This window comes from Vulpes vulpes, chromosome 2 (assembly GCF_048418805.1).
Source record: "Vulpes vulpes isolate BD-2025 chromosome 2, VulVul3, whole genome shotgun sequence".
In the NCBI taxonomy this organism is placed as follows: domain Eukaryota; kingdom Metazoa; phylum Chordata; class Mammalia; order Carnivora; family Canidae; genus Vulpes; species Vulpes vulpes.
This window is the reverse complement of record NC_132781.1, coordinates 154,838,883-154,944,679: the sequence shown is the minus strand read 5'-3', so window position 1 is coordinate 154,944,679 and position 105,797 is coordinate 154,838,883. Positions and strand designations below refer to the sequence as shown.

General features: G+C 45.6%; 2 protein-coding genes across 15 annotated transcripts; one reads left to right on the top strand and one right to left on the bottom strand.

Annotated features, from left to right (window-relative positions):
- Positions 1 to 2,128: 2,128 nt before the first annotated feature.
- STPG1 (sperm tail PG-rich repeat containing 1) lies at positions 2,129 to 52,850 on the bottom strand. Of its 13 annotated transcripts, XM_072750800.1 has the most exons (12): positions 52,710 to 52,841; positions 52,177 to 52,330; positions 48,860 to 48,978; positions 46,474 to 46,614; positions 42,634 to 43,450; positions 38,112 to 38,230; positions 28,263 to 28,364; positions 23,799 to 23,969; positions 19,354 to 19,462; positions 14,894 to 15,059; positions 6,603 to 6,793; positions 3,489 to 4,629 (listed from the first exon to the last, which is right to left on the bottom strand). In XM_072750800.1, the coding sequence occupies exons 5-12, from the start codon at positions 42,656 to 42,658 to the stop codon at positions 4,553 to 4,555; spliced, it is 960 nt and encodes a 319-aa protein (XP_072606901.1). In that variant the 5' UTR covers positions 42,659 to 43,450; positions 46,474 to 46,614; positions 48,860 to 48,978; positions 52,177 to 52,330; positions 52,710 to 52,841; the 3' UTR covers positions 3,489 to 4,552. The 13 variants fall into 13 exon arrangements, with proteins under 13 accessions (XP_072606895.1, XP_072606898.1, XP_072606901.1 ...); XM_072750794.1 differs by lacking the exon at positions 42,634 to 43,450 and having other exon boundaries at positions 2,129 to 4,629; XM_072750796.1 differs by lacking the exon at positions 42,634 to 43,450 and having other exon boundaries at positions 48,860 to 48,971; positions 52,710 to 52,845.
- A 79-nt stretch (positions 52,851 to 52,929) lies between these two features.
- NIPAL3 (NIPA like domain containing 3) lies at positions 52,930 to 105,066 on the top strand. Of its 2 annotated transcripts, XM_026012456.2 has the most exons (13): positions 52,959 to 53,110; positions 56,533 to 56,860; positions 76,411 to 76,479; positions 78,179 to 78,350; positions 81,253 to 81,312; positions 83,601 to 83,746; positions 87,365 to 87,461; positions 89,913 to 90,048; positions 91,905 to 91,993; positions 94,207 to 94,270; positions 96,228 to 96,322; positions 97,483 to 97,514; positions 100,889 to 105,066. In XM_026012456.2, the coding sequence occupies exons 2-12, from the start codon at positions 56,768 to 56,770 to the stop codon at positions 97,497 to 97,499; spliced, it is 1,038 nt and encodes a 345-aa protein (XP_025868241.1). In that variant the 5' UTR covers positions 52,959 to 53,110; positions 56,533 to 56,767; the 3' UTR covers positions 97,500 to 97,514; positions 100,889 to 105,066. The 2 variants fall into 2 exon arrangements, with proteins under 2 accessions (XP_025868240.1, XP_025868241.1); XM_026012455.2 differs by lacking the exon at positions 97,483 to 97,514 and having other exon boundaries at positions 52,930 to 53,110.
- The last annotated feature ends 731 nt before the right edge of the window (positions 105,067 to 105,797 follow it).

Here is a 105,797-nt window from a genome sequence, read left to right as displayed (position 1 = left end):
GGCCAAGTCAGTTGCCCTGCCGCTGACTCAGCAGCTCCCAGAAGTGGGTGCTCCCATCTCTTTCCAGCTCGGCATTCAGTGACATCAAGGGGGAGTAGTTACACCCCAGAAACTGACGGCTGCTACAGACCCGGGCCTCTATTTCTTCTAGGGAGCAAATGACAGATTAGAGCATCTGCCCACCTTTCCTTCCTTCCAGCCATCTGTCTGTCCTTTTCCTTCCTTCCTTCCTTCCTTCCTTCCTTCCTTCCTTCCTTCCTGCCTTCCTTCCTTCCTGCCTTCCTTCTGTCCATCTGTCTGTCCTTCCTTCCTTCCATCCTTCCATCCTTCCCCTCCTTCCCTTCCTTCCTTTGCCCCCCTCCTAGCACACCACCACCTCTAGGCCTGTTTCTTCAGCTGTGAATGAGGGGCATGGATCCTCACAGGTCTCTACCGACCATCCTTAGAGCGCCAGAGCTGATGGGTGGGTGTCAAAGGCCACCTGGACCTGGGGGAGGGGACAGCTGCAGCCCCTGGGAGACCCTCCCACCTTCAGTCATTAGGCAGATCTGCTTTTCCCCTTTTACCCATTAGGGTTTCCCATAAACTTTTGTCTGAACAAAATTTTTAAAACGTCTGGAAACCACAGATGCCTCTAAAGGCCTCTCAGCTCTCACAGTCAAGAGCCAGTTGTCCCAATTCCCGCCAATGGCCTGGAGTCAGGGCCAGGGCTAGGGTTAGGCCACTGAAGCACTAGCCTCAGGCACAAACATTAGGAGGCATCAAAGAGCTTAGTAATCAAGAGAAATTGATGCAGTGTGTGTGTGTGTGTGTGTGTGTGTGTGTGTGTGTGTGTGTGTTTAAATAAAGGCCAAAAAAAAAAAAAAGTCCACGATGAACAAAATACTAAAATTTGAAGCCAGGATCAGTAGTGCTGACGTCTCCTTTGGCCTCAGACGCCAAGAGGGCTTGCATGGCAGGGCCCCAGATACCCTACAGGCATCCAGGGCGGCTGCGTCCGTTCCAACCTCACTACGGCTGTGACATCGCCCAGGATGCCAGAGCAGGGTGATGTGTGAGGGTGGAATGGCAGTGTGGGCAGAGTGTCAGCACACGCCAGCACACCAGAGGCGCTCAGCTTCTCTGTTCATTTCCTTTCTTCTTGAGCTTCCCGCCAGCTCCCCTCCCAGAAGCAGCTGGGAAGCAGGCAGGTGGTGCTTCATCACCCTGGTTTGCGCCTTGGAATCACCTGAGCAGCTTTTACCCCTTTCCCTACTGCCCAGACCCCACCCCTGGAGCATTTATTTATTTTTTAAATTTTTATTTATTTTTAAGCTCTACACCCAATGTGGGGCTCAAACTCATGACCCTGAGACCAAGCATCACATGCTCTGCCCCCTGAGCCAGCCAGACGCCCCCACCCTAGAGCATTTAAGTCAGAATTTCTGGAGGTGGACCCAGACAGACCTCAGAACTTTTTAAAGCACCACCCCCACCTCCCGTGATTACAGTGTGCGGTCAAGGTCGAGAACCACTGCTCTAGAGAGGCCATAATTACACAGGCCTTGAAGCCCGTGTCACCTGTTCGCGTCTGGCTGGGTTGCTGCACACAAGGAATCAGTATCCACGCAAATCCTGCTGCGGAGTTCGGGAAGGGAGCCGGGCAGCTCCACACCCGCCGCACATTCAGCAGCTGCAGTAAGGGCACCAGGGCTCAGCTCTGCTCAGCAAAGCACCATGTGAGGGGACCAGGGCTGTCAATGCCTACAAAGGCCATTTGGGCCTCAAGGAGAGCTCTGCCCTCAGAGAAGTCAAGGAGCAAGGGTACCCCCTCAGCCTGCCAGCTGCCATGCTAGGACCATCTTTCGCTCCCAAGAGTCAAAGGGGAGAGGAGTGAAGGTAAGTCCTTTCCAAACAGGAGTCACTTTGGAAAGGTGGCTGTCAGCGGGTGGCGACAGCCCCTGCCTGGTGGCTCTCCCCTAGAAGACAAATAGCCAGTGGGAGAGGGAGGGATGAAGGAGGAAAGCAGGTGTGAGGGATGAGTGAGGGAATCAGGAGGAGGGAGGAAGGGAGGGAAAGATGGAGGGAGAGGTGAGGGAGGAGGGCATATAGGCAAACAGCAGATGAGCGAACAAACGGACGGCCAGAGTTGAGCAGTTAACTGTATTTATTAGACCCTCGCTACCCTAAGTGTGGTCCGTGGACCAGCAGCATCGGGATCGCCTGGGAGCTTGTTAGAAATGCTTACACCTAAAACTAATACACTGTTATATGTCAATTATATCTCAATTTTTTAAGAAAAGAAAATTAAATGCAGATCCTCAGGCCTCGCCCCAGACCTATAGGATCTACCTTCTATAACCAGATATCTAAGTGATTTGCATGCACATTAGAATTTGACAAATACTTTATTAAACTATCAGGGTACCCTAACCCTAACTAGACACCTTATAGCTGAGAACTTTAATACGGACACTAATGCCCCAGACCCTACCTCATGTCAATTAAATCAGGACTCTGAGGTTTGGGGCCTGGACAGGCTATCTCTATAACAGCCCCCAAGGTGATCCCTATATACGGCCGGGGTTGGACAGAGCTGTAAGCAGCTCATGACACCTCAAGAGAGGCTAGACGTGGTCAAGACAGACCCTCTGAGCTCAGGGCCTCAGCTCTAGTCATGTCTTTGACAGAACGTGAATTCAGACTGTCCATGGGCAACCCTGCCATTCTTATCCCAGAGCCCCCCCTCTTTCTTGACCGCAGCTGGGGGGGCTCCTCTAGAGAGAGATGATCTTTACCTGCTGGTGCTCAGCCCAGCTACCCGAGGGGAGGAGAGGCCTGTCTTGTTTTCCGATACATTTCTCAGCCTCTGCCCACAGACACTCCAGGGATGGCAGCTTCTAGCCCAATGGTCCCCTAAAGGTCCCCCAGGGCCAGAGGGACAGAGAAACCAAGGCGTTGGGGTCTGGCCCCATTGTCAAGAGTCTGGGGTCAAAGAAAGGTACAGCTTCAAGCGCCAACCTCGAAAGGGTCTTCCAGAATGTCTACAACCCAACTGGACAATGGATGGCCAGCACAAGTTTCCATTAGCCCCAACGAAAGATTTCAAGTTGCAAGATGGTTGTCAACATCTCAAACCAATAGATTGCACATTTTAAAGACTTCCAGGATTCTGTTGAAACTCTGCAGACCTGGCGACAGCTGGCTGCAGCTTGTTGGATGCCCGTTAGCCGAGCAGCTGCAGCTCCCACACCCCACCCCTGCCTGACCTCCCTACCCAGCTCCTGGAAGAGTTGCCCTTGGGGCCTGGAATTTGAATCTGACTCTTTTCCTTCGAAGAGAAGCTACTGACCTAACAGGATGGGAGCACGCAGTGTTCTGCCTCAAGGTTCAGCCTTGCATCGCTCTCACCAGGTGCTCCGGGCCGCCTCCCACTCACCCCCAGCAGCAGGTACTCCCAGGGATCTGAGGGTCACTAAAAGGCCAGCTTTTTCACAATGCAAGAATTGTTTTTGGTTTTTTTTTTTTTTTTTGCAAGAATTGTTTAATTGGATATGATATTCTATTCTTCTCTCTCCCTCTTCCTCACCCACCCATCCCCAAAGGGAGGGCCAGCCAGCGGCCCTTCTGATGGGGCCCTTCTCCCCCCTGGTTCTTTGTGAATCTCTTCCTCTTACCAGGAGGAAACTGATTTGGCAGGCCAGAAAAGATCCACTAAAGACTGTGTCACACTGGAGCAGGAGGTCTGGGAGGAGACAGAGGCCAGGCCTGGGGACAGGGGCGTCCCCGTGAAAGAAAGAACCTGCAAGTGCCAAGCAGTGCATGGCCTCCCTGCCCCTCAGAATCACTGATCCAGGGCCCGGGCTCCAGCAGGCTCCTGCCCACCTGTGCTGTGGAATACCGAGCCACAGAACGGACGTGGTGGCCTCTCTCGAAGGTGAGAAATGAACACACGTGACCACAGTGACTGCCTGCCATGCTCTTCCCGAATGTGAGATATGAAGGCTTAGCTGGAAGCAAGGGCCCAGGCGGCCCCTTCGTGTCTCTCACAGGCACTTCTGGGCCTTCCCAGCTCCTGAACTCCAGGGGAAGTCTGGAAGTCAAGGCCGAAGGACCAGAACATGCTTGGGCTGCAGGCCCATGTGGTCCATCCTGCAGGTGCTTTCTGGACCCCATGGCTCAGTACCAGGCTTCTAGATGGGGGGATCTGCCATTGGCCAACTTCTCCGTGGAGTCTGAGCTTCAGAAGCCCCTCACATCTGTGGGGAGGCCTGTGGAAGCCAGCAGGGACAGGTGCGTGGTGAGGTAACCAAGGGAGGCTCTGTCCACTTCTCAATTCTGCTCAGGAACTGCTGGAAGCAGTAGAAATGGAGGTCCAGTCTCTAGGAGGCAGCTCAAGACAAGGACAAATGCAGGAGCCCAGCTCTACACCAGCTGGGGGCAGGGGCAGGGGGCAGAGCGGCCCCGGGGAGCCATCTGTCACGTACGAAATGGGCATCTCTGAATGAACGTCCTGGGAAGCCTGGGTAGGGCGGCTGGTGGCCAGGGCTCTCCCTGAGCTTGCGTGAGGTCCCTACAACACTGGGATCCATTTCTTGTCCTCATTGTAGAGAAAGGACTGCTTTCCGGGGAATTCTGGCCTGTAGGTGGCTGTGGAGAGAGAGACAGAGACAGTATTAAGAGTGAAAAGGCCAGTTGCTCAAGCCCCTGGCATTCTAGATCAGAGCTGGGAATGCCAGGGGCACCCCTGTCCTAGCCCCTATATCTTACAAGTAGGGAGGCAGAGAGGGACTGGCCTGGCCAAGGCAGGTCTCTGGTTTCCAAGCTTCTTTAACTCCCTGTAACTTCTTTAACAGAAGAAAATTTACAAAAGAGCTTCCTATCAGATTTGAAAAAAATATTGAGTAAAGCAATACTTTTAATGAAGCAAGGTGTCAGCTTGGTGGGGTTGTGTTTTCATTGAGTTCAGAAATTTCCAGAAGGGGTTCCTGGCTGGCTCAGCTGATGGAGCCTTGAGGTCTTGATCTCCGGGTGATGAGTTCAAGCCCCACATTGGGCATGGAGCCTACTTGAAAAAAGCCGGAGGGGGGTGGTGGTGGTGGCGGCAAATTTCCAGAAAAGTGAAAGCCATGACGACTGCAGGCATATTCTCTAGGACACCAGCTGCCAGGACCATATAGGGGTGAGTGGAAACACTCAGGCTGATACTGACTTAGTTAATGAAGGTCCAGGCTGATGGGAGCTCTTGGCACTCCAGGCGGATGTGTACTCACTGGAAGCCAAGAAGGCAGATGTTTGCATGTGGCTTATCCCCAGGCCACCCCTTAGGGAAGCCCACCTTGGTGCAGGTGACCGTGGCAGCAAGAAGTGGCCTGCCCCTGTGTGCAGCATGGAGAGGACACTCAGGAAAAGCTCCTTGGGGCCTGGGCCCAACAGGGTCAGACAAGGATGCTCACTGGTCACCCGGCCTCCTGGAGCCCACCACTTAAATGGAACCTTAGCACATTTGCCCAACCAAGCCTGACCAGGCGACCCCAGGCCTCTGCAGCCCTCTTGACCTAATGACCATTTATACATTTCCAAGGCCGAAGCTGTCACAATGACTTTCTCTGGCCTGTCCACCTTACATTTTATTCACCTGTATGTTTGGAGCGGAAGGTATCTCCCCTGCCAGACGGACACCTCGGGGGGTAGGCACCAAGCTAAGTCACCTTTGTCTTTCCAGGGTGGGAGCATCATAGTGCTCCCTGAAAGATGGAATTAAACAGACCGGGCAGCCAGCTCGGCTCAGCCTTCCTCCTCCTCCTCCGGCCTGCCTGCAAGCACACCTGTCAGTCCCCAGCGCCACCAGCTCGGGCCAATGTCACAGGGGGTGGCAAATAGCTAAGGGGCTCTGAGAGAGCTACAGAGAGGTCGGGGAACACAGAGAGGACCCACTGCAGTAGGTCCTCGTGCTATCAGCTTTCAGGGAGGTCCTAGAGGTGACAGGGTCCCACCTTAGGGGATGGCCTTTACAGATGGCCTTAGCCATCTGTAAAAAGGCTGTGGAACTAGAAGGCTCACAGGGGCTGCTCTAGTGAACTGGCCCTGGCATGTTTCATGACAACAGGGCACGGAGGGGAAACAGCCTGGTGCTTTGCTCTGCTGCTGCTCCCACCGCCGCTCAGTGCGCATCTTGTTCTCCAGGCCCTCCCCAGCTGTGAAGTGATTTGGCCAGATCAGGCCAGTGATTTAAACATTTCTAAGAACGTGGAATTGTTGGACAATCTGACAAAAGCTATGGCCTCTTTCTCCCAAAATTAATATCTTCGTGCTCCAAGTCTGCAGGCAATTTCAGGGCCACAGCCTCCCTCTGGAGCTTGGACAGCCACGATTATTAGCCACGAATCCCTGGCCTGGATTAACTCTAAGAGCCCTTCCACCTTAAAAAAAAAAACAAAAAACAAAAAACAAAAAAAAACCCTTTCATACCCTGAAAGTGCAAGCTTAAATGTCTTCCAGATGGACTCTAACCTCTGTACCCTGTTTGGCAAACAGCCCATAAATCAGTGACATTTGATGGCCCAGGAATGACAAACAATTCCAAATTTGGTTTTTATGATCATTTAAAACAATCCTCTGACCTGGGCCCGGCAGGCCTGCCTGGGACGGGGCTGCCGTCCACCGGCCGGTGTTGGACACGAAGGACGCACTGGAGATGAAGTGCCTGGGCGGCCCCTCGTAGTCCACGATCTCGTACTGACCAGGGCCTGGGAGTGGCGGCTTCGGGGGCAGGGGCAGAGGCTGCGCAGAGAAGGTCAGGATGGGGTTTTTCCTTCAGAGAAAGACAAAATGTGAAGTTAGCACTACAGCAGTCCATGGGGGAGATGGTTGTTTTTAGACCAAGCCAAGACCTGCCCTGCCCCGAGCTGTCTGCCCAGGGATGGGACAGGGCACCGGGAGATGTGGGCAGAGCCCTGGCTCCACTGCTAGTGAACCGGGGGGCCCTGGACCTCACTTTTCTCTTCTGCACAAAGTTGCTTTTAAAAGTACTTACCTCATAGGCTCGCTGTCAGGGTTCAGTGAGATGATGCCCCTAAAGCAGTGGTCAGGGCAGGGCCCCGCACAGTGAGGGAACGGTACACGCTGCTGTGGAGGATGGTGCTGAGCTGATCAGAAACGGCAGACGTGTGCCAGCTCTGATCATGGGGTAGGGCCTGGCTGGAGCTCCATGTAAAGGACTTCGGCCTCACGTGGGCTCTATGGGAAGAGCCATATAGGTGATCCACTTGTGACGTCTGCCATAGCCAGGAAATGGGACGAGGCACCCCAAATTCCAGAGATTTGTCATCCCAAGACCAGTGGATCTCCAAAGATCTCCAAAGACCATGCCAGCATTGACATTTCAGAATCCCACTACATATCTTCCTGGCAAGGCAGGATATGGGAGGGGAAAGATTTTGGTTGGAAATCAAGAGCCCTCTCCCCTATCACTTCTGTTGCAATTGTTCCTTTTTAGGCTTATCTCTGCCCATCAGGAAAGGGAGTCTTTTACATCCCGGGTTGAGAGGATAAGTGAAAGATAAATGGAACCCGTAGTGGAGCTATAGCTCCATTGCTAATTCACTCTGGGCCTCAGTCTCCCCATCTGCAAAATGAGGAGATTGGACACGATATTGTCTAGGGTCCCTTCCAGCTGTGACCATCCACCAGGCCATGGATAAAGAGGTCCACTGGTGGGGGCTCCTGGGTGGCTCAGTCACTTAAGCATCTGCCTTTGGCTCAGGTCATGATCCTGGGGTCCTGGGATCAAGTCCCACATCAGGCTCCCTGCTCAGTGGAGAGTCTGCTTCTCCCTCTGCCCCTCCCTCTCCTTCTCTCTCTTTCTCAAATAAATAAAGAAAATCATGAAAAAAAAAAAATAAGAGGTCCCCTGGTTGCCCAGGGAATTCTGGGATTGTTATGGGAATCACACTCCTCTCCGGCCGTGCAGTAAAAGGGCTGCTCACTCCCACCTCACACCTGAAGCTCCTTGGTTTTTCACCAAAGGAAAGGGAAAGTTCTCGGAGCACTGAATAGCCACAAATGGCTCACCCCAGTTTGAAGCCAACACAGAAGAGGAGATTGGGATTCCTGGCTGCTGGTACTCTGCGGCCCTTTGGCCGATACCTTTGGAAGCAAAGGCATTTTTAAACTCAGAGAGCTAAAGGGGACCTAGAGATGTCTTATCCAACCTCCTTATTGTGCTAAAGCACTTAGTGCCCAGAGAGAGAAAGCGAGTCACCCAACGTCACCGAGCAAAGGAGTGGTAATGCCAGCACCAGAACTCGAGTCTCAAGGGCCTGGCAATTTGGGGAAGGCACCATGGAAGAGGGGAGTTTTTGAGATTTCGAGTCATACAGACCTACACCTGAATTCCAGTCATCCCACTTACCGGCTGCGAGACCTCAGGCAGTTCCCCCTCTTTGTAAGGGAGTCGCTGAATGGAGCAAAGAAGGCACCTAGTGCGGCGCCAGCCCACATTAAATGCTCAATAAAAGTAGCTGTTGTTAACATGATGGTCGTGCCAGGCACTGCCTGCTGCGTGGCCCCAGAGGCTAGGGGGCCCCCTCACACAGTCACCCCGAGGCTGGCTGGCCACTCCCACTGCCAGAGGAGGCCGTTGAAAGTCCTCGTAAATCTGCTTGAGCCTCACATCTTCTGATGGGAGGAACAGCTGGCCTGGTTGCTTATAGCTTATATTTAGAACAAAAGTGCCCACAGGAGACAGAGAACCAACCTTACCTCTTTCCTCCCCTCCAGCTGACATGGAAGAACTGGTTAGAGTGTGTGACCAACCACCTCTCCCCTTAGAAATAAAAGCTGGCTTCTCCTTGTTCTGGCTTGTGTCACCCCTTCAAAGCACCCCCAGAAATTTGATGAGTGTGGAACTGGCATCATTGAGAGACAGGCTTGAGTCCTTGAAGCTGGAGCTGGAATGAGCCAACCACCGCATGACCTCACCCCATCAGTCTGGGTTACCCCCTAGCTCCGTTCTCTGAGGCGGCCATGACGTGTCCCTGTTCCTCACCAGGGACAGCCTGCAGGAGGCCGGGCCACTGTCTCATCAGGATCCTCGGCGAGAGGGCCTAGAGACATCCCTTGCTCAGGAGAGCCTCAGCACCAGCAGCTCAGCCCTCTGGATCTTTACAGAGCAACCATGTGCCAGGCACCCTGGGGGGCCCACACTGTTCTGTGATAAGACACAGACCCTGAATGCTTCCAAGGGCATGACAATCTCCTGCTAGTGACAGTGATGGCTGGTGACAGCTTAAGGAAGTACAGGCTTGTACCCGGACAAACTCGGGTTGGACTCAGCACTGCCCCCCTTGCTGTGTGACCTCAGCGAAGTCTCAGCCTCCGTACAGCTCAGATCCTTCATCTGTGAAATGGGGGCATAGTACCTTCCACCCAGGATTGCTATGGAGGTTAACTGGTGCTTGTATTATTTTTTTTAAGCATGAAATATTAGAATAGAGGCAAAAACACTGCTCTGAGAGGTGGGGGTGGGAGTGGGGTGAGGAATTCCAAATTAAGTGAATCCAGAAATCTACCCTAGAAGAGATAACATTTGCCCTGAAAAGTAAGCAGGAATTCTTCAGGTGGATAAGGGGGCATTTCTCGCAGAGGAATCAGCAGGTGCCAAAGCACAGCTGAGGCACGAGCTATAGCTGCGTGTGGCAGGAAGGGGGACAAGGAGGCAGCGGCTGAGCCAACTAGACCGCCTTCAGCCCTTCAGTGTGCCCATGACTTCTAGGTGGTTCACCTGTTTCTGACCATTGGCCCTCGCAGACCCCAATGAGAAGCTAAATGAGTAGCTCGCATTTATGGTCTCTCAATCCAACCTAACCCCCTACACCCCTTGCTCCCATGTGACCTTCCAGAAGCCCCCAGCACAACACTGTTCCACCACTCCATGCCTTTGCCTGCGCTGTTCCTTCTGCCAGGACCACCTACATTTCCTGCAAACTCTGGTCATTCTTCACTTCTCACATTCTACAGGGCAACTTCTTTGGCCTCCACCACCACCACCACCACCACCCCCTGCCCTTCCTGTGGCTTCCACAAAGCAGCATGGGTTCCAGAGTCAGCTGGACCTGCATGCCACTCCTTGTTCTACACCTTCATCTGTGCTCCATGAACAGTGCCGCCCTGCAGGGCCGCTGGGAGCAGGACGCCAGGTGACATCCATGAAAGCTCTCAGCTCAGCATGGCTGGGCCCTCGAAACTTCAAGCCATTCTTCTTTTCTCTGCATAGAACATGCTAGGTTTTCAAACACTCTATATGTGCCTAGTTCTTTAAACCAAGGGACTGCATCTGATTCATTTTTGAGGTCCCATCCCCATTCCCCAGGACATTTGCTGAACTGCAGAGAAAAACAGAGGGGCTGCGGCAAGTAGGGGAGCCCAGACCTCTGAACCCCACCTGATAGTTTTATCACATCCAGGGCTGCTCCCTCCATGGCGAGGTGGGGCTGGGCAGATCACAAAGGTCTGGCTGGATCAAACCCGGGGCAGTCCTCAGTGCATTGTGACCGGGGCTTTTATGAGCCTCATTGCTCAGTTATAAAAGCCAACCTGGTCCTGCCCCATAGAAAGAAAACATCTATCAAAGGCTCTGAGTTGGCCACAACTGGATTAAGTATGTTTGCAGCTCCCAATGTGAGCTGTTTGCAAATCGCCCAAGAATAATGAATGTCTCAGAGGACTCAGCAGGTCACTTGGGGAAGGCATCCGAGACCCTCGGGACACTCCCAGGCACCGATTCACTCTGCCTCAGGGATTCCCAGGGTCGGGAGGGATAAAGGGGCAATTTTTTCTCATCATTAAAGGGCAGCCAGTTGCCTCTGGGGTGGAATGCAGCATCTGTTTAACAGAGTAGAGGGTGACAGATTACAGCCGCTTGGGAAGAAGCATCCCATATCTAATTGAAAATCCCAGGGGAACTTTAGGTGGGTCATGATAATTACCCAAATTGGAGCGGGGCCAACAAGGTTTGATTCTTCAGCTCTGGCTGTGGCAGGACAGCGTGTCTGTGCAAAACCAGTGGCTTAGAAACTCCAGGAAGTAGATCAAGGGTTAGAAAGATGTCAGTGGGCGGTTCCCCTCGCTGCTGGTGAGTGTGCGTGGAAGGCAGCACCCGGGAGGGACCAGTTTGATCTCCAAAAGTCCTTATCCTGACTCACCCTGATTCACTGAGTCATCACTGTGACAATATGAAGCTGACACTTCACTTCTCTCCTAAAGCCCCCCTGATAAATGCTCTTAGCTTTGAGTAGGCAAGCTGGCCACAGCCAAGGGACACCTATGCCCTGTTCTTAGGCTAGGGAGCCCAGAAGTGGTCATCCCAACACCCTGCCAGCCCTTAGCACAGCATCTGCCCTCCAGAGGCCACTCAAGAAGCAGCAGGTGAGTACAGAGGACCCAATCACATACCTCAATAAAAAGACAAGTTACATGTATCGAAAGCTTACCGGGTACCAGACCTGGTGAGTTTTGTGGGTTTTCTTATTTTATCCTTGCAAGCACATTACCAAGCGCTCATTTCACAATTTAGGGTTGAATTTGAATTCCTGGGTTCCCAGGCTCCCAGAGCTGGTGAGTGAGGAAGGTGGGAGGTTTAACCCTGGCCCGACTTGGAACCTGTGCTTATACACATCCACTAGGCCCCATGGCCTCCACAGCCTGTTCTCAGCTCTGGGGCCAGCGACAAGAGTAGAGACAAGACAAGCCCATGCCTGGCCCCTGCTAGCCTCCCGAGCAGTCCCAGACATCACCCAACCCTCAGCTCCCTGGGCTTCACTTTTGTTGGTGGGTAACATGAGACTAACAATTCTAGGGGACAATTCATATCTCCTGATTCTTCCTGCATCCTTAAGAAAACAGAGCTGAAAGATTACCTTTGCAAGCTGGGACCCTCCCCAAAAGTAAGGAGCCAAGCATTTGCCATTCAAGACAAATAAGGACAGGCCTCACATCATGTCACATGGGCACGACACCTGGGTTGCTTGCGCTTGCCAAAAGGAAACCCCGTGAGGACTCTCAGATTCTCCACCACTGCCCTGTGCAGCCCTGGAGAGTTAAATGTGCTCAGGTTTGGTATGGATAGAGTCTTGACAAGTTACATGGAGATAGGGGGTAAACAATGCGGACCTTCTCGGGGGCCTGATGATCCCAGCAGGTGGGCCCCCAGCTGCTCCTCTCCTCTCTTCCCTCAGGGCCATAGGAGAGGACACAGAACTCCAATTTAAGAGACTGGAATCTGGACATGCCCTCAATACTACAATATTCAGCTGTATCTTTATATTAACTCATTTCTTCATCATTGCACATAAACAGATGGATGCTTGTTTGGACTAACTCAGACACACTGGAGTTTTATCTTTTTGCTTTTTAAGTACAGTTACAGATTTCTTAGCTATAGTCTTTCCATGTCAATTAAAAATATAGGTATTTTGGGCCTCCTTTGTGAGTCCAGGCTGGCTCCATGTTCACTGCCCTCAGTAAGTATTCCTAAATGACATGGTGAGCAATCCTGGGGGTGATGGAGTGTCACAAATGGAAAGACCTCCCCTCCTTTCACACATAAAGTAATAAGGTCCATGCAGGTGCTGAGAGCAGCCCCAGATTGTGGGGGAAGTTAACGCAAATGTCCTACCAGGGCACCATGCACTTACCGGGAAGAACCCAAGTGGGGGTCTATGTACTCACCAGGAGAACCCAAGTGGAGGCCTATCTACTCACCAGCATGAACCCAAGTTTAAGAGACACTGGGTTTAATAGGTTTCTGTACTTTGGGACATTTCAGAGCCATGTACACCGTGATATTCCCAGGGGCAGAGGGTTCATATACAGTGCTTCCTAGACTTATTAACCAAAGATCTGTCATTCACAAAGCTTCACAGAGAGCCAGTGATCCCCAGACACCCCCAGACACACCAGCACCACTGCCCTGCACCCAGCTGGAAATACTGCCCTCAGGGATGTATGTGGCCACACAGCCTTGGGGCCACATGATTCAGCATTTTGTTGCATGTGCCTCTGCTCTGCTCTGGAGTTGTTCCCAGGCGAGCCTAGCTGAAGGTATGTATGGCGCCCTGTTCACCTGAGTACCCCCACAGCCTCCAACACAGACCCAGAAACCTACAGAACCTATTGACTTGACAGATGCAAATGCCACAAAATGGGAATTATTTCAAACTGTTCTTCAAACTTCAGCAAAGGCCAAATGCTGAAAATTCTGAATGAATTCAAATTCCCCACTTCTCTGGGGAAAGCAGCTCAACACTGAGTGTTCTCCACTCTCCTTTTCACTGCTTGCTCGAAGAAGCTTCCAGATTTAAGCGAGGGGCCTGAGTGGCTATGCCAAAGAGCAGTTGTACCCTGTATGCTCACATGCCTATTGGATATAGAATAGCAGCAGCTATCATGACTAAATTCTCATCTAACCCTCACAGAACCCATAGGAGATAAGACTCTTATCTCCACTTAATAACATGGAAACTGAGGCTCAGAGAGGAGGAGCCTCTGCAGAGAACAGAGCTGTGACTCACACCCAGTTCTGCTAACTCCAAAGCCTGTCCTATTACCCACTCTGGTCACTGGCACAGCAGGGGAAAGGTGGTGTGCGTGTGCCCTAAGCCAGCCCAGAGGTGGGAAGTCCCTGCCGTTCAGAGAGACCCTATTCTTGGAGACCATCCTGCCCCAGTTTTGAGCCCTGGAGCCTGTGAGGGGTCAACCTGCAGACCCCAAGAACCGAAGGGCAGAAGGGACTTACCCAGTGGATTCCATCTGAGGTTCGAGTCCTTGGTCCAGCATGAACTCGGCAGGTTCATGTCTCGCTCCTCTCCCCACCCCATCTCCTTGTCCTGATGGTCAGAGCATGCCCAATGTTGCCAGCCTCTCCTGGATGCCTGGACTTCTGATTCACTGTAGGTATGAGCCTGGCCACCTGCCTGACCTCTCTGGAGGGGCTGCCCTGCTGGTCAGCCCCCCACAGTGGCCAATTGTGCCTGGAGAGGACTCTAACAGGGTGAGGTCTTGGATGGCAACAGATGGACTGATCTACAGTTAGTTCTAGAAGTTCTAGATCCATCTGAGGAATAAATAAGACCTGCAAGTTCTTGAACCTGTTTGGTGAAAGTAATATTCAATGCATAGGATATTAAACATGTTAACACAAATCCCCATCTTCACTTTTTAAATTTGTGTTAATATTGTTACCATTTGTACCTACTACATGCCAAACATATATAATAAAATCTGAAAGCAGCACTATGAGGCATGAATTACCCCCCTTTACTTCACAGAGGAGAGCATGGAGACTCAGAGACTTAGAACAGTGCCCAAGGTCACACAGCATGAAAACAGCATAGCTCAAATTCACATCCAGTGGGTCCAACCAACTCCAATGTCTAGACTTTCAACCTATCAGTACAAAACTTTGACACCCCCATGCTGCTGTATACCCTACCACCCCAGTAAAGATTTTGTTATAAAAATAGAATAATGTCAGTGCCAGGATAGCACAACATCATGGGGGATGTGGAAAGATCCAGACAGTCCTGAGCCTGATTCCCAGTGGCATTTCAAGTTAGCTGTGTGCACACAGGCAAATCCTCAGCCTCACTTCTAGTCTATGAAGTAAGAATAATAATACTTACAATAGAGTCATTATGATGGTTGAGTAAGATCTTAAGTTCCTGGCACATAGTAGTTGCTCAATAAACATTATGCATTCAGTAAGTATTTATTGAGCACCTACTATGTCGATGAGGGTGGAGAGTAACCTGGAACTCTGTCCTGCCAACCAGTGACACCCCTTCCTCTTCTGCTTATGTTGGGTCCTTCCCCAGAGCCACCTTTCAAAAGAATGGTCAGAATAATCAGGACTCACAGGATAAGAGTCTTTTTCAGAATTTTGGTGTGATCACTGGGGTTGTAATAACCAGGTCCTGGGCCTGTTGATGTCAGTTGTGATCCACGTTCAGTTTTTGATTTAAAACAAGACATTAATACCTTTGGCGACTGCTTCACAAGGGATTCATTGATATTGTAATGCCCTAAGAAGAAAGACATTTTAAAACAGAATAAGGAACTCTTCTCAAGTAAATGAAAAGCAGTATCTCATGCCTAAGAATACATTTAGCATCTACAAAGTGATATCACTCCACAATAGTCTGATAGAAAGGGCTAAAAACCACATTCTCCCTTTAGGGAACATAAGCCATGTGAATCATATACTTAGCTCACGTAATGCTCACAGCAGCCCAGCTAGATGGGTAGTTGGCACCTCCATTCTAAAGAGGAGGAAATGGGGCAGCCCGGGTGGCTCAGCAGTTTAGCGCTGCCTTTAGCCCAGAGCGTGATCCTGGAGACCTGGGATCGAGCCCCACATCAGGCTCCTGGCATGGAGCCTGCTTTTCCCTCTGCCTGTATCTCTCTCTCTCTCTCTCTCTCTCTCTGTGTTTCTCATGAATAAGTAAATAACATCTTAAAAAAAAAAAAAGAGGAGGGAATGGAGACTCGGAGATACTGGATGATTTGCCAAGAAGATTTCATCTAACTAGGAACTAAATTCAGCTTCCTCCTCTATAAGGTAAGAATAATTTTACCAACAACAGGGTGGTTAGGATAGTTGACTAATATTTAAGTTCCTGGCACATAGTAGTTGTTTAGTAACTACTCTGCAATCAACGAATATTTGTGGAGCACCTACTATGTGGACCTAGGGCTTCCCGACTTCAAAGCCCATGCTTTCCCACCATACCCTGTTTCATGAAACTGTGAGAGAATATCATTAATTTAGCTGTGCATAAAGCTTCAAGGAGGAAGAGAATGGCCCTGGCTGGGGGAAGAGGAGGCGGTCTCACCTCTAAATTGCCGGGAGCCCTGTCAGTGGGTGTAGGCGTTTTGGAGCACAAAGAGCAGTACTGAGCAAAAGCCTTGAGGATGTCTAGACCCTTTGACCCAGCCAGCCTTCCCATTACTCAGAAATTAAGGAAATTATTCAACATTCAGGAAAAGCTCTAAGCATAGAGATGCACACAACAGCAGCAGCTGCAGTGTGAGAAGGGGTAAGTGGCCTGAAGGTCCAAGATCAGGGGCACTGCAATGGGAACAGTAGCCCAGGCTACGGGAACATAGCCCTGGCCATGATAAATATGAAGACCATAAAAGCCACATGGCAATGTTTTTGAAAATAAAGGTGAGTGAAAATAATGCCTAAAAGTTCCTATCTACTATGATGACCTCTACATACAAACGGGTACTTCTAAATAAAAATGGGTGGGACCCCAGAAAACTGGTAGCATTATGTATGAGGAAAATATTTCAAGTTTTCTAAACATTGTAAGATTGGTTTTGTTCTAAATAAAACTTACTTTTCTATTGCAAAAGCACTGAAAACAACAATACGGGGTGCTAGCAAGAAACATATTTGTAAGATTCTATTTAAATGTTACACCCAGTGGTGGCAAAGGTGAAGAGAAACAGGTGCCTCATAGAAGCAGGAGGATAAATTACCTCTCTGCTGAAGAGCAATTTGGTCACCAATATGGAAAAAAATTTTTAAATATTTTACATACTTTTGACTTACCAATTTCACTTTAAGCAATTAATATAAGGACATAATCTTGATTGTACACAAGCTGTGAGCTACAAGGATGTTTGCTGCCTCTCTATCTATATTAGTGACCAGTTTAAAACAACTTACATTTCCAATAAGAGGCCATTTGTTGGGATGCCTGGGTGGCTCAGGGGTCGAACGCCTGCCTTTGGCTCAGGGCGTGATCCTGGAGTCCCGGAATCAAGTCCCACATCAGGCTTCCTACAGGAACCCTGCTTCTCCTTCTGCCTGTGTCTCTGCCTCTTTCTCTGCCTCTGTGTGTGTATGTGTGTGTGTGTGTGTGTGTGTGTGTTTGTCTCATGAATAAAAAAATAAAATCTTAAAAAAAAAATAAGCCATCTGTTCCTTAACTTCTGGTACCATCATGCAATGGAATACCATACATCTGTTTCAAGAATTATATTCTTAGGAAGTTTTTAATAACATGAAAAGAGGTTCCCAATGTATGTTTAAGTTTAAAAAAAGGTAATGTCCAGTTAGCAGCTTTTGTAATATTGCTATACATCTCTTTTATTATGTTTCTTTTTCTCTCATGAATGAATGTGTGTGTACATATATATATACACATATATACACACATATATACACATACACACACACATATATACACATATATATATCTCATTCACAATGTGTGTGTGTGTGTCTGTGTGTATATATATATATATATATATATTCATATATACACACACATTCATTCATGAGAGAAACCTTCCACAGGAAGGTTAAAGCAATGCTTGATTATCAAATGCTGAAAAGCAGAAGCAAGGTAAAAAAAAAAGGCACTCATGCTCCTATGGCCCAAGAACCAAAGGTAAGCTCTGGTGTATTTCCTTCTCGTCTTTTCCTGGAAGACCACATGGTGTTGAGCTCATACTGCAATTCCCCTTCTATAACCCATATTTAACAGAGGCTCTTCCCCTTATTCTAATAGCCTTTTTTTATTTTAAGGAAAAATAGAGAGGAGGACATTCGTGATGTGCTTGGCAAATGTAAACTTTAGAAAATACCACCAGCAAATGTGTGAAGCTGAGCCTTGTGCTCAGAGTTGAACGTAGGCCAGTCTCGGCCCTCAGCCCCTGAGGCAGGGGCCCTCAGAGCAGCTGGGACAGGCACCCAGCAGGGATGCCCATCACAGTTCCACATCTGTTTTCCGCCAGCAGGAGAAGAAACAACCAGTGTTATTTCAGAGAGGTCAAAGCTGATTGTTTATCGCAGAGAGGCAGGTTCCCCAGGCAAGTTTTGGGTGGGCGTTTGGGAGGGTCCTGGATGCAAATCCACCCATGGGACCCTGGGCCAGTTACCTGCATTGTAAGTGTCACTTTAGCCTGTAAAATGGGACCAATAATAGTAGTAGCTCACCCTGAGCACATGATGGCAGGCTGGCCAATCACTCCACAGGGTTTGGAGATCATTTGATGAGAACTGTAAAGCCCCTGGCACACAGTAGGAGTTTAACTGAATTGGGTACCGGCCACCTCTCCCCTCCTGCTCTGTTACAAGGGACTAACGGCTCCTGAGGAGCCTCTGGGAAGGAGTGGGCACCTGTGGCTGGCTGGGAAGGTGCCCACGTCCTGTCCCGGGGCTCCCTGACAGGGCCTCAGGCCAAACTCCAGGGATGCGGGCTTTGTTCTGTATAAACAAACAAGGTGGGGCTTTGCCTATGATGATGCAAGGCAGGGAAGCTTTAGCCAGGGCTTAGCCTCCTAATTAGAGCTGGTTTTGTTATTCAGCTTCAGACTGATCTTCTCAACTTTAATCTGGATTTGGTGAAATCCAACATGCACTGCAATTTTATCCACACCCGCCTCCAAGAGGTGTGATTGTACCTGCAAACCCTCCCTGCTCCTCCCCTCAGCTCTGGCTCAAGACTCCCTGAGGGGAGAGAGAGGGGACCCATTGGGAAGGTCTGCTCTGATGAGGGCTCCCAGAGTGCCAGGCTGCAGCATCGCCTGGCCCTCTGGAAACCTTTCAGTGAGGCTGGAAGTGGGGAGCAGGTCTGAGAGAAGAGGACAGAGCAATACTTCTCCCAGCCCGGGGAGGAAAACACTTGCTGGCCAGCTCTTGGGGCAGTTTCAGAAGTTGCTGTGGACTGACAGGGGCAACAGTGGCCTCAGTCAGACACCTCTAGGCCTAGGCCTGCCATCCGTTCGCTGTGTGATAATGAGCAGGCCACTTCCACTCCCTGAGCCCCTCTCCTCACCTGAAACACAGGACTAAGCATACAGACCAAGGAAGACAGATGTGTGGGGACTACAGGGAAAATGCTTAGCTCGGAGTAGGCACTCAGTAAATGGAGCTATCTTCCCCTGTTGGGTGACTAGTTGGTGAAGTCACCTCCAGGCTAAGGAGAAAAGGAAGGATCTGGACACTCAGTAGTGCATTGAGCGCCCCCGGTGGCCTGTGACGACACCTGGGGCGTGCAAATGTGCACACTTGGGGTGAGAAGCCACTTCCCCATCTGGTGGCCCAGAGTGGGTATGTCTGGTCATGAAAGAGGAGGCCAACAGGCTGCTTTGGGGGCCATCTCCAGAGCAGCCCTTCTTCTTCTTAAGGGGGAGACCAGGTCTTCTCAGCTTTCTCCTTTTTGTTCAACACCTGGCCAATGCCCCCTTTCCCCACAAAGCATAACTCCTTCCAAAGAGACTCCCAATGAAGCAATGGTGCCCCGCAGAGCAGCTCTGGTCATTAACCTTAGGTCAAGGCCAGTGTGCAGGGTGGCTGCTTACCTGGGGCAGGTCCTGTTTCAGGGATAGTGAAAAATCCTCTCTGGGTTTTGGACACAAACCCGGCTCGGGCAGAGACGTTGTTTCTCTGCTTGCAGCAAGAGACAGAGGCCTGGGAAGAGGAAGAGGGAGAGCTCAAGCATGGTGTGCCTGACACCTTCCCTTTCTTTGTCATCAGGTCTGGACAGGTGGCACATTGGGGTAAAATATCGCATTTAAACCTGTCCTCAGAACATGAACAGACACGAGTGGAAAAGCCACCCACCCTCCCCGCATCCTGACCGTGCCTTCACCATCACCCCAGCCAGAGTAGCCGAGGAGTTTGTGATCGCCAGCAGAGGTCTGGTCGCCCCACATGGCACAGAGAACGGTGCTGGGAAGAGAGCCCAAAAGAGCTGGTTGCCAGGCTTGTGTCTGCCGCACACAGGGCGTGATCCTGTACAAGTTGTCCAATTCCTCTGAACTTGGGGTTTCTCACCCGTGAAACACATCAGGTAACCCCAGCAGTCAACAGACATCACCTATAGGACAGTGTCTTTTTTCAAGTCCATAACACTGACTATGCACATTGTTTTCCTTATTTTTTCTATGACTTTTATTCCTTTCAGGACACTTAGTCCTACATATCCCCACCCTGATTCCTTACTGTTCAAACAGCCCTCCGACAAACGCAAGATTTGGGGCTCACAAGGACATCATGTAATTTAAGATTATGATCAGATCTGTCTGTAACACTCCCTCATCTCGACTTTTCTGGACTGACCAGAAATTAAGAATTTTGACTGATCCACGCAATATACAGCATGTTTGGCACTCTAAAAACAATAGGAGAGAGAGAGGAAGGAAAAAAAAGAAAAAAAGAGCCCTGAGATCATTCTTCTGCTATATGTGAATCATAAATGTTTTAAATACCAATTTGCAGTCAGTCCCTTGTATTCATTAGATAAAGATGCAATAAAAATCATGAATGCAGTGACCAAGAATATTTACTGAATGAGTGAAACTATTTGCTGGGGCCAGGATGGTTTGATTTTTCTGAGATACTCCTTTGTCAAAAAAAATGTTTCTCAAGAAATGCAGATGGCATTTTGATTTTGTGTTTACAAAGGTGGAGGAATTTAGCGTTTTCCCAGGGTCCTAATAGCTAGAATGCGTGCAGGGAGGGCAAACAAAAACATCAGATGGAGGAGGCTAATTACTGGACAGAGGGACAGGAGCCAGGTTGCCGGAGAGGAAGTAATAACACAGTATGGGGAAAAAGGATTCAAATAGAGAGGTGGGGGATCGAGGTAAGCAAAGGCAAAAGAAAGGCCCTGATTGACCTCGCCTGCAGTGTGGCTAACAGGATTATCACATTTCTGCTTCTTGCCAGTTGACTCAACCATTGTTCTCTTGGTCTGAAAAAAGCCTCCTGTAGACAAAACACGATTTCAGCCTTATTCCTCATCCAGACAGAAAAACAACTGAAGGAGGGAGCATTTGTGTATACTCTGAGTGCATGTCACTGGAAGATTTCACCATTAGACGAGGAAAACAGTCAGCTAGCTCCACTGGCAGGTTGAAAAAAAAAAAAATGAAGCAGGTTTACTGTATCATGATGGGAAAAAAAAAATCCAAGATATAGTTGAGTAGAAAATGCACATATACTGCAGATAGTGTAATCCTAATGCTGGAGGTAGGGATGGGGGGAAGAAGAGACTGAAAGAAACTGCACCTGGTTTTGATGGTGGGTTGCTTTAAAGGGCAGGATTATAAGATAATTCTATTTTTCTGGTTCATCAGTCTCTAAAATGCGTGGATATATTTTATGAAGAGCATGAATCATTTTCACAGTCACATGAAAACAATAACCCACAAAAACCATGCACTTAAAATGGATGCATTGGCAGAAGGTCTGAGCTCTGACTTGGGAAATGGTCTTTTCTAGTTTAACAACTACATACCTCGGGGGGTAGTTCCTTCAATATCATAAGCATTAACTGCCAGGATCTGTGTGGGACACTGGAGATACATACGATGCCAGGTGGAGACACCCAGAGGAGGCTGGGGAAGCAGATGCATGAAACACTAACTACCTCTCTCAGGAATAGCAAGGGTGCAGCGGCCAAGGACCATCATTATCAGTTTCTTGGACCAGGCCTTGACCTTTCTCCTGTTAGCATAACAGCTTCCTAACTAGTTTTTCAAAATCTACTCTACCCACACTGTGGTCCATTCTCCTTATGACTGCTGGAGAGGGCTTGTTGAAAAAGTACATCAGATGATGTCATCCTTCTCAAAGGCTTCCCACAGAGAACCAAATTAAAGATCCCTCCCAGGGCTTTTAGGGTCCTGAATGAACTGCCCCCTGCCTACCCATCTGGCTTCCCCTTATCCCCTTTCCTCCTAGCTAATGCTACTCCAGCTACCTTCTTGTAGTTCCCCAGGGCTCAAGCTGCTTGCTGTCCCAGGACCTTTGCACCTGCTATTCCCTCAACTCTGGCTCTTCCTTCAATTCTTGGGTCTCAGCCTCAGAGCCTTCTCTGACCACCCAGTCTAAAGTACACAATGCTGTCAACCCTCACATATTCTATCTCTCAGGCTCCAACTATTTGTCTGCCTCAAAGCTGGCCATAGTTTGTAATGATTTTGCTTGCCTGTTTACCAGTTTTGTCTTGAGTTCCCCACCGGAATCTAAGCTATATCACTGGTCTAGGACAGAGTAACCACAGGATCCACGAAGGGAGACCCAGCAGGGCTGGAACATGATGAGTGATCACTTTCCAGCTGTCTATCTCAGCCATCCACCTGTGCTCACTGATATGCAAATAGTCCCTTTGAGTGGGGTAAATTAGGGCAAATCCCTTCCCTTCCCTGAGCTCAGTTTCCTCTTCTGTGAATTGAAAAAAAAGATAACCCACTTCCGTGGACTCTTGTGAGTATTAAATACAGTATTGAATACATAATGCTTAGAACAGCACAGAGTCCTTGAAAACTACTTATAATCATCATCATCATCATCATCATTATCATCATCATCATCATCATCATCATTATTTTCAGACGCTGGTTATCCCAGGCATAGACTATCTAGAGCTGTGCTCTCTAATATAGCAGCCATTGACTATCAAGCACTGGAAACATGGCTGGTCCAAATCAGGATGTGCTGAAAGTATAAAATACACACTGAATTGTAAAGATAGATGGAAAGAATGTAAAACATTAATTTATTTGTGTACTGATTAGATATTGAAATAATATTTTGAATATATTGGGTTAAGTAGGATATATTCTTAAAATTGATTTTATCTGTTCCTTTTTACTTTCAAATGTGGCTACTGGGAAAATTTATTCATTTATTTATTTTATTTATTTATTAAAAATATTCCTACTGGGAAAATTTTAATGATGTATGCGCTCCCATATATTTCTGTTGGACTGTGCTGGCCTAGCAGGTAGGTATATCACTTTGAGCACATTATAATTGATTGGATCAATCTCAGGCAGGGTCTTTACAGTCAGAAAAACAACTATTACTTATAAGTATTATAAAATAAAAAGGAAATTAAAAATGATGTACTCTAAGACCAAAATATTTTGTCGTATGTCATAATAATATAAATACCTTCCATACAATTCATTTCTTATGTATTTCAGAGTGTTTCCACATTTGTTGTCTCATTTGCTTTTTATAATAACCCTAGAGGGCGAGTATAATTGGTTCCATTTTACAATTGAGGCTCAAGAGGTAACATGATTTCCCCAAAGACATTTGGTGTCTCCACTGATGGCGGAATCCTTGTGCGCCAGGGGCTGGGCTAAGAACTCAGCTTGGATGACTTAATTTAACATCTGCATTAATACTATGAAGTGGACACATTTCCCCATTTTGCAGATCAATAACCTGAGTCCTGAAAGCTAAAGGGACTTGCCCAGAGCCACGCAGTTACAAAGAGGCAGAGTCAACATTTCAATCCAACTCCATCTCTCAACCATTAATCATACTGTTCTCCCTCCGTGACTACAGAGTGATTGTAATTGGCAGAGCATTATGTTAAAAAAACAATTTCCAATATGGAAATATGGAAATTTACTTTCCCTATAAGACCTAAAAGTAAATGGATGGTGACTGTAAATAAAGTGGGAAATAATATACTTATTATGGATAAGAAAACTGTCCCAGAAAAGTCTTGTGATAGGAGTGATTATAGTGAGGATTTTCCAGGGTGTGGTCTTCCCACTGCTTCCCACTGACCTCCGTGTTGCTCACATTTTTCTCTGGGTTCTGCAAATTCTCCATAAAGCCATGCACAGCCTCATGTACCCACTAGGCAGTCAACCAGTGTTAACTGGTTTATCAGTTGAATTAAAATGCTATTTCCCAAAGCATTCCCCCCAACCCCACCTTCATTTATTTTAGTAAAGCATTTATTCAATATGTATTTGAGAAGCATATGCAACATTCTTACATTGTAATGGTTTGGTGCAGGAGTTTCAAATTTGAGGACTTTTGCAAAGCTTGGCAACTGGAACATGCTGGAACAGGAATTACTGAAGTCTTTCTTCGAGACAAAACGTGATGGGATAGTGTATGTGTTCGCTGCAGGGGATTTAGAAATGATGGTGTCCAGTCGGGCACACTGCAAGGACAAAGCCAAAGGAATCAATGCTCTCCCATAGTCCCTTGGCTCTACAGGACAGATGTCAAAGGGATGGTGTCCAGCCCCAGGTCTAAAAGCATTTTGCAAAAGCTGAAACTCTAGCAGGTAACAATGATAAACTGACCTCAGGCTTTGAGGATTTGCTCTTCGAGAATGCAAGTTCTGACCCGTTTTAACTTCTGTAAACTAATTCAAATTATTCATCTTACATTTGGGACTTGGCAAAAATAATTTTGCCATAAATGCATTGCCACCCAATCCCGTTTCAGGCCACTTACACTTGACTCATCAGCTGTTGGGTAATTTATACGATGGGAAGCTTTAGACTTTCTTCCTGCAGCCAAGGCTTTCCTTCTGAGTAAAACCTCATGTCTTGTTTCTAAGATTAAGTAATCTGAATTGCTTAAATAATAGGTTTGCTTCTAATGTCTTAAAGGCACAAGGGTCGATGGGACTTGCCGTCCACACATGCCTCCTACCTTCCACCTAATTGCTCATTTCTTTTTTTTTTTTTTTAAGATTTATTTGAGAGAGAAAGCATAAGCAAGGGGAGGGGCAGAGGAAGAGGGAGAAGCAGACCCCCCCACTGAGCAGGGAGTCTGCCAGAGGGGCTCGATTGCAGGACCCTAAGATCATAACCTAAACTGAAGGCAGATGCTTAACTGACTGAGTCACCAAGTGCCCCCTAATTGCTGATTTCACAGAACCCTACAGTATTTTTGTTTCAGTAAAACCAATCTTACTCCTTCCAGGAAGCCATAATAAATTATTTTCAGGTTAAAAAAAAAAAAACACAACACCAGAATCAATGTTTGCCAAATGAAAATGGGCAAAAGCCATAGAAACTAAGTGATAACATCACTTTAGACTAAGGACGGTATGGCAAGTATTGGAGTCTGATAAAGCAAACAAACAAAAAATTCTTATTATTTTATGGTTAAAAGCTTGAGAACATCGTCCCAGGTGTCCTCAGCTGGATAGGGGTCAATTGCTAAACAAGCACAGAAAGTGGGTGAGGCTATGGGAAGGCATTAGCCCTCACCCCCACCAGCTCCTCACCCTGCACTCGGTGGCAGTGGTTCTCACTATTTGGACCACGGATGGCATATGGGTGGATGTGCTCCCAGGGGCCAAAATGTTCTCATCCAGAGTCTCAGCTGTTCAGAGTCTAACCCAGGGTCAAGTTCCAAGTCGGCCTTCTCCCAATTGTCAGGATTCACTGATGTTCCCAGAAGTAAGGTCACCCCTGCCCTGTATGTTCTTTGCCTTTGCATTTGGGGCAATAGTTAACTGAGTCCTTTCCATGGATTGTGGCACTTAATCCTCATAAAAAACCTGGGGAGTGGATATGATGATTATCCCCAGTTTCTGGATGAGGACACTGGACCTTGTCTGCTAGTTGAGGGTGGAACCAACATTATTATCCAGGCAGTCTGCCCCCACTATATGATATAAATTAGATATCCATTCTAAAGAGGAAAAGTCAAAAGGAATAAACATGTTTTCATTTATAAGATGAGCAGCTGATAAATGACTCTGGGATGTTCTAGTTCAAGGAGAATCACTACCCTCTCTCTCTCTCTCTCTCTGCTGTCCAATGGGATAGGCACATTTTTCCTTTTCACGTCCATAGAAGGAGGCTGGTAAGGTGAAACCATCCCCGGTGGTAGCATTTGTAGCATGTCTATCTTGACTCACCCAACAGATGAGGCAAGCACGTTTTTCTAAAGCACTATATCCCAAAGTGTTTCTTGGCATACCAGTTCTATAAACTAGTGTTGGTGGTGGCAGAAGCAGGGAGAGAGTTCCAAAGCCAAATAAACTTGAGAAGCCTCATAGCGTGTTCCCACTTTGAAGATTCATAATACACACCACCATATTAAGTACCCTGAGAAATCCTACAATAAACAAGCCTAACTTGACATAACCAGACTTTTCTGAAACTTACTAAATCATAGAATCTCTTTGGCCTAGAATACCTAATAACACACTTTTGGGAGAAAAAAACTGCTTTAATTGTTCATTGGAGGCAAAGTTTCATAAAGCATTGTAATAGAATTTGTCTCAGAATATAGATGAACAAAAAAACACTCGCTCATGCAACCTTCCCCACCCCTTGACTTTCTTTTAATTGCCGGGCCTGTAGGCTCCAATCTGGCCGCAATGCTGGCATTCGTGAACCTCTTTCCAGCACCTACTAATTTTTCCAGAACCACTCCTGCCACCATGCAAATAGAGAAAGGCCATGAAAGTCTCCTCCCACTTGCCTCATTTAACCTCCTGTCAGCCTCATGAATAATCCTGGAGCAAAGATTTAGAATACATTAATGAAGCTCTTTAAATTATTTGGACTTAGCAAGATGACAGATCCACTCCAAAGGTTGGGTGTAGTGGTGACAACAGTCATCAGGAAGTTTCTAGAATTTATAGATCCACAGAGTTTTCTGGTCAGCCTCATCTACAATCACACTCCTCGTGGCTATACCAGTGTCAGGCAGATCTTTCTCTGATGAGGGTTACTTTTCATACACTCAGAGTCCTCAGATCCAGAAATGGAGGAAGTGCCACATGTGAAAGTCACCAAGGGTTGGGGGGGGGGGCAAAGGCATGAAATTCACATCGGTGTGGAAAAGAAGTAGGTAAGATGTGGGGTCTCCTAACTGATCTCCTTTGGCCACCGCAGGCTGGTTATAAGAACCTAAATGTCTGTAAATATAAATTCCATCCATCAAAGCAGGGAGGGGAAGTCTGCACAACTTAATGTCTGCTTTCTTTTGGGTTTGGTCTGAATTTTTTTTAAAGACCTGACAGGCTTGATTAGATTCTGTAATACTCGGACCTTCCCTTGGGCCTCTTCTCCTCCAGACGGCCCAGCCTCGTCGTTTGGAAAGTTACTGCCCACAAAGCCTAGTAGGGAGTTGATTGTGTGTTCTTATTTTGTCCCTTCTTTGGCACCAAGCAGGAATGGGCAGTGCCACTCACTGTATGGCTGAGAATTTCTCAGAGAGAGAACCTAGGAGTTGCAGGAGGTCTTGTTTGTGACTCAGGTGGTAACACTCATAATATTTAACATGTTTACAATACTCTGCAGTTTCAAAGGGCATTTCACTCATTGCCCAGAGCCTCCAGGGAGTCTCCACTTTTATGAGGTAGCCGGGACACAGAAGGGTGACGTGCTTGAGGTCACATCAAGAATCCTCAGCTGAGTCAGGCTCAGGTCTTAAGTCTTGTCTCCTGTGCCAAGACTTTGTGAGATGGTACTTCTGTTGCTGATTGCTTTCAGGTCTCTTTATGTGCAGGGCTTGGGGCAGAAAAAGAGGCAGAGGCATGGTTGTTCTGTGAGCTCACTAAGGGCACGTGTGACGTCCACGTCTCTGCTGAGACTAGAGCTAGCTCCAAAGTCAGCTCTGCCAAAGTCAAATTCCAGTAAGCGGCTGCATTCAGTGTGTCTTAAATGGGCCCTTTGTGTGGTGTTTTGTTTTGTTTTGAAATCAGTTCCATTGTCAGGCATCTTTGCAATAGATTATTATAATTTTTATAATTTTTAAAGAGACAGATGGCATATGTGTTTTGTTGCTGCTAATTTGTGTTTGCTTTCTTTTTCACTTTCCTACCTCAGCTAGTTTTGCCCCAGTTTGATCCCTTTCCCCTTTCTGTATCTCTTCTTCTGGTCAATTTATAAATACTCAAATTAAGAACAAGAACAACAACAACAAATCCTTGCCCAAGTCTGGCCAGGGACATTGGCATTTCATATAGCTCCTTGATTCTTAGAGCCATTCACAATGATAAAGACCAATCTCTTACAAAGAATGGAAGTAGAGAGGGGAGGAAGATCACTACATTTCAGCCTGTTGCCTGCTCTCATTTTGCTCCCAGCAGATTTCTCAATAATTTGAATAACCCAATTTAGACCAAGCAGTATAAAACATCATATTAAGGCGAGATCTTTTTCCTCAAAATCTCGGGAAAACATCTGCTTAGCCCACTTCATGATGACAAAATTGACAAGGATGATCAAGTCCTATATATTCCCCACCCCCCGCCCCAGCCTCTCTTCCCACACTGGTGGAGGTAGCAGTGGGGGGTAGGGGGCATGACTTAAAGACCCAGGCTCTAATTTACCTTCATGACACCTGAGGCAGTAGTTATTCTCCTAATTAGAACCATGGCCTTTGGAGAGAAGGGACCAGATGTCCAATGCATGTTTATGCAACAAACAAAGGAAATTACTGATCCGCTAGTGGCCTTACTCAAGGAAGGGGTTCTCACCATAGAGGGAAAAGTGCATGTCCCTTTCTTAGACAATGAGACATTGTTGAACACTGGAGATTGGTGAATGACGTCATAGAACCCGGGACCTGGGATACCATCCTGGAAGGAAGAGAACAGGGCGTCATTTCCACTGTGCTTTTTGGCAAGCCTTATATCCATTAACACTAAGCCTCACTGTAATCCTCTGGGATAGGCACCACCACCACTTCACGGGTGATAGCCTGGCTCCACCATTTCCTAACCTGCCCACTCACTGTCTCAGTTACCAAGTGCTAGGGTTGGAATTCCAGCCTGGGTCTGGGTCCCCCAAAGCCCTGGCTCTCTCCACCAGGCCGCCCTGCACTCGAGAAGAATGCTGTTGTTTTTTTCATGCCATTAGAGAAACAAGCATAAGATGGGATCCTCGGTGTGGTTGATATGCAAGTCAGTGTGTGCTGAATGGGGAAGCCAAACCCAAGGGGAGGGAATGATGACCGATTTCACGTTAGCCGCACCCACCTGACTCAGCTTCCTCCTCAGCCTCTCAGAAGAGAAATCAGGGAGTGTTTCTGTTTATAAAGCAAAATGAAACAAAAACAACCTTCATCCCAAACAAGACCATTTCTAATTCTCAAACAAAGAGAGGCAGGCTCGTGAGGCTCACATGCTAAATGATGCAGGTATGATAGAGAGGAATAAACAGAAGCTTGGTTTCTAAGCCCATTTCTGCTTTTGCAGTTAATTGAGCTTTCATCTCATTTCCCAGGCTAGCTACCAGGGGGAAAGTATATGTTGACAGATGTTGGCCAAGCAAGTGGCATGAAATGATAAGGATGTTCTACTGTCTGGAGAGTACTGGGTGCCTACTTGATGCCAGGAGCTTTTCAAAGGTTGCTTCATTTAGGGGCACCTGGTGGCTCAGTCAATCAAGCCTCTACCTTCAGCTCAGGTCATGATCCCAGAGTCCTGGGATGGAGTCCCACATTGGGCTACCTGCTCAGTGGGGAGCCTGCTTCTCCCCTTCCTCTCCACTTGTGCTCTCTTGCTATCTCTCTCTCTCTCTCTCTCTCTCTCTCAAATAAATACATATAATCTAAAAAAAAAAAAAAAAAGATTGCTTCATTTAATACTCCAACAAGAAAGGAGTTATAGTTCCCATTTTACAGATGGAGACACTGAGGCAAATAGAGATGAATTTGCCCAATATCCCAATGCTACAAGTGGCAGTCCCTGAATTCAGTGCTAAGGACATGATGAACACAAACTCTTTGCAGTGGGAGGTGTTATCAAGTCCATTTTAAGGAAAGTAAGGCCCAGAGACATTTGGTCCACATGTAGTAAATGGCAAAGGCTAGATTTTAATCCAGGCAGCCCGATTGCAGAGCTTGCTGTCTCATCCTCTGCCACCCAGGCTCACCCTGGCTCCACCATCCCTACTACCTTCCTTAAGGCAGAAAGAAAACTTAAAAGTGCTACCAGGGCCTTCCAGGACTTTCCAGTCTGGCCTGAGCAGTGTGTGATTATGGTTTAATATATAAGATAGGGCCATCAGTGAGATTAACAGGTTCTTCTGTGCTGAATTTTATTTTATTTTAAAGATTTTATTTATTCACGAGAGACACACACAGAGAGGTAGAGACACAGGCGGAGGGAGAAGCAGGCTCTTTGCAGGGAGCCGGATATGGCACTCGATCCCCAGGACCCCAGGATCATGCCCTGAGCCAAAGGGAGATGCTTAACTGCTGAGCCACCCAGGTGTCCCTGTGCTGAATTTTAAATGCAGTGTAATCCTTTGAGTGTTGCTCGAAGCAGGTAGATACAGGAACGCTGATTCCCACTTTGTAGGTGGTGATGATTTGGGGTGCCCAGAGTGCGGGGGCTGATCACCAGGGAGAGTGGGGCAGGCCATGAGACATGCAATAGAAGCAGGTGCACCACCACCCTAGGCCAAGTTCAGAAGAAATCTGGCACGAGGGAGCAGATTCAAGGAGCTACAGAAAAACAAGGAAGAGATTTTTCTAGGCAGCTGTTTGTGGGCTTAGCATTTATTTATTGAGTAGCTGCTCACTGTGTGCCAGGCACTGTTCTGAGTACTTTACCTGCAGTAACTCATTTAGTCCCCATTTTATTTTAAAGATTTTATTTATTTATTTATTTGAGAGAGAGCAGAGCAAGTGAGAGAGAGAGCACTAGTGGGGGTGAGGGACAGAGGGAGAGGGAGAAGCAGACACCCCACAGAGCAGAGAGCCTGATGCAGGATTTGATCCTAGGACCCTGAAATCGTGCCCTGAGCCGAAGGCAGACACCTGACCGCTGAGCCACCCAGGCATCCCTAATCCCCATTTTAAAGATGGGAAGAGATAAGTCCCAAGGTCACATGGCTAGAAACTATCAGAGCCAGAATTTGAACCCAGGTGGTCTTAGTACAAAATCTACTTTTTTTTTTTTAATCGAGGTACGATTGACACATAACATTATATTAGTTTTGTGTATATGGCATAATGGTTCAATATTTGTACACACTGGAAAGTGATCGCCACAGTCAGTCCAGTTAACATCTATCACCATACACAGTTACAGAATTTTTGTCTTGTGATGAGAACTTTTAAGATCTAGCCTAGTTCTTTTAAGAACTTTTAAGATCTCTCTTAGCAACTCCCCAAATGCAATACAGTATTGCTAACTGTAGTCGCTACACTGTACGTTACATCCCCATGACTTATTTATAACTAGAAGTTTGTACCTTTTGACTCCCTTCACCCATTTTGCCCACCCCAATACACATACAGAGTCTACTCTTACCTTCTAAACCAAACTGATTTTCAAATGAGAATGTATAGGATAAAAGAAAAAAAAAATCCCACTGAGTTTTGAATCAGGAAATTTTAGTCTTAATGCTGCTAAGAGCTAAATGACCTTGAGCAAGTCACATGGCTGGGCCTCAGTTTCCTCATTTGTAAATCAAAGATATCGGATTCAATGCCTTTGGGTGTCTCTTAGCTTCAAGAGCCCCTAAGTCAAAGAGCTGAAGCAGGACATGTAACTCTTCCAGGTTTAAATAGTGAATAAGGAAGACACGCACCTCCAGCTTCCAGTCTACGCCACACTCAATACTTGCCATCATCAGTTCACACAAACTTTCCCGGCACCTACCTGTGTCTGAGGAGCTAGAATTGCCTGATAAAATACAAGACGTGCAAGGCTGCTCCCTCCTACTCTGCCAGTTAAATTTGAACTTCAGATAAACAGCGAAAAGCTATTTTAGCGTAAGTATATCCCATGCAATATTTGGGATATACTTATACTAAAATAGTTGATATTTATCTGAAATTCTACATTAACTAGAAATCTTGTGTTTTTATTTGCTAACTCTGGCAACTTCACCAGACCTTGATCATGTTTTACTTCTGCTATGTTGCAAACTGGTTTGAGTCCAGGCCAAATATGAAGAGGGCTGTCGCCTCTTAGCCTGGAGGGAGAGAGGACTGTCTGTTCGCTCTTAAGGATATTTCTGAAAACAGGCAGCACTATGCTGGAGCCGGCCCATGGCAGCTTGAGAGGGTGACTGTTAGAATGTCAGAGATTTTGCTGGTGGTAGATTGAAAGCAAGGTGGGAGTATTTACACCACAGAAATTGGCAAATGCTGTAAATCAGAACTTTCCTTTGTGGAGAGGAGAGGTGGTTTACCAGCGCCTTCCCACGACATGCAGGTAGGTTTTTAAGCTCTTCAGAGGGAGACTTCCAACTGCAGAGCCTTCAGGCTTTCTCCTGCAACTGGTGAATGGCTGGCTGGGAGGGCAATAAAAATCCAGAACTTTCACTTCTGGGTAACAGTTCATACGACTTTTTGTGACTTGGGTGAGTTTAGACCTCTCAGGGTGGATCCCAGGAGTAAGAATCCAAGTGATTGCAAATGGAGTGAACTTAGCTGCAAAACCAAGTTTTCTTAGCCAAGACCACCCCAGAAGGCAAAAACGAAATAAACAGACAAAGCAAAAATGGGTGTAGGGAGGGAGAAGGGAAGAGAACTATTTAACTGAGGTCTGCTGACTGCCTGCCCAGTGCCAAGAGGACCATGTGGATCCCATACTGTTGTCTCCCAGGCCTCCCCACAGTGTGAGGATTGAGTGGGTTTGATTCACGATTCCTGCAGAAGGGTGAGAGCAGCGCCGGTGTGTGGCCACTACTCTTGGCATTGCCCACGGCAGCTGCGATGGAGCCAAACCTTCCCATGGGGTAAAAGACCTTGAGAGAGTGGGAGTGACCATGGGAGGACGAGTTGATGTGCTCCCACCCTTTGACCCAACACATCTAGGTGACATTTGGTTAAAATGCACTTTGAGGGCCCTTTGGAAGGATTAGAGTCCCAAATGGCAGCCTCTGCAGGTACCACGGGTGGAACAAAGATCTATGTTCACTCAACCTTGGGATAGGTTAGACAGGCAATGAGGCAGCAGCAACAGGGAGCAGGGCATGTACCTCCTCACCCCAGATATGTCCATAGGTTATAGGAAGTGTTACCCATATACTCCAGGTTACTCCAGGAAGTAACCTGGAGCCATTTATAGAGCCTGAAGGTTCTAGCCCTGATTTCAGAAATTCTGTTCAATTAATACTTTCAAATCAGTGGTTTGTTGATCCATTTCTTGGCTTGGGAAACGTAGTCTCTGTTGGATCATTGACCAAAGACCACACTAGAGCTGCCTTTTGACTCTTCAAAGATATTTCAACTTGCTTCGGTCTATTTTGGGGCTGAAAAGTTGGCTTTGCTCAGGAGCACACAAAATGAATGAAAATCAGGGGTCTGCTGAAGGGCTTAGAAGTATCTAACAGGAGGAGGACGTGCCTGAGGTGGAAGCAGACCCTTGTGCTATGGCTAACCCACTGGTTTTACCACACAGAGATTTAGGGCTCTTGAGGGAACGATTTCTTTTGTACAAATGCCTCTAGTTTTAGGGGCTGGACAATGAGTCCATCGACCTTGTTGACTTCGTTGAAACCAGAAAGCTTTCCCTCAGGTTGACGTGGCCAAAGTGATGAGGACAGCACTGACTGCTGTGGGAGAGCTGGCATCTGTCCCCAGGGCACATCCCCTTACTGGATCCCCTGCCCCTCATCTGTGAACCTGCAAGGAGGTGTGTGGGGTGGCTGTCAGGATCTGTGGTTTTCAGACCTCATCTCAGGCATCCACCAGGGAGCCAGGGAGAGGGGGCAGGTTGGCAGCACTTTTGAGCACCAGTGTTTCCTCTACCTGGCCTACCAGTGGGCTTCACTGTGAGACACCATCACAGAAAGGGTCCTTCTGCTGACTCCGGGGATGCAGGACCACGGAGGCCCTTCGGGTTCAAACTATCTCAGACTCAGATTTGTTCCTTGTAAGACGCCCTTCCCCCTCCCTGCTTTCTCTACCCACCTACCTCCCCACATATATTTCTGTCTGGCCTCAAAGTTCCCACACCTCTGATCACAGCTGAAAAGGGAGGGAGCATCCTCCATGCAGGGAAACACCACATTTTTGTTCAGAATGGGGGAGGACATCAGAAAGGAAAGTTCTCTGGGAGCCCTAAGGAACAAGCAGGAGAATGGGATGCAGTTTCTTGAGGAGATTGTTTCTGAGTCACTCAGGTAAGTGTGAGGAAGCCAGTGCAGTGGGGACACTGGCCGCCTGCCAGATTAGAATGGGCCCAAGGTCTTTGGCCACAGCTGGCCCGGCAGGCTGGGTTACAAACATAGACAAGAGAAGTCAAGCCCTCATTTTTGAAGCACCGGTTATTGAGGGTATTGCCCCTGAGAGCACCCCTGCTCCTCTTTTTTCAGAGCCCTCCTCTTGCTCGAATCTGGTGTCAGCTTATTAGCAGCCCCTTGAAATCCCCCAACTGGAATATTGGCAAAAACTTAACAAACACACATGGCAAGCTCCTGCGGTCCAGAGCCTGTGCTAAGGTGTGAAGACACAGCACAACCTGTTAGCTCACACGTTCTAGGAGTGGGATGGACGTGCACGACGGATGGGGTGTGTTCCGTGACTCAATGAATGTGGAGACTGGAGTGAGGCTCATTTGCTCTGTGCACTTTTGAGGGGTGCTAGGGTGAGGAAAGCACACCGATGACCCCAGGACTTCCCAACGTACACACCTACTACCATCAGGCCAAGCAGAAGGTGGCCAGGGGCACAGGAGCAGCTGTTAGAGCACAGAGGAGGTGTCATTGCCTCCGTCCCGAGGAGACACAGGGAACAGTGTCTGGGAACCAGGAGCTACTGCCTGAGCCCATCCTTGCTCTTGCCTGACCCTGGCTGTGCAAGCTACTCAAACCTCTTTGTCTCAGGGTCATTATGTAGAAATCAGGGATAATGATAAGACTCACTCCACAGGGTTATTATGGGGATTAAATGAGTTAATAAATGCAAAAGTCTTCGAGGGGTGCCTGGCATGTGGTCAGTGCCAGCCAAGTGTTTGTTATTTCTAGGAACATATACTACAGTCTCCTTAGGGAGGTGTGCCGGTGATGATATGGAGAAATCAGGCTTCCAGGGCAGAAAGGTCAGGCAGGGCCCTACTATGGTTCCAACACGCAGCTGAGTGTACACTTGGGGTAATTATCCCCTTGAACATGGCAGTCCCTGCAGACTGAACTTCCTTTCACTTAAATATCCTGGACATGTAAAATATCCCTGGTCCAGTGCCTTGCCAAGTTAATAAGTGAAATATTATTAACTTCATACAAGTTCACCACAAATTAAACACAGGCCTATATGCCATGTGGGAGGGTGGACTTACTGTTGGGCCCGACATATAAATGTCACATGTATTTTTAAATTGCACCCATCTAGAAGATACAGTGCCCACACGCTACCAGCATTCATTCATTTAAGTCTGGAAGGGATAAGTCAGGTTTAGAATCATGGAACCGTCATCCCCGGCAAGGGCCTACCTATTATAACATCCTTGCTCTTAAAATGATGCGAAGATATTGTTAGCATTACACAGCTTGGAAAGCAGTGGCCACCGTCCAGAGAGAGATGGGAAAGAGGGAGGGGGAGGAAGAAAATGTCCATCGGGCTCCTGGGCTACATTCTGTCCCAGATTAGGCAAGTCTCCTCATGCACACAGAGTCACCCACACATCTGGAAATAATCATAAAATGTGCAGGGAAGCAGACTTCGTTTCTAGCAGCACCAACTGCCAGTCCTGACACCAAGCTCTACGAAGGATTCCCTGTACTCAGGACTCAGATCCATACAGGGCATGCGAGCTGGGCAGTGTTTCCCCACAAGGTTAGACTGATAAGGTAAGCGCACATTGCACAAGACGCCGATGCTCTGTGTTAAAGATGTGCTAAATGGGTCACAGAACTATTGTGCGGATACAACCAAGTTATGAGATCAGGCTCAGGGTGTGGATGATTAATGTTCTAAGAAGGGTGGTGAAACACCAGAGTTTTAAAATCTGTTTTTAATTTGCATTGCCTCACTAAATTATTGGGTGATGTTAAACAAGATCTTTAACTTCTCCGTGTCCGTTTCCTTCAAGAAAAATGAGAATAATGAGCATGGGACAAGAAAGTTTTCCCTCTCTCTCTCTTTTCATAGCTTGACGAACCTAAAAAATGATATAGCCCAAATTTTTCTGATGTTTCAGATGAGGAAGCTGAAGTTCTGAAAAGCCAAGAGACAAGGGATCCCTGAGTGGCTCAGCGGTTTAGTGCCGCCTTCAGCCCAGGGCCTGATCCTGGAGTCCTGGGATCGAGTCCCACATCAGGCTCCGTACATGGAGCCTGCTTCTCCCTCTGCCTGTGTCTCTGCCTCTCTCTGTGTCTCTCATGAATAAATAAATAAAATCTTTAAAAAAAAAAAAAAAGCCAAGGGACTAGTCTAAGGATGCACAGCTCTTCAACAGGGCAGAGCACAGGGACCTGATTTACAGATCCCATGCTCTTGCCACAAAACTCCATCCTTCTTTACAGAAGACTTTCAAATGCTTAGTTGAAAGTTTCCACGTTGTTAAACCAACGCTGACTACATGTGGAAAGTGCGAATCGAACTTCTGAATGATTTCTTTTCTGTATTTGATGCTGCCTGTAGCTTTGGCTGTCTGCCACCTTGGTTCCTTCAGCAGAAACCTTTCTGAAGAGCAATAATAGCTAGAACACTAACTCGAAATGATGTCCTCTTTGGTTTCAGGATTTCAGTCTTCAGAACCAGATCACGTAGAATGGCGCCTACGCACATTGCTTGACATCTTTCCCTCTCTTGAGCTTGGGCTGTTTTGCTAAGGCCTATTCAGAAACATACCTGCTGACTTTCAGAAATCAAATGTAGGGCTTCGCAGGCCACAAAAGGGGGTGTGGTTGTGTGTGGAAAGAACATGAGGCTTTGGAGTGAGCTAGACTTGGGTTTGAGGTCTAATTCTTTCCATGTTGATTCAGCAAATATTTATGTCGGGTCTCTTATGCGCCAAGCCCTGTGCTGTATGACCTTGGGTGGGTCATTTAACTTTCCTAAGCCTCAATTTCCTCTCCTGTTAAATTAAGATAATAAACCCTTCCTTTTTAGCATTGTTCTGAGGATTAGAGCTGTGGTCTAAAAGTGACTGCACACAGAGAAGGCATCAGTAAATTGTGGCTGCTATTACTTTTATTGGAGGCTGGACTGCAAGTGTTCTAGAGATGGACAATATATTATCACTGGCTTGACAAACGCGACACCAAACCCAAGAGACAGAGGGACAGTTAAAACAGACCCAGAAACTAGAGGGAGAAGAGAGAAGGCTCCTGAGCAAATATCTTATTTATCATCTTTGGGGAAAACCTTCAAGTAATTAAAAATGTGTGTGTGCGCATGCATCTACACACACACTATATTCTTTATTATTTGCTTTCTCAGAATCCTAAAATGTCAGAAGTGAAAGGAACTTAAACATTCTCTCATTCAGCACTCTTGTTTACAAAGCAGGAACAGGCCGAGGGGCAAAGGGGCTTGCTGAGCAACAGCCCTCCCAAGTCCTGTCTTACTCACTTGCCTTCAGCACCTACATCTCCTCCTTCCCTCTCTACCATCTTGGTAGGTTATGGGATCAAAACCACTTTCAGAATGCAGACAAAGATAGCCGAGATGATGACTCCTTCAAAAGGATGTTATTCTAAAGATCTTGGTTAAATGAATAAAGGAAGGAAGATGTTAAAAGACTGAGGATGACTGTGAGGTGCTTCAGCCCCCTGCTGGTGAGAGAGAGAAGGTCAGACCCTTGGGCCTTCAGCCAGTGAAAGGCCAAGCTGCCTGAGGATCAGAAGCCAAGTAGAATTTTCCAGATCAAAGAGGAAAAGGGATGCAGAAATATGTGGGGAAGAGGGTAAAGGTGGAGGAAAAACAAGATCAGTAATAAGGAAGGAGGTTAAAGGAACTTTTTTAAAAAGAGGAGGGGGGCCTTCATCACAGAGGTCATTTAGAATTAATTTGACTCTCTTGTTTTTCCTAGTGTGTTATTTGAAGAAAACCTTATATCTCTTCTCCTGTCCAGAGAAGTGAAACTGGGGGTGGGGGTGGGGAGGGGTGTGAAAAGGATTTTTACTTCATATACCAGCAATTTTTGAATTTTATATTTTTATAATAAATTTTAAAATACATTTCTTCTTAAAAATAGTTTTTTGGCATTCAAAGTGGCACCCTAAGTCCAGACGCTGTTCTCCCTGGATCTAATACCTTCCCAACTCACTCTTAGGATTCAGAGCACCCAAGTGGGGAGGAGGCTGTGGCTCCTTGGGTGACACTGCCCTCTACTGGTCCCAGTGATAACTGCACCAGCCCGACTTGTGAGCCTGTCTCCCCGAGGCTCAAAGCCAGACTAAAAGAGTTTCGATGTCATTACCTTTTTATAATAAAATCTCTTGGCTTGACTGTTGAATCCCTTTTTTTCTGATTCTAGAATTGTTGAAGTCTGGCTTTTAAAAGGAATGGAGGATTGTGTTGGATATGCGGCAGTAAAACCTAAACGATAGAAACAAAATAAAAATTAGCATGGAGAATTGACAAATCCAGAAAACAGAGAGCATTTTAAAGTTTTGTTTTATTTTGTTTTGTTATTTTTTTCAAGATTTTATTTTTAGGTAATCTCCACACCAACACAGGGCTTGAACTCACAACTGCGAGATCAAGAGTCTCACGCTCCACCGACTGAGCTAGCCAGGCGCCCCTTAAAGTTTTATTTTAAATGGAAAAGAAGAGAAAGTTGTCTTTTGACAGGAGATAAACATGAAACTTACTTTTTAAAAAATGTTCTCTTTACTTTCTTTCCCTCTTTGTAATTTATTGGGTATTCCCCACACCCTGGCACTCCCGCCTCAACCCTTAAACTAGTGAGACTTGGTCACATCACTGAAGTATATTGTCCCAGGGAAGAGGAGGGATCTGACGGGGAAGACAGTCTTGCCATGCAAAAGGGGACACAAAACCATTCTAGAGCAGCCAGGAAGAGGAGATGGGTGTTCATCCTCAGCCCAGACTCACACCTCAGCAAAGCGCCATAAAATCCAAAGAGGTTAGGGAAATCCCAAACGGGCTTGCTGTCCTGGCACTGTGCAAGACGAGTGTAAATTTACGTTTTTGCTTTGTGCAAACGCGGGGTAAAAAGCATAAGGGGATCAGGTAGCAAATCAACTTAAAATTATAGATGTCTGGGTTGTGATGTATCAATGATATATAAATTCCCTGCTTTCCTCCTCCCCCTCCCTGCATCTGAGAGAAGGCCTCACACATTGGGCTAATTCTTAAGTCTCCACAGGTATCAACTCTCTGCACAGCAGGTGAATCACAAACTCCCACCTGAGAGTGTAATAGAATCTGACTCCATGTCTTGATGTTGGATGCTGACAGCTCTAAAGTCTTAGTCTTTCCTCTTCCCCTCCTGCCCCACATTGGGTAAACTGATGAGCCCTGGAGGCTCTTCTCTTTGGTACCAGAAGATCAAACCATACAATCCCTTTTCCTCATTCCAACCCCACCTCCTAACCACAATAAAACCCCAAGTGTGTCTCCCTTCCCCTCTTTCCAGCCATTCTGGAGCCAGATTGGGAAGCCTCCCCTGCTCCCCCCAGAAAGCCTTATTATGTGAGTAATAAACCTTCTCATATCCTCTTTTTGAGTATGTGGCATCACTGGTCTTGACATTCAAGCCAAATTTTGGGTAGGGGTCCATCCTGCCTCTGCAGGATGTGCACAACATGGAGCCATATCATCTCAACACCCAAGTGGGAACCCTCAAAGAGAAAATGTGTGCAAAAGTTGAAAAAAGAGAGATAAGGGAAAGAAAGGTGGCAGGATGTGGGGGTGACATTGCATAGAAACTATCTTTAAGGCCCATTTCTTAGTCTCTGAATTTTTGGAAACACAAAACTGCTTTTCAGACAGGGAAACCCTATGCCAACAGGGACCCCCTCAGGAGGTGCTATTATGAACAAGCTTTACAGACGAGGAAACTGAGGCTTAGTTACACATCTAAACCACACCGCTCTGAAATGAAACACCCAGGGTTTGAACACAGCTGGTCTAATGAGCCCCAGCCCTTAAGCTCCAAGCTGTGCTACTTCTTCCTGAGTCTGACCCAGAGTAGGACCTCCCCAACACAGACCAATGCATGAAATAATGGGGAGGTGGCAATCTTGCCCAATTTGCTCAGATTGAAGATGAAGTCAAAGAAGCAGAATAAATGTTGGGCTAGAAAACATGTGAGAGATAAACATATGGTATATTCACTCCTTTCCTCCCTTCTCTTCCCACCCACATTTAGTAGGTGGATGGCTCTGTATTTTTTCTTTAAGGGGAATGAGAGAGAGCAAATCAGAAAGCATCACATGCAAGTCTTCCTAGTTTTTGTTTCTAAAAGTCCACTGGAAGAGATTGCAGAAAAAAACAGCAAAGAAAGGGGGCCTCTGTTTTTTGTTTGTTTGTTTTTTTAAGGTAAAAGGAAAGCCATCTCCTTGGGGAAGGAGAAAAGTTTCCTGACTCAAAGGAAGATCAAACACTTTGGCTTCTGGCTGTGGTAGAACAATATGCATGAAAGCCACCCTCTCGAGGAAGACAACCAGAAAAATAAGTTTTAAAAAATAACCCACAACAACCACTCTGGATAACTGAATTTTCATTTCCAACCAAAGTGGGACTGGATTTGCCCTCCTAGCTGTGGAAACAGAAGTTAGACAGGGGCAAAATATATGAAACTAATGGTTTTCCAGATACTGGACATCAAGCAACAAAAGATGGATCCCTGAGAAATGGGAAGCAAATGGGTCAGCAATAAGATTGCCCACAGCTTGCTGCCTGGAGAAGTTTCCAAGCCACATCACAGGAAGGAGGAGACCACGGGGAGCCTGGCAGTCTTCTTGAGCTGAGGAAATGAATCTGGAAGCCCAGAAAAACCAGGTTTCTAAAGTTCACAAAGCAGAAAACCAGAGAAGGGAGCTACACAGAGAAAGAGCTCTGGAGACTACACTGGTTTCCTGAGTATTGATCAGTAGATGCATGTGACAAAACTACCCAAGGCTGGGCAAAAAATCAACTGAAAGAAATAAGTTGAACAAAAACACCTGAATATCAGTATAGGCATAACTCCTATTTCCACTCATCAGAGTAGAAAGCTTTATAATTCCTAGAACATAGAGTATGCAGAGAGTTTCACCTCACAGACAGCAAAATGCTAGGCTAAATGCTGCCCTGCTTCCAGCTAACAACACTTAACAGCAAGACTTGAAAAAATCCAACTATTTCCAAGTAATTTAACTCCCAAAACAAAGCACAGGACTTTGCGGGACTACAAAAGGACTCAGCACCCAACAAATAAAATGCAAAATATGTGGTATCCAATTAAGGATTAATAGGCATGTGAAGAAGAAAAAATGCAATTCATAAAGAGAAGACAAACAATCAAAACCAAAATTAATTTATAAAAACCGGCAGCAGGTCTGATTCAGCCAAAGGTCAAAGCAGCCACTCAGAAAACACTGCAAAAAGTTATTCTAAAAAAAAAAAAAAAAAAAAAAAAAAAGTTATTCTAAAACACTGCAAAAGTTATTCCTTCCTTCAAAAAAATTTTTTTATTTTTTTATTTATTTTTTATTGGTGTTCAATTTGCCAACATATAGAATAACACCAGTGCTCATCCCATCAAGTGCCCCCCTCAGTGCCCATCCCCCAGTCACCTCCACCCTCCACCCACCTCCCCCCAAAATTTTTTTTAGAGTAATCTCTATACCCAACATGAACACACTACCCTGAGATCAAGTGTTGCATGCTCCACCAACTGAGCAAGTCAGGTCCCCCAAGAGTTATTCCTAATAAGTCAACAAATGGAATAAAACAGAAACAAACAAAAATACTCAATGCAAAAGATGGCAGAAAAAGTAAATAAGGAACAGATAGGACAAATAGTAAGCAAATCCCAAGATGGTAAACTTAAACCTATGTACCAATATTCACATTAAATTTCAATGTTCAATAAACATCCCAATCAAAAGACAGAGATGGTCAAAATAGTTAAGAGAAGAAGACCTAATTATATACCTCAAGAAACATACTTTAGGAGTGCCTCGGTTGCTCAGTTGGTTAAGCAGCCAACTCTTGATTTTGGCTCAGGTCATGATATCAGGGTCCTGGGATCGAGCCCTGCATCAGGCTTTGTGCTCAGTGTGCTTGTCCCTCTCCCTCTGCTTGTCCCTATCCCTCTGCTTGTCCCTCTCCCTCTGTTCCTCGCCCCCCCCACTCGCATTCTCTCTCTCTCTCTAAAATAAATAAAATCTTAAAAATATATATGTATACACTTTAGATATAACTCCAGAAATAGGTTAAAAATAAAAGAATGGGAAAAGATATACTATGTTAACACTACACAGAAGAAACCTAGATATTAATATCGGGCAAAGCAGATTTCAGAGTAAGAAATATTACCTGCAATAAAGAGAGTCATTTTGTAATCATAAAGGGGTCAGTTCCTCAAGAGAATATACCAGGCCTAAATGCTGCTACACCCAATAACAAGGAACTAAAAATACATGAAGTAAAAGCTGATAGTACTACAAGAAGAAATAGAATACTCCACAACTATAATCAGATTTAAAAGTTCCTCCTTCAATAATTTAAATAAGTAGATAGAAGATCAGCAAAAATATATAAGACTTGGGGGCACCTGGCTAGGTCAGTGGGTAAGAGCATGCAACTCTTGATTTTGGGGCTGTGAGTCTGAGCCCCAAGTTGGGTGTAGAGATTACTTAAAAATAAAATTAAAATACATGACTTGAGCAATGCTATTACCTAACTTGACCTAGTTGACATTTATAGAACACTCTACCTATTAATTTTTTATAATCTATCGCAGAAGATTGAAGAGGATAAGACATTACCCAATCCATTCCAGAAGGCCAGCATCACTCTGATACTAAAATCAAAGTCATGGTGGGGGTGGGAGGAACCACTGCAGATCAATAACCCTCATAAAGGCACATGCAGAAATTCTTAGAAAAATTTTAGTAAATTAAATCCAACAATACATAAAGGTAATACATCATGACCAAGTTGAGTTTATCTCAGTATTGCAAAGCTAGATTAATGTTTGAAAGTCAATGTCATTCACTATATTGACCAACTAAAAACAAAAAACAAAAAACCGTATGATCATCTCAGTAGATGCAGAATGGAATCATGTAGTATGTATTCATTTTTGTCTGGCTTCTTTCAGCATAATTATTTTGAGATTCATCATGTTGTTGAAGTGTCAATGCTTCACTGATTTTATTGCTGAATAGTATTTTCATTATATAGAAATGTGACATTGCTGATGGAAATTTGAGTTGTTTCCAGTTTGCGGGTATTGCAAATAAAAGCTGTTATCTACATTCCACTATAAGTCTTCTGAGTCGACATATGTTTTCATTTCTGTTGGGTAAATAGTCAGGAGAGGAATGGCTGGATCAAATGTCTAACTCTGAGAGAAATTGCCAAATTCTTCTCCAAAGTTGTGCCTCTGTCTTCACTGAGAGTTACTGGTCCTGCATGTCGTCATCAATAGGGGGCAGTCTTTTTCAGTTCAGCCATCCCATGGGCTGTGTAGTGGTATTTCATTGTGGTTTTCATTTGCATTTTGCTAATAACTAATGATGCTGAGCATCTCTTCATATGCTATTTCCCATCTGCATATCTTTTTTTTTTTTGGTGAAGTATCTGTTAAGTAGATAGAAAAAGTATTTCATAAAATCTAATGTCCTTTTAGGATTAAACAAAAAAACCCTAGCCAATTAGGAATAGAAGCAAATTTCCCTAATCTGATAAAAGCTATCCATGACAAAAGTCCATAGCAAACATGATACTGGATAATGAAATATTAAAAGCTTTCTCCTAAGAGAGATAAACCAGGAGACTGTTGTCACTTTTCTTAATATTGTCCTGAAGGACTTTAACCAGTACAAGGCAAGAAAAATAAATTAAAATGTATGGATCAGAAAGGAAGAAATAAAGCTGTCATTATCTACAAATGATAAGATTACACATTGAAAAAGTTAAGAATCTATAGATGATCTATGAGGGGATTAGCTGAATTTAGTAAGGTCATTAGAATCAAGATCAATATACAAAAGTAAATTCGTCTTATTTCTATACCAGGATACAATTAGAAAAGGAAATTAAAATATTGCCACTTATAACAGCATAAAAATCAAATACCTAGACAGACATAAAGAAGATACACATGAGCTCTACATAGAGATCTGTAAAACATTCTTGAGAAAAATTAAGAATATTTAAATAAAAGAGATGCACATGCATGGGAGAACTCAATATTATAGAGATGTAAATTATCCCTAAATTGATTACTGGAATCAATGCAATCTAAATCAAAATGACAGCAAGGATTTTTTTTATTTTTAGCACATTAATAAGTTGATTCTAAGAAGAAAGAAAAGACTGAATAAAGTATAGTATAGTATCGCATAGTATAGTATACTATTTGAGCTGAATAAAGAATCCAGAAGCAGCTCTGCAAATACACAGACACTTGATTTATGACAAAGGCAGAACACCAGAGTAGTAGAAAAAGAATGGCCTTTCAATCAATGGTACTGGGTCACTTGGTTACAGATACTGAAAACACCAAACTTGTGCATTCACCTCATACCATACACAGAAACAATTTCAACTGAATTATAGGTCTAGACACAAAAGGTAAAATAATGCAATTTCTAGAAGAAATTATATGGGGTGGGTAAATATTTCTCAAATAGGACAGACATACAGAGTAACTAAAATAGAAAGGATTGACAAATTGGGTTATAGTAAGACCTTCTGTTGAGTAGCACATCATTAAGAGCAGAAAGAAAAGTCACAGACTGAAAGAAGGTATTCACTCTCTCTGTAGCCGACAAACTGACTCATTTCTAGAATGGTTTAAAGAACTCTTAAAAATAAGAAAAATCCAATTTAATAAAACAGGCAAAAAACTTGAACAATCACTCCTCCTAAGAGAATATTCTAAAGGTCAACCAACATGTGAAAAATTGCTCAATCTCATTGATCAAAGAGTAATACAAATTAAAACTCTTTTGTGCAAAAGACATTGTTGATTATGTGGATTCTCATATCTTGCTTTTAACCAAGTAAAATTGGCAAAAAGCACTTTGGAAAAATGGCAGTATCAACCAAGCTGATCATTAACACATCCTCGGACCCAGAAATTCTTCTCTGAAGTAGAGATGACATACATACATATATGTCCCCAAAACTGTTCGAGCCTAGTTTGAAAAGCTTTTATTCAGGGTAGCGGCAGACTAGAAACAACCCAAAAGTCCTTCAACAGGAGAATGGATAAATAAGTGGCAGTGTATTCCGACAAAGAAAAACTTGGTAGCGACAAAAATGAAACATTAACTGATACATGAAACTTGGAGTTAAAGCTCTCAAACATGAGTGGAAAAGGCTGAGAAAATAAAGTTCATATTGTAGGATTCGGATCGATATGAAGCTCAAAAACAAACAAGGGGTGCCTGGGTGGCTCAGTGGATTTAGCATCTGACTCTTGATTTAGGCTCAGATCAGGATCTTAGGGTTCTGAAATAAAGCCCACCTCCACTCCCCCATGGGCTCAGTGGGGAGTCTGCTTGGGATTCTCGCTCCCTCTGTCCCACCCTTCCCACCACTCAGATGTGCACACTCTGTCTCGCTAAAATAAATAAATAAATCTTTTTTTTTTTTAAGTTCAATAACAGGCTAAAGTAATTAATGATATTAGAAGTCAGGATAGCTGTCGTGTTTACTTGCACGGAGAAGGGAAGTGACAAGACAGGGCTTTAGGGATCTTGCTGCGATTCTATTTTCTTAGACTGAGAGAGTGATTCTATAGCTTGTATTTTCATTGTGAATATTAAGAAAGCTGTCTAATTATGATTTGTGTACTTTTTCTGAATACGTATTATGCTTCGATTTTAAAAAGTATTAAAGAAAAGCTGAGAGTACAAAATCAAAGGATGGGAGGAAGGAAGAAAGTTCTGGGTCTAGGTTGGAGATCAGCAGGGACTCTAGAAGTGCCACCAGGGAGGTGGAAATACCGCAAAAGAAAGAAAAAGCAGTGGAGTAAGGATCTTGGAATGAGGTTTCCAGCCCTAGCAATGATTCCTAAACCCCAGATGTGGTCTAGAATTAGTGCATACTCACACAACTGAGGAGAGCCTGTGGGCTGGGACAATGGAGCTTTCATCTCCTGAGTGCTCCCTCCCTCCCTCCCCCCCTCCCCCAGTCCCCCCAGCCAGCACATCACTTCTTTCTACTGAAAAAGTTCAGGAGGACATAGGATTTGTGCCCATAATGGCCAGAGTTAAACTTGCCAACAACCCAACAGAGCATGTGTGGGGGGCTGGCTTGCATTAATTTTAGGAATAGAGAATGTAAGATCTCTTCACACATCTAAGTGTGAGGACTGAGATTCTCACCAGATACATGGAAATACCAAGTGTGATGAACAGATTTCCTCCTCCTTCCCTCCTCGTGCTTTCTTTTCATAGTTTCTTCCCAGTCATCACTCTAGAAGCATTGAGGAGCCACCAAAGCAATCTATCTGATATGTCTTAAGGATGGCCTTGTGGGTATGACCCAGGATTTGCTATATTCCTCTAAACTGTGTTCTTATGTGCCAAAAAGAACACACGTCAAGAGCTCTCTCCTCCCCTCAAAGATATCTGTTAATAAATTCACAAGACCTCTCTGTAATTTGTTGGCATGGCTGGATTTTTTTTTGCCACGGTGTTGGGCTTCATGTGTCGAATTGTCCATCTTAGCAAAGTTCTGCGGTATGTTCCATTTGTTTGATGAAAAATTCTATTACATGTTCTTTTAAGCACCTGAAACAACAAGATACAGCATTTGTAGGGATCATCTCACATTCCTGTTACTATGTTGATTGGGTTCTGTTCTATCTGTAGAATATAGGCTGAGTAATCTTGCCGGTAGAACTTGAGATTTACCTACATCTGTGACCCTGACTCCCAAGCACATTGCACTGCCTGGAACAGGAATTCTGGTTAGTATTCATTCATTGTTGATGCTGCTTACAGAGCTGATGAAGACCTGAATTTTATAAATTTATCCTTATCGAGATAACTGACATACAATGCAATTCGTTAGTTCTAAGTGCACAATTTTACGTTTTGGCAGATGCTTACAATTGTGTCAAATACCATCTCAATTAAGACAGAAATATATCCATCATCCCAAAGAGTTTCCTGTGTTTCTCTCCCGTCGATACCCTCCCAACCCTGACATCTAGCAACCACTGCTTTGTTTTTTGTCACCACAGTTGCCTTTTCTAGAACATATGTATATGCAATCATATACCATTCTCTGTCTTTTCTCACAGAGCACAAAGCTTTGCAGATCTTCCACGTTGCTGCCTATAGCAGTATATTGTTCCAACTGCTACACGTCCTGACCAACACTTGTTCATTTTAGGCATTCTAGTGGTTGTCTAGTAGCATCTCCCTGTCACGGTCATTCATTGCCAATCAGTCAAACACTTGAGGAGAACCTTATTCCTATTTCTGAACTTTATCTGTGCAAGTCCGTCCTCTGCAGCATCCTATCCTATAAATTCCAACCTCTCTGGGCTCCCTGAACTCTGATTTCTATCTCCCCAACCCAGAAAGCTGGGCTTTGTTTGCCACCACTCCCCCCTGAACCGTGGCCTGGAAACTGCCCCCAGCACTAAAGTTCCAGCACTTGCAGAGCTCTCCCTTGTTTTCCTTCTCTCAGGAACTGCCAAACGGAGCTGCCTTGTGTCTAAAACCAGTTGTTCCATGTGAGTGTGGGTTTTAGTTGTTAACAAGAGGAGCATGATTCAGTGTCCATAGCAGTTAACCTTTCGTGGACAGGTGAGCTCTGTTTCACACATCTTTCCTTCCTCCAGAACTCCTGTCATTTACTAACAAAGGAAGGACTGAATGAATGATGGTACGGTCCAACCAATCCTTTTCACCTGCACTGTCTGTTCCTCACTTGACTTTCCCACAGTGGCAATGCTCAATCTTCTCTGCTTGACGATCTATCACTGAAATGTTAACATTTACGAGAGATATTGGCAACACACTCCAAGAAATTAAGAGATGCAAAGCACCAGAAATCAATAACGTTCACAGCAACACCACTATTCTAGTATAAAAGTGTTATAAGATTCTATTTTCTCTTAAGATCTATAAAGTGTGGGATCCCTGGGTGGCGCAGCAGTTTGGCGCCTGCCTTTGGCCCAGGGCGCGATCCTGGGGACCCGGGATCGAATCCCACGTCGGGCTCCCGGTGCATGGAGCCTGCTTCTCCCTCTGCCTATGTCTCTGCCTCTCTCTCTCTCTCTTTCTGTGTGACTATGATAAATAAATAAAAATTAAAAAAAAAAAGATCTATAAAGGTGGCCAGCAGGGTACCTGGGTGGCTCAGCTGGTTAAGAATCTGCCTTCAGCTCAGGTCAAGATCCCAGTGTCCTGGGATGGAGCCCCTCATTGGACTTCCTGCTCAGTGGGGAGCCTCCTCCTCCCTCTCCCTTTGCCTGCCACTCCCCCTGCTTGTGTATGTGTGCTCACTCTCTCTGTCAAATAAATAAATACAATTTTAAAAATAAATAAATAAATAAAAGCAGCCATCATTCACTTACCACCCTACAGTGCTGTGTCATTGTCCTAGTACTTCTATTAAGTACTTAGAACCTCTTCTACCATCTATTTCCTCGCTACAATAAAGCTCTTATTTTAAAAATGCACTAATGGGCTGAGCACAGCATGATGTTCAAACCTGTTGAATCACTGTGTTGGACTCCTGAAACTGATGTGACACTGTGTATCAACCACACTCAAATACAAAGATTTTTTTTTTTACAAAGATTAATAAATAAATAAATAATAAAAAATTAAAATGCAAGAATGTGTTAGAACTACAAGTGATTAGAACACATTTAAGTTTCCTGTGACAGTGGTAATATGGGCACCTTATCAAATTTCTGAAAAATATAAGAAACTTAAAAAGACATTCTAAAACAATCCATAACCCTACCACCTAACGTCCGCACTATTAATAATGCTGTCCAGCCTTGGTAGTGCATACCTGTGAGGCCACGATGAGAGCGGTTGCAGCCCAGGTGTGAACAGAGCACTGCCCAGATGTACCCTACTGCTCCAGTTCCTTGTGTAACTGTTCATGACAGGATGTCATAGGCCTAGAATCTCAAAAAAGAGTAATGAAGATATACCATCTTCCTTATCAATGGCATATGTCCAAGCAGCTCCCAGGTGAGCGCCTGTACAGTAATCAATAGTATCCTCAGATTCAAGGTTATGCTCTGCCATTTACCAGTTCTGAGTCTAGATGAGTCAATCTTTTGAGCCCACTGCCCCCTCTATCAACTGATAACAGTACTTTCTTTTCAAGGTGCTTATGGATTCAATACAATGATCCCTATGATGAAGTAGATGCTGCTGCCTGGTCCACGGTAGGCTTTCATTAATATTTGGTGTTAACACATGCACAGGGATGATGTAGTAATGGCTTAAAAATAGCCATCATTTATTGAACACTTACAGTCTTAAATACCTTGTATAGAACACTTTATGCTGTCCTTACAACAATCCAGTCAAGTATTGTCCTCATTTTATAGATAAGAAACTTAAGTTTAGAGGGAGGAGTTAGATGACTTGCTCAAGGTCACACCAGAAGTAAGAGGTGGAATCAGGCTTTGAACCCAGGAAGTCTGACTTCTGCTCACTCTTAACCACTATAATAACTTCTAGGCAGCATACACTAAACGTTAACATGCTAAAATTTGACATTTGGCGGTCTTGAGTGCATATGGTTGGTTTTTTAAAATTAGGATATCGCATATAGTTTCCAAAATATAGAGCAAATATTTGAGGCTGTCAAACTTTCACAGAGTGCTGGGCCTTTAGCCCAGAACTCAGTATGAAAATTCCCGAGGCAGTCCACTGGTAGTCCCAATTACTAGAAAGTTCTTGCCTGTATCAAAGTTGATTCATTTCTTTTCCCCCTTCATTCATCCTAATTCCACCCCTTGGAATCAGCCTGGAATAAATCTCACTCCTCCTCCACATTGGTGATGCTCAAAATTCAGGTCACAGCCTGCAGTCTTTTGTGAAGTTTTTGTTTGTCATGTGTATGTGCTGGATCACAATATAAAATGCATTTCTTACCATGGGTCACAGTCAAAACATTTGGAAGCCACTGTTCTATATGACTATTCTTCAAGTATTTGAAGGCAGCTGTCATGTCCCACCACCTAAAGACACGGAACCTTTCCAGCTTTTGCAATACCTCCTTGTAGCATGTGGATTCTTCTCTTCCCTATGCTGGGTATCATCTTCTGGCCTTGTCACCAAATTCATCTGGGTCTCTCCTCAATCTGCTTTAGGAATGTCTTCCTTAACTACTCTCTCTTAAGGAACACCACCCTCTCTCTCTCGGCCCCTGACCCTGCCTTATGTTTCTCAATGCACTTTTCACTAACCGACATCCTATTTTATATGCATTTCTTGGTTTATGGTCTTCCCCAACAGAAAGTTCATCACTGAACTCCCAGTCTGTTTCCTGGCACATACTGGTTGCTCAAGTTGTTCAATAATATTTGTGGAATGAATGAATACAAGGGATAGACATATTCTAGCCATAGTGCATATAGATGTGTTCACAATACAACTCTCTCCTTTAGGAGCTACAGTCTATAAGGTTTTAACTCACCTGACTATAAATACAAGTATGTTTTCACTCTACTACATGTTTAAAAAAACTTCATCATTTATGTTAGAATATTACCACATATTTTATAAATTTATACATGCATATTCATGGGAAGTGTATGGCAATAATACTAAATCGTGTATACTGTTACTTTATGTGAAATTTTAGGGTATTTGCATGAGTAGTTTTTTTTTTTTTTATGATAGACAGAGAGAGAGAGAGAGAGAGAGAGAGAGAGAGGCAGAGACACAGGAGGAGGGAGAAGCAGGCTCCATGCCGGGAGCCCGATATGGGACTCGATCCCAGGACTCCAGGATCAGGCCCAGGCCAAAGGCAGGCGCTAAACCGCTGAGCCACCCAGGGATCCCTGCATGAGTAGTTTTAAGAACATGAGATTTTTATTGATTCAGTTATATATAACGCTATGGTGCATCTTGGAAGTATTCTACATTTTTCAAAGCGCACTCAGGGAAATAATCCACTTTGTACTTTTCATGAGAAACTGAGAAAGCATGTCAAAGACCTGGAAGGAGCTTTAGCAGCCTTCTAGTGACCACTAAATTCCAATCTCACCCTTTCATTTTACAGATGGATAAACTGAGCCCCAGAGCAGGAAAGCTTTTGGTGAGGGACCCCCAAGGAGCTGGAGTGGATTTGGGATTAGAACTCAGCTCTTTCTCATCCACCCACTGCCTGGCACTGGAGCCCCCAACCGTTTGTACCCTCACAGAGGCAGGGGAGTCAGAAGCCCATGCCCCTGGTAGGAGCTCGGTGGGGAGGGCACTCGGTCATTATCATCATCACTTTAAGTGGGGGCTTTGAGCGCACACCTTCAGGCAGGAGGGCCTCAGATACTGTGGCTTCTTCCTGCACTGGGGCACCAACTACCTCGGCAGCGGAATTCCACACATATCCATCAGGCCAGGGGTCTCAGTGGGTGTCTCAAGAGCTGCTCCAGGTCCTCTCCTCCCTGTCCGCGACCCCCGCGACCCATCCCAGAGCAGAAACGGCCTCCTACCTTGTCTCGTCCCCCTGGGCTGAACCTGACCTGCCCAGCCTCCCTGTCGCTATGGCAACCACAGGCCTAACATTCTAGAGTCCTCCTGCAGGCCGCTTCCTGAGTACTCACATCAGCCAATGGTTTCCTGTGTTTCTTTAGCGTGAAAAGTTGTTGGCCAATTATCAGAGGCGTTTCAAAAGAAAAAAAACCCTCGGGGAATCTGCCAGAATTTTAGGGTTCTGGTTAACTATGTCTGGATTAGTGGCAGAAACCTAATAAGGGTTTATCTAAGTGATCCCTCAAATATCTTGCGATAGACCAAGAGCCTTAGAATGTTGCCTACCTGGAAACCCTAGTTAAAAGAAGACAACCACCCTTCATCCAAGCCCTGTGCATAATAGTAAAAGAAGAAAAGATTGATAGGGGCAACGGTACAAGGACAGACATACAGTGTTCCTTGAGCCCCTCTTTGCAGGCTTCAGAGCAGTGACAGGGATCTTGTCACTCTCCTGCTCAGAACCCACAATACCCCCCCCCCCCCCCCCATTAAATTAGGACAAATCCAAACGTCTTATTAAGCTGTCTCTGGTCGGGTCCTCTGATGGCAGCTGCTACCACCCACACCCCAGAAAAACCTTGCAATCAGCCACGCTGTCCTTTGGGCAGTTCCTACTTAATGCCAACGTCGTTCTGCTCTCAGGTGTTCCCTCTGAGCTCTCTCTGCCTCCAGATCTGAACCAAAAGTGGCTCTTTCTCCTCCTTTGGGGTGCCGGCCCAAATGCCATTTTTCTGTAAAATGGGCATGGATGGGCTCAAAGTCTCAGGATCTGAAAAGACATGCGTGTAAGTGGAAAAGTGTAAGCGTGTAAGCCCCACGCACGTGTTGATGACACCTATTGCCTACTGCACACAGGTGCGCACCCATCAAGCGCTAGGCTCCCCGGAGGACCCCGGGCATTTGCGGAGCTGCCGACGCGCTGGGAGGGCTGGTACGCAGCGCGGCCAACAGGTGTTAGGGGAGGGCCCCGCAAGGGATGTAATGTGGATATGGCCCCGAATACTCGAGAAGGCTCTGGGGGGAGCCGGGTCTTGAGGGACGCGACGGCTTCGAACGCGCGGTGAGAGTATCAGGTGGAGGAACAGCAGGAGCAAATCCTGGGGGGGGGGGGGGGGGGGGGGCGCGAATTGGAAGGTAGGGCTGCGCACCTGTCGGGCAGCGGAGGTGAGCCGTCGCCGGGACAGGCGGAGGGGACGAGAGGAGCCGGTTCCCACGCCCCGGGCGCGGCCGCCAGCGGGGACCCCCCTCCAGGTGAGCGCCGCCTCCCCGAGCCGCTCCCCCTACGCTGCAAGCAAGCTTGGCGGCGCAGCCAATGGCCGGGGGCCGCCCCGCCCACCGCGCCCTCGCAGCCACTCACCGGCGCGAAGTGCCCTGAGCGGCAGGCGGCCTGGCAAATCAACGCGCGGCCTTTGAAAGCAAAACACTGCCGCAGCCAGGCCGCCCTGGAGTCGGGGAAGGAACTACGGAGGCTGCGCCCCGGGCTGCGCCGAGGGTCCAAGTCCTTTCTCAGAAACCTGTCCTGGGTGGGCCTTGGAGGAGACGCCGCCCGGTGAGTAGTGATTAAGCCTGAGACGGGGCGGGGGGGTGCACTTGAAATTAGCCCTCATTTTTTCAGGAAAGGTAATGCACTTGGACTCCCCTAACGCCCCCTGGTACAAGCACCCTCCCTTCTTGCTGTCACCAGCCTTGCCGGCCTGGGTCTCACAGCCTCGGAGTGGTATTTTCCCCCCATTTTTGCAAGGGGGGTGGAGGACCACGGGATGGCCCTGATCTAGGTGATGATGGCAGGCTTTAGCAAATCAGGAAGTGAGATGCAGTAACTTTGCCAAAATCATTCCTCTAACGCGCCGGCTCTGGCTTCCTGGCAATAGCAGATGGAGGAGTTAGCAGGTGGGATACGGGGAGGCATTCTGGATCTGCACCGGCTGCTGGAAGTTGTGGTTTCCAGCTCCATGGGAGGGCACTGAAGAGTGTAACCCTGTAGTGAGCCAAAGCCCAGGAAAGGGGAAGGGCTTGGAGTAGCTGGCATCACCACCAGCCAGAAGCTGAATCTTCAGGTGCTCAGGTGGTGGGAAAGTGTGTGTTTTACTGATTTTTTTTTTTTCCAGATAGAGCCAAATTCTAATACAAACCTTGCTCCTAGCAGCCATGAGCTGAAATTCTTTCATCTGTCCAACCTGCTGTGTGGGTTGGTGAAATAATTCATTGAGATAAGGTCAGGGGATGGAATGGAAGCAAGCACCTAGAATTAGCTTTCCTTTTTTGGAGTTAATGACCCTGTGCTCACTGCTGGCTGTGAGGGCCTCAGAATTAAGGGGTCGCTGGGAACACAGAGTTGGCCGCTTGCCTCATGGGCATATGGTAGTGGTAGAAAAGTGCCTGGAAGCGGAAAAAGAGAGTCACTAGGTAAGAAAGTGCACCTTACGAGGGAGGACAAGTTGCAAAGAATTCCTCCAAAGCTTTTCATCCAAACTCCTGTCTAGCTGAGGGACAGCCTCCTGTCTTTGCTGGTGATGCCTTGGAGGCCTGGGGGTTCCTGAGGCACAGAGGGAAGCTGCTTTTTAAAAGGGAATTAAATGACAGCAACAGAAGCAAAAACAGAAACCCACCTGAATAAAGCAACTGGTTCCAAAGAAGGTTAGGAGGCCTGGGTTTCTTTCACCCCCTTGGCATGTCCCGCAGGCCTGTTTGCTTTCTCTGACATCCTGTGGGCGGGGCTGGCTACAGCTGTTGTATCTCTGGAGTTGTGGCCGATTAGGCCTGAGTAAGCCATTCCATTCTTTCCTGCGTGCTGCCCCAGGTGCTCCACAGGGCTGCCTTTAGCCAGTCAGTAGGTATTGTATGGAGGTCACCATGCCAAGCTCTGGGCCAGATCTTGGCAAGCTGCAACTGAACAGGGGATTCAGCAGATACTTTCCCAGCTTAGGCTCCGGTGTCCCTTCAGCTCCAGTCCAGGTTGAAAGCTTCCAAGGGTCTCTCAGAGGTCCCTCCCTGGGCCACTCTCCCTTTCTAAGGCTACTATATCCAAAACACTAAAATACATCAATTTAACACAGTCATGCTTTTCACCCACACATAAAAGCATAGTGAAGAATAATTATGCTTTTCACAAGATTCCAAATATTTATAGGTCTTTACAGTGAGGGAGGTCTGATTATGGGATGTGAGTTATAAAGTTGTCTGATGAGTGTACCTTGTATATATATGAATATATATATATATAAACCATATGTATATGGGTATATGTATAATTAACATATTGAATATGTACTGCATGTACAACCTCATCTGGAGGCAGCAGCAATAATTTAATTTTGAGGCCCTTCAATAAAGTGAGACAAAGTGAGCCAGATGGTCTTTGTGGCTGCCCCTGTGCTAAGCCTTGCATCCAGTGTCTGCTAGACATTGGACACTGATATATGACTGTGCTGTTCACACCAGGAACCAGCATTCCTGGGGGTAGGGCTAGATAACAGAAGGAACTGGAAGTTGTAGGACAAGCAAAAGACAACTTACTGAAGACTTGGGGCATAGCAGAGGCTGTGTCCATTTGGCACATAGCCCTCCATAAATATTTGTTGCATGAATGCATGAAAGATATTTGTGGGCAAATTAAACAATTAAGCTGATAAAAATAAAATTAATACTAATAATAGCTGCCATTCATTGACCATTTGCTGTGCATGCATTTTACACACATTATTTCATCAAATTCTCACAACAACTCTGTAGGGGTAGGAACGCTATTATCTGTATTTTACAGCAGAGAAAACTAACTGCAAAGTTAAATGACTTGGCCAGGGAAAATAGGTAGCATATGACAAATCAAAAGCTATTTGAAACATTTTTATATTAAAATAGCATAGAGGGGTGTCTGGGCGGTTCAGTTGGTTAAGCATCTGGCTCTTTTTTTTTTTTTTTAAAGATTTATTTATTTATTTATTTATGATAGAGAGAGAGAGAGAGAGAGAGAGAGGCAGAGACACAGGAGGAGGGAGAAGCAGGCTCCATGCTGGGAGCCTGACGTGGGACTCGATCCCGGGACTCCAGGATCGCGCCCTGGACCAAAGGCAGGTGCTAAACCACTGAGCCACCCAGGGATCCCCAGCATCTGGCTCTTGATCTCAGCTCAGGTATTGGTCTCAGGGTTGTGAGTTTAAGTCCCCACATTGAAAAATAAATAAATAAACTAATTAATTAATTAATTACAGACTTTGTAGTAGAATCCAAATTTGTATGGATCCCCCCTGCCCAGGAAGACCTCAAAGAAACCCTTAGCACTGTGGTAAGGGGTTTTGCCCATGCCTTTCAGAACCCTGGGAGCATATACGTCATCTTTCTTCTCTATTTAGTAGAAAAGCTTGACATGTGCTGAAAATATCAGTCCAATAAAGCTAATGGGAATTACTGTCATTGCTCATTTTACTTGAGGCCACATTAATACCCCCACTTTACAGATGAGGCACCTGAGTCCCCCAGAGCTGATGTGATCTGGTCAGACAGGTCTTCTCCTAGGGCCCAGTGTTACCTCACTTGTGCTCAGCTGACCCTTGTAGCATCCCAGTTCTTCCACCATCCACAGAGGTAGCTTTTCTTTCCATTCTTTCTTCCCTAAGTCAGAACACAGATGGTTCCTTTTTTTTTTATGGCAGGATATTTTTTTTGGAGGCCTGGAGAGGTAAGCAAGGGCAATGTTTTACTTCTGTGGAAGCCTATAGAAAAGGCAGGATTTAGGATGTGATGGGAGGAAGAGAAAAGGTGATTCTTAAGGGCCAGAGGGAACAGTTCTGAGGTAAATGAGCCATGTCTTTATTAAGGGGCCAAAGGCATGATACATTTTTTTTTTTTTAATGGCTTCACTTCTCATGGCAGCTGGTGTTTTGTCCTCATAGTATTCTCTCCTCATGTAACAAAGCTGGGCTCAATGCTTCATGGTACATGCATTTTTAATGTCCCTCCCCACCACCCTAGAGCACCACCGGCATAGGGAATCGCACCCTTGTCTGTCTGCTTGGGAGAGAGAACTTGGCACTTCCCTGAGTGGAGGAGAGAAAGAGGCTGTAAATCATCCAGAAGAGACTTCAAGTCCTCCGATGGCTGGCGAGAGGAGGTGAACGACGCCAGGATGGTCTCCAGTCTGGGCCCCGCGTAGCAGCAGCCGCTCCAGCTCCCAGGCCAGGCCCAGGGAATGTGCCACTAGAGCACCATGGACCGAGCCCCCAGCGCGGCCCTGCAGCTGCGCCAGCTCCCACCCACAAGCAGCGCCCACCCGGTCGGCGAGGTTTCCTTCTCCTACAAGGCAAGAGCTTTTGTGGTTTGGAAATTTTGTGTTTTTCTAACAAGGGGGTAGCACAGTACAGCGTTGGCTCACAGACACGTCCCGGGTCTGCGTGCCTGTCATTGGCAGAAACAGGCACAACATGTGTAGGAGAACGTGTAATCCAGAGGAAAGAAATGTTCACTAAAATACGTAGAAATAGGGGGTTAGAGAAAGACATAAAAATAGAAAGGTAAAAAAACTGTTTTTAAAGTAACACACTCCTAGTTAGATTTGTTTGTTTTTAAATCACCTACTCTATTACTCGGGAGACAAGCTTTATTCATATTTCAGGATATTTCCTTCCTGTCTTTTTTCAGTGTTGCACATTTGGGATCAGGTTGTACAGAAAGTTTTGTATCTTGGTTGTTTCACTTAAGCCTATGTGTGGGTTTCTCCCCCATGTCATTGAGTAGTGCTTTAACATGTCCTTTTGGGATGATTGAGTTGTCATATCAAAATTTTCTGGATTGGTTCTCTATTGTTGGCTATTCAGGGTTGTTTCTAATCTAGGGTGACTGTAATAGACTTTTTTTTTTAAGATTTTATTTATTTATTCATGAGAGACACAGAATGAGAGAGAGAGAGGCAGAGACACAGGCAGAGGCAGAAGCAGGCACCATGCAGGGAGCCCGATGTGGGACTCGATCCCTGGACTCCAAGATGGCACCCTGGGCGGAAGGCAGGTGCTAAACTGCTGAGCCACCCAGGGATCCCATCTAAGGTGACTGTAAACAGTGCTGCAGGGCATGCTTTTTTCCTATCTCTAAGAATTGGCTAGCCCGGGGAGAAATGGTCTGGTGCTTAATGAGCTAGGCCACAAATGCCAGAGCATCAAGTACACAGAACATAAGAAAATGCAGTATTAGTAGGTTCCGTGATGAATGGATGCCAAATAGACAAATACAAAAATACTAAGAAGACACAGAACACTCCCCCAGATGAAATTTCTAATAACTTTCCATTTTAATTACAAAATAATATTTAGTTACTTATTACAGAAATACCTTCCTGCTAGAGCAGAGGTAAATCAATCATGGTGACTCTACCAACAAGCTTAAGAATTGAGGGAGGAGGGGGCATCTGGGTGGCTCAGTCCATTAAGCTTAAGGCTCTTGGTTTTGGCTCAGGTTGTGAGATTGAGCCTGGAGTTGTTGGGCTCTGTACTCAGCATGGAGTCTGCTTCAGACTCTCTCTCCCTCTCCCCCTCCCTGCTGCACATGCCTGCTCTCTCTAAAATAAATAAATTTTTAAAATAAAAAAATGAATCGAGATGGGAGACAGGCACACTCGCCAAGTTACAAGCAAACTGAAGTTCTAGGTGGGATAAAGGGAAGAAGACCTGGGTTCGAATCCCTACTCTGCTCCTTCCTAGCTAAGTGTTGTTGGACACACGGCTTAGCCTCTCAGAGCTTCTGTCATAGGTAGAATGGTGGTAGTAACACCTCCCTCCATCCCTCATCCCTCCAATCATGTGGATCAATGGAAAAACACCTAGCCTTTGCACGAAGTATGCAGGGGGTGCTTGGCTCAGAAGCGCCTGTGCTTATTAAAAGGAACAGAGGAAGGTATGTAAAGCAAAGGGAGGTGTAGTTAATTCTGCCTGGGGAAGTTGTTTCCCTCCTCCTTTATTTTGTTAAGGCTGTTGGTTGCAAGGAATAAAAACTCATTTCAGAGGCGATGAGCTGAAAGAGAAAACTATCCTAAGGCTACAGGGTAGCTCCTGGAACCAGAGGTAGGAAGGGCAGTGGAGATTGCAACTACTGGGAAGATCTATTTGGCCAGCTTGTGTCAGGTGTCTACCATGGTCCAATCTGTGGTGGGGTTACACAGCAAACAGGTTTCTGGGGCTCCCTCTGGGATGGCTCTCAGTGGAAGGTGGTTATATGGGATGGGTGGGCTGCCCCCAACCATCTCTTATCTTTGGTGCAAGGAGAACATTAAGAGGGCCCAAGTTCAGCTTGATCAATGGGGTGAAGTCAGGAATTTGCCTTCAGTGGCAGCTGTGCTCTCTGCCCTGGTTTGGGGCCGGGGGTCTGTGAAAAGAGGCCAGCTGCCCAGGAGGCAGCATCACCAGGGGTTCCTGGCACTGGAGGCTCAGTTTCGAGTCTCAGTTTCTTCTTTTCAGCAAATAGGCATTTCAGCTGAGCACCTGCTTTCGGTGCCTGTGTGGCATGGATGGGGGCTGTATAAATACCTGAGGTATCTCTTCCCTGAAGGAGTGTACAGTCTAGCAAGGAGGTGAGGGAAGCTATTTCTGTCAGTATCTTACCCTCCAGGACAGAATTTGATACAAAGGTAGAGATGCAACAGGTGTTAAGAGCATGGCCTTTAGCATCAGAGAAACTTGCCTTCAAATCCCAACGCTCTTGCTCCCTTTATCATTATAACTTGGGGGGAAGTCGTGCAGCTCTTTGCAGGTCAGTTTTAAATGCATCCTATAGGGTAATTACGAGGATGACCTGAATGTACAGGTGAAGGAAACTGAAGCTGCCTGCACCATCCCCTGTTTCCACCAATAGAAATCCTACCTCTCCTCCCAGCTCCAGCTCAGATATCACCTTTGGCAGTTTTCCTGGCAGGAAAATGCAAGTCCTTTATCACGCTTCCACAGCCAGTTCCAATGACCATAGTAATCACCATGATCATAATGGCAGCTAACATTTGTTGAGGATTTACTATATGACAGGGACTGTGCTAATCCTCACAAAGCCCCCTAAAGCAGGTACTCTTACGATCCCATCTTGCATATTAGGAAACTAGCACAGAGAGGTTAATTCACTTACCTAAGGCCACATAGTCAATAGGTAATAAAGCTAGGATCTGAATTGAGTCTGTGCATTGCCAAGGCCCTTGCTTTTATCCACCACTCCCTGCTGCCTGCATTGTGCCAGACACTCTGAGAGGCCCCTTCTCTCCCTGACATTGATTATTAAGTTTTGAAATGGCAATCCTGGGGAAGATAATGCCTCCCCTGCTGGAGAAGGTAAGCGTCAGGGAGGTGGCCTGAAGCGAGGTTACAGGTTAGCAGAACCTGCTTAGCCAGACAGATGCATCTTTTGTATTTGAATCTGAGTGACCCTCAGAGCAAGCCCAAATACGGTCTATACTTAACTATGGGCATTTTTAAGCCTAAGGGATTGTGGAAGGTCAGTTTAAATAGCAAGTGATGACTGGTCTTATCACCGCGGTGTTTAAATAGAGGCTCTTGTTGGCAGATGAAAAGCAGGTGTTGGAACAGGTGATCGGAGCTGAGATTTCACTCGGACACCACTACCCAAGCAAGGTTTTCTGCGTCTGTGACCTTTGGCTGCTTTTCTGGAAACAGTTTTTTTCCCGGAGTTGTAGCTGGGAGAAGATCAGTTCTTGGAACCAGAAGGGTCCACCCTTAGAGCTGTTGCTAATAATAGTGATAGTAAAAATGAAAATGGTAAAGATAATAGTAACAAGCCAGGACTGTGTTAGTATTTTTCATGTGCCAGGTGATCTTTCCACATGTGCCTTATTTCATGTGACGTGACAATCCTGTGAGAGTTTACAGTCGCTCCACTTTTCAGAGGGGAGGCTGAGGCTCAGAGAGTTAAGCTGATCCCCCCCGAAGTCACACAGGACTCCAGCCCAGGACTGTTGGTCTTTGTCGTCCACCCAGGAAACCTGAAACAGAGAGAGAAGTGACTTTGGTCTTGCTGCCCTGCCCTTGATACTGAGGTCTGTTGAGGCCACACTGAGAAAGCCACTGAGTCTGACACCTTGCTGCCTGCTCTTCGTGTGTTGCCCTCATCCTACTCCCCTCGCCAGTGACAAGTCTCCCATCCAGAGACTGTGCTACGAGTATAGTGACCAGAAGTCCTGGCTTGTGCCTCATGTCTGTCTATATTGATAGAGCCTCCTCTATTCTCCCAATGTCCCACTTGGGTCTACCTGTGTCCTAATTATAAGCTTCCTGATAGTTGGGAGGCCTCACTACTTCCTCATCTGTAATATGTTGGGGAGCACAGTGTTGGGGGGACCTGTTCAGGCCTGGCCCTGACGCTTGCTCGCTCTGTGACTCTGGCCAAGTCTTGGTCATTCTCAGGTAGCTGAGATCCTTGTACTTGCCTTCAAGATGAGGATGGCCCCTGCCCCCTTCCTCCCTCTTTCCCACCTCAGTGGACTGTGCCCAGTGAAGTCAAGAGCCAGTTGGGAGCTGGATTAACTGTTGCCTCAGAAACATCCTCCGTATCTGACATTGCAGGTGAAGGAAGTCAAGAACCAGAGACTTTGCAGGTGAAGACGCTGGCCTGAGGCCAGCACCAGGCGGTTCTCACAGCCTGCCCCTCTGTGGGAAACTGTTGTTTCAGTCTAGGACAGACTCTTGCAGTCCAGGGCCGGGTCCCTGTTCTGGATTAGCTGTCCACGTTTATTTGTTGAACACTTACACTTTAGGTAACTTCTGTGAACACACCTGGAATAGTTCCTCTGCAGAAGGGGAGCACAGGGGCTTGTCCAGAGGCAGAACCCACCCAGGCACCACCCCTCCTTACCTCCCTCCCTGCCGGCATCCCCAGGCACACCCATTGACAGTTTTCAAGCTCTGAGGTCTGGAAGAGGAGCTTACTGTCAGGAGTTCTGCTCACCTAAGTTCACTCTTAGGCCAGACACCTGAGGGCTGCTAATAGGTGTATGTTCAAACTGTGTAACCCCTGGGCCAGTGGCATTGCCTTTGCTTGTCTTTAAATACTCATAAAGTTGAACTAAACACCACTTCCCAAGAGCTTGGGGCATAATTAACATTGGTGAAGCCCTTTGAAATGCCTGGATGAAAGGATATTTAATTATATTGCGCTGTTACTAAGCACATCTGTCCATAGCCAGTTATTATGCATGGAGATTAATATTTGTGGAAATGGCCTATAAAAGAAACCTCAGCTGCCCACATCACGAGTGGGAATGTAGCACTTATGAGGCGGGGTTTTTTTTTTCCTAATTTCTTTTATCACTTGTGAAGGACACCCCAGAGCACACAGTGGGAGACGGTCAGGGGGAGTAGTTACCACCAGGAGACTGGAAATCAGGCCTCGAGCCACACAAACCCTTTCGTCCCCACCTTGGGCATGTTCTTGTACTTCTCTGGGCCACCCTTTGTTCAGAGTAAAGTCCTTTGAGCTTGTATGCAGGGATGAGGACTCCTAATAGTCCCCACTTGGTTGGTTGTGGTTGTGGCCCAAAGACAATGCATGGAGAGGGCCTCGCACCACACCTAATCTGTATGTATGAAAATACTCCAGGAAGACCAGCCTTTATTAACCTTTTAACCTTGTTTTAACCTTGTTTTTAACCTTGTTTTTCCTGCTGCTCAGACTGGTTATCCTTGTGAGTTTTATAATTTTTATTTTTTAGATTTCAGCCTCACCATTCTCTTCCCCAAAATAGTGTTGACTTGTCTGTGCAGTGGCAGCAGCTGGTTTTCCTTCTTTTTTTTTTTTTTTTTTTGAAGATTTTATTTATTTATTTATGTGACACAGAGAAAGAGAACAGAAGCAGGGGCAGTGGCAGGCAAAGGGAGAGGGAGAAGCAGACTCCTCGCTGAGTAGGGAATGGGCACAGGGCTCCATCTGAGGACCCTGGGATCCTGACCTGAGCTGAAGAACCACCCAGGTGCCCCCCAGGTTTCCCTTCTTGATCTCTTTACTTTCCCATGGAGGGTTGTTAACAACACAGTCTCAGGCAGCCTTGTGGATTTTGTCCTCATCTCGTCAGAGGACAGCTTGGTCTCTTGGGGTAAAAATAAGCTAGCGGCTAGCAGTTATAGGTTGAACCATTGAAACTGCCATTTTGTGTAGATCAGAATGGCTGAACAGTGGCAATTTCATAAAATTCACCCTAATTCTAAGTTCCCAAGGTAAGTGCTTTCTTCCCATGATCTCAGGAAGGCCACACACCAGCTCTGAGAAAGCAGCACTGTCGTCCCCGCTAGCCAAGGAGGTGAAACAAATTTCCCAGCCCACCTACCTTTGAACCTGTCTGTAGCCCTGTGACCCCTGCTTGTCCTCTGAACAGCACTCACTCTGGTCTTAGCTTTCTGTACAACCCCTGGAGCCTATTTCCATTTCGCCTTTGTCCCCATAAAGGAAATAAGGCAGCTGTGAGGTGTTGTTGGAGCCAGGAGCCAGAATCAGTCCTTTTGTCTCCTACCTGCCCGAGGCAATTGTTGTAGAATGACTGCCAGTTAATACTTTCAGCCATTAATCATTAGTGTAGGTAAACTGAGTTTCTGGGCTGATTGCCAGACAGGCAATCGGCCCCAATCTCTACCTCCATGAGGCTAAGGTCCTTGCTCTGTATCCTCTGTACCACACTTAGGAAAGGGCTTCCTTTGGGGTGTTCAGACTTGACCCTCTAAAGAAACACTGTGTATTTCCTCATTCATATCTTTGGTTGACATCTAAAACTTAAAACTTGTGTTACAAGTAAAGTATGTCATTTCTGGCACATTTTAATACTAGTATTTTTTTTTATAGTCCCTGGAATATAAAGCTCCCCTACCCCCCGCCATCAGCTTTGTGAAAAAGCTCTTATTTAGAAGTTGGAAATTTTACATCATTCCTTTTTCTCCTTAATTTTGTATTTCCCTTACGTTTCCCCAACAGAATTTTGTCCACAAACAGGGTCTATCTTTTAACATTTAAAAATGGTATGAATACTTATAATACTTCTCTACAAGAAAAAATGTAAAATATGCAAATTTCACTTTTTAATATTTTCTTTGATAGAAGGTGTGAAACAACAAAAATTCAACCAAGTGAATTTTGAAGATCTGATTGGCTTTATTAATTGATTCCTGAATCAGGCAGCATCACACCTAGCAAGTGGAGGGGAGCTCCAAGGGCCTCTAGAAAGGGAAGAGGGTTGTTGTGGGTTTTTTTTTTTCGTCCTTTGCTGGCTATTTCTTAAGTAACTTTAATTCTAAATAATCAGTTTGCCAAAAAAGACATATTTTGGGGTGATATGTACTCCTCAACAATTTCTGTTAGGTTTACCAAAAAGGCATTGTCAATTATAATTTTTCACTTAGAGGCACGTTGGATTAACCTACCTAGAAAGGGTTGGGGAAATTAACATCTTATTAATTTTACTACACCATTGTCTATACTGTATTTCAATACATATATTTTATTTAAAAAAATGTTTAAGCTTCACACACAATGTGGGGTTTGAACTCACAACCCTGAGATCAAGAGTCACATACTCTACTGAGCCAGACATACATCTCAATACATGTATTTTAATTATATACTATAATATTTTTTATACTATAATATTTTTAAGATTTTATTTATTCATGAGAGACACAGAGAGACAGACACAGACAGAAGGAGAAGCAGACTCCTCATAGGGAACCCGATGCGAGACTCCATCCCTGGCTCAGGGATCACACCCTGAGCTGAAGGCATACACAACCACTGAGTCACCCAGGCATCCCTGTACTATAATATTTTTTCAGTATAGTATTTGTACATATAAATTTAATTATAAATTCTTCATTACATGCTTGAATATAGTCATTATAATCCCCAACACAATCACTAAGAAAATAAATAGTGAAGGAAATGATAAGGGAATTAAAATGGTACACTAGAGGGGCACCTGAGTGACTCGGTTGAGTGTCTAACTCTTGGTTTCAGCTCAGGTCATGATCTCATGGGTCAAGAGATTGAGTCCAGCACTGGGCTCTGTGCTCAGCAGGGAGTCTGCTTGAAGATTCTCTACCTTTGCCTCTCTCCTGGCTCATGCGTATGCTCTCTTTCAAATAAATAAGTAGAATCTTTTTTTTTTTTTATGGTATACTAGAAAATATATCTATTTAACACAAAATTAAGCAGTAATGGAGAAACTGAGGAACAAAAAAAAAAAAGACATGACATGTAGAAAACAAAATAGCAGAAATCCTTCCTTATCAGTAATTACATTAAATGTAAATGACTTAAACTCTCTAATTAAAGGGAAGAGATTGACAGAATAGATTTTTTTAAAGAAACATAATACAAAAAAAAAGAAACATAATACAAGTATATGCTATTTATAAGACATTCACTTTAGATTCAAAGATAAAAATGAGGGGGATGCCTGAGCAGCTCAATTGGGTAAGCATCCAATTCTTGATCGCAGCTCATGTCTTGATTTCAGGGTCGTGATTTCAAGCCCCAATTGGAGACTACTTAAAAAAAAAAAAAAAAAGACAAAAATGAAGTTGAAAGTAAAAGGATGGGAAAAGATATCCTATGCAAGCAATAACCAAAAGAGTTGGACTGGCTATACTAACATTAGACAAAATAGAATTTAAGATGAAAATTGTTCTGAGTGACAAAGAAGGACATTATGTAATGGTAAAAGAGTCAATTGTATCAAGAAGATATAACAATAATAAAATATATATGCACCAAAATACATGAAGCAAAAATTGACAGAATGGAAAGAATAGGCAGTTCAGCAGTTCTCATTGGAGACTTCAGTACCATACTAGCAGAAGATTGGCAAAGGAATAAAACAATGTATAGGAATAAAACCTGAGTGGCTCAGTCAGTTAAGCAGCTGACTCTTGGCTTCAGCTCAGGTCATGGTCTTGGGGTCCTGGGATCAAGCCCCACATTGGGCTCCATGCCCAGCAAGGAATCTGCTTGAGATTCTAGCCCTCTCCCTCTGATCCTTCCCCTACTCGTGCATACTCTTTCTCTCTCTTAAGTAAATAAATAAATCTTTACGGAAAATAAATAAAAATACAAATACTTTAAATGCTCATCATTATCTGAGCTTCAGCATGTCACGGTCTTTTTGCTGGTGAAGTGTCTTGTCTCCATGTTGATAGCTGCTGACTGATCAGGATGATGAATGCCAAAGATTGAAACGGCTGTGGCAGTTTCTTAAAATAGGACAATAATGAAGTTTGCTACACTGACTATTCCTTTCACAAACAATTTCTCTGTAGTGTGTGATGCTGTTTGAAAGCATTTTACCCACAGAACTTCTTTCAAAATTGGAGTCAATCCTCTCAAACCCTGCTACTGCTTTAGCAACCAAGTTTATGTAATAATCCAAGTCATTTGCTTCATTTCAACGATCTTCACAGCATCTTCTCCAGGAGTAGATTACATCCATCACTTTCTTTGCTTGTCTATAAGAAGCACCTCTCAGAGCGTCTGGGTGTTCAGTTGGTTGAGCAGCCAACTCTTGATTTCAGCTTGGGTCATGATCTCAGGGTCATAGGATTGAGCCATGCATTAGGCTCTATACTCAGTGTGAGATCTGTTTCAGATTCTCCTTCTTCCTCTGCAAACCACACCCCAGCCTGGCCCCTGCCCCCATTCATGGTCTCTTACTCTCTTTCTAAAATAAATAAATAAAATCTTTTAAAAAATACTAAGAAGCACCTTTTATCTGTTCAAGTTTCATCCTGAGATTGCAGCAAATGCAGTACCATCTTCAGGCTGCACTTCTCACTCTAGTTCCCTTGCTGTTAACAAATCTGCAACTACTTCCCCCATTGAAGTCTTGAACCGCTCACAGTCATCCATGAGGGTTGGAATCAACTTTTTCTAAACTCTTGTGAGTGTTAATATTTTGACCACTTCCCATGAATCACAAATGTTCTTCCTGGTGTCTAGAATGGTGAATCCAATCCTGAAGGTTTTCAATTTACTTTGCTCATATCCATAGAGAAATCACCCTCTATGATAGCTATAGCCTTAAGATATGGATTTCTTTTTTTAAGATTTTATTTATTTTAGAGAGCAGGGAGCAGAGCAGAAGATGGACAAGCAAACTCCATGCTAAGTGCAGAGCCCCATGTGGGGCTCCATCTCACAACCTTGAGATCATGACCTGAGCTGAAGTCAAGAGTTGGATGCCCAACCTACTGAGCCACCCAGGCACCCCAAGAAATGTATTTCTTAAATAATGAGATTTGAAAGTTGAAATCACTTCTTGATCCATGGGATGCAGAATGGATGATGTGTTAGCAGGCAGGAAGACAACATTAATCTTGATGTACATCTCCATCGGAGCTCTTGGGTGACAAGGCGCATTGTCAATGAGCAGTAATGTTTCAAAAGAAACCTTTTTTTCTGGGCAGTAAGTTTCAACAGTGGGCTTAAAATATTTTGTAAACCATGTTGTCAACAGATGTGCTCTCATCCAGGCTCTGTTGCTATATTTATATAACATAGGCAGAATAGATTTAGCATAATTCTTAAAGGCCCTAGGATATTTGGAATGGCAAATGAACATTGGCATCAGCTTAAAGTCACCAGCTGCATTGACCCCTAATAAGACAGTCAACCTGTGTTTTTTTTTTTTTTTTAAGTAGGCTCTATGCCCAGTGTGGAGCACAATGTGGGGCCTAAACCCACAACCCTGAGATGGAGACCTGACCCAAGATCAAGAGTCAGATACTGAGCCACCCAGGTGCCCCTGTCATTTGGCATTGACTTCTCCTCTCCAGCTGTGAAACTTCTCAATGGCATCTTCCAATAGAAGGCAGTTTGGTCTACATTGAAAATCTGTTGTTTAATTAGCCACCTTTGTCAATTATCTTAGCTAGATTTTCTGGATAACTTGCTACAGCTTCTACATTAGCACTTCTTCACCTCACCCTTTTATTTTATGGAGATGGCTTCTTTCCTTAAACCTCATGAGCCATCCTCTGCTAGCTTTAGACTTCTTCTGCAGCATCTTCCCCTCACTCCATAGAATTGAAGAGAATGAGGGCCTTGCTGTGAATTAGGCTCTGGCTTAAGGAATTCTGTGGCTGGTTTGATCTCCTATACAGACCACTCAAGCTTTCTCTGTATCAGCAATGAGGCTGTTTTGCTTTATTATCATTTGTGCGTTCACTGAACACACACTTTTTTAAAAAATATTTTTATTTATTCATGAGAGACACAGAGAAAGGGGGGCAGAGGCATAGGCAGAGGGAAAAGCAAGCTCCATGCAGGGAGCCCGATGTGGGACTCGATCCTGGGACTCCAGAATCCTGCCCTGGGCCAAAGGCAGGCGCTCAACTGCTGAGCCACCCAGGCGTCCCTGAATACACACTTTTAATTTCCTTCAAGAACTTTTATTTTCCATTCACAACTTGGCTAACTGTTTGGCACAGGGAGTCTAACTTTCAGCCCATCTAGCTTTTGAATATGCCTTCCTCACTGAGCTTAATCATTTCTAGTTTTTGTTTTTTAATATTTAAAAAAAATTTTAAGTAATCTCTTACACCCTGCAATGTGGGGCTTGAACCTACAGCCCTGAGATCATGAGTTGCATGATTTGCCAACTGAACCAACCAGGTGCTTCAATCATTTCTAACTTTTGATTTAAAGTGAGAGACAGGGGATCCCTGTGTGGCGCAGCGGTTTGGCGCCTGCCTTTGGCCCAGGGCGTGATCCTGGAGACCCGGGATCGAATCCCACGTCGGGCTCCCGGTGCATGGAGCCTGCTTCTCCCTCTGCCTGTGTCTCTGCCTCTCTCTCTCTCTGTGACTATCATAAATAATAAATAGAAGGAAAAAAAATTAAAAAAAAACATGAACATGTTTTAAAAAATAAAAATAAAAAAAAATAAAGTGAGAGACATTTGGCTCTTCCTTTTGCTTGAACACTTAGAGGCCTTTGTAGGCTTATTAATTGGCCTAATTTCACTATTGTGTCTCAGGACATAGGGAGGCCCCAGAACAGGAAGGGAGACAGGCAATAGCCTATTGGCAAAGTGACCAGAACACACAAAGCACTTATTGATTAAAGCCACTGTCTTATATGGGCATGATTTATGGCACCCCAGAACAATTACAGTCGTAACATCAGAGATCACTGTTTACAGATTACCATACCAAATATAATAATAGTGAAAATACTTGAAATATTGTAAGAATTACAAAATATGACACAGAGGGGTACCTGGGTGGCTCAGTCAGTGAAGCATCTGCATTTGGCTCAGGTCGTGATCCTGGGATAGAGCTCCATGTCTAGCTCCCTGCTCAGTGGGGGGACCTTCTTCGCCTTCTCCTTCTGCCACTCCCCCTGCTTGTGCTTTCTCTCTCTCTCTCTCTCTCTCTCTCTCTCTCTCAAATATCTTTTCCTCTCAAAATTTTTTAAGTATTTATTTATTCATGAGAGACACAAAGAGAGAGGTGGAGACACAGGCAGAGGAGAAGCAGGCTCCCTGCAGGGAGCCCGATGCAGGACTCCCATCTGGATCCCAGGATCACGCTCTGAGCCGAAGGCAGACACTCAACCACTGAACCACCCAGGTGTCCCTCTCTCTCAAATTAATAAAATATTTAAAAACAACAACAAAATATGTCACAGACACAAAGTAAGCAAACGCTGTTGGAAAAATAACGCTGATGGACTTTGAAGCAAAATTAACACAAACCTTCAATTTATAAAACACACAATATCTGCAAAGTGCAGTAAAGAAAAGCACAATGAAACAAGGTATGCCTGTATAAACGCCTGTGTCTCTGCGTCTCTCTCCTTCTGTGTCTCTCATGAATAAATAAAATCTTTTAAAAAAAAAAAACACGTTTGTGAACTTAGATTAGGCAACAGGTTTTTTTTCCTTTTTTTTTTTTATTTAGAAAAAACTGGCTTATGACACCAAAAGCATAGCAACAAAAGAAAAAATAAATAAACTTTATCAATATTAAAATTTATGTACATCAAAGCACTTTATCTGGAATAAAAATATGACCCACAGAATAAAAGAAAATACTTGCCAATCATATCTGGCAAAAGTTTGGTATCCAAATATGTAAAGAACTCTTACAACTCAAAATTTTTTGAATGTGCAGAAGGTTGTACAACATTGTGAGTGTACTAAATGCCCCTGACTTGTACTCTTTAAGATGGCTAATGCTCAGTGTTTATTATATGTGAATCTTCCCTTAATTTTTAAAAATAGACAAAAATTTTGAATAAATATTTCTCCAAAGAAGGAAAATTGGTAGTAAGCCCATGGAAAGATGCTCAGCATCATTGGTCATTAGGGAACTGCATTATCAAAGCCATAATTAGATATTTCTTCATATCCACTAGGGTAGCTGTCATTAATTTTTTAAATCTTTTTTTTTAAGATTTTATTTTTATTTATGATAGACACACACACACACACACACACACACACACACACAGACATAGAGACACAGGCAGAAGGAGAAGCAGGCTCCATGCAGGGAGCCCGACATGGGACTCGATCCCGGGGCTCCAGGATCACGCCCTGAGCTGAAGGCAGCGCTAAACTGCTGAGCCACCCGGGCTGCCCTATCATTAATTTTTTAAAGGAAAATAATGGGGTACCTGGGTGCCACAGTCAGTTGAGCATCTGACTCTTGGTTTCTGCTCAGGTCGTGATCTCAGGGTTGTGAGATGGAGCCCCGTGTCAAGCTCTGCATTCAGCAAGGAGTCTGCTTGAGATTCTCTCCCTCTGTCCCTCTTCCCCTCATGTGCACCCTCTATCTCTCTTTAAAATAAACACATTTATTTTAAAAAATAAATGAAAAGGAAAATAACAAGTGTTGGCAAGGATGTGAAGAAATTGGAATCCTCCATAGGTGGGACAGTAAACAGGTACAGCCACTATGGAAAATAGTTTGACAATTCCCCCCAAAAAGTTAGACACTAAAGATACCCAAGAGAATCAAAAATAATGTATTTGTATGAAAACTTGTATAAGCATGTTAACATTATTTATGATAGAAAGTGGAGATCACTCAAATGTACCTGGTGAATGGATAAATGAAATGTGTTATATCCATATAGTGGAGTATTATTTGGCCATAAAAAGGAATGAAGTACTAGTACATATTATAACATATGAACCTTAAAAATGTTATGCTTGGTAAAAAAAAAAAAAAAAAAAAAAAAAAAAAAAAAAAAAACCAGACACAAAGACCACATATTGTAGGATTCCATTTATATGAACTGTCCAGAACAAGCAAATCCAAAGAGACAGGAAGCAGATTAGTGTTTGTCAGGGGCCAGGGTGATGGGGAGTGGAGAGGGACTGCTAATGGGTTTGCAGTTTCTTTTTTGGGAGAGCGGAAATGCTCCGGATTTGGAGAATGGTGTGTATAACACTGATGAAAACTGGTCATTTTAAATATGTTGCAACTGTAGAAAACAGATCTGCACCCCATTTGTTGTTGTTGCTTGTTGTGGTTTGTTAGTGTTTCTTGTTTTGTGATTTTTCTAAACTCTTTTTGTAAAGTCTGTGTCCTCTGTTGTATGCAGACTGATGAAATCTGTTCCTGTTAGGTGATCAGCTTGTGTTTTGACAGTTTCCTTAACTACCTAGGGCCAAAAAAAGAAAAAAAGAAAAAGATCCTCCCAAGATTCTCCAAGTCTTTGCAGATTGGCTGTGTGTTGGGGCCTTCCAATGCTTAGCCAAGCCATTTGCCACTCACTCTGCCTTAGCCTTTGCTTCCTGCTTGCACCCAGCCTGAAGGCCAGCCACAGATGAAGCCTAGTGTTTTTGAAGCACGCATCCGACCCAGATGGCCTGGCCTTTTCAATTCCTCAGTATGTGTGGAGACTTAAGAAAGCTCTTATCCTCTATGTATCTCCTTTCCCAGACTCTTCCTGACCCAGCTTTTCCTTCTGTCTATTGCTCATTCTGAGTACTGTCCCTTGCCCCAAACTATTACACAGCCAATACTTGTACCTTTAAAGGTGTTGACCATAAACAGCTTGGGAAGCTGACCCCAGCCCTGGTATCCCTTCACATCAAACAAAACAAAGACGAGCCCTGTGCCAATCCATCAGGGGTCACCAGACAGGTCAGAACCGTAAATACAGATTTTAAAAAATACGTTTCATGTATTGCTCTCTCTGTGTCCTTGTGGCTGCCAGAATTCTGGGGTGTAACGGATGGGAGACAGGCAATTTAAAATGCCGCAGTGCTTTCTTTCTTTTCCTTTTTTTTTTTTTTTCTTTTTTTTTTTTTATTTATGATAGTCGCACAGAGAGAGAGAGAGAGAGGCAGAGACACAGGCAGAGGGAGAAGCAGGCTTCATGCACTGGGAGCCTGACGTGGGATTCGATTCCGGGTCTCCAGGACCGCGCCCTGGGCCAAAGGCAGGCGCTAAACCTCTGCGCCACCCAGGGATCCCCCACAGTGCTTTCATACCATAAAGCAATAGCTTCTTTCTTCACCTTGCCTTCCTCTGATTGTTATACATTTTTGGCTAGATTCCAGAGTTATATAAAAATGTGATTCTGATGGGTTTTGCCAGTTTATTAGTTGTTTTTCTTAAGGGATGGGTTCCTAAAATTCTCTATTCCACCACTTTTTCAATGACATACCTCATAACATTGTGAATATACCAAAAACCACTGAATGGAATACTTTAAGGAGGTAAAAATGGTAAATTTTATGATTTGTGAATTTTTACCTCAATAAAAAAAAGTGTAATGATGGATTAAATAAAGGTATGTTAGGTTTATAGAATGGCCTTAAAGTACATTTAGAGAGGCAGGCATTAAAATGGGAAGACATTAAAATACCTTAGCTGGGCAAAGAAAGGGGTTGGCGGAATCAAGTAGTAGAATCATACACACTTGAATCAGATGGAAGATGAAGGTCACCTATTAGTGAATATCTGGGATAGAATCAGGTCTTGAGTCCCAGTCAAAAATTGCTGGATCATTAAGCAACCCTGGTTTATTAAGGAAATGTATCAGTTAGCTATTGCTGTGTAACAATTGCTGTGTAACAAACCACCTGAAGACCTAAATTTAAAAACAGAAACTATATTACTGCTCATAATTTGACAGGTCAAGACTCTGGACAGGATCCAAAAGAATTGAAATCAGGATCTAAAAAAGATAACAGCACTTCACTATTGATTGCAGTACTATTCACAATAGTCAAGAGATAGAAATAACCTAAATGTCCATTGATAGATGAATGATAAAAGGATAGGTTGACGTATACTACAGTGGAATATTATGCATCTTTGTAAAAGAAAGACATCTGGCAATATGTGACAACATGGATAAACCTTGAAGACATAATGCTAAGTAAAGTAAGTGCTATGAGCTAAATGTTTGTCAGCATCACCCCCTATTTATATGTTAAAGCCCTAATCCCCAACATAACGTTTTGGAAGTAGGGCCTTTGGGAGATCATTAGGTCATGAAGGGTCACGAGCCCTCCTGACTGAGATCAGTGCCCTTATAAGAAGGGATACAAGAGGGGGATAATCTCTGTCTGACATGTGAGGATACACTGAAAAGGTGTCCATCTGTAAACCAGGAAAAAACTCTAAGCAGGAACAGAATCAGGCAAAACCTTGATCTTGGACTTCCCACCCTCTAGAACTGTGAGAAATGAATGTTTACTGTTTAAGCCACCCAGTCTGTGGTATTTGTTAGATCAGCCCAAACTGACTAAGACAGTAAGCCAGTCACAGACAGACAAACATTGCATGATTCCACTTCTGTGAGCTTCTAGAAGTCACGGGTACCAAGATGGTTCCAAGGGCCTGACTTGCCTAGGCCTGGCCTTGGGCAGCAATGACCCTAGACTTCTTTCAGCCTTCATAGTTCTCTATTCAAGATTGAGACCTCAGAGGGGTACCTGGGTGGCTCAGTTGGTGAAGCATCGGACTCTTAATTTCAGCTCAGGTCATAATCTCAGGATTGTGAGCTCAAGCCTCATATTTGGCTCCATGCTGAGCACTGAGTGTGGAGCCTCCTTAAGATTCTCTTTCTCTCCCTCTCCTTCTGCCCCTGCCTGCCTCAATTCACACACTCTCTCTCTTTAAAAAAAAAAAAAAAAAAAAAAAGAAAATTAAAAAAAAAAAAAAAAAAAAGATTTGGACCCCAGAGAGAGTTTCTGACCTGCTTGGCTTGGGTCAAGTTTGGGTCATAGGCCCATCATGGTCCAGGGGAGGATGGAACACTCAGAAAAACAGTCCCAACAAGACTGTACAAGGGGGAATTAGGGGCAAGGAGAAGTGCTCCACAGCAAAATCAGGATGCTTTTGCCAGAAGAAAAGGAACATGATGGGGTGAGCATCACAGATGTCTGCAGACTAAGAGTTCTAGAGCCACGTAGGTTTGGGACACCTGGGGTGGCCAAGAGGGACCTGCCTGTGAGAGCCCCTAACTTGTCAGTGCATTATGGGCCTCCAAGCAGTGGACTGAGGATCCAGTGTTTCCCAAACTTATTTAACTACCCTTTCAGCTCTGAGATCCTGTGAGCCTACAGGAAGGACATGGTTTCTGCTTAATTCAGTCTGAGAAGAGACACAACAAAAACACATAAAGAGATGGAGAAGGACCAAGGAAGTGCAACTCGGGCTATGAGAGCCATCTTGGGAAGAAGTAGAAGCCAGTTTCCTTGGGTCCCTCGGATGCCCCCAGTGTTGAATTGTTTTTATAAAGTGAAATGAACAAAAGTCAGTTTCCTGTCTGGCCTGGTCCTTTAGTTGGCTTCTATTGGCAGTCTGGCTCTAACCAGGGGCTTCAGTGGGGGCTGGCGGGTCCCTTGGAGGTAATGTGGGCCAGTATTTACATTTTCCAGACAAGGACACACACATCTGATGAGGGGAAGAAACTCATCCAAGGTCATGCAGTGACGAAGCAGCAGAGCTGGAATTAGAACCCGGCTCAACGTCCTTCCTTTATTCTGCAACACTGAACCTTGCTGGGGCAAGGTCCTTAGTCAAGGACAGCCATGGTGGTTTCCATCAGCAGACACCCACTCCCTCCTCCTACCCTCACCCACAGCCCACTACCTTCTTAGCTGTCTAGGCCCTCAACATTCCAGGGGAGAGGGAAGAGGGGACAGAGGGTTGGCTTCCTGCCTTACTGTGTGCTAATGACCTGTCTTCTGGGTGGACTGCAAGACCATGTTTGTCTTGTTCACTCTTGATCTAGCACCCAGCCCAGGCCTTGAAGAACTGGCAGCTTTCACAGGGAGGGTGGCTGGGCGGGAGGAAGCTCTTTTTTTTTTTTTTTTAAGATTTTATTTATTTATTCATGAGTGACACAGAGAGAGAGGCAGAGACACAGGCAGAGGGAGAAGCAGGCTCCACTTGGGGGGCCCCACACAGGACTCGATCCCGGGTCTCTAGGATCATGCCCTGGGCTGAAGGCGGCGCTAAACCGCTAAGCCACCGGGGCTGCCCATTGAATAAAGCAGGAGTTGTAAAAGGCCAATCCTGGGCAGGGAAGATTCATATTTGGCTAAGATAGAACATTCTTTGGTGTTTCATGGTGAAGTAACGCTGGAGGGTGTGTGTGTGTGGGGGGGGGGGGGACATAGTATAATGTGGTTTAAATGCTGAGGCAAGTGCTCTTTGACCCAGAAGTCCTCCTTCTAAGAATTTATCCCAAGGGAATAATCCTCATAAATGCACAAAAATGCATGTACTTGAATATTCGATCACAACGGTGTTTTAAAAAAAAGAAACAGCCTGAGTATCCAATAATGGAGAAGCAATGATATAAAATATGGCACATCCAAATGAGGAGTTATTTGGTATTTATTAAAAATGATGGATTGGGGCGCTGGGTGGCTCAGCCAGTTAAGGGTCTGACTTCAACTCAGGTCCTGATCTCAGGGTCCTGGGATCAAGTCTCCAGTTAAGCTCCCTGCTCCCGTCCCCTGCAACTCCTACTTTCTTGCTCTCGCTCTCTCTCAAATAAAATCTTTTTAAAAAATGAATTAAATATGCCTGATGGGGGAATGTGTTTATAGTATCTTAAGTAAAAGAACACGTTATAAAACAGATTATAATCTCTCTCTTATAAAATAAACACATCGTCATTCATATCTGAATTTATGGACAGAAATTGGTTTTACAAGAACAAGAAAAAAATTTATAGGAACAAAATGTTTGTAGTAGTTAGCTCTGAGTTTTAGAATTACAGGTGGCTTTTCTATTTTGTGGTGACTGTCATCCTTTCTGTCATTTCTTCATATTTCCTAATTATTGTACAATGAATATATGTTTGAGAATTGTCTTTTAAAGTTAAAATAAGATGCCATGCTAAAGAATCTGAATCTTATTTTTAAGGTGACGGAAATTAAATGTTTATTAAATGAAATAATTAAAAATAGCCTAAGCAAATTAGCCAGTTTAAAGAGTCTCATTGAGAACCCTTCCCTTCATAGGAACATGAAGACTCCATTGATTAAAATAGCCAATAGTATCCCCACCTGTGTTTTCTTTTGTAAATTCTGATTTCTGAATGTTGCTTGTCTGTACAGGGCTGCAGTGAGTCTGTGCAGTAAGGTAGAGCAGGGCAGGTTTGGGCTTCATCACGTGACTAGTGGGACAAAGGACAGTGCCTTCTGGAAGTGTCCAGCTCAGGGCAGTGTTTTGTAAACTAGCATTGACCTTGGGTAGTAAAACTCCAAGAGGAGGTCTGGGGTGTGCTTTGTGGTGGATGTTTCTCTGGTTTTGTTTTGGGACAGCAAACTGTGGGGCTTCATCTGTGCCTCCGGGGCCCTTTAGCTTAGACTCAGCTCAAATCTGCTCCTCTGAACTTTCTTTACAGGAAAACTTGATCGGCGCCCTTTTGGCAATTTTCGGGCACCTTGTGGTCAGCATTGCACTTAACCTGCAGGTAAGTCTTAGTTGCTAGCACTGTCCATCTGGGGGCTCGGTGGCCAGCACCGTCTGTCTGCGGGCACGGTGGCCAGCATCATCCACCTGCGGGCACGGTGGCCAGTGCTGTCCGTCTGGGGGCAGAGACACAGCCAATCAGCCGGGAGTCTGGTGCAGTCCCCAGCTGTCCCCTTCTGTGGGATGTTGCTTCCTCCACTCCTGGGCTGTGCCCTAGGACAGTACCTTGTGTGATGTTCCAGAATCTTTCTTGATTCTTTACCCTCACGTCATCCCCCCATCACCTGTCAAGTCAGATGACAGCACTCTCCGTCCCTTAGAAGTCCCTGGGATGCCCTGGAGCAGCTGAGCCCACTGGCTTGTCTGAGCTGGCAAGCAGCTGTGGTTTGGAGCAAGCTGATAGACTGAGGAGCTCCTCGGGGCACCCCGGGAACTGCCTCACCTGGTATATAGGTGTAACTGGGAAGCTCTGGGTGTGAATTGGGTGGCAGCCCTCGTGATTAAAGCCCCTGGGGCAGCTTTCAGCCAGAGGGGGAAGGGAGCCAATGGATAAATGCCCCAGGCTTCCAGCCTCTGGTAGCTTGGTTCTGAGCTGAGTTCAGGGGTTTCCCAGAGGGTCCCCAGTGGGATGAGCCCCATTGCCCAGGGCACTGACTCCCTGACTAGTGCACCCTCCCTTCTCTGGCTCACTTTCCCACCCCCTTACTGTGCCTCCTGGAATCACCTCCCAAATCAACTGCCTCCTCCCAAGTCCTGTCTCAGGGACCACTCTGGGACACCCAGACAGAGACTTGACACCTGCAGACAGGATAAGTCCTCCAGCACCCTGGCCACCTCCTCTCTACTGGTACTATTCCGTTTCTAGTTGTGATAAAGTGCTCTCCCTCCCTGGATCAGAGACATGAACATACATGGGTACCTGGTACATCTCGGCTCCCTCGCACGCACATGTGCCAGAGTGGTTCTGTGTGTTTCTGAGGCCACATGGTCTCTTGGCCACTTGTCTGGTTCATGCTCTTCTTTCTACGACTGGTGTCTCTGCTTCTGCATCTGCTTCCCTGCAGCCTTCATCATGTTCCCTCCCAAATGGCAGCTGTGGTTCTCTAAGCCAACATGACTGCCTTGCTCTCCTTGGTCACCACCCCATTTTTTGTGTCCCAAGGGCACATTTCCAGAACAAAATCTATTGGCCATACTTGGGCCGAGTATCCACCTGAGGGAGGGCAGGGTCCACTAATACCCTGGGCAGCCCAGCGGAGCTCCCAGCTCCTCCAGCATGGGGTCTCGGAGGCATTGCAGTTAGAGGGAGACACTTAACCTGAAGCCGGGTGAACATGGGCATCCTAGACCCCGGCTCCCACTCCAGACTGCATGCTTCTGTGCTTTGCACTAGAAATGCACATCTCCAGGCCTCTCCCACACCTCCCCTGAGATGGAGACCTGTATTTTTTCCACAGCTTCCTGGGGAGTTTCTGAGGCTTCCCAGTGCCAGTTTGAGAACTGCTGTCCTTAGAGTGACAACCCAGTATTGAGATGGCAACTGCTTGCCTCTTCTCTGAACCAGGACCCCAGAAGAAAACCTGACAAATCTTCCCAAATAAAAGTGTATGTGGGGTTGGGGCATGTAGATTTAGGATGCATACATCATAGCATCTTTTACCCAATTATCTGGTCAAATTGCTTTCTTTCTCGGATTCTAGAAGTACTGCCACATTCGCCTGGCAGGCTCCAAGGATCCCCGGGCCTATTTCAAGACCAAAACATGGTGGCTGGGCCTGTTCCTGATGCTGCTGGGGGAGCTGGGCGTGTTTGCCTCCTACGCCTTCGCCCCGCTGTCACTGATTGTGCCCCTCAGCGCCGTCTCCGTGATAGGTAAGACCGGGCGCCCTGCCATCACTCCCTGGGATCCTCCTGCCTTGCCAGCCCCATACTAGTTCGACAAAGCAGCTTTTGCTTAGTAATGTCATTAATACCTCAAAAGGGTCCATATACACGGGCCCTGTGCTCAATGCTTTGCAGATATTAATTCTTCTCATCCTCATTTTTGAGGGTGATACTGTCATTATCCCCATTTTACAGATGAGGAAACAGGGGCACAGTGGGGCAGGGCTGAGGCACAGGATGGTCTGTCTCCCTAATCTGTTTAAGATTCAGAGAGTCTATCAGAATTGCTTTCTATTTCTCCTGAGGAAGGAAGATATAAACTTGCACCTTTCATCTGAACAATGTCAAGATAACCCAAGCTTTCATAGGGTTCAGACATCTTATAGCTCTAACAGATGCCCATTCAGCTAATTTCCTGATCTTTTTACATCAACTGATTCCATCTCCAAAGCATTGTTCACGTTCTTACCTGCCATTTCTCTGTGATTTCTGCAATCCCAGAACCAGTGTCTTAGAACTTTTGAACCAATGAAAAGTCAAAGGAGCTTTGATGTCCATGTTCCACATATCAAGTAGAATTAGGGAAAAAAAAATCTTCTCTTCTTAAATAAAAAATGTTAATAGATTAGTGAACGTAGGAGCGGGGACAGTGAACTTGAGTTGAAATGTTTCCTTCCATTTGCTTGCAGGCCCCACACTCTCTTGAACTCTTCCCTGCTTTTAAAGCGGAAAGTGGTATTTTGAGTAGTATTTTTCTCTTGGAGTTCAGAGAACCTCTTCTGTGGCGCGGATGTGTACAGCAACCACACGCCCCTTCCGGGCCCATGGAAGACATCATCAATCAGAGTGTCCCTGAGTGAGAATTCTCAGAGATTCAAGCAGTATCACCACTTACTAGGACGTGGCAAAGAACTGGAAACCTAAAAAAAAAAAAAAAAAAAAGAACTGGAAACCTATTTGCTTTTTCCGATCCTATAAAGAGTCCGTCTTTTTCTTGACCAGGGTTTGTACCCTGGCAGCCCACAAAGATGAGTGAGGTCCTCAGACACACCGTGTTGTTTTCCACATGGTGTTGTTTTAAAAGCTGATCTGATCAGAAAGATGAGGGTCCAGGGGAAAGAGGTAACTGGGTGACAGGCATGAAGGAGGGCACATGACGGGATGAACACTGGGCGTTATATGCAACTGATGAGTCACTAAATTTTGCCTCTGAAACTAACAACACAGTATGTGTTAGCTAAATGAATTTAAAGGAAGAATTTTTTTAAAATTTAAAAAAAGGGCTGCCTAGGTAGCTCAGTGTTTAGCGCTGCTTTCAGCCCAGGGTGTGATCCTGGAGACCCAGGATCGAGTCCCGCATCAGGCTCCCTGCATGGAGCCTGCTTCTCCCTCTGCCTGCGTCTCTGCCTCTGTGTGTGTGTGTGTGTGTGTGTGTGTGTGTGTGTGTGTCTCATGAATAAATAAATAAAATCTTTAAAAAATAATAAATAGATAGATAGATAAATAAATAAATAAATAAATAAATAAATAGAAATACAACATAATCTGAATGCCTTTAGTTGAGGCAGGTAGCCATCCCCAGTCCCGGCCTTCACTTGCTGTCCTCTCTAGCCTGCTTTATTGTTGTATTAGTGTATTAGTGAGAAAGGATCAAGGTTCACTGACCTTGGAAAAGTCACAAGAACCTCCCCTTACAATGAGAAATAGGTGACTGAGGGACTAAGTGCTTTAAATATTTGCCTCTGAATTGTAATAATTTAGTAATTCAAATAATCAAATTCTTAAAAATAAGAGACTGGAGTTGAATGATGGGTTCTCAGGTATCAGCCACTAGAAATTAAGGGACCCTCAGAGCTTTTTCAGTCACCCAGGAAAAAAAGACTATTAAAAATAAATAATTATTCAAGTAATAACCACCATTTGTTAGGTACCTATTACTTATCAGTCACTATTCCAGGTACTTTCATGATAATAATGGCTCAGTTATGGAGCAGTTACTGTGTGACACATGATTGACGTGCATTATCTCATTTAATTGCCCTTATAACCCAGAGAAGGAGGTGTTTTCAGTGGTGTGCTGATGAATCAACATTCAGAGAGCGGGAGAAAAATGGGAGAAGAAAAAGAGGATGAGGCGGTGGGAGAAGGGAGGGAGCGGGAAAAGAAGAAAGGGGCAGAAAAGTAGGAAAGGATAAAAGGAAGACCTCATTTGTAGTGTTTCTGATTTATATGGCGTAAAGACCATAAAGACTGTCGCCGTGGCCACTCTCATGCCACAGCGGTTTCCTGACTATTTAACCAGCAGCGAGCAGGCCTGAGCTGGATCCAGACTGAGACTCACATGTAGTGACACCTGAGGACAAACAGCCGGAAGAGGCAGAGCTGAAATAGGCCTCCAGGTCGGTCCACAGTGACTGCCAGCCCCATCCCCCAGGGCAGTGACCAGGAAGTTTGAGAGGGAGACAGAAGAGCCAGGGCAAAGTGTCAGATAGTCACGGCAATGGAAGAAGCTAGAGTCCTGGCCTCTGGTAGTCCTTACCAGCTGCATGGTCCCAAGCAGATCCTTCACCTCTCCTAGCCCCAATGTCCCGTTTTTCAAATGGGAATAATAACGGCATCCACCTAGATGGGTAGATGTGCCAGAAATAGCTGTCACACTGCAAGCACTTGACACCAGGGCTCCTGGACTTGTCAGAAATCCTCAGGAAGGCTCAGAGAGGAGCCTAGGACTGAGTTTTGGGGAGTAGGAGGGAGAGGTTAGGAAGTACCTAGGTATAAAGCAAATGAGTTAGCCCTCGGGCCTGCCTGGGTAAAGGGACTCCATTGAACTGGTGACAGCCTCACTTTTCTTTTCCTAGTGATTTTTCTTTTCTTTTCTTTTTTTTTATAGCTAGCGCCATCATAGGAATCATATTCATCAAAGAAAAATGGAAACCTAAAGACTTTCTGAGTAAGTTCAGCAATTTGAGCCCCTGTTCTTAATTCTGTGCTTGTGCTATTCGTTCATTACAAAATGAGCTTACCCCAATTTAGGGGTGCCTGGGTGGCTCAGTGGTTGAGTGTCTGCCTTCAGCTCAGGTTGTGTTCCCAGGGTCCTGGGATCAAGTCCCACATTGGGCTTCCCATGGGGAGCCTGCTTCTCCCTCTGCCTGTGTCTCTGCCTCTCTCTGTATGTCTCTCAAGAATAAATAAATAAAATCTTTAAAAAAAAACCCAGCTCACCCCGATATAGAGATCCTCTGTCTCCTGCTCCCCTCTGTGTTCTATACTCCACCCTCATCAGGCTTCTGAGAGCTGGGTTTTTAAATCAGTATTTCCCAAACCTGGTTACACAATAGGATCATCTGTGAGACTTCTGAAAAAGGGAATTTATTTCATTCCATTCCATCAATATTTATTGTGCATCTATTGTTGGGAATTTAGGAGACCTGATAAAAGGCACTTTCTTTACTTAAAATGAGTTCTAAAGCAAATGGGAAACAAAAACATGGAGGTCAGAAGTTATCATTATTACTTATACAACCTAGATTAGAACATGCAACTTAGGCATGCAGCCAGATGAACTGGCTCACACAGCCAGGTTTGGGAACAACTGTTCTGATCATTGGTATAGGATAAGAGCAAGACGGGGCCAGGAGGCTAAAAGAGAAAAGAATCTTACACTGAAAAAAGCAGACCTACTGCTCAGCAAATATATGATGCCAAGACCAAAAGACTCAGAGTGATTTGCAGTAGTCCTGATGGCAGAGGGTGGAGTACAGGGGTAGCTAGGCTTGGGGCTTCGGCCCCACAAATAGTGTCTGACAGGTCTATGGAATACAATATTAATAGTATTTGGACTGGTCCCTTGGGGCTAGGTTAACTAGGAGATGGGAAATGATAAGCTCATTTTTATAAGGTACATGGTAGGCTCTGAAGGTTTGCTTGTGAGGTTTCATTATATTTGTTTTTTTTATATTGCCCAGACAGTAACTCTTTTTTTTTTTTTTTTACGATTTTGTTTATTTATTTGAAAGAGAGAAAGATAGCAAGAGAGAGCACAAGTGGACAGGAAAGGGAGAAGCAGGCTCTCCACTGCGCAGGGAGCCCGTTGCAGGACTTGATCCCAGGACCCTGAGATCATAACCTGAGCCTAAGGCAGATGCTTAACTGACTGAGCCACCCAGGTGCCCCGCCCATAAAGTGATTCTGGCTTTCAAACCTTCCCCATAAAATGTACTCAAACCACAGTGCAGTAGCAGAATGGTTACCATGAAGGAGAAGAAAAAGGCAGACTTACTCTGATACACTCCCAGTGGGAGTGGAAATTGGTGCAACCAGTTTGTAAAACCATTCGATAGTAACTACTAAGCTGAACGCCCATGTATCCCCTGACCCAGGAATTCCTGCTCCAAGTTTTATAACCCAACAGAATTTCAAATAGTATGTTTTCCAAATGACATGCACAAGGATGCTCATAGCAACTTTACTTGATATAACTCCAGGGAGTATTTAAACACCCATCAGCATCAGAATGGATAAATTGTGTCACACACCATACAGGCATGAGACACCTACCCTCCACGCCAGGATTCAGATGAATCTCACAAACTCACAAACATAGGTGAACACACACGCAAGAAACCATACAGTATGAGTCCACTTAGAGAAAGTACAAAACCAGGCAAACTGTCAGTGCTGGTAGAAGTCAGGGTCATACCCCGGTGCTGCGGCCTAGTGACTGGAAAGGGGCACAAGTGAGGATGTTGGGGTCCTGCTAACGTTCCCTTTCTTGATCTGGGTGCTGGTTACATGGATATGTTCACTTTGTGAGAATTCATTGAGCACTTTTTAGTATACCTGCCACATCTCACTAAAAAATTTTAACATTAAATGTTATTTTTTTAAATAACAATAAGGGAGGTGACCTGCTATTTTGGGTTTTTCTTCACTTTAAAAATTAGATTATCATGTGTTGCCCTAAAAACACATCCAGGGGATCAGGGGGTGCCTCCTGAGTGGCTCAGTTGGTTGGGCATCTGCCTTCAGCTCAGGTCATGATCTCAGGGATGGAGCCCTGCATTGGGCTCCCTGCTCAGTGGGGAGCCTGCTTCTCCCTGTCCTTCTGCTACTCCCCCTGCCTGTGCTCTCTTTCTCTCTGTCAACTATATAAATAAAGTCTTAAAAAAAAGAAACACATACGGGCCTGAAGCCTACTTCTGCAGTGAGCCTGTGATAGCCTCCCTCCTTCCCCCACAGGGCGCTACGTCTTGTCCTTCGTTGGCTGCGGTTTGGCCATTGTGGGCACCTACTTGCTGGTGACATTCGCACCTAACAGTCATGAGAAGATGACGGGTGAGAACATCACCAAGCACCTCGTGAGCTGGCCTTTTCTCTTGTACATGGTAAGAGAAGCCACTGGTCCTGCCCGAGATAGCAGGAAGGAGTATCAAGTTGTAGGCTTGGGGAACCTGAGTGTCCAGCAGTAGGGAATTTGAGAGAATTGGGACATATTTCACAGCACTAAAGACCATGCTTTGTGGGAAGTATTCGTTCATGGGGAAATGCTTTTTTCACTTATGTTCTGAGTAATGTCTAAATCTGCATAAATAATATAATTATAGTTTTTAGAGATACTGCAGGTATGTAGATATGATGTAACCCTGAAGGACTGGGTGAAAACATAGAAATCCCATCCATAGTTGTCTCTAGGAGCTGGAATTATGATTGAGTTTTCATTCCACCTTTGTCTTTATGCATCATCTGAAATTTCTACAGTGAGCATGTAAGACTTTTATGGTAAGAAAAACAGTTAAAATTTTAAAAAGTCATAGATGTGTTATTTATTTTTTCCGGTATCACACAGCTGATAGAAGCTGATAGAAACACAGGAGACACTGGAAACAGTCTCCTAGACTTTCAGCCCCAGTTCTGTTCCATGTTAGGTCTACAGATAAACTGGTCGAGGAAGCACGTAAAGTATTTGATCCAGCTACTGCTACATATTCTTGTTCCGTGCCAGGCACTGTGCAAGACACTTTCTTACATATCGTCCCAGATTCTCCCAACCACTCTATAAGGTAAATGTTTTTCTCCCTGTTTTATGGATGAGGCAACTGAAGCTCACAGAGGTTGGCTGACTGCCCAGAGTCCCCAGGAGAGCAGAGCTGGATTCAAAGCTGGCTTCAGGGCCCACCATCCTTCACCATGGTCTGGTGATGAAGGTGATCACTGTTGTTGCTCTGACTTAAGCAGTCTGGCACCACTCTAAAGACTGAGAAGGTCCTGTTTTCTTAGTTGGCTCACAAGGCAGAAGATAGATTTCCCCAGGATTGGAACTGCATCATCTCCTGACCCCCCCCCGCCAGCCCCCGCATGCCCCTTTTGGGCATGGAGACATGGCTATAGGACAGAACCAGAGAGCCTCCGTCTTCGGAAAAAGCTTAATCCCGGAAAACAGACTTTCCTCTCAGGGAGGCCTGGGCTACAGTCTGTTGTGTGCTGTGTGGCCTTGGCCATGTCACCTAGTTGGAAGCTCTGCCTCCTTCTTGATGAGCTGGTGCAAGTCACTGGACCAGGACTGGCACCTTGGCACCTGGTAGATGCGAGGCTGTGTAGAAATCAGCCAGCACTTGGCAGATGCCCAGTGACCAACTCAGTTTGTCTTTCTTCCTTGTGTCGGGCTGTACCTGGACTCGGGGTGGGGGGAGGGGGGCGGGGTATGCGGGGATCACTGTTAAATTGAATACAACCTGAGGAAGTGTCGAAAGCAAAGTCCTTTTATTACTTGTCACCAGTAAGGAGACAGGCAGGTAGCTGTCAGAGCACTGTCTCCTCTTGGGGTTAGAGCAGGAAGCTTTTATGCAATGTCCTGGGGGCAGCAGCAGCAGCTTGATACACTGAGGAACTTAGACATTTTCTGTTACTTAGGCGCTTTGGTTCAACTGCGCATGCTTAGCTGGTGCATACATCACCATATGTGCAAAAAATGGCAGAAAACCCCTGTCATAGGCTAAAGGTAACTTGAGGGCAACTCAGGAGGCTGCTGTGCAGGCACTGATCTCCAGTGCGGCTCCTACAAGAGATATCCAGTGGAACCCCTGGCCAAACCTCTCCCTGGGGGGAGCTGTTTGTTCACACTGTTTCCCTGCCTCTGTCCCTTCCCCTGCTCCCTCCCCCTGATGGCTCTCAGCCCTCTGATTGAGCAACTTCTGTTGTACCCCATTGCTGCCAGCTGGAGAGATTTGGCCAAATCAAATTCAGTAAATATTTATTATCTGCTAGGTGCCAGATACTGCGTATATCAGACGGACGGTAGGTACGCTTGTGAGCATAACGTCACAGAGAGTGGAGAGAGTTGTCCAGTCACGGAGTTGTACACCTGAAACTAATGTGACATTGCGTGTCAGCTATACTTCAAGAAAGAAAGACAGGAAGGAAGGAGGGAGGGATGGAAGGAGGGAAAGGGAGGAAGGAGAGTAGGAGGGAGAGAGGAGGAAAAGAAAGACAGAGGGAAGGAGAGGAGAGAGGGAGGGAAGGGAGGGAGGGAGGGAGGGAGGAGACACGCTCCCAGAACTCGAGGATGCATACACAGCCCTCCTGCCTAGAAGGCCCAGCGCTATTCCAGCACCACATTTAAGCATCATGAGGAATGGTTGGAAAACCAGGCCTCCTTAGCGTACGCTCGATGGTTAGGAATGTTGATGAGCAACTCATCTACTCCATCATGTGTTCTGCAGCAATTAAAGATAATTATGACACCGTCATAAAATACGAGAATTGTTTTTGGTGACTTAAAACAGCCCAGTACAAAACTGTGCATCGACTATGATGATGAATAGATAAAACACGTTCACTGCAACAAAGATGGGAAGGAACAGGAAAATGAAAACAGCTGGTGTCATTAATGGTATCTAATTACGAGGAACTTAAAAACTTTTTAGAATGCCCACTAATGTTTCTGCGTTGGTTTTCATGATAAAGAAACTCCGGTGGGAGGTTGGGGTAGGCACTTGGAGCTGAGCCCCATCAAGGTTTCCTGCTGTCTCCTGCTGGGTGCTGGCGCTGGCCTGACTTCGAGCCCTTAAGGGGTAGCGAGGAGGGTCTTTAAGGCAAGGAGGGAACACTCTCTTCACAGTTGCAGTGATTCTACTGACTGAGCCCCTTCTAATCCCCATTTCCTAGGCCTCCTGCCTTTAGGCTTTGTCGCTTTTGCCTGGTGGGAAAGTGTACAGGCCCAGGAGCCACACCTTCCAGGTTCAGATCCAGCTCTGCCCTTTTGTTGGCTGAGAATTGTGATAGTGCCTGCTTTGTAGAATTGTTCTGCTGATTGAATGAGCCCTAGTACGGAGGGCTCTGTATTTAAAAGTATTAGCTGGGATCATGGCCCTGAAAACTAAGAATCCTTATCTGTCTTTCACGGAGGAGGTAACTGAGGTTTGAGCAGTTAAGCGACTTACCCAAGGTCACACAACCATTTTAGAAGCAGATCCAGTATCCAACTTGGGCCTCCCTGACTCCAAATGCTCTTGTCTTTCTACCCTACCGAGCCACACATGTTGGAGGCTTGGTTAGGGGATGAGGGCGTGTATACCTGTCCACTTAGACCAGGGAGCTCCTCTGCTCAGTGAACAAGTGTCTCCCTCTTTGACCTTCAGTTTTAATGGGATTACCACAGAGCAACAAAAGCAGGAAGAGACCTTCTCAGCCCAATGGATCCTGGCCATCTAAGATGAGATGGAGGGGGTGCGTGTGAGGCCAGCATATCACCCCCAAAGCTCCAAGGTGAACTCCTTGTTGGTGTTACCCAGGGAAGGTGTAGAGTTTCCCTCCAAGTGCATTCAGAGTTCCCTCCTTTTCCCCTCGGGTGTTGATCAATAGTTTGGGAAATGCTGGATGTATCAGCAGCCTTTCAAGTCTGACTCTCAGCATAAACTCCTGCGCAGCCCACCAGCATCTCCCGGTCTTGCCCAGGTCCTCGGCCCCCTCCCCGCTGACCGCCCCGCTTGCTGTTTCGTCCACAGCTCGTGGAGATCGTCCTGTTCTGCCTGCTGCTGTACTTCTACAAGGAGAAGAACGCCAACAACATCATCGTGATTCTTCTCCTGGTGGCCTTACTCGGTAAGTGGGGGTCTGAGGGATCCAGGTTTGCCACCATCAGGGGGCGCCACGAGGTCCCCGCTGACCCCAGGGCCTTCCATCAGTTCCTTCAGTTCTGTAAGGCGGCTGACTGCGTTCAGTGTCCTTTGCTCAAATCCCGAGAGTCCCCTAAGTGCCAGGGACGGTGCTGGAAACCGGGCACGGCAGTGAATGAGCCAGAGGGCCCCCCGGCCTTAGGGACGGGGGCTCCGGTCTGAAGGAAGGATTGGCCCGCAGGCAAGTAGACAGATGCAGAGGTGCTAGGTGAGTCGGGGCAGTGAGGATGCCGGTGAAGAGGAGGGAAGCAGAGTAAGGGTGGGGTGGGGCAGGAGTCCTTCCAGAGAAGACAGAGGCAGGGCAGGCCCCAGCAACCCGGCCCTTGGGGCTCCAGTGAACCTGTTAGGCTGGGAACGAGTTCTGGAGTCAAAAGCAGGAACTGAAAAAAAAAAAAAAAAAAAGCAGGAACTGCTTGTGCTCCCTCACTTTTTTGCCTTTTGCCTCTCCTTCCAGAGGGATGAGTTCAGTGTGGCAGATGGCTCCTCCATCAGACTGAGGCGAGGCCTGGCCCCGCACAGGGTTTGATACGCTAACTAGAGCTATGAGAAGTGCTCATGCCTCCCAGCGAAGAGGTGGGGGGAACCCCACTGCTGCCTCCTGGGGACTCTGTGGCCTCAGGCTGGTGACTCCTTCCCGCGTAAGCCGCACTGTCCTCTAAAACTAGGCACAGGAGAACACCCAAATCTCAGAGGGGAGAGCAGGCTTTAGTGAGAGGGGCACGAGTGCCCAAGACATGTGGTGGGTCTTCTGTCCTTCCTATACCAAGCCCCCACTCCAGTGACAGGCCCTCAGCCACTCCAGTGACAGACAGGGGCCATTGTAGGACAAGATTCCATTATTTTGATTTATTTTTTAAGATATTTTATTTATTTATTCATGAGAGACACGAGATAGAGGCAGAGGGAGAAGCAGGTTCCCTGCAAGGAGCCTGATGTGGGACTTGATCCCAGGACCCTGGGATCACAACCTGAGCTGAAGACAGATAGATGCTCAACCCCTCAGCCACCCAACTCCCTGATTTTTTTTTTAAACTGCTCTATTGAGATATAATTTACATACCATAAAATTTACCTCTTTAAAGTATACAGTATAAATAGAATCCTATAATATGTGGCTTTTTTGTGACTGGCATCTTTCACCGAGCGTAATGCTTTAGAGGTTTGTCCCTTGAGTAGCTTATATCGGGGGTCCATTCCTTGGTGATTTTTCAAGAAGATTGGAAGGTCACGGTCCCCAAAGTCCTCCCTGGTGAGTAGGAAGGCCGGAAGGCTCTAAGGGCACGCTCCTTCTGTACCCTTCTCACTAACAGAGACACCCTCATGAAAGTGTCTGTTGTAACTACTGATGTTTGGAAGCTGTCATCTAGGTCCCTGGGCGGTCCAGAAGCCACTGTGTGTGGTGGGCTGTTGGCAAGAGGGAAAACCAATAGAAACCGAGAAAAATAGGAAAGCACAACATTTCAGCCGGAATGAGGGGCTTCATTTGTACCTGTACTTGGGGGTGGTTTCTCTTAACTCCTGCTTTGGCAGGGGGTTCTGACGATTTAGTTAATCATTTCTGCACCACTGAGTAAAGCAGTAGCCCCCACAGTGAGGTGAGCAGTGATATTTCCTGCATATTTTTATAATGTGCAAATCATACAAGTACAGTATTATATGAGTAGCCCTTTAAGATGCACAAACACGAATATTTTGAAAAGTATGTGCATGCATGTGCATAGGGGTAGGATTCAAAAACATTCAGAGACCTCTGTCTCATGAAATATTTTTAAAAATACAAGTGAGTGAGCATTAAAAAATTTTTTTAATATTTTATTTATTCATGAGAGACACAGAAAGAGCCAGAGACATGGGCAGAGGGAGAAGCAGGTTCCCTACAGGGAGCCCGATGCGGGACTCAATCCCAGGACCCCAGGATCATGCCCTGAGCCAAAGACAGACGCTCAACCACTGAGCTACCCAGGTGCCCCCCAATTTTTTTAAATAGAGAGAGAGCGCTCTTTACACACCACATGTTTTTTTCCCTGTGATTGCCATGAGAATGATACTCAAAGGAAGTTCATTTATCCATTTAACGATTCTTTTGACATTCCAGGCAAAGCGCCGTCTCTCTGCTATTCAGAAACTTAGACTCAATGCCTTTTCTTGCTGGAGTTCAGAGGTGACATTTGGAAGCATCTGTTGGTATTTTGCTTGCCTCTCTTCTTGGATGTAGCACAGAGCAGGCAACTCATGGAAGGAGTATGAGATCTGATGCAGATGGCATCTTCATCATCACCAGGGTGGCTCCCTCCGTTTTTTTTACCAAGTCCTTAGGAGTCATAAACTGACTTCCAGGGTGTAACTCCCTCCCTTCGTCCTCGTTCACCTTCTGCAGGCTCAATGACGGTGGTGACAGTGAAGGCCGTGGCTGGGATGCTCGTCCTGTCCATACAGGGGAACCTGCAGCTCGATTACCCCATCTTCTACGTGATGTTCGTGTGCATGGTGGCTACTGCTGTCTACCAGGCTGCGTGAGTGGCAAGTTCTTTTCCTGCTGGGCCTCTCCTCATGGGTCTCTGCCCTTTCTTGGGCCTGATTTCATGTGTTTTTGAAGCTGTAGGGAAGGCAAAACATGTAGACACAGCCTGTCACCAAAGTTCAGCGTCTACTGTAGAGAGAGGGGCCACTGATTTGCTGAGTTGTCACATGGAGGGACTCTGTGCAGCTTGAAAGACAAAGCCTGGAGTGGATGTGTTTTTCTCTCTGCCTCAAACTGTGAGAAGTGCGAGATCAGAGGTGGCCTCACTTCCCCTCTGCTCCAAGGCAGGCATCTGTTTCAGGGACTCTAGAAGAAGCTGTGCAGTCCCCATGAGGCACCTATTTGTCCGCTAGGTGGGAAACAGCAAGTTGTCATTTCTTGTCCTCAAGAAGTCTTCCCCAAGAGTGAGATGATCATTTCTGTCTCAGAACTGGTAGTCCTGAGAGTAGGCCTGGGCCTTGTCCCCATCTGAGACCCAGTGCCCAGCAGAGTGTCTGAGAGAGCCCTGATGGCCCTGCTGCACAGGGCTCAGTGTGGCACACGAGGCTGATTGATCCTGGGCAGGGCAGGCCCCAGGCTCTGGTGGCCTGGGCTCACCGTCCTCCAGCAGTGGCCTCCAGCAGCTATTGGAGTGACCACTGCTGTGGGGGTACCAGTGGAAGCTGCTCACACACCCCACTTTCACATGAACTTAAACTCATTTGACCCCCACAAAACCCCTTTGAAGCAGATGATACCATCCTCATTTTGTGTTTGAGAAACCAAAGGGGCAGGGCAGAGGTGTGAACCCAGGCATCAGGCTCCCCAACCCACGCCCCACACCCCTCCACTCCAGGCCTCTGCCTCAGCTTCTCTAAGATCAGATTCCTTGTCCACGAGTGAGAATAACAACAGCCCCTTCCTAAAAGAAGCATGAAGCTCTCAGAGCTGTTCCCAGGATAACTTCCCAAAAATCTCAGCCTCTTTTATGATTATGAAACTATTATTATATTGATTATTACTGTCCTGAGTCCTATACAGAGATTCTGGTCATCACCCCTGAGCCCACCCAGCACCGGGCTCTGTGCTGAGCACTCCAGGGTTACAGAGGTGAATCCAACTCCTCGGGAGCATCTCACTCACCCAGTCAGCACACATCCACACATCCACCGAGGGCCTCCTGTTGCCAGGCCCATGGGCTTCCCGCACACAGAGGCAGGACCAATAGTCACCATCCTTGGGTCTCTCCTAGTCCTGTAAACAGACAAGTACAATGGAGTGGGAAATACGTCACTGTAAGGCAACTAGTAGTAATACCTAAAATGCTACACAGAGGATGAACAAAGAATATATTCTGAAATGAGGGATTGTGTATCCTAGATGGAGAGAGTGGGAATGATTCTAATTTTCTTTCTCCCTTTTTCCTGCATTTATTGTAGTGAGCACATGATTTTTTCAGGAAGAAGAGTATTTGTTTTAAAAAAAATGATAACAAAAAAAAATAATGACAGTGACAGGCAAAATGTGATAAGTGCTGTATGAGTTTTTTGGACTGTTTGTGAGAACAGGATGGCCCTTCGTAGGGGGTTGGGGACACAGGGGACACTGATGTGAGGACAAAGGCATTTCAGGTGACAAGAACCACATGATAAGAGGTGTGAGGCCGGCAGGACATGGCCGCTGTGTGGGGAACAGGCTGTGTGTCCAGGGGAAAATGGGAGCAAAGTGTGGACCCAGGACCCAGAGATGCAGTGGGGTGGCATCCTTCTTTCATGTGCTGTCTTCATATTTCAAGCTAAGCCTACTGTCACCAGCTGTCACTTCAGCCTTTCTGACACGCCCACTGACCAGAGTGTTCTTGTATTGAAGGTTTTTAAGTCAAGCCTCACAGATGTACGACTCCTCTTTGATTGCCAGCGTGGGCTACATTCTGTCCACTACCATTGCCATCACAGCAGGTAAGGGTGGTGACTACTAGATTTCCATCTCCTACCCTAGCAGCAGTGACGTTACCCCAGTGTGGTGGGATGAGGCTCTGTCAAAAGGCCAGTTCTGCCGACATGTTTTACCTGTGAGAGTTGTATGTGTCTTCAGAAGAAAGTACAGAATTTTGACCCAGAGAGACCTGGGTTTGCACACCAGCACAGACATACAGCTGTGTGGCTCTAAGAAAATCACTTAACCTCCTTGAGCCTTGGTTCCATGTTCACGAAATAGGAGTAATAACACTCACCTCCCAGAATTGAAATATGTGCAATATGTATCTGGTACAACTTGTACAAGATTTCTTTCTTTTTTTTTTTTTTTAAGATTCCATTTATTTATTCATGAGAGACAGAGACATAGGCAGAGGGAGAAGCAGGCTCCCTGCAAGGAGCCTGATGTAGGACTCGATCCTGGATCCCAGGGTCAGGACCCGAGCCAAAGGCAGACGCTCAACCGCTGAGCCATCCAGGCATCCCTGTACAGGGTTTCTTTAACGATTTTTTTTTGCCACCATCTACTAGCTCCACTGACTAAGTGACCACAGATTTCTTCTCTACAATTTCTAGAGGTCATGACATATGAAGCATCTGCAGTGTAATAGGTGCTGGGTAACCTGTCATCATTTTTATATTCCCCCTTTCTTCTACTCCACCCCTACTTTTTAGATGGGTAGAGTAGCTTCAGAGGCTGCAAGCCTATCAGAATGTATTGGTTTTTAAAGGGCAATGAAGACTAAAATCTTTAAAGTGAAAAGACCAGTAAGAGCCAGTGTGCCTCCCTTTGAGGAAAGCCTGGCCCTAAAGCCGTATGTTTTACAGTGCGTTTTAGACAATCAGTGCCCAAATCCTGCTCACAGAGGCAAGAACAAGATAGGCACATGGCCTTCCAGGGCCTGTGCTGTGAGCAGTACTGCGGATCCAGTGGGACGTTGACCCAAAGCAGCCAGAAAGTGGACCCAGTGTGAAGATTTAGGTCATGGTCAAGACCCTGAGTCCAGTCAAGGTTGAAAGGAATAGCCAATAGCACAATGGAGGCAGAAGCTGGGTGGGAATCAGGAGCTGAGGATACACCACAAAGCCCCTAGAGGTGAAATGAGTCCAGATAGACACTGGCTACAGGGCAGTTGAGGGTCGCAAGCGCTTGTCACTCTAACGCCGTAGGAGCAGGCCTGCAGGCCTGCCATCTGCTGACCATGCAAGGTTAGAAGGCTCTGATAGCTTAACACGAAGCCTTGCTTTTCCATCTTAAGAAAGATGGGAGAGGGACGCCTGGGTGGCTCTAGGGTTGAGCATCTGCCTTTGGCACAGGGCGTGATCCTGGAGTTCAGGATCGAGTCCCACATCAGGCTCCCTGCTTGGAGCCTGCTTCTCCCTCTGCCAATGTCTCTGCCTCTCTCTCTCTCTCTCTCTCTCTCTCTCTCTCTGTGTGTGTGTCTCTCATGAATAAATAAATAAAATCTTAAAAAAAGAAAGAAAGAAGAAAGAAAGAAAGAAAGAAAGAAAGAAAGAAAGAAAGAGAAAAAAAGAAAGAAAAGAAAAGAAAAGAAAAGAAAGACTAGAGAGTGGGGCCTGGGTCACTCAGTTGGTTGAGCATCAGACTCTTGATTTTGGCTCAGATCCTAATCTCAGGGCCCTGGGATTGAGCCCCTCATTGGGCTTCCTGCTCAGCACCCAGTCTTCTTAACAGGTTCTCTCTCTCTTCTGCTTGCCTTTCCCTACCCCATTCACTCACGCACACACGTGCACCCTCTCTCTCTCTCTTTCCCTCTCTCTCTCAAATACATAAATAAATCTAAAAATAAAAACAAAAAACAAAAACCACGGGCGAGGGTATGTGTAAAACGTGGTAAATAAGGTCTGCAGTTTATTTCCTACAATGTTTCATTAGGGGAGGCTCGGTGCACGGTCCATGCAAACTCCCTATTTTTGTGAGTCTAATATTATCTCAAAATAAAAAGTTAAGAAAAAAAAGATGAAGGTAAGAAGGGTATAGAAGGAAAAAGAGAAGATAATCTGTCCCCCTAAATGGCTTTTATTCCATTCTTCTAATGTGGACCCTGCTGGTCATCATGTTTCTGAACACTTTGGTTTCCTGCAGGGAAGAGAGCTTACCGAATCCTAGACAGACTGGCAAGGAGGTGATTTGAAAATAGCTCACCTGTATTTTCTATTATCTGCTGCTCCAGGTGCAGTATTTTACCTGGACTTCATTGGGGAGGATGCACTGCACATCTGCATGTTTGCACTGGGGTGAGTTCCTGTTCTCTGGCCACATGAGGTGGTTTGCACTGTGGTGGTTGCCTCTCTGTCCTCACTACTGCTTCCGCCTCTCAGGCGACCCTCTAGAGCCAGGGGAGCAGCCAGGACTCAGAGCTTTGTCCCCCAGAGATAAATGAGCATTTTACTCCCCAAAGGGCTTTATCTCCTTCCCATTCTTTTCTTTGGGCTTTAATCTCTTTGTCATTTTTAAAATATCCCATTTTGACACATGAAAAGACTCTCAGCCTCACCCCAGATCACAGAAATACATTTTGAAGCCACATGAGATGGCCATCATTTTGCAAAAACTAACAAGATTGATAATATCTGTGTTGGCAAGAAGATGAGGAGACCAGCTCACTGCCACACTGAGCAGATCTTTAATACCAGAGGACAATTTGACAATGTCAATAAAAATTGTAAATGAGCAATGTTTGATGCAACCTTCCAAATGGGACACAAAGACACATGGATGAAGCTGTTTATTAATTTAAAAATTAATTCTGTAAATAAATAATTAGAAGTAGCCTAAATTAGAAGTAGCCTAAATGCCCAGCAGTAGGATACAGTTAAATAAATTATGGATGTTCATATAATAAAGTCCCATGCTGTCATTTTGAAAAATCGAGGCCAGTCTATAGATACTGACATCAAACCATGTCTAGGATACACTAAATGGAAAAAATTAGATTTTTTTAAATGTATAGTCTACCCTATGATCTAGAAGTAATGCATCTAGATATATATCCAAAAGAAATGTATACATACATATATTGACAAAATGACTTCTACCCGAATATTTATAACAGCTTTATTCATCATATACTCAAATTGGTTACAACCCAGATGTCTATCAACAGGAGAGATGATATAGCCTATTCAGACAATGGATTCAATATAACAATTAAAAATAATGAACTACTAATACATACAATAAAGTGAATGAACCTTAAAAACATTTACAAGTAAAAAAAAAAAAAAACATTTACAAGTGAAAGAAACCAGAGTACACACTGTATGATTTAACTTATAAGAAGTTCAAGAACAGGATGGGGTACCTGGGTAGCGCAGTTAAGTGCTCAACTGTTGGTTTCAGCTCAGGTCATGAGATTGAGCCCTGGGTCAGGCTCTGCACTCACTGGGCAATCTGCTTGAGATTTTCTCCCTCTCCCTCTGCCCCACTCACCTCCCTCTCCCTCTCCACCCCCCCCCCCCCAGATAAATATATAGATCTTTTAAAATATAAAATAAAGAAGTTCAAGAATAGGCAAATCAAGTATTGGGTGATAGAGGTCAGAATAGTGGCTTCCTCTGGGTTAGCATGGATTGGGAGGGGCACCCCTCTGGGGTGGAGGGAATGGAAATGTCTTCTCTGTTGACCTAGGTGGTAATCACAAAAGTATACACACAGGTACAATTAATCAAGCACTACATTTAGGGTTTGTGCATGTAAACGACACCTCAGGTTTTAGAAAGTGTTCCTATTTAAGTTCTAGGAGAAAGGGGGGGAAAAGACTCTAGAGGAATATACACCTACCTGGGGGAGTGGAACCAGGGGGAGTTCAGGGACTTTCTAACTTTTTCTTACTTTCCTCCTGTATTGATTGCATAAAGAACTTTTTTTATTTAAAAAAAAATGTTTTTTTAAGGCAAGGTTCTAAGGTACAGGCTAAATGGAAGTGAAGAGCCATGGGAGTTTTGCCTGGGAGAGTCTAATTCATTCTGATCAATGCAGTGCAGCATGAAAGGCGTATGAAGCTGTTATTTATCTTGCATCTGCTCCCTGCCCATCTCAGGCAGGCAGCCTCCCCAGTCTGCACAGCAGCAAGCCCCTCTCTGCAGCCTGCAGCCCTTTTTTCCCCTGTTTCCTGTTACCTGGGTTGTAAAGTGAACCCTCTCACCCTCACTCTGGCCTTTCTTCTCTCTCTCCCTCCTCTCTGTTCCTCAGGTGCCTCATTGCCTTCTTGGGTGTCTTCTTAATCACACGTAACAGGAAGAAGGCCATTCCATTTGAGCCCTATATTTCCATGGATGCCATGCCAGGTAACGTTAAAATCCTATGTGCCCAGCTAGCCAGCCCATCCATATAGAATGACTGCTACTTCCTATTTAAAAAGAGACAACTAGCTGCTGGGTTTGGTACAGGGCAGGTGTGCTGTGCCGTCATGGTGTGACTGTCTCTCTCTCCCTCTCTTTTTCTTAAATCTCGCTGTGCCAAATAGGAGGCAATGGTTGAGGCACCTCAGTTGGTTTTGAGCCCATCTTGCCAATTCCCACGTCTATTTTGGGCTCTCTTAAAGACAGTCCTGATTCACACTGGATATAATTATGACCTGTATATCAGGCTTCATGTCTGTGAAAGGAAAAGAATCCATTCACCTAGTTGGAAAGGAATGGCCAGAGATAGGAAAGACGATTGGATGAGTAACATTCAGATACTATCACCTCACTTCTTAGATGCCACAAGAGAGTGGATTGTTCTGGAAAGCTTAATTCCCCAAGTTGCTGGGAGCTCACACGGAGAAGCACAAGCTCAAATGCCTTTAGTCCGTGACCGTAACAGAGGTGTGAATCTGCAGAGTATTGTGCAGAAGGGAGTGGCTGAGTCTATGGAGAACTGGAGGGTGCCCGCCCCCAGCCCAAAGGGACCCAGATTAGGAAAGTTAACCCAGGTTTGCTGACCTAAATTCTGTAGGTTACCAGTGCTCTTTAAGTCAAAATTGATTTTTATTTTAGATACAAAGATGGAACTCTCTCTAGAAAATAATGCCGACCTTTCATTAAGACACCCTGATGGGCAAACTATAACCCCACTGCTGGCATACGGTACTGCTTAACAAAGTACTCTGGGATACAGGTGTGTTCTCAGGGCCAACTGAGGTGCCCCTCCACTAAATGGCCCCAAGGTTTATGTGCCTACTTCTATATTATTTCCTCATCCCTTGCTATCAAACTGTGGTCTGTCATTCATGCTATTACTAGCTCACCTGTGTATAGCAGTTCCAGGTCAAACTTCTCACTTTGACCCCACTTGTTGGAATTGTGTATAAAATTAGAATAAACAAGCTCTGAGTTGGGGCCTTAAGCTTTTTCCTAGTAGTTAAATGCATGAGCTTTAGTGCATGGACTTTTAAAACCTCTAATCTGGCTGCTCAGATGCCTTTTTTGCTTACTTCCTTGTTTCTCGGCTGTGTCCCGGATAGATGAGGGCGCTGGATAGCTGAATTCCAGATAGGTGAGGTGTCAACTCTGTGTGTGCAAGTATGTGTATGTATATGTGTGTTTGTATGTTTACAAACTGTATGTGTATATATCTCTATAAGTATTTGTATATGCATATATACAGATCTGCTAGTGGAAAATAGAAGGTAACCTAAGGTAACCTTACATATCAATATGCCGTGGTCTGTTTGTGGATGTGGCTCCCGGCTTCCTCTTTGTACCTCGCGACCGGTAGAAGTCAGATCTTCACAAAAGGAGACCCTGCCCCATTGCTGTGGCATGTCAGGACACTTCCGAGTAGACGTGTTCTGTATAGTGCAAAGCATGGGCTTGAAGTTCAGGTGGCCTGGATTCAAATCCCAGCTCTATTACCCACCCACTGTGTGACCTTGGGCATGCCCTTGGACCTCCCAAGGCCTCTGACCCTCACTTGTAAATTGGGATTCCTTCTTTTAGGGAAGTGGAATAATATGTTAAAGGTCCCTTGCACAGTGTTTGGGACTTGGTAGATGCCTGGTTAAATTTGGGTTCACGTTTTAAACACGTTTTGCTTTAAAAAAAACTTCAGAAATTCCAAACACTTGTTTGATCTGATGCCAGGTAGAACATGAAAAATGAAACTGCTTTTTTTAAAAAAAAAAAGTTAAAAAAAAAGAAAAAGAAAAGGGCAGCCGGGGTGGCTCAGCGGTTTAGCACCATCACACCCAGGGTGTGATCCTGGAGTCCCGAGATCGAGTTTCACATCAGGCTCCCTGCATGGAGCCTGCTTCTCCCTCTCTCTGCCCGGGTCTCTGCCTCTCTCTCTTTCTCCCTCTCTTGTCTCTCATGAATAAATAAATAAAATATTTTTAAAAAAATAAAAATGAAGGGTGCACCTGACTAGCTCAGTTGGAAGAGCACGTGACTCTTGATCTCAGGGTCATGAGTTCAAGCCCCACATTAGGTATAGAGATTACTTACATAAATTTTTTTAAACATTAGAAATAAATTAATTAAAATTTAAAAAATAAAACTGCTTAAGCAGAGTGTCTTTCTTAGCTACTTGGTTTCCCAAAGTCAGACCTTGCTTTTGGTCTATCTAGATTGGTATCTGCACAACAGACCAGTAGCTACAGTTCAAGAAGCATTCTATTTCCAAAAAAGTATACTACATGTCACAATTTAGAGAGGGTTTAAATAATTCTAGCACCTGAAAAAAAAGTGAAAAAAAAAATGAATGAGAGAAGAAAAAATGGAAATGAATTGAAAAAAGAAAAAGCAGTCCTGATAGCTGGGAGCTGGCCTGACACTCACAGCTGGACCTTGGTGTTCCCTAACTGAAAATAAACAATTTCACAGCACATCAGCCTCAGGCAGGGCCACCCCAACCATGACAGGTCAAGACACAAATAGGAGCACTCCATTGTCACACAGGAACACGGGCAAAACTTGACCATTGGGCACTTGGGTGGCTCAGTGTTTGAGCATCTGCCTTTGGCTCAGGTCGTGATCCTAGGGTCCTGGGATTGAGTCCTGCATCGGGCTCCCTGTGGGGAGCCCGCTTCTCCCTCTGCCTATGTCTCTGCCTCTCTCTGTATGTCTCTCGTGAATAAATAAATAAAATTTAAAAAAAACAACAACAACACCTAAACTTTGACTGAACCACGGAGGACTGACCATCCCCCCAACACGAGTGACCACAGCCTTTTTACCAGTTACAGCTTTAGCCTCAACACAGCCTTCTCTCCATCTGCGTAAGAATTATTAAGATCCCCAATTATAAAATTAGCCCCACTTCCCAACAGCATCTAATCCAAAGCAAAGCCCTGCTTCCTTAAACTGTCCCCAAAATTGTCTACAAATCCAAATCCTGTCTCTTCTCACACCCTGTTACTGAGACATCCCACAGCCCCTTGGGGTGGACATCTCCCTCATTGCAGTGCATCAATAAACCCACATCTGTTAGGCTATAGGCGTAGTCCTGCCACTGTTTGGCTGAGAAACAATGAAAAAATCCAAAAGCTAAATCATGCCTGGCAAGCCAACCCTTTTTCCTAAGGAACAGGCATCCCCTTAACTTCCCCCAAGCCTCCTCCCCAACCCCCCCAACTCCAAAATCCAAACCGCACATTCTTAAACTGTACCCTTCAAATGACCATCAGCTAAGGCTTGTGCTACCTACATGAAAACTCAGTCTTCGCAGGCCATTCACGTAGTGGACAAGGGGATGGGCTTTGGTGTCAGGGCCCGGCTGTGTGACTTCGAGCAAGTAATTTTACCTTTTAAAATCTGTTCTTATCCAGATGCTGAGGATAGGATTTGTGGGGGAGGCAGAGGTTCAGCGAAGTACACCAGGAGGCCCTATAGCATTCCAGTTAAGAGTGTGGGCCTCTGCATTCAAACCCCCCCCCCCCCCCCCCCCCCCGCCCCAGTTTAAATCCCAGCACTGCCAGATTGCTGGCTTTGTGACCTCAAGCAAGTTACCTAACCTCTAACTGCCTCGGTTTTTCTTATCAGTTACTTGTGAGGATCAGATGAGATAAAACTTCTCAACTGTTTAGAACAGGGGTCTGCCATCAGCTCAACACTCAGGTACCTGTTAGCTATTCTCAGGCTTTCTGTTGTTACTATAGAGATCTAAAGCCCTCAGCCCAGAGCCTGGGCGTAGTTAGTCTGGCACCTGCTGTTATCTTCATAGTCTAAGAGAGGACTCTTTGCATTCAGTCTCTTAGGACAGCCTGGGGGTAAGAGAATTTGAAGTCTTCCTTCCCTGCTAGGGAGAGAGCTGGCCTCCAAGACCAGGAATTGTAGAGTAAGGCTAACAGAATTAATGATTAAAGTCTTCTCTCTCAACTTTAAGTAGAAATCCAACATCAACATGTGCCAGAAGCAACAGAGAGAATCGCACCTACCCTCTGTGCGGATCAGGGATGTTAACTGTTAAAGGCCAGAGCGTCTCCCTGTGAGTGTCCTGCTGCATCTGCCACCCCCACGTGTCCATGACACGAAAGTTACCCTCTTAGGGGATAAGGAAGTGTTCTGGATCCTGGTTGCGTTCTGTAGAGAAGTATTGGCATCTACCACGTTCAAAGCACAGTGCTGGTTCTGCTCCCTCTGGCCCCCCCACCCACATTCCCACCTCATTCTAGGCCAACCCATGGTTATCTTGACAGTGGCTGGCCTGTGTGCATATTTCCTGAAGATTCATCCCTCGTTGCTTAGCAACCATAATATTGCTAGCATATACTTAAGGGTGTTTTTTTTCCAATCTAAAGCATTCAGGAACTTGGCAAGGCACGTGACTGGTGCCTGAGCACTGTAATGAGTCTGTGGCGGGGAGGGGGACGGTGCAGTCTCCTTTGGCCCCCTTACCACCTAATGATTTGGAGAAAATGGATTTCATTTCAGGTATGCAAAACATGCATGACAAGGGAATGACAGTTCAGCCTGACCTCAAAGCTTCTTTTTCCTATGGGGCCCTGGAAAACAATGACAACGTTTCTGAGATCTACGCTCCTGCCACGCTGCCGGTTATGCAAGAGGAACACAGCTCTGGGGGTGCCTCTGGGGTTCCCTACCGAGTCCTGGAACACACCAAGAAGGAATGAGCCCACCTCGAAGGAGACTCTCCTTCCCTCCATTTATAACTGCTCTCAAGCCGTCAGTGGTGTCAGTGGTTCAACCCTGAATCCTAAACTTTGCCTTTCACATCTTAATCTCTTAAACCGAGAACTCTCTAGAAGGGGATCTCGAAGAGCCATTGTCTCTAGCAAAGAACACATGATCTTGGTCTCGGAGATTTCAGGTGACCAGGGTGGGGTGAGGGGGACGAAAGCAGTATTCCCCGGGGGAAGTGCGGAGTTCAGACTCCGCCTGGTACTGCCCAGCCAGCTCCGGGAAAGCATCCCCGAGGGTGGTAACTGAGCTTCCTCCGTCAGTGACCAAAGGTTGCCACATTCCTTGGAGCTGAAGCAAGGCAGAGATTCCGTTCTCACTTTCCACATCCAGTGAAAGGCTGGAGACCTCTGAATCTAATCTTCCCTTGCCTGATCCTCCCTGTCTCACGATTCCCGTACTTCCAGTAACATTTGTGTAGTCATCACAAGGCATAGTAGGCCAGCCCTGGGAACATTCTATCATCCACCTGTAGGAAATGCACTTCTGCCTTCCAATTGTCCCTGCCCTTCTAGTGAAAACATGCTTGATGTGCTTATATTAGATCTGCTCTGAAACCTAATTTGGTTTTGGTTCTGTGAACTATGTAATTGCTTTTTCTCCCCACCAAAGGAACGGAGAAGTTAAGAGTAGGAGGAAAGTAAGGACAGGAGCAGGGGTAATGATACGTTAGCCCATAAACATGAAGGAAGAAAAATCCCTTTTCATCTTATAAGAAGTGATTGCACCACTTAGAAAAAGATAGGCAGAAAATCTGGCTGTTTTATGTGTATGTTCTTGCACAGCAAGGGCCTCTGGGAATCTAGGGCACTTACCTCAGAGACAGTCTCCATCAAACCAAGCTTGAGTTATCGGTTAATTTCCTTGGAGTTGACCGAGACTGGGTCCTCGTTCCCAGGCACACATGTCTGGGAAAGCAGGCATTCTTGGTAAGGGGTCACTGCTTCCTTTCAGGCTACATCCATGATTGTCCCTCCCTAAACTGACTGTATACTTCTGAGAATGGCAAGTAAGGGTTTGCAAACTTTAGCATAAGGACCCCCTAGGGAGTGTGCAGATTCCTACACCCCAAGGACAGACACTCTGTTTAAGTGGGAATGATGGGGAGGAGCTTGAGTCTGTGTTCTTATCTGGCCACACAGGTTGTTCTGATGCAGGCAGTCCAGGGATCACACACCTCGGAAGCCTACTGATCGAGAGAGGGTCTGCTAAAACCTCCAGGGGCCAACACACCCTGCTGGAGAGCTGGAATTACCAGTCCTTGTTTCCTGTCCGGGGTTTATTTGGCAGGTCAAATAATTCCCATAGGATCGGTGGCATTTATCCATCCAGCGATTACTACTTAGAACTACACGTAATGTTTCCCTGGGTACTCTTTAGCTAATAGGGGAGATCACAGTGTTAATAGACCAGTGTTGATAGATCATTAACCTTTATGGATTGTGCTTAATACCGATTTACTACCTTGACTTCAAACACTGGCATCTGCTGCTTGTGATAACCACTTAGGTATTGTGTCTTAACCTCTTCCGTATTGTTGGCTTACTTGCCTAAGAAGGCAGCAGACAATGACCTGTTTTCTTCAGGATAGGTATCCACTCAATTCAACGTTTGAGAGGCATTTGCTGTGTGTTAATAAGCATTTGGATGAGGGCGCCTGGGTGGCTCAGTTGGTTAAGTGTCTGCCTTCGGCTCAGATCATGATCTCAGGGTTCTGGGATCGAGCCCCGCGTTGGGCTCCCTGCTCAGCGGGGAGTGTGCTTCTCCCTCTCCCTCTGCCCCTCCCCACCCCTGTTCCTACTTGCTCTTATGCTCTCGCTCCCCCCCCCATGGGAAAAAAATCTTAAAAACAAACAAAACATTTGAATGGTGAAGGCTACAAAGAACAGTAATGATCCCTGCCCTGCAGACACACACCCAGGAAACCATGAGAGGTACACATTGCAATAGTGCGCAGAAAAAGGACAGTTACAGGGGCCCTTCTAAAGGTCAGACTGCGAGCCCACAACAGGGTATTCAGAATTGAAGGTGATTTTGAGACACCTGGCCAGTTCAATCGGTAGGGCATATGACTCTTGATCTCAGGGTCATGAGTTTGAGCCCCATGTGTGGCATAGAGTCCACACATTTAAAAATTAATTTTAAATTAATTAAAAAAATAAAAAGAATCGGAGATGATTTGGCCTTCACTCATGGATGGGGGCAAACCTTGCTAAGATTTGAGCAAAGCATAGAAAGCAGGGCGACCACCCCTCCAGGCAGAGGGGCAAGGGGCCAGCATTTGCAAAGGCACAGAAATAGGGAGTGGTTGTTGGCAAAGAAAGGAGAGGTGGAGAGAGTGGTGGGCATCCAGGTGAGCCTGGAAAGAGACCAAATCATGGAGGCCTTTAATGCCTGCTGAAGATCAAGGGGTATCGCAGAGAGCATGGGAGCCATTGATGATTCATAAGGAAGAGAATGGCAGGGTCAGCATTGATTGGAAAGGAGGCTTGATGCAGAGTATAGAGAGACAATCTGAAGGGATGATAAAAGTCACTTTTCAAGGTCAAGCCGTCAGCCCACTGGAACAAGACACAAAAGGGGAATTAACATCTGGTTTTGCGGTTATTCAGATTTTCTAGGTGGTTTTTCTAAGGTGAGCTGGGATAAGGGATGAGAGCAGAGTGGATAAATGGAAGGTAGGCAGGGAATCTATTGGAGTGTGTCAGGCCCCGGTGATCATTTGGGGGTTTTATATGCTCCCAACCTCAGTCCACCTCTTCCCTTTTCAAACCATGAGCCTTTTAGTCTCAAGCCAGGCAAGAATGAGACGAGTGGATGAAAGTGCATCATAGTTTCAGGTTGGCCAACTGGTGGTTTCAATGCCACTCAGCCACTGCTGCTGGGACCTGGACCTCCAGTGCCCCAGCACTGCTGGGGGCAGTGGCATTATCCTATGAAGGGGCCACAGGATGGCTGAGCAGAGGGTGCGTGGCAGTTTCCTGAGTGGAAGCCAGCAGTAGGCGTCCAAGTGTTCGAGAAGACCAGACAACATAGAACCTTGGTCTCCAGAGTTCTGAATCTGTCCTGGGTTATCTTCTCCCAACCTTGGTCTCCAAGTATAAATGGACTGTTTGCTGGTGGCACTTACTGTTGGCACAGGGGAAGAGGACATCAACTTTCTACTCACAGCCCTGGTTCTTTTTTTTTTTTTTTTTCTCTTGGCTCTGACATTCCTCAAGCCCTCTGGAATGCTCTAAGCAATATTAAGTATCACACGTCTTTCTCCTTCCTACCAGCCTATACCTATGGGAAGGTCACCAAACTTGGGTTTAAACCTTCACTTGTTGTCTGATCTTTCTTCTGCTCTTCACTCTGTTCCCCCCTTCTAAAGACTGGGACTCTGGGTTCTCTAATCAGACATTAGAACCAGGGCAAAGACTGGTACCTGTGGGCTTTGGTGAGAGTTCAGCCCTCCCCCGGACCCCTCTTGAAGCCACAGGGCTTATGATGCCATCACATTAAAGCTTCAGGTCACATGGGGTTCTTATAGTGTGCAAATGACTGCTGGGTAGGGATGGGAGATTGACATTTCCACTGCTTTTCTGGTGGAAACCAGCCAGCTTGCTGGTACTGTGTGTATACAAGACATCCATCAGGATAGTGTTGGAGACCCTCCACCCTGCACTCTTTTGAATTCTGAATCTGGCCCAACAGTGGCTGATAGGCAAAAAAAAAGAAAAAGAAAAAAAAAATGACTCCATGTTTCTCTGAGAAGCTGTGTAAATGAAGTCACCCTAGAATATATTCTGTGTGGATACTTATATTTCGTTAACTCCATGGCTGATATGGCATGTCTTATTTTTTTTTTAAATGTGTGTTAGGTGTAAATAACATCATGAAATGATATTTAATTAAAAAAATCCATGTGATACCTGTTTAGTTTGAGTCTTCTGTTTGGCTAATACTTTCTAAAGTTGTCTAGAATAAGTGCTGTCCAATAGAACTTTCATCAGTGATCAAATTGTTCTGTGTGCTGCCAAGTACAGCAGCCACTAACCAGATGTAGCTATTGAGAATCTTAAATGTGACCAAGTGCAACGTAGGAACTAGATTTTTAATTTTATTTCAATTTAATTAAACTCAAATACTCACACAGAGCTGGTGGTGGCTGTAGTAACGTTACAGTTCTAGAGATGCCCATGAGTGTAGTGAAGGCTGAATTAAGCACTTTTTTCCCCTGCAGTGGTTAAGAGTACAGACTCTGTAACCAACTGCTTAGGTTTGATTCCTAACTCCATCACTTATTAGCTGTGTGGCGTTGGCAAGTTACTTAAATTCTCTGAGCCTCATCTGTGAAACAGGGATAGTAACAGTATCTACCTAAAGGTGGTTATGAGGATCAGATCAATGAATAAATGTAAAGTCTTGCAACTATGTCCAGCATCCCATCAGGATGTAATGTCACATTGAAGCAACGTGGGAGTCCCAAGCACCAGAGCTTCTGTCCCCAAGGAGGTGAGATCATTCAACTTCCCTTTGTGGATGTCTTCACCTACCTCCCTATACTATTGGCAGTTTATGGAGGCTGAGCAATGATTAACTCGGTTTCCAGCCCTTCTCCACTCTCCAGGGGTTGAGAACTCCCATCTTCTAATCATGA

Excerpts from the sequence above, each read along its gene's own strand:
- STPG1 (XM_072750796.1), bottom strand. The coding sequence starts at position 46,546 with ATGGACAATTCGACACATGAAGCCCAACACCGTGGCAAAAAAAAATCC. Across the intron at positions 15,060-19,353 it reads TGAAACAGGACCTGCCCCAG|GGCATTACAATATCAATGAA; the intron begins GTAAGCAGCCAC and ends CTTTCTTCTTAG. Across the intron at positions 6,794-14,893 it reads CTGAAAAAGACTCTTATCCT|GAAAAACCCCATCCTGACCT; the intron begins GTGAGTCCTGAT and ends CTTTCTCTGAAG.
- NIPAL3 (XM_026012455.2), top strand. The coding sequence starts at position 56,768 with ATGGACCGAGCCCCCAGCGCGGCCCTGCAGCTGCGCCAGCTCCCACCC. Across the intron at positions 56,861-76,410 it reads AGGTTTCCTTCTCCTACAAG|GAAAACTTGATCGGCGCCCT; the intron begins GCAAGAGCTTTT and ends CTTTCTTTACAG. Across the intron at positions 81,313-83,600 it reads GAAACCTAAAGACTTTCTGA|GGCGCTACGTCTTGTCCTTC; the intron begins GTAAGTTCAGCA and ends CTTCCCCCACAG.